The sequence below is a fragment of the Microtus oregoni genome, unplaced genomic scaffold (assembly GCF_018167655.1).
Source record: "Microtus oregoni isolate MIOR12 unplaced genomic scaffold, Mior012 000024F_ref0000369, whole genome shotgun sequence".
NCBI lineage: Eukaryota > Metazoa > Chordata > Mammalia > Rodentia > Cricetidae > Microtus > Microtus oregoni.
In genome coordinates, this window is record NW_024543083.1 from 24,406,426 (window position 1) to 24,550,604 (window position 144,179).

The following is a 144,179-nucleotide window of genomic DNA, read 5'->3' on the forward strand; positions in this document are numbered from 1 at the left end:
ACCCAACTTCAGGAATTCCCCTGTCTCAGCTTTCCAAGTAGCTGTATTCACAAGCCTGTGCCAACCGACCTGCAGTAAATCTTTTTATACTTAAGAAAACCCAATTCAGCCTTCACCGGGCAGGGGGGCATCCAGAACATCTGTGGAGGAGAGACTTACCAAAGCGAGTACTGTGGAGCTCGAGGGCATTAAAATAAACACATGTGGGTAGTCAGTCATATGTAGCCCTTCCTTGTCTCTACCTGCATGACTTGGGCCTGGGAACCTGACTGGGGTGACGCTGGAGGGAAGAAACGGCCGACACACACACACAGAGAGAAAGAGAAAAGTCGGGATCTGGTGGACTGTGCTCCCTCTAATAGAAAGACCTCGACTACAACCCAGCACAGGAAGAAAGGGGAAGGTAGACTGGTAGGGAAGCAGTCTGAGCTCGCAGTCATCCCAGAAGAAGCCGATGTTGCTGAATTTTGCACACTGTCAGACGCAGAGCAGGGGAAGGCTTTGTCATCTCCTTGAGCCCTACCTGGGGAAGGCTTTGCCGCTCCCATGGGTCCGAGGTATGGGGGTCTTCGACAAGGCCTCGCTCGTGTCAACTGCACAGTTCACTCCGGACGTCAGCCGTTCCCCATGCTTCTTTCTCTTATTATCTCACATTCGCCACCATTTGCTTTGCCCACAGTGTTCTGACTTTAAAATAAACATCCTTAGAGTAGAAAATCATAGCAGGCCAGCAACTGAAGCTAGGAGAGCTGTTGCCATGGAGGCGAGACTTCTGTGAGGAGTGGACCTTGGCGCCTGTCTTCCCGATGGCAGTCAGGACCCCTCGCCCCCAGGGACCTTGTCTTTGGAGACCTTGTCCCTTGACCTGAAAACCAACTTCAGAGTAGGATAGTAGCTATTGTGTCTGAAACCTGGGACCACTAAGATGGCTTCATTCTTGTGACCTGTCTAAATGTTCCCTCCCTAAGAGCTCAGGAAGACTGAAGGTATTTGGAGATTTCTGGTAGCATCCGAGCCAGAGCAAGCCCAAACAGAGGTGGTGGCTTGTCAGATAGGAAAATTAGTTGAGTTTCAGCTAAACTGAATATTGGAGAGGAAGCACAGTACTTTACAATAGTCGACTCCCCAGTTAATCTCTAAGTCTCTTTGTTATAGCTACAAAGTCATTCATATATATATATATATATATATATATATATATATATATATATATATATATATATATATATATATGGTTGGGGCAGTTATTGGAGGATATCAAGAAATCAAATTTGAAGGGTTTGTTTGAAAAGCGTACAATGTGCAGAAAGAAATGAGAACATTAAGGTGAAAAATTATCGGGAGGCCAAACTCCCTCCCACAGATGCTTAAAGAGAAAGAACAGAAGACTTTGGGGAGAGGGGAAGAAATGACAAGAAACAGAAGAAAGAGGAACGCGTGGCGAAGACGGGTGGGGGTTATATCAAGAGAGAGAATAAATTTTTGTTATACTTTTGTGGGAACTTTGCCTAAACAATAGTCAGATGCCTTTAGATGGAAGATACAGCTAAAAGGAAACACGCTGTGCCCGAGCTCATAAATACTGCGGCCACTGGGAAGCCCCTCCCCCTCATCTAAGACCCAGAGTGTGCAGGGCTTCAGAGCCCCCTACAAATGATCCAACGTTGCGTTTAACAACATTTCCCCCTCCACAAATCAACAGTTTCTCAGAATTAGCTGGTTCTGTGGGTTTTCCTAGAATTTTTTTTTATCTATTCTCCCTGCATCCACACTCATGAAGGTGTGTGGGGCTGGGGATTGAACACAGCGGTCCGCGCATGTCTGAAGCAAGCGCTCTATCCACGGAGCCACACCCGCAGCTCTTCTCCACCTACCTTAACACGCCCCCTGCCTATCCCGCGTTGCACCCACCCCCGCACACTGGACACTGCGTGTAGAAACTACGCCCACAGAGTCTAAAGCAAAGGGACCCCAGTTTGTCCTAAGAAGGGCCAGACATTTCCCCTTCATCTTCGAATCTTTTAACAACTTTATGACATTCCAAAGGCCAGCTCTTCCATCCTGGCTTTCCTTAGCCCTCCTCAGCGAACACATTTCCAAAGGCTACACAGCGGCAGCCTTCAGATTGTATTCCACAAGTTCGAGGTTCCCTTCCCGCCAGCGCGCTGAGTCCACTTTTTGCACAGCGAATCCTCCCGTAACTTTCCTCGCTCAATGGGGCACCGAGAACGCAGGATGAATGGAGTCCCCTTGTGAAGCGAGTCATAGTGTGAAAGCAATACGCGTTGTTCTGGAGAGGAAGAGGTCTCGAATGAGATTTGTCTCTAAGATTAGAAAAAAAAAAAAAAAACGATGAGAACACAGGGCTGGAAACTATGCAGGTTTTACCAGAGCATGAACGGAGAGAAGCAGGCTCAGGGGGCCCTTGTGGCGGCATAGCATTGGATCCGAACCTTGAGATATGCAGAAGCTAAGCTCTGCAGAGGTTGGAAGTGTGGAGGAGGAGGTAGGGGCATGTCAACTCCTGCTATAGTACCCAAAGGGCACCAGTGCTTTCTTCTCCAGCAGAAGGGGCTGTGTATACATACACTCAGGTGATGAAGGGAAACCAAGGGAAAGAACGAAATCTCAGAACAAGGATACATGCAAGCAAATTTAATATGGAATCCTAGACAGGCTCCTGGAACAGAAAAAAAAATATGGTATGTTCAAAGTGAGGAAATGTGGAGGAAGTATGTACTTCAGTGTATAACATTCAAAGACCAGCAAGCTGGCTCATTGGGTAAAGGTGCTTGCTGCTAAGCTTGACTAATTGAGTTCAATTCCCAGAGCCCACATAGTGGAAGCGATGGACCTATTCTTTCAAGTTGTTCTCTGTTCTATACACATGCGCACGCGCGCGCACACACACACATGCATGCACACATGCAACACACCACTCAAGAAGTATAATAAAATATTTTAAAGAACTAATTTAATAGTAATCATTAAAAATATTAGTGCTCATTCATTAATAGTGACCCATGTGCCATATTAGAATGAGATGCTACTAATTGGGAAAACTGGGCACAGGACAAGGAAAAACTTTGTATAATTTCTTTGCAATTCTATGAGTCCAAACTATAAAGGGTTTTTCATTTGTTCGTTTATTATGGAAATGCTCTGATCTAAAATCTCTGCTAAATGTCTTCTTGAGCTCAGGGAAGCCTTCCTACGTGTTTATAGTTTCATCAATTCACAAGAAAACGTGTCAAATGGAAACACGTTCTCTAGTATGCTCATTTGCCTGACTTCTTATGTGGCCCCTCGGGAGCCTCCCTGGTCTACTTCAGGTGGCTGTTATTAATGACAGAGGAGGCATGGAAGGGACACCTCTCTCCAAGACTGCTGCCTTATTCCAGAGACTCTTTGAACTTACCCATTCTGAATACTTTGCTATTCAGTTCATATGCCTCACGTGAGCTTCCTTCACAGAGCACAGGAAGGCCGCAGAGGGAAAGAAACGACTGTCTTCTCTGGTCTGCTGGAAGTCCATCTCACTTGTCCTGCCACAGTGATAAATGATGGGGCACTGTGCTGAGCTTGGCAGACGGGTGCCCCCATGCAACGACCCCTGAACTGTTATTCCACCACAGAGGAAGAAAAAAGGGTTCCACACTGAGGTTGGCCAAAGAATGGAAGATGCTGGCTTGAAGCACAGATATTTTAAAAGTTGAGAATAACTTCCCCAAGTGACCTATCTTTCAGAGAGTCAGTCATTACAAGCATCTTTTGTTTCACTGCCTTTGCAGAGGAAAAAAAGATGATAGACTGATCAATGGTAGATAGATAAAAAATAGATGACACAAGAATGATAGAAGGATATGTAGATAGATAGGTAAATAGACAGACATAGTCACATAGATGACAGATAGATGAGAGATTGGATGAATAAGGAAGGCGGGGTGATATGGGCAAAGGAAGCTGAGGAAGAAAGAGGAGGAAGGGAGGGAGGGAGAAAAGGAAGGAAGAAGAAAGGAAGATTTTTCTAAGGAAAAAAATCATTTTTTACTCTTGGAAACTTAAAAGGCAAATAATCATAAAATATATATTTAGCATTTTGCAATAGAGACCTTGTTTGCTTATTTGTTAAGGATGTGTCTGATGGATCTCCACAGGCCCAGGTTGTGTTGGCCCAGTGCAGGAGACCTCAGGTGTGCCTTTACGATACAATAGTCATGATACATGGTAAGTCAGCATCTTGTAGCCATCTCTGCCCTCCTCCTGCTCTTCTGATCTTTCGTCCCTCTCTTCTCCAGGGTTCTCTAAGCCTTGGAGAGAGTAGTCACCATCAGTAATCCACCCACATACCCATCTGTACATACCTGAACATGGCCAGTTATTTATCTGACCCCAAGTGAACACACATGAGCGACTCCCATAGGAGAACTGGCAGTCAAAATGCTCCCGACACAGAGGTGAGCGGAAATGAGATGCTGGAATACACTGGTCTGTGGACTTGGGCTAGGATTATTTATATCCATGAATATGAATAGGAAATTTAAGATATAACTAATCCATTGTGGTTATAAATAATTGAGAACATTTTTTAAAAAATTATTTTCTTTTCAAGCTGTTTTAGGGAGTTGAAGAGAATGTTTCCTGTTCTCCCAGGAGACCTGAGTTCAGTTCCTGTCACTATATCAGACAGCTAACAATCACCTACAACTGCAGGACCAGGGTATCTGATGTCTTCTTCTGGCTATCACAGGAACATGCATACTGGTGCATGCATGTGCATGCGTGCACACACATACACACAAATAAATCTTGAAAAACAGTCCTATTGTCTTTTGTTCATTTGAATGTTCATGTGTATGTGTGCGTGTGTGCACATGACATCATGTGTATTGAGATCAGAGGGCCATTTGCATGAGTCAGTTCTCCCCTCCTGTGTGGGCCTCAGGGATCAAACTCAGGTCATTAGACTCAATGACAAAGGACATAACCTGCTGAGCCATCTCTAGGCCCATGATCAAATGCTAGTAGCATGACAAAAATCACAAAAAAAATGTATTTAGGCAGGAGAGTAAAGTAAAAGAAATCCAAGGTAATAGAAGATAATGTGTGGAATTTTGCAATAAAGAGAAACAAGGAAATACGAAGGGATGTGACCAAGAAGGCCTTTGTTTGATGGAACCTGGAGGCTGGAGAATAAATAATTATGCATTAGGCTGAGACTCACCTTGGATTCATGTTGTCCATCCACTTTAGGGGGGCAGTAGATGCAGCCTTAAACTCCTAGACATCACCAAGAAGGAAGCAACCTATTCATTTTTGCCCTTTGGATCCAAACTAACTTTGTCTTACTTTTCTTACCTATCAGATTGCATTTCCAGTGACCCTTTCAAGATGCAGTGAAACCTCCACCCCGCCTCTCCTGAGTGCAGATGCCTTCTCTTTTCTTGCTATTACTGCATGGGGCCGTGTGCAGATATCCACGGCACACAGCCTCACAGGTTGCAAGATGAACTCTTTGTTTGACAGGAAAGGTCTGGAGTCCCGGGGCCTGAAAATGGGAGTATGAGTCAATCCGAGTATTCCCATAGTAGGGATAAGATTTTACAGTTAAGTACGTTATGGAAGTCAGGTGACTAACTCTTTTTTATTATTCACTGTTTCTCCATTTCGTAGCGGCAAACAGAGTAGGAGGCAATTATATTCCATTTGGGTTTTCTCTACGGAGGGGGCGGGAGTCTCCCCACTCTGAAACATGTAAAAGCATGTTAAAACCATACCATTTCCTTCGGAAAGAGAGGACTTTTACGAACTGTGACTGTTCTCTCAAAGGAGCCAGAAACCTGCTTTCAATCTTCTTATGAAGTTCCCAGATTTCTCCCAAGCATCCAGGTCCCTGGATTCTGCTGAAAAGCACACACGGTGCCCTCCCCTTGACCACGGCAGCTGGTGATGCTGAAGTCACCAGGGAACAATGCACTGGCTCATCCCCATTTCACGCCTGAAAATGGGAGTAGCTCTGCTGTGCAGTGTATATAGACAAGCTCAAGACAGGCTCAACAAAATGAGACTTGCCTTCAAAGTCACCACCTTGGGCTCTTCAAATTAATTCAAAAGATGAGATTATTGTCCAAGACATTTTTTGGAAGTCTGGGTTAGGATTTTGCCTTTACAAGAAAATTGGTCTCAATTGTAGCAGTCTAGTGTTCGGGAGTGACAGGCTGCTTCTTAGCTTAATCGTTCATTTGACAGGACATCATTTTTAGTTGAAGATAGACCTCATTCTCCAAAGATCTGTCTGCAGGGAGGGGACTCAACAGAATGTAAAGGCATCTTTTTGAGCCCCAGTGCATAGGCTCCAGGATCCCCTCCCCAGATATCCAAATCCTCAACTGCAGCAGAAAATGCTTCCATGTTTGCGTACAGCCTATGCACGTCTAAAGATGACATCCTTTAAGCCATATCTAGATGGCACACAATAACTACCGTGACATAAATACTATGAAAGTAGTTATAGGTGATTGTTAATGGGAACTGACAAAGAATGACCGTCTGTGCATGTTAAATACAGACACAATTCTATGTGTGATGTACGCATATGTATACATGCTTGTCTATGGAGACTTGAGGTTGACCTGAGATGTCTTCCTCAGTTCCTCCCTGCTGTATTTTTCAAGACTGTCTCTCACTTAACCCAGAGTTCAGCAATCAATCTGGCTTGACTGTTTGCCAGTGAACCCAGGGATCCTGCCTCTGACCCTCTACTATAGAGGAGAACCATCGTACCCAGAGTTTATGTGGGTGCTGGGAATCTAAACTCGGGTCCTCATGTTTGTGAAACAAGTACTCTCTTGGGTCATCTCCTCAACCCTAGTCATGAACTGAAAAGAAAAATTCTTTTCAATACATGGTGTTTGAATGCTGTTAGGATTAGAAACCCATGCCTAGATCTTGAAGACCTCGGAACACGCAGGCATCCCTAACTTCTAACTACATGCAAACATCCCAGTATTTACCTGCGAGACATTTAACTTGTTTTGAAATGAGTGATTTTTTTTTAAAAAGCCCCCAAATAACCATGTTGCTCTATAATTTCATAAAAATGGGGGACCACACACAACTCTAACCATTGCGCTGTGTTAAACCCACCCCAAAATGTGATCTTTTTAAAACCCATAGGAAAATAATTTCGATACAGGAACTCCATTTTTGGTTTTCAATTTAAAAACTGTAATAAAGAATGTGCAACAGAACTCTGTTACAAAAATCACATTAATCAAAGTGAAAACCCAACCTCATCTAAATGATTTTTTTCCTCAAGTAGCAAAAAAAAAAAAATTCCACTTACACATATAACCAAATGTTATTTAATATTTTAAAAAGTAACACAATCCAAAATGGATATTTCACACAACACTACATAAACAACATGAACACAATATTACCATATGGAGGGACTTTCAAATATAGACTTACAAAAATCCCTGTCCTTTTTTTTTTCCTTTTAAGTTATTATACTAAGCATGACAAGGAAGCATCATTTACAATATGGTACACGGACACGATAAAAACCATGTTACAAATGTGCTGTTAGAAATCAGGAACATTAGGGAAGACGTCTCATGAACTGCAGCTATTTCATATGAAATACTATACAATATAAACAGAATATCCATCCTGGATGACCTTTACAGCAACCAGAGACCGAGTCATTTAAAGTTTTTTTTTTTTTTCAGTGCAAAAACATTTTATTCAAGGCAGTCTTGGCTGCAAAACTCCTTCCTAACATACAATAATTCCCACTTGCACTTCTTAGTTCATTGGCCCTAATGGAATGGTCACATTCAAGTCGCTCAGAGAAAGACACCTGCAGAATCGGGATCCCTTGAAACTCGGATGCTCAAACTGAATTCTTCTCCAGATAGTGGGACGGATGTCACTGCTCTAAGGACTTTTAATCTGTAGCTGTTGATACGTACGTGGAGGTGACCCTAGGGCAGTTTGATTCCTAACTGGGCATGCGCGCACAATACTGCGCGCTATTCTGTTCTTCCAATGTGGAAACCGTGGTGGTGTAGGTAGCGAGGTGGGGGAGGGCAAGGAGGAAGAGAGGGTGTTCCTCGGAGGGAAGGAAGAGTTGGGGCTGCCGAGAGTTTTCTGTGTGATGGATTTCCTGGAGCTGTAGAGGACTGGCATTGGAGGAGAGCTCGGGTCTCAGGTTTGATACCTCTTTTGGGCGAGAGCAAGGGAATGGAGGTACCAAGGTCAGCCTTTGGACAGGGAGGTAGGCAGGTATACAAGGACCAGCCAAGCGCTAGGCTTCCATTTTGCCTTCTAGAGCCATGGATGCCTCGCTCGCCAACACTTCCTCGTTCACAGGGCGTGTGTTCGCAGGGTGTGTGTACGTGTTCGCAGGGGTGTGTGTTCACACGCGAAGCCAACAAGGAGCGTTTCGAGGCCTCTGACTGCCCGCATACAACGACAAGAAGGCTTAGTTCCCCTTGAGCTTTGCCGAATTCTAAATTCTGCAAGTCATCAACTGTTAAGTCTATGAACAGCAGTGAAGACACAGAAGTGTGTATGGGAGGAGCCACCACGGGGGAGCCCCTCTGCATTGCTGATGCAAGACCAGGGAACGGGACAGACACCAAGCAGGGAGACGCCAGTACCTTTTACAAACACATGAGATCTAATAATCAAATGTCTCATATGTATAATTTATGAAACGTCTCCTACAGAAAACTCCATGGGAAAGTGTCAGTTATATCATTAATACTATAACACCTTCAGAGAATAACGGCCAATTGTTTTCTATCTCTTGGCCAAAGTCAGAGGACAGCAATGCCTTTCCTGACATTTTTAACTAACCCAAAGAACAATGCCTCCCATGGCTTTTGCGCTCATTGTTCTTGTTTCTAGCTTCCCCAAGCCTTAAACATGGGCCAAGGAGTCCCTCACTCACAGGACATTACTGGATGGCTTTGACAATGGGTGGGGGGATGGGCGGACAAGGAAGCAACCACTTCTACTTGGGTCCACTGTGGTCTGACACTACACAGCTAGTTAGATCTGGGACTGGTCTGTGGGAATGGAGAAAGCAGGCATCAAAAACCTTCTGTCTCATCGTTTGAGAAAACACTTGGAATTGGACCAGCTTCCCAGATCTTGCGAAGCAGGGCTTTGTATACTGTGGTGAACCTTACTGAGCTGAGCACTGTGCAGAGTGCTTATAAAGACTTTAAAATAACAAAACAAAACTAAAAACTGTTTCAGCACCTTCCACTGCCTGGAATAGCCAATGTTCCTGATGCTGGAGTTTACAGCAATTACAAAAACCCAATAAGAAACTGTAAACAAGTGTGGATGTCTGGATTGGCCTTGAACGGCAAAGGCCATGGTGTGGATTTGGCCATCTCCCACTTCCTAACTCAATACCAGCAATTTGGGCAGAGGTGTTGAGATTCCAAACAGCCATAACTCTTCGAATGAAAATGGACAAGGTGTCAAGCTGAACTTGTTTTCTTTATTAGCACACATCAGAAAAATAGCATTGTAGTGATTTCTCATGATGGTCTCTCCAACAGATAGAAAATAGGTCCCTGGTAGCTGCCACTGTGTTTCTGGGTGACCGTGAGTCACTCCGTCTGTTTGCCCCTGTCAAGCACGGGGAATCACACACAGGACCTGCTCTGTGTAATTGCACATCTAACGCTTTGGAAGCACTTTGAGATCCCCAGATGAGCTGCGAAACGTTACTAGTGGTTGACTGTTAGCCTAAGCTCAGAATGCTACCCCTTCCAAATGGTAAGACATTTCCCAAAAATGATTGCTACGGTTTTGTGAGAATTATGCCTTTTCATTCAAGTTACGAACTTTATCTTCAAGTACACTTGGTGGACAAGTGGTAAACCCTGGGTAGAACTTTACAAAGCTATGTCAACCTAAAAGAATAACCCTTTCCTACGGGCCACCATTCTAGTCTCGGTGGTGGCTGCGAAAGATTTTAGATGTGCATTTTAACAATGGTGGCTGAGTTTTTGAAAAAGAGACGCATTTGGGAACAGCTGGTGTTCAAATCACTGCTCCTCCAGATTCCCTTTCGATTTATAGTCCCTGAACTTGGATTCTTCAACATCAAAGGCTCAGGCATTTATCATTTCTCCCCAGCTAGTCTCCTTCCAGCGCTCCTATTTCTGTTCTCTATTGGGTGCACAAACACACTCCCTTTCACACACTCATTAAGGTCTCCTGAGATGTGCAAAACACACCAAATAGTATACAAATTATTTAACAGACATCTCAGAATGCACGGCACAGCTCTTTTAATAAAAAGGAGGGTTGGGCTTCATAGGGTAGCATATCAAAACGGCAGAGAGGCCCAAAGTGCTTCAAGTTGGCAGTTCAAATTTTTCACGTCTTTTGTTACTGAAAAAAAAAAAGCCCTAGCAATCCAATCCAATTTTTAAAGGAATTAATAATTTCTCAAATGTTTACCAAGTAGCTCTTTGCCAAAGAGGACCTTCCTTCCTTCCTTCCTTCCTTCCTTCCTTCCTCTTTTTTTTTGTAGCAGGAATGGAAGAATGGGAAGACAATAATTTTAGAACATTTTAAAATGTCATTCACTTGTAACAAATCAAATGTGCTTTCACGGGGCAGAAAGGAGAGAGAAAGAAGACAACAGGTTTACAATTGGAAGCCACAGCGTGGTGTGAAAGAAAAACCACGGCAGTGCAAAAGTCATGAGTCCAATGGGCAAGTCACGGACACACAGGGAACACCATGGCCTACCGTGGAAGCGTGTTTTCAACATTGCTTTTCTGAAGAACACACTTGAACACACTGCTGCCATCTCATCAAATTCATGGAGGTAGTTATATGTAAAAATAAAAATTACCATAAAGTAATATGCTGTATCATAATAATACATATAAGTGTGCAAAATGCCGATAGATGTGTTGACCCTTTAAAGTTGAATGCCTCACAGAGATTCAACCAGATTCAGTTTTGTAAACCTTTCCATTGATAAATGCTAAGACTAGACATGCAGTCATGTAACACAAAGCTAGCTTCCAGTGGAGAGGAAAATTGGCAAAGCCTAGGGAGGGCTTCAGGGCTGTGGGCGTCAAGAGTCTCACCATCTTGATGAGGTCATCTTAGACACACAGACTTGTCATGTCTGTCATGTGCTTCCCACCACCAATGTCCCTCCATTCAAGAATCCAGATTAGAAACACACAGGAGTGTTTCTCCTTGGAATATCTGTTTATGTGGCATATCATCTTTGAAGTCCTTCGTTCTATGCTAATGGCTGCTGGTTAAGGGAGGGTCTTTTGTTTCTTTCTGAAATCATGTACCCCATAGTGATTAGGCAAAAAACATACACATTTTATTTGAATAACGTCTTCTGTAAACCTATTTCTCGCAAACCATCAAAATTCATGTCTTTAAAGCTTCTTCTCCTGAACAGAATTCTGTCCTTGCTGCTCACACAGTACTAGATTCCTTCAATGGCTATGTCCAGAGTGTCTATCAGAGTCTAATGTATTGTTTGATGCTCCTATTATTAATGGACTGAGTATGCCAAAAATTGGGAAAAAAATTAATTTAGACAGACCAGATCTAGGAATCCTATGGCATACAGCTCCTCAAGCAAAAAGACTGTATAGAACACCAGATCCATGACTGCACATTCTGGAACGTGGACACGTGGTTGCTCTCTCTGGACATACTTAAGTCATGAGAGAAACAATGTGTTTTTCAGTAAAGGTGGCATGCCTGGGGGGAAAGAAGGTATGGGATTCAAAACCCAATAGGCTTAAGCATTTCAATGACATAGCAGTATACTGCCCACTGTGCTTAAGCCTTACTACAAGAAGCACATAAAGCAATGTCTTATACCAAAACTGAGGAGCCCAGTTTGAGCCAATGCAGCTTCTGTATAGCAGGCAAAATGTGAGAGACTTTCCCACGACTTCACATGACTGTGTTTCCTCAAACACACTGCTAGTGATTAAGCCTAACCCAGAAAAAGAAACCTCTCACAGATTTATGCTCACTACTGAGATCTTGGCTGAAAATACTTTACATTGATTTTAAAATTGTTTATTTATGAATCAATTTATGATCCATGGCTCCAAAAAGCACCATCCAACACTAAGCTGAATAAAACTTCATGTCAGACCATCTACTGGGATCAGAGGTAACCCTGGAGTAGATGGCTTTCCAGTGCCTACAGACGTAGGAATCCTATGGTATACAGCATCTTCTGTATACTCTTCTGTCGAAGCGGGCCTTACTTGTAGGACTGAAGTGTATTGGCTAGTGGTCCCCCCGCTGTGGAGCCTTTTGATACTGAGCATGACATTGCAAACCAAAGTAGAGTGTGAAGAAATCATCTTAAAAGATGCGGAGTGAGTGAGCCCATGGTCCACCTAAAACAGGCCTCCTGAAATCATTACAAGGTATCTGTAAACATTACTCTGGCATAGTTCATGTATGCATAATCATCATTCTGATAAATTTTAGGGGAGTACAATTAAGGATATACCATACCAGCGGAATGAGGACATTCTGCTGGTTATTATATGGGTCCATGTACACTTCTAATCAAAAATTACTTTAAAGGATTTTTTTTTCTATAGATATCTTCCCAGGAATAAAAGGCCTGAAGTTCAACTCTCCCTAAATTTGCTCTTTCCTACGACCACTAAAAATGATCTCCCACAGCCTAATTTAGGCATTCTATTTAAAACTACATAAAATAGATTTATGTCCCTTCCATTAGAAAGAATAACACCCTCGGACCACATTCTTCATTTGTATCATAAAGAACATTTTTGCTTCCAAACAAACTAACCACTGCCTCTATGATAGGAAGAAAGCTCATCCCAGTGTCACAAGGAGGAAGGTATCCCTTCTTCAATATCTGATTCAGCCCTCCCAAAAGTCCACACCACCTTCTCCGCCATTCAGTGCCGTGGCCCAGCACGACTGGATTCCCCTTCCTCTGTCCACTTCAAAGGCCTATATTCCCGTCTGTGACCGTGGAAGGTAAAACAACTCAAGACAAGCATCGAGTGCACTGGAAAAACAGAATCCTGAAAACAAACACTCTAAGGACTTCCGGCGGGACCCTTTCTGACACGCTGCCATGGGCTCCTGCAAGAGTGTCGTGAAAACTCACAGTGAAAAATGGCTGGCGCCTAAAGGACTCACACACAAAGGGCTGGGGTCCCTTCTGCTCAGTTTGGCATCAATTTCTCTCACAATGGAGACCCTTACATTTACATTTTTATGGTGACTTGGCTTTTTTTTTAAGGGGGGGGCTGGTTGTCAAGGATTAGTTCCCTGGCCCCATTCCCCATCGGCTGGGAGCAACACACATCTGTGGCATTTCAAAATGGAATTGGCAACTGCATGACGTTGAAAAATGCATGTTCCACGTACAGTGTTTAGACTTGCCTATGTGTGTTCAGGTACAGTTAATGAAGCAGAAGTATACATATCTCCCCTACTGCTATTCGGTTGCTACAGAGCCATAAATGTGAAAAGCAATACTCTGAAATAAAGATTTTTTTTTTGCCCTAGCCTACTTAGCAGCACAGCTCAAGTGACCCCCCAAGCTGTGCTTGAGATGTTTGTCTTTGCAGAGATGTAAACGTCAGCCCCAATTGTCGTAAACGTTACTGTATCGGACAAGACAGAAGGTCTGAGGCAGAGGGACAATCATACACTAGTAACAGAAGCTTGCAAGCAGTTGGAAGGTTTCTGTAATTTCTCAGCTTCGTTGGTCGGGGGATCCGTACTTGCGCGGAAGTTGAAGGTTGGACCAGCTCCGCCGTGGGCCGGACTCAGAGCAGGATTCTGACGGCGGTTGCTTTCAACAATGCTTGATGTGTTGGAAGCCAGGCTCTCCCGAGTGCTAGAAGAGTAAAAAGGGGTTGGTTTTTCGTTTTGCTTTGAACATAAACAATTACATATTGAGCCCAGAAGGAAGAGCAAATGACGGAGCTAATGGATTTCCTGTTGGTTCGTGAAGCCTTATCAGTACGCGTCTCCACTTATGATCTGCATGTACCCTTCCAGCCCAGACCCTGGGAATCATGGGAGACACGAACGGCAGCTCACACAGTAAGGGGCTTCTGACTACCAAATGTGTGGCTTCCCCGCCTTTACGAAAATGACTTCAACATATAATGTGACAGACGACCATCACACTGGCTTTGACAAAGAATACACATACCTGTGTGATGGTTTTGCCAAAAGTTGAGAATTCAGACTTCATGGCTCTCGAATAAACTCCATAACTGGACGGAAAGATTCCACTGTTTTTGTTGCTTTTGGTTAGATGTTAACATGATGGGTGGACTTCAACTATGCCACTAGCTGACTTCCCCACTGGGATAGGAATGCAATTATTTGTAAATACTTTATACCCCTGTCTCTATTTTAATGCTTCAGTTAAAACACAATCATATGTTCAGATAAAGAGCATCTCCCCTTTCCTATTGATTTGTGAAGCTGCAATTCGTTCCTGTCTCCCTTTGGTAGGAATATTTTCATTTCTTAAGGATGGGGTGATCTTTAAAACAATAAAACTTCTGCTTAAGTTTTCCAAGTTGGAAGTATTTGAATCTTTCTTTTGCTGCAAAAGGAGATTTAAAACATTCATGTTTGAAAAGTCAGGACAACAGCAGAAATAAGATCACTCACAGACAGAGAGGGAGGGAAAGGGGATGGTATTTAAGATCCTCAAGGTGATTTGAAGAAATTTACCCACTTACACAGAGCGGAGAAATCAAAACCATTCTCAAAGCACCTACCCCACTGGCTGGATTCAAAGTTCACCTGGTCTCTGTACTTAGTCAAAGCCAGCTAAACCTAGCTATTGTGTGAGCAACCACAGTCAAGACACCGCCTCCTCCCTTAGCAGTTACTTCCAACGAGGTATTTACTCCTGATCCCTTAGCGACCCAACATCTTCATCATCAAGAACCCAGGAATTAATGTTCACTGACTATCAACCAATCAAACAAACAACAACAATAACAAAACCCCCAATACTCGTTCTGAATGTAGAGGATTAATGCACTTAAAAAGCTAAGCCAATTTTTTCCACCAAGATTCTGGTTAGATGAGCATAACTAAAGAATGCTACAAAATGCCTCTTAGGATAGAAAATACCTGACTTACCTGCTTACCTGCCTGGCCTCTTTCTCCAGAAAACCAATCAGTAGTTCTCCCAGAGCTGGGTCTGAGGTGTGGGGTCAGTGGAGGAAGGATGAGGGCAAAGCACATGTTGAATCCCAAAGGTTTTATGGCACATTCCATTCACTGCACTTTCAGTCACAGCAGTGACTTTTAAAAAGATCTATTTAGTGTGTGGGTGTGCACTATGGCATGTGTGCAAAGGTCAGAAGACAGTTTGTGGGAGTCATTTCTGGTCTTCCCTAAAATGGAACCTGGGCATCAACCTGAGCTCTCAGGCCTGGTGGCAAGTGTCTTTTACACACTGGGCTATCTGGTCCATGAGAATAACTTTTAAGGGCATCTCACTTCCTCAGGTCTATAGTGGAGGGAATTGTGCTGTGATTTACCTACTCACAGGGTGACTGTGGAAGAGAAATAAGCACTGATGTACTGGCACATTAGAAAGCTAGGGAAGCGCTATTTCTGTTACACATCTATTGCAGACTCATTTAAATAACAACTGTAGATCAGCTTGGGAATCTAATGATCACTCATGGCATTTTTTTCTATGGAAAAATGAATTGTAGGGTCCAAAGGACCTATTTTTTAAAATAGCTTTTGAAGAATCAGTCTATCATTTATGAAGCTCCTGCTGTATTCTGTATAGTGTACTTGGAACTAGAAACATAAATCATTCCAACATGACACGTTAGTTAAGAGATGTCTTTGCAAGACACCTTTGAGCTGCATCCAATGCACTCATAGGGATAAATGTGTACAGTAATCCAGTTTTTGCAAAGACTATATTTCATGACAGTTGGAATCATGAGCGCCGTCTGTGATATTCGTACGGAGGGATCTGGAGATACTGACGGACAGCTAACATTTATGGCAAATATGGCAGTAAAATACTTCTCAAATTTAATTTGGAAGAGAGAGCAAATAATAGAATGCAACCATTAAAATGAGCTATTTGAGCCAGGAGCCATGGTGTACACCTTTGATCCCAGCACTCAGGAGGCAGAGCCAGGTGGATCTCTGTGAGTCTGGTCTAGAGAGCGAGTTCCAGGGACAGTCAGAACTGTGGAGAGAGATCATGTCTCAGAGAGGGGGAGGAGGGAAAGAGGGTGAAGTAGGGGGAGAGATTCACTAAGTGTTCCTGCTATTCATCCTCTTTCCAGTACAGGCTTTCCAGAGCACACGCCCATGGGAGCGCATCGTGTCTCTGGTAGTTGTGTTGATGTTGCTCAGCCAATTTGGGGGTTTCACATTTGAAACTCTACATTTCAAGACTTTTCATTTCAATATAACTTCTCACACACAGTTCAAGTTTCTATCCTTTTTGGGTTCTCTTTGTTTGTTTGTTGTTTTAAATACTCTTTAGTTTCCAAAACACGGTACTGAAAACATGGCTAAAGATGATGCCCAGGTCAACACCAAATCCTTCAAGTGTAGAGAGAAACCATTTGTCTCAGGAGAATCATAATTGCTTAGTGGCCTGTTTTAAGGGAAGATCCCCACAAATAACTTAAACTTCACGCTCCTCGTGGTAATGGAGCAGCAACTGCACGGCAGTGTTATTTCACCGGGTGCCACTCACGGTGAAAGCACTGGAAGTCTGGTGTTGTTCTCTTTTGTTCTCTCTCATGCATAGAAAGGCAGCTTGGTGAACCTTAAAGTACACAGAAAGCAAGCCTGTCACCCCATTTTTAAATAAAGGGTTTTCACTATAAAACAGGAAAATTGGGAACTCTTGAATGGGCATCCTGCCTAAAATTTTTGGGAGATCTACAATTTCCCAGAAAGGAGATCCAATTCAAGTACTACTAGACAGACCTGTGGCTAGTGGGTTAGAGTTCTCTCTCTCTTTAGAATTAATGTTTCCTTCTACAATGACAAGGCATCTAAGTACCTATTTAAAAATGAAAATAAACTTCAATAAGCTACCCACTTATAAATTCTACGTTACACAGCCCAAGTTTCAAGATAATATATTCTTTGAAGATCCTGGTTCAACTATCTCATGGGTACTTTTTTTCATCCCTAAACAAACAAAACTTTTCAATATTATAAAGGGTTAAGAACCACTCACTCCCAACATCCCCTTGATAACAGTCTTGGGAGTGCCACTATTTTCTGCTGAAAGTCTGGGTGCTGAGGGGCAACGTGAAGGGCATGAAAGTATAACAAGAAAAGCATTAGGCAGAGGAGTCTCCATGATAAGAAATAATGAGTATAAAATACAAGCAAGTAAACCATCTTTTCTATAAGCAATGGCTTTGAACTTTTACCACAGACCTCCGATTATCTGGCTCCTACTGCTAGAGTTTCCAAGACAGGAAAAGATACAGAACAGGAAAATCAGTGGCCAAGGACAGAGACACTAATTGGAAAATAAAATCTGGTGTGGGAGGGGGAAAATTTAGCAAAACAGATTCTTTAAAAAGGCCAGGGCACTGCTCCCCAGGGTTTCCTGAGGATCCTTAATGCACGCAGAGGCCCGGGATCCTGGATTCCCCAGCACTTTTCCAGAGTGCCAACTCTGATAGATGTGCGTTAGACATTGGAACTTCCATTTATGGGTAAACTTGGGGTGAAAAGGTTACATAATCAAAATAGAAACAATAACAAGTCAAGAACTGGTCCTTCAAGAAATAGCAAATGCCTAATTATGGAATAAATACTATAATGATCCCCAAGTCTGACTTTGAGATGATGTGTCCCCAAGCAGCCCAGCAATAGGGTGCAATAATCACAAAGGAATGAATTGCAATTCTTAATAACATAAGTGAGCGTATATGAAGTACCTATGTGGGTACTTATTGTGATTATAAATGCTATCATATCGGAAATCAGAGATGATGGGGGATATGCATGTCTGAGTAGCATTTCTGCGCCTTAGAGTCACCAATCTGGAGAAGAGTTTAGAAGCAAGATTTAGGTTCCAAGTGGCTGTTTAAGGAGAAGAAAGAGTTACGGAGAAAAACAGGAGCTGGGACGTCCCTGGGTTTGTGTTTGTCAGCCCTAAACAACCTCAGTGTGTTGATGAGGACCATCGGGTCTTATACACTCCCAATTGTCAGTACTGCTGAACTAGCAAGACTACAAAACGACATTGTCCAGGCACCGTCAATTCTACAGGCAGGAAAGCGAAAGTGCCGGCAAGTGTTTGCTCTCACAGAGTATGGCCCCTAACTTTCGTGAGAGGAACAAGCTTTGATGTCTCCATCCACACACAGGTGAAAGAGGAAGACATCTGAGCAAGCAGAACAGACTACGCACGGCATAGGAATTAGAGTGATACCAAGCTTTTAGATCCTTTGGGAATATTGTAAAGCCCATTACTATAGTCTCACTAGAGGGGCCATTGTGCTAGCATCGATTTTATACCCAACCCTTTCTTCCCAATGACTATATTATTTGTACTCAGAAAGTTACTTTTTTTGAAGGATTAAAAAAAAAATCCCTTTTCCTGGGATTACAAATACAAATAGAAGAAACCGCTGGGAGTGTTGGTCTTAGTCTTGCTAGACTGAGGCAAGAATATTCGGGAAGGGTAACCAACCCACCAGTCCAGATTGGTGATCTCTACAGCTGCAGAAACATTTTTTTTTTCAATTCCTGAAAAAGAAGTTAGAAACAGGTTGTTAACAACACAAGTCACATAACCCACAGCCCTCATTCACTGCCTGAGACTGAAGTCAGTTATCTGCATAAAAGCCCCTGGGGCCCTGGCGGGTGTGTGCGGATATAGAGGGACACCTCTCCCTACCGTGGGGAGTTGAATCCACTGTCCACCGTGATGCTGCTACTGTCCATGCTGTCCAGGCGAGCTGAGTGGGTGGCTCTCTGGTTGCTGCTGCTATCAGTTTCTTTTGGGGTGAGGAGGGTGAGGTTCTTCTCAAACTTCCTCTGTAAATCCCGTTCCTTCTCCCTCTCGAGGAGCCACTGCATGGTGCCCACATCATCTCTGTTTTTCTCCTCCTCTGTGTTTTTGTTGGCCCCTTCCTCAGAGTCGTCATCATCGGAGACATTGTAATAGTCAAAAGAGGCCTCCTGGTTCCCTCCAGACTCCTGTTGACGCTGGGACGGGGGCATGGCTTGGGCCACGGATGTCCCCAGGGAAGGTTCCAGTTTTTCACATCGGCCTGGCAGTGTGTCAACAGGTGACTTCGGGTGAGATTTGAGGAGGGACAAGCTGGATTTGTGATAGCTGTTTACAGACAAGGTGCTGTGTAGGGGTTTGAACAGTGTGTCCTTGCTGAATATTTCTTTCCTTTTGTCCAGGCTGCTGGGTTCTGCGCTATGATGTTGGACCAGGCGCCCATTGGCCAACCCCTCTGCCACACCACCAGAGGCAGCAGGGCCCCCACCTGGCCCTTTCGGTGACTCCTCTTTGTGCCCAACAGGTTCCCTGGAAGAATGAGGGGTCTGCCTCTCAGACGGAGACAGCTTTTTTACCCCCTCCACCAGGGTCAACGTGTCATGGTCCTCTTTATTCTTCCCCAGAGGTGACGGCGCCGTGAGCACAGTCTCGCTAGAGGTGTTGCATTGGAAATAGTCATCCACAGCTGTTTTTGCTGGGCAAGGGCTGAGTTCCCCATAGGACGGCATACTCTCAGAGGGTTTGCCTGGCTCCAAAAGGCTACAAGCACTAGAAGGTTCCTTGCTGCCACTGACTATTTCTGGAATGCATACCTCTTTATAACTGGCAGAGGATATAAGAGCCCTTTGGTGACCAATAGTCTGCGCAGGCCGTAAGGTACTGTCGTCAATGTAGGACTGGCTGGGGGTCTGGTCATCTTGGCTGCAGCCTTCAACCAGGTCTTCTGGAGTCCCGAGAGAAGAAGCGCCCAGGGGGCCTTTGGAGTTGTCCATGGACCTGGATCTCTCCTTGGCCTTGTTGGATCTCTCATTCCTGGACCTCCGGTCCTGGGTATGGCTGTGGCTTCGGTGCACTTTGGAGTGGGAGCTTCCCCTGGAAGGTTCGGGAAAGGGCATCTCCGTTCTCCTTTTGGCCAGTTCGCCAGACACATCCCACTCGGGCGTCATGGGGAAATGGGACTCGATCACGTTTGTGTTACTGTGCATGATGAAGCTGTCTCCTTTGTGTTCAATGATGAAGCAGCCCTCCCTGGGGGCCCTGGTTAGGGGGTCGCAGAATTCATACTCCCTCTCGCCCGGGATATCCAGATGTGAGCCATCTGAAGGATCACCTTTCGACACGCGGGTCTTGCTGTGGGACCGAGACTTTCCGTGGGACTTTCGGTGAGTCCGGCTCTTTTTACTCCGCCCACTGTGGTGGGCAGAGGACCCGGCCTTGCTCCGGTGAGCCTTTTCCTCTTCAAGTTTCTTCATCAGTGCCGTGTGCCTCATGACATTTTCCACTGTCAAGTCCGGGTTGATACGCCGTATGATCTCCATCTCCACCTCCCGGGGGATGGTCGTCGGCGTGTCCTCGTCTCGCAGGGGCCACTCCTCGGGAGGAAACTGGGCAGAGAAATTGGCCAGCTGTTTGGTCTTGTCTTTCTTAAAACTCAGCCGGAATAACTTGAGGCCAAATTTTTTGGACTGTTTTTCACCATCTTTAGGTTTCGAGAGAGTTTCTGTCTTATAGGAGAAATTTATAGTACTTTTGCTTTTTTCAGTGGGCGGCACCTGGCACAGTGGAGGAGGGCAGTAGGGGTCTTTGCAGTCCTTGGCGGGTTTCCTCTGCAGAGTGGAGGCATGCATGCTGTGCACGTCTTCTCGGCAGCAGTGGCAAGAGTCGCAGTGCTTTCTGGGTAATGTCCTTTCCCTGACACAGCCTGAGGCAGAGGGCGTTATGGTTCCCGGTTGTGGAGAGGCACACTGAGACCTGTCAGGTACCCTCTCGTCCAAGTGGTACCACTTACTGTTAGTTCTTATGAGGGAAGGCGTGATAAAATAAGTTTGTGGGGTCACAATGAAATAGCCTTCTGGAGTCGGGTAGATTTTCCTCTCCCGTACCAGTGTGTTTAGGGTATGCCGTAGGATTTCTTGGCTTGGGGTTGGAACACCTACGGGCAAGAACAGAGATGTTTGTGAGAGAGAAGAAGGGACAGGAGAGGACCCCTGATTTTCAGAGTCCTGTGGACATTGCCAGATCTGAAGTACCGCCCCAGGGCATGGAAGCAGGCTTCAGAGGTGTTTGGTACGTTTAGTGTGAACCCCGGTTTTCTCTGATGACTCCTGTGCATGGTACCACCTGGGGAGTGAAAAGGTGTTAAAACAGGGAGCACTGGGGATGCAGATGCATGCTAGAACGCTTTGTCCAGCACGCGTGACACCTTGCTTGGATCCTGAGACTACACCAGGAAAACTGCTGCTGCAGGAGAGAGAAGGAAGTTAGACAGACTTCGATTGCACTGCTAAAAAGCCTTTCTTGAACATCTTGAAAGAGAGACTATTTCATAAAGGACAAGAAAATGAAAAGTTTCCCATGGAGTGACATAAATTTATGGCATTTTTTCCAATAATGTGATGTTCTTATATATATAAATATATATATACTTTATTATGTGCCAATTTTTAAAAGATTAAGTTAAATTAAAATTAACTTTTATAAATTTTATAAAAGGGTATTTGACTACTCCTCTTTAAAACTTCTTCTAATTTTGAGATTATAATATAATTCCATTTCTCCCTTTCCTTTCCTCCCTCCAAGTCCTTCTGTATACTGCGCCTTGCTCTTTTTCAAATTCACACCTTCTGCTTTTATGAATAATTATTATATGAATGTACATATATATGCACATGCATACACTTAATAAAAGCCACTTGGTTTATAAAATGTTACGCCCATGTATGCTTTCAGAGTTGACATTTGTATTGGGCAAATAATTGGGTGCTCTTCCCTGACAGACACAATTTCTCACATCCTTTAGTTACCCATAGCTATACCCCCCAAATCTCCCCACGACTGCCTACACATGAACTGAACAAGGACAACAACAGACATGCCGAAGGGGGCGGGAGCACCATGAGAACTCAATCCCGCACAGAGGACTGAACCACTCTTCAACATGCCTTGTGACTTTGAAATCCATCACTTTGCAGGTTGAAACTGTCTACTGCCATAGTTACAGTTAGATACGAGCACTGGTCTTGGCAAGAGTGAGCAGAGGGAGGTGGTTTTCCTAGTTTCTAACCATTGAGCTCTAACCCACACACTAATGAATATACATGGAGACAGTCTTGGTTCGATCACTAAGTCCCAAATGTCTGCATTTGCTAGAACATAAATACAGGGGTGGGCGGGGCACGTGTTTCATTGTGCCACGGTGCACTTAGCTTGTCAGGGTATTCGCGTGAATGCTTAGGTCCTCCCTACCTGAAAAGATAAAAATCAGGAAGAGACATCCCTAGGAAGGTGCACCTCCTTCAAGCTGTAGGTCACTTCCTTTATTTCTTGGATATTCTGCATTTGCCAGTGTCAGGTACATCAAAGGGGTGGGATCTAGAGAAATGATCTGAATGGTATAATTTAGAAACAGGCCAGACCAAACCATATAAATACTGCCAATACTTGACCCACAAAAATGGCAGTTTCACATGTCACGGTACAGTAGAGAAAGAAAGCAAGCTTGGATGCCAAGGCCAGACTGTTAGATTGGAAGTCTTGCTGTCTTTGAAAATGCCATTATTGGTCGAATTGTTCATTCTTTTTCCACCTCATTCCCTACTGTAGTTTAGATCTAGAATGTTCCCTAAAACTCCTGTGCTAAAAGCTTGACTCTTGGCTTGTTGCTATTAAGAGTTGGTGGTACTTCTAGGAGGTCAAGTTTAATGGGAGGGTCTTTAGGTCAATGGGGCCCGGGTCTCTTCCTCTCTCCTTTGCTCCTGGGCTATGATCCTACCACAGAAAGCAGACTCACCATAGACCTGAAAGGAACAAGAGCATCTAACCACAGGCTGAAACCTTTTCAACTGCGACCCTAAATAAATCTTTTCTTTTTACGAGCTTTAATTGTTATAAGAAGTCAATGCCTCCCCGCCAAATTCACACCTTACAATTCTCACTCCTCCAGTAGTCCCTCCAACTGTCCTTTGTTTGGAGCTAGGGTCTTTGCAGGAATAGTCAAGTTAAAATGGGGACATTAGAGTGGACCACAGTCCATTAGGAGTAACGCCCTTCTGAAAAAAGGAAAATGGCACAGCCAGAGGCATAGATGGAAGGGAGTGTGAAAAACACGGGTCAAAGATGGCCAAGCACAAGTCAAGGAGAGATGCTGGGGACATATGTTTCCTTCACAGCCTTCAGAAGGGAGCAGACAGCCCCGCTGACATAGCGATTTGGATTTCTGGTTTCCAGAACCGTACACACCTTCGTGTTGGTTGATCTCATCTGTTGTAGCAGCCCTCCCGGTGGTATCATTAAGGCAGCTGGTAACCTAGCCTCTGAGGCATCCGTTCTCACAGAGCTGCTGGGAACGTACACGGGTTCGGGGTGTGCACAACAGTGTGCGCCAGAGAGCAAGCACTCAATACACGCCAGCCACTGGTCTCAATTTTGGATCAGGAACCGTGGAAACCCAGGTTACCTTCACATGATGTGGTATAGCAACCAGAACCGCTAGGTGAGCTGAGAAATCTGTATGCCCTCGACCCTGCCAAACAATGAAAGTGGGATCTAACACTTTAGAACTGGTGCTCTCAGGGAGAGGAAGCCTGTGGGTGCAATGCAGCGCCCACCTTTGGGGGACATCCTTAGCAAGCGGGGAGAGGCTCACATACAGCACCCACCCTTTGAGAACATCCTTAGCAAGGGGGAGAGGCTCACATACATCATATGGCTAAATGCAGTTAATCTTTTAGTTGCATATCTTCCTTTAATTTAGTGATCTATTTTTGATAAATGTACACTGAGTTTTTTCACAACTAAGTAGCAGACTGGTGTGATACAGCTTGTTTTTAAATTCTTTGATACAGTGTACAAAATAGAAACTCTTTTTAACGGAATGCGTGATATTACTCCAAACCACCCAATTCTTGGGTGCCGCCGTAAAAGAAAAAACAGCTACACACAAGGTAAGCAACTTGAGAGCTTTTTTCATCCTCCTGCGAGCCAGAGCCTGCTGTTGAATGGCAGAAGACCCCATTCAGAACACGACTCATAAGATGAGCACACACGCTGTACTCTGCTCTCAGGTGATGAAGCTGTGAGCACAATGCCCACACAACAAACCTGGGCTTAAAAAATCACAATAATATGGTAAGTTTCAATTATAAAAACCCACAGGTTTTTTTTAATAACCAGCAGGGAATAATGGCTCATGCCTATAATCTCAGAACTCATCAGGAGGACTGAAGTGAGTTTGAGGCCAGCTTGGGCTACATAGTAGTTTCTGATCAGGCTGAACTATATAAAGAAACCCTTTCTAAAATGAAAAAAAAAACCCACATGATTAATTAATTCACCTTGACTGTTACTAAAGAAAGGTAAGTTATACTTCTTTTTATTTGCTCTTGTGTGTGTGTGTGTGTGTGTGTGTGTGTGTGTGTGTACACACCAAATATATGTGGGTACCTGCACTGGCCAGAAGAGGGCTTCAGATCTTCTGGAACTCGAGTATCGAGTATCAGCCTAACATGTGCTCTGAGGACCCAGCTTGGGTCTCTGAGAGGAGCAATGAGCATTCTTAGCTGCCTAGCCAGCTCTCTAGTCCATGAATCATATTAAGAGCAATCATTACTGCTGGTCTTGGAAAACCCATAGATTATACAAAATCATGGCCATAACATAATCACCATTATGCTAATCACCATTAAGAAAACTTTCTCTAGCTCTTCCTCAAAGAAGGGGCAAGAGAGAATCTGTGTTTTCCATGTCCGGGGATTCTCAGCGACACCAGTCAAACAGCGTTTACTCTGAAGACAGAAACCACAAGCACGTTCTCCCTTGCCAGCCGACCTATTTCACACTTCCAGCTTGGCTTTTCTGGTTCAACTGAAAGTTGTAAAAATTTATGCTTGTTACCATTAAGTCTTAGTATAGTAACTGATGTTTCTAGCCCTCGATCTCACCTGGAGTTCTACCAGACACTTGTGGGGTTAACCTGACAAAATGAGGCTCACCTGCATGCTCCACCCTTTCAGATTCTGCACCAGCACTTTATGGTGAATCAGGATTTGTGGAGAACAGAGACAAGCTCTGCATTCTAACCAAGCTAAAGCTGGACGGACCTCTCCCTTTTCCACACCTTTACATCTTTCAAAGCAAAGGTAGGTATTTAAATCTATCGCATGGCTATATGCTGTTTCGTGGAAGGTAGGTATTTAAAGCAATCGCATGACTATATGGTGTTTCCTGGAAGCACCTTTTGCTTTGCTCCTTCAAATCTGATTGGTTCTCAGAACAGAGTACACATATGTGTGTTCTTTGCTAGGCAGTTTGGATTAAAGGCACTTTCATTCTGGGGTAAGACCTGTGCACGTTATTCAGTCTAGCCTGGAACTGATAGGCTCAAGCAATCTTTATCTTCATTAGTTCCTGAGACTACAGGCTCGTGACTTCACGTCTGGTGTTAGATTGATTGAAATGCTTAATAATTCTATTATTATTTTTATTTGTGAAGAATGCTGGCTGAGTGAGAATTCCGAACGATGAGACAGAAAGAAAATATGGAATGGGCATGCTAACATTCTGCAGCTGATGCTAAAGCCAGCTCCAACTCTACATGCTGCCCCACAGTCCTCCATGGCCCTGAAGTGAGTCGGCCTAGCATATACAGGGATTAGCCCAATGTAACTGAGCACTCATCCTGGATGGGTGGGTGAGCAGTTCTTTAGGAGAATGGAAAACAAGTATTCTTTTAAGATCTTTAGAAATAGTCTTAGGCTGAGGGTGTGGTTCTGTGGTAGGAGACTTGCTTGGCATGCACAAGGCCCAGCAGGGCGATAGATCTCTCACCACACACACACACACACACACACACACACACACACACACACCATACAGCCCACCATGCATACACATATTCCACACCACACACACACACACATACATACATACTACACACAGCCCACCACACATATACACAGTCCACACCACATACACACCATACACAGCCCACCACACATACACATAGTCCATACCACACACACACGCGCGCGCGCACACACACACGCGGGTGTGCACGCACACGCACTATATACAGCCCACCACATACACAGCCTACACCACACACCATAAACACACACACACAGTCCACACCCCCACCCCTCCAAGCACACATGCACATGCAATTCTGTAATGGAAACTGGTGCACAGAAGTTGCTGAACAGACTTTCAAAGTTCAAATTATATTAAAAAGGCTCATCCTGCCATTTGTTTCTGGTACATTTTTACTCTTTGAAATACAGATATCCGAAACAGTGAGAGGTCATATTTGAAATTATCCTTTTCATTTATAAAACATGCATCAAATATAAGATTTCAAATACCTTAATAACACTGTTGTATTTCAACACCTCTTTTTCAAATAGTAAACTACAAAAGAAGTAAATACCCTTACCTTTAAAACAAAGAAGGTAAAAAAAAAGAGGTAAACAAAGAGTTAAAAACCCTCCAGACTTTTAGTACTGTCATTGAAAATGGACTTTAATTTAAAACAATTTTGAATTCTCAGTGATGTTTTGCTCTGACTTAGCTGAAGGAAAGCAACAAATAAAAGGAGGAGGAAAGGAAAAGAGGGCAGGTAAGCCAGGGAAATCTCCTCTTTTAGGAAATACTAGTTAAATGTTTGGATCTATTAAGTCAGGCATAATGGTGTACATCTGTAGAGGCAGGATGATAAAGTTCAAGGCCGGCGTGGTCTACACAGTGAGGCTGTGTCTCAAAAATCAAAATTTTAAAACAAAACAAAACTAAAGGGAAAAAGTAACGGTCACTAAAGAAGAATTTCAGTAATTATTACCATGTCCTGGACCAGGGGTTAAGGGGCCAGTTAGTAAATATTGTAGGCTTTGTGAATCATGTGACCTACGCGGCAGCTCCTCAACTCCCCTACATCCAAGGAGCAGAGGCTAATCCAGAGTTATCAGGAATGGCTGTGTTCTAATAAAACTTTATTCACAAAGACAGGTGCTACTAGGCTTTTGAAAAGCTCCACCTGTTGCAAAGTCTACATGGTGTTTCTGCAAATTTCTGTGTCTGGCCCGTAGTCCCCAGTGCTACACAGATGGGAAACTTTAGATAGTGCTTCTTACCATAAAACTTGGCAAAGCAGTTAGTACTTTGCCAGGGATTCGTTTTTGCTACAGTGTCTTGTAGCTTGGTGGCACTGTTTGTTGCTCAGTAGCGATGAGCATTTTACTACTGCATATGGGCTCTGCGTTCTTTCCTGGTTTACAGTCATGGGAGGCATGGAACCACTTCTGAGAAAGTCACGTGGCTTCTCATGAAGCTGTGGAACTAACAATCTGAAGACTTGGAAAGCAGCTGGATGGTTCGCTGAATGAAGCAGTGGCCTAGTATATATAGCAGAAGAGTTGACCTGTACCAGAGGGTGCTGTTTGCCAAGAGTATTGTCCTCTCTTACCTAGGGAGCTGCGAGTCTTACTACCAGTGGGAAAGCCATGCTGGGCAGCTAGAAAAGGGGGACAAATAGTGAAGAATGTTTGGAGATAATAAAATGTTATAACATTTAAGATAATTTATAGGTTGCAAGTGTAGGTTGATGCTACTGTTGGAATAACACATATAATATAAAAACACTGACATTGAAAATGGAGAGGGAGAGCATGGTGGTCCACGCCTTTAATCCCAGCACTAAGGAGGCAGAGGCAGGAAGATCTGAGTTTGAGGCCCGCCTGGTCTACAGAGTGAGTTCCAGGACAGCCAGAGCTACACAGAAAGACCCTGTCTCGAAAAACTAAAAACAAAACAAAAAAGAACCATAATCAAACAGACACAAGAAGAAGAAGAAGGAAGAGGAAGAGGAGGAGGGAGAAGAAGAAGAAGAAGAAGAAGAAGAAGAAGAAGAAGAAGAAGAAGAAGAAGAAGAAGGAAAGGAGGGGGAAATTACTGGGAAGGAAACACATAGTTTCTTTGAGGCCAAAGAAAATGTATGGAGACGGAGGGTGGTAGGTCATGTTCATGATCTTCACGGGGTTGGTTCTTCTAGCCATTCCTCGTGTGTGTGCACATGCGTGCATGCATGCGTATGCTCACGCACACTTTCTACACCTTGGCTTCCGGCCAAGCCAAGATCGCTTCATCAACGCATTAGAACATAAGATATGACCAAGGGTCAAGGATTTTTTTTCCCCCAAAGACAAGCAGTATAGGCAGCACAGGCCCACCTTTTCAGTCCCAGCCTACTCCCGGGCACCCTTAGACTCGAGACCTAAGCAAATGCTTACTGTTGTTTGTCTTTAACCATCTGGTTATTTATCACTCAGCTCTTCTGTAGCCAAAGCAGATTCAGCCAACAGCATATATTACTGAAGTCTCTTTGAAAGCTGAACATTAAGTAGATCATGCATTTATTTTTAATGTGATTTCTATTTCAGTCTAGAAAGGGATATAGTATTCACTAAGTGGGCAAACTGGCAGTCCTATAAGGTGCACACTGCCCATCTACTTTACCTTTCTTTCTTTTCATTTATTTATTTATTTATTTATTTGTTATTTATTGAGATGGGCTTTCTCTATGTAAAAAGCCCTGGCTGTCTTGGAACTCACTCTGCAGACCAGGCTGGCCTCCATCTATTTATAGATGTTAAAATATACATGCACAGAAAATGGCCTGTACCTAAGGAAATTTATAGATTTCACAGCAAACGGGATTTTGAAAGTCTCTTGTAACACTAGACTTGGCGACTCTGGCAGGGGCCCAGCACTGGAGGGGAGTAGTGGATCCCTCCATGGAGATGGGGCATGGGTGTTTAGTATAGACCACAGCAAACAGCCTGATCACTGGAATCACCAGCAACCATTGACACCGCGGCTGTACCCACTGTCTTCATTTTGTAACAGTTAAGGGGGAAAAAAAGCATTTTTTTTTCCTTTTAAAAAAGAAGTCTCAATTCATGAAGTAATGCTTTATTAAGGCTCATTAGATCATAACACAAACATGCGAGGCGTATTTATTTTAACATCATTTCTGTAGTTGGACTCCTGGGACTAAACATTGGCAGCTGTTTCTGATGAACCCCAAGTTTATATATTTAAGGAAGGCCGAACTGCAATGAATGAGTAGACTCTTGGTCATTCTCACCATTTCTTACAATGCTGGCTTATTTTTTTCCCCTTAGCATCAAGTTAAAAAGTATTATATCAAAATATAAAAGTAAATGAAAAAATAAATAAGAATAAAATAGAAAGTGCTGTACCTAAAGGAGTGACTTTGTGATTGTTATTATTTGAAGACACAGAAGAAAAGCATCTAGTCGGTTTGAGTTAAAGGTTTTTTTTTCCCCTGGTGTCCCTTTAAAGTCCTGGAGCCCACACCCCACACCCCACACCCATAGCCCACGTCCATTTAGAGAGAATGCCATTCTCTCCCGTTACCTGGGAAACACGTCGTCAGGTGTTCCATCAGTGCTTCTTGGGTGACAGGCTTCCTTGAAGAGTTCATTGCCGAGATGGCCAAGCAAAGGATTTCCCCGAGTGGAATAAACTGGGACTGGCTGATGGGGGACATACTGATTGGTGACACATCACCTGCAGAAAGATGAGTTTCAGGTGAGCGGGGTCATTAAAACACACCACGGTGTGCCACATCCCGGCCTCCACCATGCAACCCCCCCCCCCCCAGGACGACCCTGATCCTTGCACTATGAAGTCAATCAGTTTTGAATGCTGAAGCTTGTTGAGATCACAGCAAATTCTACTCGGGTGGAAAGACTTCCAAGCCCAGTGGCCGCTCTGATAATCTCAACAAGCAAAATCCTCCTTAAAAACCTGAGCTCTCATTTGAATAGTGAGAGTACTAACGTCTTGTAACAAATGAGGCTTTGAAAAAAAATAACTTCTGCTTTTAGTAGTATGGAGATGATTTAGGAAGCAACCACTGCTCACATTTCAAAAAAAACGTATTTGTGGTGAGTAATGGTGATTCGTCCTTCAAATGTTGAGGGTCTTTATGTGCTGGGCATCTGTCAGACGAGTTGGGAGCTCACATCGAAAGAGAAGCATCCCCTCCACAGTTGTCTCTGCCTTTGAACAGTTTTATTTAAGTGGAAGAGACAGACACAGAGATCAAGGTGACAGGGCTGAGTGATGGGCATAGAGCAGAGGACTGAGCAGTAAGCTCGGAGGATAATATGGGACAGCAGTATATTTACTCTCTGAGGGGCCAGTGGGACTCAGAAGCAGGGGACTAGAGGGCTCTTCTTAGGCTTTGAGATCTGAATCTGGCGTCAAGGGGCAGAGGATGGCTGGGGGGTGGGGGATGGGGATGAACTGAGGATGAGAGGAGCTACAAGCAAGTATTTTTCCATGGAGTTGTGAAGAAGGGGCGCAGCTCTGCAGGAGCAACCTCGCAGCCACAGCTAAGTGCTCAAGGTTCTCATCATATGAGGAAGAGTGAGCCTTGGAAGAAACAGAAAGCCAAAATAGAACAGATGTGGCTCTCATGAAGAAGGCCTGTGGTGGCCCTGAAGATGACCACCTGGAAGAAAGCAGGGCAGGGCAGGGCAGGGCAGGGCAGATCAGAGTGAAGTAGAGACCATGGCCCTTAGTATGCATCTCTGCCAGAAGGGATGGTGGAGACTGGAAGGCTGAAAACCTGGCATTGAAGGGTCAGCGATATATGTGTGTGTGTGTGTGTGTGTGTGTGTGTGTGTGCAGTGCTCAAGGAGGCCAGAAGAGGGCACTGAACCCCCTGCAACTGGAGTTACAGATCATTGTAAGCCACCCAGTGTGGGTGCTGAAAACGAAACTCAGGTTCTCTGGAAGATCAGTGCATGGTCTTAATGGCTGAACCGTCTCTGCAGCCCCAGCCCTCCGTTTTTTGTTTTCTTTTATTATCCCTTAAGCATGCTTTCTCATGTAATAAGCTAACACAGCTGGCCAAAGACAAGACTCGGGTCAGTTTGTAACATTAACCCTCACCAAAACATGTTTGGGTGCCCTGAGGTCAATGGGCCTCCCTGCTTTCAGGGGACTTAAAGCTGAGCTTTGACACATCTCCTAGGTTGTGGGAGAGTACAGAAGACCCTAAGGAAAGAACTTGAACCCAACTTTGAAATGATGTAATGAATGCAATTAGCCAACAGAGCTGGAGTTCCCTGAGTGTTGGAACCAGTTCAACAGGTGTATGAGACAGAGCAGTGGAAACCAGTGTCCAAGACACGAGGCTTGTACCCCTCGCCAGAGCCCAGCTGAGGTCAGGGCTCCCCTCCCTCACGGCATCACTTGGGGACCCCATCAGCTCTGTTATGATGTCCGGTGGATATGAGAGGAGTAGGTGATATTACTAATGGATCAAACTCAAATTCAGAAACGTCCAAGCAGATTTTACAAAGATCAGCAGAAACTAGGAACAGATTTAAGGGAGGACCTGCAAACTCTGGAGCGTTCCAAAAGCAGAGCCCTCTGAGCTTTGATAGCATCTGGGGGAGGAGCAGCAGTAGGAAATAAATATGAGAGACGTACAGCTGCTGCTGGGAGAGTCGGTCTTGTGCAATGTGGGTGGGAGGTGCTCAGTTTGCACTGCAGAACTGCATGCTGGGATTGTCTGAGTGGGCAGGTAGACCGCCATGTGCTGAAGTTACTTTGTTTTAAGGATATGGGCATTGTTTGAACAAAATTCTGGCATAGATGCTGCTCCGGTCATTTGCACCTCCAGTCAGTAGAAGGGAGGGTGGGATCTTCCACCAAAGGGGAAAACCAAAGCAGATTCGGGGATCTTTGGAGCTATAGATCACTTGGGAAGCAACACCGTCACCAAGCGTGCTATCGTAAGAATTTCTCAGAGGACCAAGACACAGAAGCACGGTATAGAATTGCTGTAAATGCAGGTTGGAATACTTCATGGTTCTGCAAAGATTACAATAGACGGCTCTACACAGATGCCTATTAGCGAAACAACTAGTTTCTGCTTGTCCTTGTGCGTTACGGGTCGTTTCTGTCATCTCCTCTGTGGATTTCTTTGTGTCCGCTACGTGCTCACTGGAAGAGGCAGAAACTGTGGCAGTGCCAGGGGTATTTTTGCCAGGACCTCGTTTCACCATAACAAGGACTACGGGCAGTAACTTTTAATGTAGGATACAGAGCAAAGTGGAAATGGGATGTTCGAGATATGTCTCCATGTCGACTCATTCTATACTGAATTAAGAGCAATTACCTCCCACTCCTCATCCATCCCCAAATCAGTCCACACTGTCTACGCCAGCACTTCCTTGGACCCGCTCCAGAACTCCAGCTGCAGCGACCCCTATCCATATCCCCACCTCTACCGCAAACGGCCATCGTCTCTCACCTGGCCTGTTATATTAGCTTCATGGCACTCAGTTTTTCTGCCTTAGTCTTTAACAGCCCTTTTCTTCATAACAACCAAGCTCCTCCAGAGAAATCATAAATCATGCCACATCCCGGCACAAAACCCCACAGCCCTGTCTCTTACACAGAAAGAGAAACCTGACTCCGTATGTGTTACTTCTACAAGGCTCTGCAGTTTGGACCCGCCTAACGGCCTCTGTGCCCCCCCCCCCCATCTACTCACCACCGCCTTTCTTATTACAGGCTCACAACCTCCTGTTCTTGGATCCTGCCAGGCTTTCCCTAAACTCAGGCAGGGTCTTTGTCGTTTGTATTTTGCTCCTGGCTGGGGGTGCCTCTGGGGTGGACTTTTCCAGGACTGGCCCCTCGTCATTACGTATAGATCAGAAAAGCCATACCCCCAGAGAACCCCACTCAGACCACCGAAGCCAGTGCTGGACTTCCCTCTCTGAATGTGTGTGTGCGCTCACGTTTACAGCTTACTATCTGTCTCATCCACTAAACATGAGCTCCACGAGGAAGGAGACCTGAGCAGCCTGTGCCCAGCGCCTACAATATAGTGCTTACACTAGACAGCCAGTACAGCCTGAGTATAGGAATACTTTCATTTAATAATCTAATAATACAAAGGGTTTCTAGGTGTATTTTTTAAACCATACTTTAATTCATATTTTGCTAAGCAATTATAAAACAAAGACCAAATATACTAAACTGTTTGATTTTTTTTAAAAAAAGACCCTCCCTAATTAATTTTGAGAAGGAAGCCCCCCAAACACAGTATTTATCATAGAAAAAGATATCAAACATTAGGAGAGGTGTGAGTGTGTGTTTAAGATCTGTTAAAGAAATCATAAGCTCTCTCAGTACAACAGAACACATTCAGAGTTATCAAGATTTCCTGGGGATCTCTATCAACATGATGAATGAGACAACTAGTCACTCTTAGAATATGTCACTGGAAATATCTTCCAAGTACTGGAGAGATTGCTGAGTGGTTAAGAGCACTTGCTGCTTTTGCAGATGACCCAGGTTCAATTCCTAGCATCCATATGGTAGTTCAGAACCATCTTTAACTTAGTGCCAGGTGATATGACACCCTCTTCTGGTTTCTGTGGGTACCAGACACATGTGCGGTGTACATTGATACATGCAGGCAAAACACTCATGCACATAAAATAAAAGCAAATTGTTCTTTAAAGAAATAAAGGAAAATTCTTCCAACTACTCCACATTTATTTTTTCAAAGAAGACAATAAACCGTAAATATTGCTAAAATATATAACTCAAAGATCCCAGGATTTTGCATGAACTATGAATCATAACTTACTTGTCTATATATTTATTTTTACCTTATTTATTGGAATGTATGTGTGTTTATCACATCTGTGGGCACCCCCAGAGGCTAGAAGAGGGTGTTAGATGCCCTGGAGCGGGCAGCTGTGAGCCGTGTGACTTGGATGATGGAGCAGAACCTGTGTCTTCTGGAAGAGCAGTAGGTGCACTCGCCCACTGAGCAGGAAGTGCCAGTTCCTCACTTGCCTGTAATCTATAGGATGGATTTTTCTATTGTCAGACTGTCTTTGAAGATAGTTAGGGAAAGTTGACCATGAGATACTTTGTGGGAAGAATTCTTTCTGAACAGCTACCACTCCACCCTACTATACTTTAAAGGGAGGTGGTAACTACACTTTATTTTCTTACAAAAATCCACTTAAATACAGCCCTTGGGGTACAAATGTCCAAAGTAGGATAATTCAGATACTGTCAAGTCCCAGTATAAGCATTCAAGGTGAACTTCAAATGTGAAAAACCTGAAAATATTCCAGTAGCAAGCGAAGGGCATGTTGACATTTTGGACACTGTTTTCAAGTAAAAGACTTTGTGAGCTGGTTAGCATGAGAAAGATAAGTTAGTGGGATGAACGATGAAGGGCACCAAAGATGGTCTCCGGACCACTAGAGGCGAGAGAGAAGGCGGCAGAGCATGAAGGGGCATGCTGAGCTGGAGAGCAGGCTGAGATGAGAGGAAGAGAACAGCTGAAACCGGATCCTGGTAGACCAGATGGCTTAGCACTCATTCTCACTATTCAAGGCACTGGTTATGTTTCCATGGGGTCATCATGTGACATGTTCGTGTGCGTCACTCTTCTGTGACTACAGGATACACTGGTGCAGGTGACTGCCACTCCCACATCAACCAGGAAGGCCTGACACAATAGGACACCCTAGATGCCAGCTGGCTGTATCTTCCGGTCTATCTGTCTACGCTCCTCACTTCCCCCTTGGAGCATGTCACTGTCTAGCACAAATATTTTCACTATTTGAATCTCTCTGTTTTCTCTTCCAACTTCCGGGCAGTTACTTTAGTTGGAATTATTTTTACCAACACACACACACACACACACACACACACACACACACACGCACAGCCTGAATTCAGAATCAGTTATTCTGCTTCTTCATGTCCTGTGTTTCACTGTAAATGTTCACTTAGTCTCTTCTGTGGGTGGAAGGGACTTCATGGAATTCATACCCCAGATTCTCAACTCACACACCATATTCCCATTCTCAACAATTAGTAGGGAAACTCCTACTCTGTGAAGGCACTGGGATGTGCACAGCTAAGAACTCACTCTCCTCTTTTCTTTCTAAAATATCATGTGATATTCTTCATGTTCACCTGCTCTATGTTGGAACAGCGTGTGTGCTACAGTGCACACATAGAGGGCGGGCATAAACTGCGGGAACTACTTAGCACCTTCTACTGCATGGCTCCCGGGATTGAAACTCAGGTCATCAGGGCAAGCACTTTTACCAACCAAGCCATTTGACTGGCCCAGAATCCAGTCTTTTAAGACAGATATGGTTCATTATCTGGTAGCCTGCTTCCTTATCTGTAGAATAAAGGTTTGGATGAACTTGTAGTATGCCTTCTTCCAGCTCCAAAGGTCTGTGGTTCTCTGCGAATTCAGCGGGATTTGGGCAGAGAATCAACTCACAATACATTTCTCATGCCTGACTCTATTTCCAGGTGTTGTAGAAATCACTTCCCTGCTGATGTGATCTGGAAGAGGCCTTCATTTATAAAGAAATGGCTAGCTATGTCAGCTATCATCTTTTCCCCTTGCATAATAAAACCATCACGGTTTGTTCTAACTCAAGTCTGCTTGAGCTTTGCTCCTCGGGACCAACATACCTTCCCTTCCTCACCTCCGCCAAATTAACACTAGCATTAAAATTATGGATGCCAGTAAAATTACCACATGCAGCAGCTATGGCGGCTCCTCATAAAAAGTCTGAAATGCTCAGAGCCCACGGGGAGGAGACAGCTCTATTCCATTCCACAGAATGTGCTGCCTTTGCCAAGTTTTATCTCAGATGCCCCTGGGCGTGGGGAAATCATCCACTCGCTAAGGTTACAGACAAGTGAACAACTTCTCCGGTGCGCAGCCTCAGACAAATCTTGTGTTTTACAATTTAATTCAATTTATTAACCCCAATTTTATGTGTAAATGCTGCTTGGTTCTTTTAACAGAAGATCTACTGCAGCATTGTCCAAACGTTCTTCTAGAAAAGCACGTATCCCTTTCCCATATTTACTCACAAAGACCACAGCAGCCTACTGAGGGGACAGAGCATATGGCTTCCATTAGCTTATGTGCCGCTAAGAAAGTTTCTTTGAAACCAGATTACTCGTCTTGACTTTCAACTGTTTGCACTGAAATCTGGAAGAAAACTGACATTGAAAACGGCACTTTTACTAGTCTATTGTAAGTTTGTTTTTAAATGCCACTGGCTTCAAAACTTCAAGGCGGGGCCCTTATTGCAATAGGCAATGAAGGAAACTTGGCAATTAAGAAGAGGAGAGTGTTTGGTCCTTTGAACTTCTAGGGCAGCCTTTCCTGCTTCATTTTAACCCCAACAGTTCTCTGACACAAAATCCAATTCTTAAGCTGTTATTTGAGGAAACTGTTTGCACTCAAAACAGGAGAGTAAGGAGGAGGGGCCTATTATTGAGGCTGAAGCTGATCATGACGTTGTTATGACTTCCGAAGAAATTTCTAACGAGAAGCTGAGCTAAGAGCAATTGTGGTGACTTAGTGCGCACACACCAAAATGAGTCAGTGACCTCGTGTTACCCAGAATGCTCGGCTCTTGGCTGTATGGCGCAGACAGGTGCAGCTGGGTGGGATTAATCAGCTCATTGGTTTCCAGGAGAAAGCATCGTCTTTCTAGCTTCTGATTTTCCATTTGTCATCTTAGCTACCGAGTCTCAGTACTCAGTACCTTAGTTACTTGGGTTTCTTGCTACTGAGACCTGGCTGCTGTTGGAAAGTTGTCATAGAATAAGGAGAGGTTAAAAGCCTAGAGAAGGACAACAGTGGACAGCAGTGGGTGAAAACCCCCTTGGCATAATAAGAATCATCTGTCCTAATCACAGCAGTTAGGAGCGCTTTGGACCACTTGCCCGTTGGCTATAGATTTATAGCCGAAGAATTAGAAGGGCGCTATGAGCTATCCGAAGAGTTACATTCTTCAGTACATCAAATCTTTGCTATAAAACTCCATGGTGGGGGGCTGGAGAGATGGCTCAGAGGTTAAGAGCATTGACTGCTCTTCCAAAGGTCCTGAGTTCAATTCCCAGCCACCACATGGTGGCTAACAACCATCTATAATGAGATCTGGTGCCCTCTTCTGGTATGCAGGCATGGAAGGAATGTTGTATACATAATAAATAAATAAATATTTAAAAAAAAAAAACTCCATGGTGTAAGCCACCCACTGCCCCTGGGTATGTGTGAGAAATCAGGGGTAGAAAGCGGCAGATTGCCATTTCCACGTCCGGCGGTCAAGTGTATGGACGAATGAGAAGGCTCTGCACATCAGGACAAGATCAGGCTTGGCTCTACTTCCTACCACGATGGTGGTGATACCAGCTACTTCCCTGCTCTCTGCTCCCTGACTTAGAACTCAGTTAAAATGAACTTAGTTATAAATTAGCTCTATCTCCCTGGCCTGAGATAGAAATCACGAGAAAATGCCAGTCTTGACCAACAACAACTAATACATCCCCTGAATATACGTAGTTCTGTACGGTACATATTTAACGAGTGATCCCATGGAAAGCACAGTCTTCCTTTAGAGGGAGTGCCTCAAATAGAACCGACTCTAAATTTCTCATGGAATTCCTAGTCATCTACTTCTCCTCCATTTCCACCATCCAGCAAAACCCTGCCTGTCCGTAAAGATGTACCAGGCGTTCCCATTTCTATTGATGAAAATTTTCAACTATAATTTAATAAAGCGGCCTGACATTTGCAGGACTGTCCTTGACGTCAGCTCCCCAGGGCTGTGTCTCGGCCTCTGCATTCCTGCTTCATCAGCTGAGGGATCCGGACTACGCTGTGACGGATTTCTGTGAAACACAACTGCTACTCAACAACCCAGCCTAATTAAATACAGGTCAGATGTGGTTAGGACGGCAGTTCCCAGAGTACGGCACCCTGGACGGAACAGTTGCCATGCCACACCAGCCTCCTTTCTCGACTGCCACCTTCCGTCCCCTTCTGACAGCCAGAGAGGTGGATGTTGAACTGAGTGAGAAGAGTTCTGAAGGACAGAGAAAGTTCTGCGGCTTTGAACAGACTCAGAGAACACGCCAACTCACGGTAGCATTAAATAACTCTCCTCCCTAAATGTCAGGACAGCGACAAAACCCAGTAACTCTGTTCTTATACCATAAGATTGAGATCCCAGCCCTGCAATTGATTAGTTACACCACAGGGGGAAAGTGGTTTAATTTTTCGTGTCTCGATTTCTTCGTTTTTTGCACAGTGTCTACGGCAATGGTTCTCAGCCTTGTTAATGCTGTGACTTTTTAATACAGCTCCTCGTGTTATGGTGACCCCATCCATAAGACTGTTTTTGTTACCGCTCCATAACTGTAATTTTGCTACTGTTATTAATTGTAATGTAAATATCTGATATACAGGCTATCTGATATCTGACCCCTCAGAACCACTACTCCATAGTGACACTGACCTCACAGTGATTGAGGGGATTAGATGAAACAATAGATGTTGAGCATACTGCCCTGGAGACCTAATATTTAATAAATAGTAGCTAGTATTAAAAATATATAATCTTCAAGCCTGTTTAAATTTAATCCATTTCTTTTTTCATCAGTACTTGAATTATTCCAACAGGAAATTAATTTAGCTAGAAAAAGAAGTTAATTTAGCCATAGAAATTAATTTAGTTATAAAAAACCCCTCTAAAAGATACCTTAGCCCATGCTAAGGAGGGTAGTGGTCCTCCTTACACTGACGACGAAGAGTGTTCTCCTGATACTTAGGTAAGAGAGCCTGCTCTTAGGAAATGGAATATTTCCACTGAGACACAGGGGTCTTGTAACTTCTGGGCCAGGAGACAATGGCCTTAGAGCAAACACGAGACATGGATGTCACTAGGGCATTCACAGAGAGTGTTGCGGGTGGTAAAGAAATCTGGCCCTTTTCAAAACAGTGGCTGAACCAGTTCTTCACCCACACTGCCTAAGAAATAGCTCCTGGTACTAAAGATGGGTGGCACTGGGAGTTAGAGAACTTTAGATGGTCACTGGGAGTCTTGTCACCAGCATGGCTGCCCCTTAGGGAAAATGTCCCACAGCAGTCCAAACATGTGACTTTCACACAAAACTCAGGATTTTGTTTGCTCCTTGCTTAGAGACGACTTGCCCAATAAAATCAAAGAAAACTGTTATTGAGGGCCACACTTAAGAGCTACACCCTCACGCTTGTTCCGATGACACCGGTCCTATGCCACAGGCATGGATGGCTTTCTCAGCTGTCACTGCACCTCAGTGTGACAACAGTCATAATTTCCAAAGCCTCGCATAACTTCTGAGGTTTTCCCTAGCATTAATCTTCCCTGTGGAAATTCGTTTTAAAATTTAATTTAGTCTTTAAGATGTATTTATTTGGGCATATTTGGGGGAGGTAGTTAGGATATGTAAATCTACATCATGTATGATTAAATGAGGGCACTGATAAGCAATGCTGCAACACTTGGATTCTTCCAGCTATTTTGGGTCTATCATGTTACTGACTGTGGCTCCCTGTCAGCGCTATAAACACCAGGAATGGTTCCCCCTAACAACTGTACTTTGGTACTGACTATCTGACCCCTGTCATACTTCTCTCCCTCTCCCATTCCCAGTCTCTCATGGGCTCTATTGTCTTCTCTTCTTTGAGAGACTGACTTTTTCAGCATCTACTAATTTATTAGAACATATTTCATTTGTCCTTTCATGAGTGGCTTGTTTCATTTAACACGATGCTTTCTGAGTCTACCAAAATTAATAGTGTATTATTTTAAGTACAAGGTAAGTTGATGTTTTTTTTCCATAACTTCCTACTGAGCTCTTTCTGCACGTGGAAAGTGAGAGGCGATGTGAATTGTAGATTGAGCATACATTTAAAGTCCTTGATTTCAATGAGTACAGGTCAGACATAAAAATGTGAAGAAAAAAAAAAACCAAAATGTTCAAATTAGTGTTTAAAGCATCCTTTGAAGGACTGTAGCAAAAATGAGAACAATAAACAAAAATGCATGACTAGCAGGTTGTTCAAAGGACCCTAGCCATGGGAGCTGACACACACGCTTGGGAGACAGGTAGGAGGACTGCAAGACAAGGGCAGTCTCGGTTACATAGCAAGTTCAAGACCAGCTTTGGCTACATGAGACCCTGTCTCCAACACAAAGACAAAATGAAAACAAGACCCTCTAAATTAGACTCCAGTGGCTGAAGCAATGACAACAGCTGACACATGGAGTCTCATAAAGTTAAAAAGTGTCACCCTGGCAGAGGAAAGCTAACTGAATAAAGAAACAGCATTTGCTAGCTTTGTGTGTGACCCAGGATGACAGTCTTCAGTACCCAAAACGGACAAAGTCTGAAACAACAAGAAATTAAAAGAACTAATCAATAAATGGGATGATGAAACAGATAGTTCTCAAAAGAGGAAACAAAACAGCCGATAAACGGAGTCATCGGAGAAATACAAATTAAAACTAGATTGATACTCCATCTCACCCCATTCAGAACGGCAATCATCAAATTTTAAAAATGCTGGCAAAGGTGTGGACAAAAGGCTACTCTCTGTTCTACTGGTGGGAATGTAAGCTAGTCCAACGTCTATAGATAAGAATATGTATTTTTAAGAGAGAGAGTTCCCCCCAAAAATTAAATATAAAACTGTTATATGATTCAGATATTACCCATTCTGGGTATTTATCCAAAGGACCAAAGGACTCAAGTAATCACAGAGACACTGACAACACTGTTCACAGTAGCTAAATTATGACACCAACTCAGGTATATAACAACAGAGGAATGGAAACAAAACGTGTATGTGTAAGCTCACACAAACACAAACACAAACACAAGCACACACGGACATTTTAGCCCTAAAGAATGAGGTTACATCGTTTGCAGGAAAATGGGTGTCACTGGAGACAATCGTATTCAGACAATGAAATCAATCTCAGAAAGACGAATAGCATATTTTCTCTTGTCTGTGGTAGTTAGATTTTACAGAGATACATAAAATCATGTACGTTACACGTGGCATGAAAATAGCAGGGAAACTGGACAGGGGACTAGCAGGAGGGAAAGGGGGGAGAAAAAAGAAGCTAAGGAGGTGGAGGGGTGCAGAGACACGAGGCACCATAACTTCTGCACAAAGATGTCCCTGTGTGATGACGCCTGTACAATGACCACACACAACGGAAACCCAAAGGAAGGGAGATCGGGTGGATGAACAAACTTCATGTTGCGGCAATTTCCTCCATTGGGAGACTTTATGTGGAAGAGGGGTCTTAAAGGCAGGCTCCAAGGATCAGCAGCACTAGCAGGCTGTGGGGTTCCTTGGCAAGCGCTCTCCTGACCAAGCATCCTTTGAGACCGACTTGGCATCCTCAATCATAACGAACCAAAGCATCCATAGTGATGAGAAAAGAAAGGCACCACGCTTTCTTTCCCTTGGTGGAAGGGGGAACTGTGCGCATGGCCGCAACCACAGAGAGAGAAGAGGGGACCTGCCAATGGAGACTTGGACTTCTTTTAAAACATTCCAATTATGCAAATTACATAAAGGACCTAATACTCTGAGACATTTCGTTACTAAAGAACAATATTGAAACTACATTTGGGGAGGTGGCAAAAAAATAATCATATTTTCAGATGCCGTTTTTGTGTTGGTGAATGCAATCCGGCAAGTATTTTCACCATTTTTTAAAAAAGATTTTGTGTGAAAAGCTCATGGATGTTATAAAAAAATAATAGCCCTGTAATAATCAAAATCCTAAATCAGATCCTAATGAAATACACCAACTTTGTGAGTTCATAGAAGCCTCAATGTGATGCTGTTCTTAGAAAGCCTCTGGCTCTGAGGGTGTAAATAGGACTCCCTTACCCTTGTCTGGGGGGCATGCGGTCTCTGAGTGTGTAAATCGGACTCCTTCAGCCTTAAGTGTGATATATATGGGGTCCCAGGACAAATAACACGCACACACATCTCATGAACTGTATATTAAACAGAAGAGCCAGGCAGTGGTGGTAGCCCATGCCTTTAATCTCAGCACTTGGGAGGCAGAAGTAGGTGGATCTCAGTGAGTTTGAGGCCAGCCTGGTCTACCAAGTGAGTTCCAGGACAGCCAGGTCTGTTACACAGAGAAACCCTGTCCAGAAAAAAAAAATGAAGAGGAAAAAAAGAATCCAAGGATCTTTTTCCCTCTGAGGAGTGAGAGAGACATGCAGAGAATGGAAATACCAAGCACTCTAGTTACTTCCTAGCCTCGGATCTACAGCTGCTGACTGTCTGGCCCCAGTGCAGCAATGGCCCATGATGGTGTGGTCACATGCAATGGGCAGCCTCCATGGGAGAGTTCGGACTGCCTGAGATGAAGGTGGAGGGCACACTAACAGTAAGACCACTTCTCAGAGGTCCACTCGCCCAGGTCACAGGTGGTATGGACATTTTTAACATATATAGATATATCATTTTTTTTCATACAACAATTTTTGAAATAAAAGCAGGGGAAACCTACCTGACCCTTTCTGGACTGGCTCCATTCCCCAGGTAGCTTTGATGCTAAAGCCTGGTGCATGCTAGGGGAACTCATCCAAGCACAAGAAGGAGCCAGTAACAGAAATGGACGTCCTAGAATCTGTAATAAGAAGAGAGAGTAAACGTTCGAGCAATCGTATCCTAAATGAGCATTTCAGATTGGGTTACTGCAGGCCTGTGGAACACAACAACAAACCGACGCTTTACCTTGGAAGGTATAAATATTTGAAATGGGCTAAAGAATCCTGGGTTCTTCTTACAAATCAGGGCTTGTGACGCAGAGACAAGTTCCGTCAAAAGCACCTACCAAAGGCTCTGTGGGTGTACTTTGCTGGTAATGGTTTTACAAACGGGGGGAGGGGCGAATCATCTTTACCACCCTTTCGTCCTATTTGCATGAAACGGCTGGATCCTGATGCACGCACGCCTAGCCCACAGATCCCAGCCATGAGGACTGAGCCAATTTCCCACTGCGGTGTCTCTGGATCTGCAGCGCCATTCCTCTTCCGATGCCTCTCTGCAAAGTGAAGTCGCAGGGACCAATCAGCCTGACTTCTCACTCCCCTGCCCAGAATCCTTTGTGAGCTGAAATGAGTCATCGCTCCCAGAAAAGCTACAGCATGTGTGTGTGTCAGTTAGCTCCTTTGTCTGTGCGGTGCAGTGTGGGGACTTGGAGGGCAGGACAGACCCCAGGTGCAGAGGGACTAAGGAGCACACGCTCCTCTCCAAGGGACCCAGACACCATCACATGCATTAGTTTCCCCGACACATTTTTTTTTTTAATCACCAAAAGTAAAAGGGCACATACCTCCAAAATGCTTGAAGAAAGAACACACACATAAAATTTGATCTGGCATCATATACTCAACAAACTGCAATCAAAGACCTGCTGCATTGTCCTATTTTTTTTTTGTTGTTGTTGTTTGTTTATTTTTAGGGCGGTTCTATAGCACACCGAATCAAAGTTCAGCCGCAGTGAGCTATTTGCCATGAATTCCAGTTACTGCGCAAGTCTCTGCAAAACCAGGGCTCGTCACCCTGTCAAGCTGCTGCCCGGGCAGCAGCAGTGCAGCTCCGCCACTGCCCATAAAGGCAGCATCGGGGAATGAGGTCACTATGTCAGGAGCTCAGGCGCAGCTTCAGGCTCTCTGGAGCTCACAGCACAACTGGTAGGAGTCAACAGGATTTGTGGTTTTGTGTCGCAGCTTTGTCTGCTTTTCAAAAATTTTAAAAAGAAATCCTATGTCTAAGATCAGGAAGGGAAGAAAAAAAAATCAATTCCGTGTCTATGCAAAAAAAAAAAATGTCTTGTTCGTTGCACCATCTGTAGCAAGCTCATTATTAGCCCACGCTGAATACCTCCTACATTTGTGTGTGTATGTGTTATATATAAACACGTACAAACATACAATGATACACACACACACACACACACACACACACACACACACACACACCAGACTCTATAGGGCAGATTTACTTAGACAACATTCGGCTTTGTACTGATAGATGAAACGCCATCACACTGTTCTCAGGCAGAGAAGGGGATGAAGGTGCATGGAAGACATCAACCATCACACAAAGCTCAGAGGGGGAAAAATGGAGTCTGGAGAAAAAGAATAATAACAAAGAAAGAAATGAAAAATACTGTATTCAAACAGCATCACCCAGTCCCCCAGACAGGCAGCCTTACTCTCTCACCTGAGAACCAAACAGACACACCCATCAGTGACCCCACTCTCACTACCAGACAGATCTGGGCTGCAGATGATGTCTGCACAGCAAGTTCACAGCTTCCTCATGAACACAGCAGCCAAACTACAGAGAAAAGGTACCGCGGAAGCTAGTCACTACAAACACGAAGTCCCCAACACGGTCCTTCCAATTTACTTCCATCCTTCCTTTCTCAAGATAGGATCTTATTCTGTAGCCCAGGCTAGCCTGAAACTGCCTGTGATCCTCCTGCCTCAGTCCCAAAAGGTCTGTGACGATGAGCATGATGAGCATTAACCCCCATACCTGACAGCTCTTCCAAACTGCTGAGCTGGGAGGCTCCCTAAGTGGATCAGCAGGCTGGGCCACCTGAACCTTGTTGTGCCATTCCTTTGCTTCAGCCTATTCGGAGACACACTACCATGAAACTCAGGTCCTATCTCAAGCCACTCTCTGGCAAGTGTCAATCAGTTTCTCCCCTATAGGGAGTGATTCCCAGTCTGGCCTTGGGAAGCTGTGACAACATTCAACCCTCTTTGGCCTGTCAATACATCCAATAGCTACAACTATCCATCAGCCTGGTTCCTATATGCCAGACCGTCTCTTCTCTAGTTGCTTGCCACCTTAGATGCCCAGTAAGTACGGGATGCGGACTGTGTATTCATTTGTTACTAGATTGATATGTTTGACTCCAATGTTAAGCCAACAAATCAGAAGCTTTGGTGTCTGTCATCTTCTGGCTCTTCACACCCTCAGTCCCCATGAGTTTCTTCCTTTGCTAACTCCTTCCATGCTGGGGACACCAGGGTTCCACCTGTGGCACTACTGAGGCTTTGTCATGAACTCCACTCATCAATGAGTGTAGTACACGTTATCTACCGTGTATCCCCAACAATCCCTCAATAACTATCACTAAAGTAGGCAATGCTTTGACTTACTGAATCCTTTGACATATCAAGGCTTCATGCACTTAAAAAAAACGTATGAATTATACCACTTATGCTTTTTTTTAGAAATGGTTTGGTCTTGAATTTCCCTTCTAAAGTATTCTTAACTCTCTCCTCCTGGTCAGTCACTGTAGTCTGAACCTGGGGCTCAGGACTGGAGCTTTTTATCAATGCAACCCTCAAATAATCAATTCTCTTTAAATATGGCTGAATCCTTTATTATAAATCCAGAAAAATCTACCCAATGCATCTATGAAGGTCAGTCTTCATTGTCAATATAACTGGATTAAGAATCACCTAGGACATGGGCAGGGGTAGCATATGACTTTAATCCCAGCACTTGGGAGGTGGAGGTAGGCAGATCATCTCTATGAGTTCAAAGCCAGCCTGGTCTACAAAGCAAGTTCCAAAACAGTCAGGGCTGTTCCACAGGAAAACCCTGTTTCAGGGGGAAAAGAAAAAAACCACCACAACAACAAAATAATCAGCTAGGCGACACACTTCCAGGTGTCTGTTAGCGGTTTCCAAAGAGACTCCGCTGAGAAAGAAAGATCACTGAATATAGGAAGCCAGCTGAACACCAGTATCTGTCTTTCCCCTTAGTTACTATGGATTTGATGTAGTCACCTTCCTTTCGGCCACCATGACAACGTCATTGGCCCTCACAGCCTAAGGCCCTCCAGGGAAGTATCAGACCATTGTGCCTAATATTAACAGCTAAAGATTACACTTCCCTCTTTGTCTATTAATGTCAAATCAGTGAATAAGCAAAAATAAAAGCCCAACTACCCAAGTGGATAGAAAACAACCACTAAAGATGTGTTCGAAGTTTCCAATATCTAAACATAAATGTCTCCACCCAGATATGGGTCTTTTCTGTTCACAGATAGAAGCACCTAACCCTTACAAGGAGTCTGAAAGATAAGTTCCGGTAAGATTTCTATTTTTAAAAGAGTCAACCTGCCTCCTTCCTGATGGTACAACCACTGAGTGCAACGCAGGATCTGAATCCCAGACAGTTGGCATACACGCGCGTGTGTGCGTGCACACACACGAGTGCATATTTACTATCTCTCAACATAATAAATAACCATCAGAAAAAAACATTTAAGAAACATATACCTCAAATTTTAAATTAAAACCAAAGCCAACTGCTGACTTAGCACGTGAGGCCAAGGTGGCTAATGTCACAGGTCAGATTCTATCAGTAACAGGTGGCTCTATCCAGGTCTAGAGAGTCTGGTCAGCTGCACTCTGGCCTCAGATGGATAATTTTCATTGGAAGACCATGCAGAAGAATTCAAAATACCTGTCAACGCTACACACAAGCTTTCTTTGCTGTTCTGTTAATAGCAGGATGAACTGTATGACAGATATCTATTAGCCTCAAATCAGAAACGTATGCAAGAAAGGCTGCGGTGATAGCTCACTTGATCAAGCGCTTGCCTTGCAAGTGTAAGTGTCCAAATTCAGTGCCCAGAACCTTTAAAAAAAAAAAAGCCTTATATAATGTCAGCCACGGAGAGGCAAAGACAGGCAGATATCTGGAGCTCACTGCTCCACTAGCCTAAACTTACTTTGTGAACTCCAGGTCAATGGCAGACCCCGTCTCGATTGGTTTGAATTGCATCATGCCTAAAGAATGACACCTAGGTGAGTTCCCGATAGAACAAATGAGACAATGGGGATGTTCTATCGGGAACTCACCAAGGCCAGCTGGCCTGGGTCTGAAAAAGCATGGGATAAAACTGGACTTGCTGAACATAGCGGACAATAAGGACTACTGAGAACTCAAGAACAATGGCAATGGGTTTTTGATCCTACTGCACGTACTGGCTTTGTGGGAGCCTAGGCAGTTTGGATGCTCACCTTACTAGACCTGGATGGAGGTGGGCGGTCCTTGGACTTCCCACAGGTCAGGGAACCCTGATTGCTCTTCGAGCTGATGAGGGAGGGGGACTTGGTCGGGGAGGGGGGGGAATGGGAGGCGGTGGCGGGGAGGAGGCAGAAATCCTTAATAAATAAATAAATTTAAAAAAAGATTAATTTGAAATAAACAATGTGTTGCTGATAAAAAAAATGACACTTAGGGTTGTCCTCCAGCTTTCGCAGGCGTGTGTGCACCTGTGTGTGTGCACATACATGCAGCCACGCGCACACGCGCAAAATAATAACAGGCAAGGAAAACATTTGAGACAAGTTTTAGACAACAGAAGAGCATGAAGGTCAAAACTGACCCACAGTCATAATGAGCAGCCCCCTCCCCCTCCGCCGCCTGCCTTCAGTCCCTGGAGTCATGGCTTCAGGGAGAGCGATGATTTACAACCATGATCCAGGGGATCCCACAGGTGACCTGCCCAGTTGACAAGGTGTGAAGAAGAGGCGGTGCTTGGCACTGGAATGCCTCCTTGGCAGAAGAGTAAACTCCAGCGGCAGCCCGGAGTGACAGAGTCATGAGGAGTTGTAATGACTAACCGTCTGGCAAAGGCTTTGGACTGCTCCCCGTGAAAAAGCTTCACTGTAACCTCGTATGGTTACTAAGGATAGTTTAAATACGTACAGGATTGGCATACATGATTCACGGAGTGTACACTTTTCTTCACAAACAAATGATTTCTACCTTCAGAAGCTCAAAATACGCCGGAGTAGAAAAGAAACTCACACCTAACTACAAAGAAATACAGGGCAGGACCTGTCAAAGGCGAGGCGGCTCGGGGAGCATCAGGAGAACTCAGGAGGAAACAACTAGGGCTGGAGCAAACGGGAATGATGTCAAAGGAGAGGTGAACCTCTTCCCGAACCTGCAAGGTCAAAGAAGAAAGAAAGGCACCCCCACTAGACCATAAGCTCTGGAAAAAGAGGAGTTTTTTGCAGACTTTGTGTTAAAACTGTGTTCCCAGAAAGTGCCTTGCCCGAACGACCTAAGTATTAAGCATACACTGAAGGAAGGAGTTACCAAGATGAGGCGTTTCCAGAGGGGTGTAGAGAATAAGCCTCGTGGGGCTGAGTACTCATTCCGAGAAGGAAAGGGAGAGCAGGCGGAATGGGCGGTGCAGGATCAGGGCAGGGGCATCCTACCGGGTAAGAGAAGGATCTGCCTTACAGTTGCAGCGAATTCTACCAGGTGTTTGTGAGCTAGTTAAATTGTATCCCTTAGAAGCCTTTCACCTATGTGAACCTACACTCTGAAAATAAAATTGCTGCTAAGCTTTTGGCAACTGGCTAAAGATGAAGACATGTTGACTACAGCTTTATCATTCACAGGAGAGGGAGAGGGACCCACAAGAATGAAGGAAGATGATGACTTCCCATCTGAAAGGAGACACCAAGGAAAGCATGGTGAGACCTGGCGAGAGCTTCAGGGAGACTGAGGAAGCAAAGGGACACAGCACAGGTGCATACAGAAAGATGGAAGAAGAGAAAAGACAAGGCCAGCTCACCAGGCAGCAAAGTAAAGATAAATAGAGATGATGTGGTTAGAAGGTTCATGGTGTTTTAGAGAACGGCTGGCTTCCTGTCTAGATTGGCTACGATGGAGATACACACAGACACACAGACACACACACACGTGCATGCACGCGCAAGCATATGAGAGAGACAGAGACAGAGAGAGCCAAGCTGTATAAGCTTGTGAAGGATATTAAACTGATGGATAAGTGCATTGCAGGTATATATATATATATATATATATATATATATATATATATATATTACACACACATACACACACACACACACACACACATATTGATAGCAAGGTTTCTTTGGAAGCAAGTATACAATGGACCCAATGAAAGAAAATACCCATTGAGAAGTGGCTTTTACGTTCACCTATTGTGAGAGACCAGACAATATGTAGACAGCTTCATCAGTGAAGAAACTGACCAATGGGTATAAGAAATGAGCTATTCTTTGAGAAAATACCAACCAGATTTTCTAGCATGAATAAATTAGGGATTATCCAACATGCAATTGAGCTGCTGTGTAGCTCAGTGGTATAGCACTTGCTAGGAGGCATGAGGGTCCAGGTTCAATTCCCAGCATAGGGAAGGAGGGACGTGCGTTCCCTGGAGCGTCACACACCTAACACGGACTGCCCAGACTCCATACAAAAGCCTGGGCCAGAGCAGAGGCCTGGCATTTGGAGTATTGTGCGGTGTGGAATATTAGTGCAAACTGCGAAAAGAAATCATAGAAGAGAATCCTCCACAGAATAATTCCTGAGCGCCAGCGCCAGCTCGGATTTCCCTGGCTGCACAAAAGCCGATAAAAAGACACAACTTAAAAATTCAACAAGAGAGACTTCAAGGAAAACAGAAAGTTCCGGAGTTTCCAGGGCCTTTCTAGTTCAGGATTTACTAAGCTAAGTGTATTTCTAGAATGAGAGAAGAAACAATTTCAATTAAAGTTGGATTAGATGCAACAGAGGATGGAAAAGGCAATTAAGTATCTGAAGAGCAAACATTCTTGGTCTCCCTCCAGGCAGGAGAGGCCACAGACACGAGGATCCGGCGAGGGTCTGACCACTCTGCTTCCCGGCTTTGCGGCAGGCTTTTTAACAGAATGGTTCTCACGGGTCAGACTAGAGTAAGAATGGGTGAGACCTTGGAGACAGCAGAAGCTATCTAGTACCTTGTCCTTTGACAGGGGACGATGTCGCAGCCTAAACGGGAGAGCAGGCTTGATCATACAGAGTTAGAATCTAAGCCGAAACTAGCACCCTGTCTTTTGGTTGTGGGTTACTCTATCAACTCTATTAAATATTAGTTTAGTTAATATTAGTTAATATTTAATAAAAGAAAGTTAATACCTATTACCTCATAAAATATATGAAATGAGGCTACACTCTAAAGCTTCTCCAGATATCTTTCAGATAAGAAAATACAAATTAAATATGCAGATTCCAAAGTATAGTGTGATATCCACTATTTTTTTTTTCTTGCTTTTAGCTCCTCTAACCAACATCTGAAGACAAGAAAGGAAAAGAAGGAGGCACGGGGCTGAGTGTGGTGATGCGTACTTGGGATCCTAACTCCTGGGAGGCCGAGTGGGAGGCCGAGACAGGAGAATCCGAGGCTCTGGGACAGATGGCTACAAAGCGATTCCAGACAAAGAAAGCAAAATGTGAGAAAAATAAGAGTCTGTAGGATTTTTTTTTATTTTAGTTTTGATGAAAAATTTAAATTTTCTAAAAATAAAATGGCAAGAAAACTATGGAAACCCCAAACCTGAGCTATCACTCTTCATTAGACTATTACTGCATTGTGTTTGGGTGTGTGGAGTCACATTGGTGACCTATCATTACATCGTTTTAGGTGTATGGAGTCTCATTGGTGACCTATTACTACATCGTGTTTGGGTGTGTGGGGTCACATTGGTGACCTATTACCACATCGTGTTTGGGTTAGTGTACGCATGTGCACACGCATATGTGCGGAAGCCAGAGGTCGACTGCGTCTTCTTTAGTTCCTCTCCACTGTAATGTTTTGAGACAGGGACTCTCGCTGAGTCTGAAGTTCACCGAGTCAGCAAACTGATTAGGGGTGCCGGCCCAGGAACACACCTGCAATCACAGACGCATCATGGCCAGCTTTTCAGGAGGGTTATGGTAACCATATTTGGGTCCTCCTGCCTACTCAGCAAACACTTGACCAGCTAGGCCATCTCTCAAGGCCCCAGACTTCATTTCGAAGACTCATTATACTTCATAACAGACTGCTGTCTGGATCGCAAAAACTTTCAACTCTATTTACATTCTGCACTGGTTTCCAGAATGTGCAGGTGAGCTCCCCTTGGGGGAGTGTCTGTGTTTATCCTGCGGTAACAACCAAAGCCAGTCAGTGCATGGTCCCAATCTCTGGAGACAATTATGCCCCATGTTTGAGAAGCAGCAAATCCACCTGAAACAGCCCTTAGAATGGTATTTCCCAATTAGTCTCTGTTGCTTTAGAGATACAGCGTTATTGAAACCTGGAGCTCTTTTCACTGGAATTTGTTATAAGGTCAAAGAACAGAGAAACTAAATTACTCTATCGCTGGCTTATTTAATCAGGGCTGAGTTGCCGCTCTGTGGGCGTCATTCCTTCTGTAAGGTTGAATCACGGGAAACATGAAGGGTGCAAAGGCTGCCACATTTTTTTTTTAAAAAAAGAAGACGCAGCTATGGAAGTAACCTCTGGCCTCAAGGTGCTTCCAATTAAACGAGGAATGGAACGTCAACACACATGAAAAGGAGGTGCGGAATACTTTCCCACACAGCACTGCATGACAGGGAACAAGTCCAAACTAAGTGTAAAGCAGTACTGGCCAGAAAGTTCCACCACGAAGCTGAACTTAGCCTGACTGGAGTTGAATATGTACAGTGTGTGTGTGTGTGTGTGTGTGTGTGTGTGTGTGTGTGTGCTTGCACATGTGCGTGTGCGCGTGCATGCATGAGTGACTGAGTGCATGGGTATGTGTCTCTGTATGTGAATGTGTTTGTACATGAGACTCAGTGCATGTGTCTCTGTGCGTGAGTATGTGCATGCATGAGTGTGTGTGTGCGCGTGTGTGTGGTTGCACATGAGTTTAGGTGTGTATAGAAACATACACGGAGGCCTAAGACTGGTTCCAGGAGTCTTCCTCAGTTGCTTCTTCTTCAAGGCAAGGTTTCTCATCGAGCCCAGAGCTAGTCCATAGACTACCTGAGCCACTGCCTCTGAGTTCCAGGCACTGGAGTTACCTCTGAACCCCATCCTGCCTGTACCACGTGGGTGCTGAGAATCCGGAGCCCAGTCCTTAGATTTGTACAGCAGGTCTTTACCCACTGAGCCATCCCCCTGGGCCAGCTGTGACTTCTGTTAGCCTCCACAGTGCTTGTCAGAGACAGCACTCCACTACCTACACATGCTTCCCCTCAGGAGGCCTGAGATCTGTGTGCTGATTTCCAGGCAACTCAAGGTGTCCTGTGACTTGCGCTTAAAGCCTGTTCTGCTGTGGTTCTTAATACCTAGAGTGACACAGGTTCAGACTGTGCCTGCCACCATGTTTTCAACACCTACCAACAGCCAAAACAGTAGTCACTACTTCTCCTCAGTTTCCCTTTTGGGGTTTCAGATACAGTTAATCATGAACTGAGAAGGGTAAATGGAAGATTCCAGAAATAAATAATTTGTAGGTTTCCCATCACATGCTGTTAGGAGTAACATGATGGTGTGTCATCCCAATCCACTCCACATCTCCGTCCAGTGTTTCCACGCTGTATATATTACCTGCACATCAATCACTTAGCAGGGTCTCTGGGAGCAAGCTCACCATTTTTAGACTGTAGTGTTGTGTTCAAGTCTTGTTCACTTAACTAATGCCCCCAAAGAACAAGATCAGTAGTGACTTCTGATCTTCCAGATGTGCTAAAGACAAGCTGTAAGGTGCTTGCTTCCCTTGGGTGAAAATACAGGAAGAATTTTGAGGAAATATATTAAGATAACTTTTATCACAGCATACCGTTTCTAATTGTTCTATTTTATTATGAATCGTTGTTGATAAAATATTAGTTGTGTCTAACTTTAAAATTTTATCACAGGTAATGCATAGGAAAAACACAAAGCTACCAATCAAATCAGTAGCTTCAGTCATCCACTGGGGAGTCTTTAAACAATTCTCCCAGAGATAAGGAGACTCCTTCGCATTTGTTGACTGAACATAGCGGACAATGAGGACTACTGAGAACTCAAGATCAATGGTAATGGGTTTCTGATCCTACTGCACGTACTGGCTTTGTGGGAGCCTAGGCAGTTTGGATGCTCACCTTACTAGACCTGGATGGAGGTGGGTGGTCCTTGGACTTCCCACAGGGCAGGGGACCCTGATTGCTCTTTAGGTTGACGAGGGAGGGGGACTTGACTGGGAGAGGGGGAGGGAAATGGGAGGTGGTGGCGGGAAAGAGACAGAAATCTTTAATAAATAAATAAATAAATAAACTACTTCCTGGGTTTCGACCTGCTCTACACCTTCCCTACAGACAACTCACCCACTACCACGTTTATGCTGAGCCAGTTCTTGGTATTTCCAGAAAACAGCACTTACACAAGTCAGATTACATATATCTATCAATAGGCGTTACAACTAGAAAAGAATCCCGATGTCAAAAATAAAAATCAACCCATAGTCTCTGGTCACTTCATAATGTATGGATGAAAATTAATAGAATTTCAGGCCAGCATGTAGCCCAGTGGCAAAACACTTGCTTGGTGCATGCAAGGTCCTTCCTGGCTTCGAGCCTCAGCAACACAGAAACAAATAAAGATAAATAATTTATTCAGTTAATTAGTTGATTCAAATAAAGTTAAAAGCTAGGTGTGGCATTACATTCAGGAGACAGGGACAGGGGGATCATGAGTTTAGGGCCAACAACCTAGGCTATATAGTAGAAACTTGTCTTTTAAAAACAATCCAACTAAATAAATAGAATTTCTTTGTTGTCTGACATAATGATGTTAAAATTTTCTAGATCGGTACTGTCCGGGAGAAGAACTAGCATTCATGTGTGGCCGATGCCAACTTAAATCAATCAGATTAAAGAGTTAATTTTTCTAGTCATGTGCTCAGTGGCCACAAGGGCTATGATTTGACATACTGGGACATGTTTGTCACTTTAAACATTTCTACTGAACAGCCTTGATCTGGTTAATCAACAGGCAGTTGTAAGGAAACCAGAAACCATTTACTTATGACCATGACAACTTGCACTGTCAACATAATATTTAAAAATTAACAGTTATAAAACTGAGGTCTTCTGATAGATAGAAAATCTACAGATTAAATGAATAATAAGTAAATAAATGAATAAACAAACATAACACCACATTCAAGATACAGTCAGCTTTCCAAAACTTCCTTTTACTGTTTCTAACAGACTTCTAATCCCGAGGAGCCACCAAGCCATTCTCTGTATCCCTCATTTTGCCTTTTCTAGATTGTCCTAAGGGTGGAGTCATACTCTTTTTCCAGAATGGCTGCTATCATTGAGCACAGTGCTGAGATTCATCCACGACAGTCAGAACGCAACCTCTGGTTCTTAGGGTATGGATACGGTTAACTCCACTGGAACTGCTAAACTATTTAGCAGACAGACAGCACAATTTTGTAGTTCAAGTAGCAGCTTTGTGGAAGATTTCCTGTGAGTTTTCTCCCTGGCCTGTCAAGCTCTCTGCAGTAAGAATAGCTTTATTTCTATCTGCAGGTCTTACCTTGTTCTAATGGCTAGGGATTCCAGCATGATGTGGACCAGGAACCAGGAAATCTCTGCCCCGTTCTCAATCTCGAAGGCAGGCTATTTCATCTTTCCCATTATTCTATCAGTCATAAACTTTTATTATCAAGAAACTTGTCTCTTATTCATAAATTATTAGAAGCTATTAAGTTAATTTTGTTGGCTGTCTGGTCAGTTATCTGAGCTTTCTTCTTTAGTATGTCAATGCGGTAGATTACATTCATTGATTCTCAAGCCCTGGATTAACCCTTCCACCCTAAGCCTTAAACCACAAGACTATTACCTATTACTGTTTTTATATATTGTGGAATTCACATTACTAATAATTCATAGAGTTTTTTTTCCTGCCTCTGTTCATAAAGAATATAGTCTCTATTTTACAGTACCATCTTTGGTTCTGGCATCAGGATAAGGATGAGTTTATGAAATGAGTTGGGAATTATTGTCTGCCCTTCTAGTTTTAAATCAGATCACATGTTAGTTCTTCTGTGAATGTTTTGGAGGGCTCTCCGGTGAAGCCATCTGGACCTGGAGTATCTTGACAATGTGACCCTTTTGTAAAGCTTCAGACTTACGTCCACTGAGAAGACAGGGCTAGCCAGGCAATGCATTTCTTCTCAGGAAAGTTCTGGTTGCTCATTCTTTCTAGGATTTGATTCTCTTATTTAAATTATTGAATTTACAGATATAGAGCTGTTTATTTGTTTATTATACTGTTACTGTCTGTGAGGACTGTAGTATGACACCCTCTTTCATGTCTTATATCGGTAATGTCTCTTGTCAATCCGCCTAAATATTTTTCAATTCCATCCATACTTTTAAAGAACCAGGTTTCCATTCCACCAGTTTGTGTCACTCTCTGCTTTAAATTCATCAACTCCTGCTCATTAATTCCTTCCTCTGCTCACTTTGGGTTTACTTTTGCTCTTTTTTTCCCTAGTTCTTTTAAGTGAGCAATGACTTAATCTTGGATTTTGTTTTCTTTCTTAAAATGAGCATTCCATTTACATATCTCCCTCTGAGTCTTACTCTGACTGGTCACATGAATAATGATAGAATATATTTTAATTTTTATTCATACCAAATATTGTCTACTGTTCCTGGGGGACCTCCTTTCTCATTCGTGGGCTACATAAAAGTGTGCTCTATTGATTTGTATTTGAAGACTTCTCAATTTTATCTTTCTGTGGTTGGCTTCCATTTAAACCCCCTTATGGGAAGAAAGCAACTTTGGATCATTTGATCCTCTCCACTGTTTTGCTTGCCTTAAACTTCAGTTTATTCTCGGCTCACCTTGTGAGCGATCCCCGAGAAGCACACTCGGAGGAGTGTGCTCTCTATGGTGTGGAGGAGGAATCCAAGGGAAGTCAGTTGGATCAAAGAGTCTGATGGTGTCCTTCGGTTTTCTCCACCCTTCCTGGTTTTCAGTCTACTCCTTCCTGCAATCATGCAGGGAGTCATCCTAAAGTCCAGATCATAACTATCCATGTTCTCCTTTGAGCTTATTCATATGCTTGTATACACTTGATAAACATCCAGTTTCTCTGTGTACTATTCCTCTATACCCTTCGTAACCCTGAAGTCTGCTTTTTCTGACACTAACATGGTCAAACCAGCTTTCTGTTGGTTAAGGTTTGCACTGTATTTTTTTAAAAGATCTTATGTTTTTAAGCCATTAATGTTATATTTAAAAAAAACATTGCTTATATATAGCATATTCAATCATTTAGGAACACTGACAATTTCTATGAACTGCTAAGTAGGTAATTCATATTTAATGTAATTAATTCTATGATAAGATTTAGATAAACCTTTTATTACTTTCTGTACCCCCTCCCCTGATTTTATTATGCCATATTTTCCCTTTCCTATTTTCATTTGGATATTTGAAATGCTTTTTTATTCTATTTTCTTTACTGAGTTTTTACTATGTTTTTGTTTTGTGCTTTTAGTTGTTGCTCTTGGCATTTTAATATGCACTTAATTTTAACAGTGATTCAGGTTGAATATGAATTGTCCCAGGGACTCATGTTTCAAATGCTTGGTGTTCAGTTGATGGCATTATTTCAGTGTGGAAACCTCAGAAGGAGAGACCAAGCAAGAGGAAGTAGGTCTCCAGGGGTGAGTCATTGAGGGTGTATTATCTCTGTCCACTTTCGGCCTTGCTCACTGCTCTATGGTCAGTCCTGAGGCGAAGAGCCCTCCTCCAATATAATCTTCCACTGCCATAATGATATCATGTCTCTCATGTCTGCCCACGTGACCGGGACCAAGTCACCATGAGGCAAATTCCTGAACCCAAGAGCCGAAATGAGTCTTTCCTTCCTCAAGTTTCATCTCTGCTGTGCATTATTTCAGGGGAACAAGGTCACTAGCGCCACCTCGTACACTTAAAACCACTATTTCACTTCTTCGAGTGGTGACCCTGACCACCACATTGATCCGTCTCCTCTTCACACTACAATTATCACACCGAAGGCTCCACCCATTGTTCAACACTTGCTTTCTATGGATTATTCACATCCAAATGGACTTGACAATAATTATATTTTCAAAATACCTCCCACTGTTGGGGTTGTCTGCTTCTTCATGATGTACGGAATTATCTTCTCGTCGCTATGTCTTTGAGACCAAGTCTTCCTCTTATCTAAGAGTGTCATCATCCCACCTTCACATGTGAAGGCCAAGCATAGCTCATCCCAGCCTTTGTGGCTTCTAGTGGAAAATCCACAAGCATGGCATCAGCTTGTTCTACTATACACACTGCCTCATTTTCCATCTAGCAGTAAGACTTTTGTTTTGAACCCAAGGCTTCTTAAAATTCCCCATTCACAGACCATATGACCATAGCTATATAAAATAAGTATCCAAATCAAATATTACCTGATAATAAGTCATTTAGAAGTTTATTTTAGGGGTTGGAACATTGGCTCAGTCGTTAAGAGCACTGACTGGTCTCCTTGAGGACCCAGATTGACCCTCAGCACCCACACTGCTGCTCACAACCCCAGCTGCCTGTAACTCCAGTTCCAGGGCATCTGGCACCTTCTTCTGGCCTTGGCAGGCACTGTGTACTGACATGCATGCAGGCAAGACATCCATATGTGCAAAATAAAAAATAATAATAATTAATAAAAAAATTTTAAAAGAAGTTTATTTTAAAGCAATTCTTTGGTATGCATATACATTTTTTCACCAGCAAAATGAAAACAAATTTGCATACTAATGAGATGAAATTGCTCATTTATTTAGAGAAAGAACTAAGTCCCAGCTTAAAAAGTTGGGTTTTAAGTGGTTTATTGCAGGTCTAGCCCAGATTTCCTTGAGTTTCTCTCATTTACATTTGTTCACCTTCCTAAATCTAAAAACTGGTATCTTTTATCAAAACTATCTTTTGCCCATTAATTCCTTCAGTCTACAGTGTTCTGTGCAAAATTGTGGACATTTGTTATGTTATCCCACACATCTATGATGTTCTCTTTCAATGTTTCTGTCTCTTTGGGTAAGACTGGGTAATTTCTCTCTATTTTCATATCTGCAAACTCTTCCTTTAACTACACTATCATTGAGGTCATCCACACATTTATAATGTCGGCGATTATATAAGGCCACATTGTTCAGAAACCCATTTCCCAATCCCACAGATCCCGACTGTGGTTGTAATAGTGATCTAAGGTCTTCGTCTGAGAATTCCAGTATCTATACCACGGCCATGATTGTGACTGTCCACTGTCATTGCCCATGGGCACCAAGGTCACCTTGACTTCCTCAGATGCTAAACAATGTTGAGCAATGATTATCAGACTCTGAGCACTTAAATCCAGAGGGTCATACTGAATTCATACCGTGTTTTTAGACGGTGGTCAACATGGTTAAGTCCAGGGTGAGAATTCCCAGCCTCCTCCCTGCTATGACTGGACCGACAGTTCAGGGCAAAGGTCTTTATAAAGCTGTTGGAGGTCTATCTTCCATTCATCACCCCATCACAGGGTCAATCCAAGACCCGTGGGATGGGTCTAACACGTTTCAGCCCTCAGAGTAGAGTCGCTGCTTAGAGTCTGATCCAAATGGGCACAGTGCAGAAGTGATGTCAACCATAAACTCCCAGAAACTGCATCTCAGTCAGAAAGAGAACATGAAGAGCACAGTTGCTTTTGTCAGCAAGAGGACTTCCTTTCTGTGCTGGTTAGGGTCAACTGTCAACTACGAATGACCTAAGAAGAGTCTCTTAATGAGGAATTCTCTAGATCAGGATGGCCTGCAGACATGTCAGTGGGAGGATCGTCTGGACTGTTCAGTGATAAAGGTTCAAGACCCAGCCCACTTCAAGAGGCAGCATTTTATGGGCTGGGTCTTGAACTGGCTAAGAGAGGATGAAGCTACTTGAGAACAAACAAGCAAGCATCTTGTCTTGCTTGTCTGACCGTGGCTGTGGCTGTGCCATACAATGGGAATCTCAAGCTACTGCCTCTGTGACTCCCTTCAATGATGGACTCTGGACTTGTTAAGCCAAATAAGCCCTTCCTTTGCTAATTTGTCTTTAGTCAGGATCTTTCATCATAGCCACAAAAAGGAAACTAAGACACCATTGTGGTAGTTTGAATGTAATTGGCCCCCATGATCTCATAGGAAGTTACATATTAGGAGGTGTGGTTTTGTTGGAGTGGGTGTGGCCTTGTTAGCGGAAGTATGTCATTGTGGAGGTGGGCTTTGAGATCTCCAATGCTCAGGATACCGCCCAGTGTCTCAGTTGACTTCCTGTTGCCTACAAGATGTAGGACTCTCAACTACTGTCTGCCTGCATGCCACCATGCTCCCGCCATGATAACAGACTGAATCTCTGAAACTGTAAGTGAACAGCCCCAATTAAATGTTTTCCTTCATAAGAGTTGTTGTGGTCATGGTGTCTCCTCACAGCAATACAAACCCTAAGACAGTCATCCTTCATAGCTTTAGGTGTCTGTCCAGCTCTCACCACTATTGTACTGTATCACAACTGACTACCGATGAGAGAGGAACACACACACACACAATGAGAGAGAGAGAGAGAGAGAGAGAGAGAGAAAGAGAGAGATAGAGAGAGAACACAGCTTGAGCCCCATCCCCACCCCCTACTCTGTTCAATGGAGCCCCTTTTCCCTCTGCTCCAGTGAGAACATCATTCTGCCCACACCAGCATGTCCTCTGGATTGTCTACCTCTGAGTCAGCTCTTCATGGAAGAACACTACACACAAAACATATGGTAGCTGGGTTGTGTTTCAAATTCTGATGCCTCTGCCCCCGCTGTGTGCTTGCTACCACCCACTTCTCAGAGACCTGGAGCAGTTGGCATCATACATTCTGTCCAGCCAGCTTTACAGCTGCACTCAGTCACAGGGACAGGGAACAGTGGGCTCACTCCAGCTCTCTTGGAGACAGAATCTGGAGGGACTTGTCATTGTTTCAAATGCTACTGTTACTGCAAAGGGTTGTGTGATCACCTTGGCCCTTGACTTTAGCACCTCTCTCTCTCTCTCTCTCTCTCTCTCTCTCTCTCTCTCTCTCTCTCCTTTTTGTCAGTTTTAAAAAATATTCCAAGCTAGGCATAGTAGTGCATGCCTTTAATCCCAACACTCAGGAGGTGAAGGCTGGTAGATTTCTGTATCCAAGGCCAGCTTGGTCTACAGAGTGAGTTCCAGGACAGCCAGGACTACCCACAAAGAAACTGTGTCTCAAAAAAACAACAAACAAACAAACACACAAACAGAAGGTTCCCCAGCAGTTCACCTGTTTCTCAGGTTTCCCACATACCCAGTGCTTCAGGCCCTACCCATCATGGTGATGGCAGACAGTCCCAGCTTACTAAACATTACCTGCTTTGCTGTGATCCTGGTTTCCTTGGCATAATATGCTCTTTGGAGTAAGTGATGAGCAGTTAAACTGACGGACACTATGCCAACAGCCCCTCCCTCAAGTCAATCCTGGCATAGTCCCAATGAGCTTTGCCATCAGGGTTCTAGACTAGGAGAAATTGCCCGCAAACCAGATCATTAGCATCAGCTATAATTATGGAGACTATCACCTCTCACTTTAACCCTCCCTCTTTCATCTACAGGGCAAAAAGAAGATTGATGGGTGTGTTCAAAAACTCCCATCTTCTCCTTGGCTGAAGCCACTACAGCTTGGGGGAGAAATAGGTCAAGAGTCTAGACTTTTCCCTGAGAATTTCCAGTTCTTCTTCTGCCTCAAGCTGTTACTACAGTAATCTGCAGAAGATCACTCGGAGATGCTCAACCTATGAGCTAGACTTCTTCGGTGCCAACAACTCAAAACATTCCACCACAAACTTAACCTTCAAACTTTACATCTCAACAGTAAGACTTTCCTGCATACATAACAAGCCCCAAATTCTGATGACCTTCCCATTGGTGCATATAACCCCAGCAGTGATCTAAAAAGACTTCCATGAAGGCCAGGTACATGTTACATATATTAAGCCTTTTGTATAGCAGGGCCATGAGATGCCTGTGGACCAAAAGCCTCGTGTAGACAGCAGGATGAGTGGGCAAGGACATGTTTGGAATTCTACAAACATATCTGTTAGCAAAGGAAATGTGAAAGTCATACAGATATCACAAGCAGATCTACAGAAAGGTTTGTGCGTAATAAATAAACTTTCCTACTTTAGCCAAATGGGAAATTGCCACTCTGATCTACAGGTACTTCAGAGGGGGCCAGAGCGAGGCAGAGGAGGCTGCCAGTGGCTGGATGCTGGCTGTTCTTAAGAATACCTCCTTAGCAGTCCCTCAAACACTTTCTGAAAAGATCCTTTCTTTATGTTTGGGTGTGGATGTGAGGCTACATGAGTTCATGTGTGCAACATACACGAAGATGCCCAGTGAGGAGAGAAGAGAATGAATGTCAGGTCCCCTGGACCTGCAGTTACAGGTGCTTGTAAGTTGCCTGGTGGGAAATCAGGTGTTGGGAATTGAACCTGGGTCCTTGGGAGAACAGTGAGCACTTTTAACCACTGGTCCATCTCTCCAGTCTGGCAAACACTTTTCATGTACAAATGTGATGGCCACTTTTCCATTGACATGCTTCCGCCATGAGTACTCAGCACTCTTGAAATTGGTGGGAGATCGTGGTGAAACCTGGGTCAGGAAATGGGACCTAGGGTTTTCTCAGTTAAATAAAATGACCTTGGTCAGGCCAGTATGATGGGGCTCCTAAAAGCACCCAACTCAACTGAGAAATCCTCACACTGCTGTTCACCTGTGGCTAAGAGAGCTTGCACAAAATCTGCATGGACATCGCTGGTAGACTAAGGCTATGTCTAAAGTATAGTTCTTAACACCATTTACTGAAGTTGTGGGCTTGCAATGTGAGCAGAAACTCATTTCTAACTCAAACTCAGGAGAAATTTGGGTGAAACGCATGTGGGCATGCATGCACATGCATGAGCGAACACACGTACACCACACACACACACACACACACACACACACACACACACACACAGTCATAGATGGAACTCAAGAACTGGGAAAAGAATAGAAGAAAGTACTTGCATTGGTCTATGAGCAATATGGCATTGTATTCCGAAAGGGAGTGGTCACTGATCTGTAACCTTGATCAGAACTACCGTCACCGGTTTCAATCAATAGTTCCCCAACACCAATCATCAATATTTAACACTTAAAAGCAGCAGATCCTACATGTTTCAAGACCAGGGCTAATACACATTAAGAATGAGAACAAAGCACACTAAATTTTCACAGTAAATGTTTGTGAATATTGAACTTTTAATGTTCTAAATTCATAAAGCTTGGCCACAGATATTGCGGGTAGGAGTCAGATTAGACCTTCTCTTTCCTCTTTCTAGTTTCACCTTTTGAGCCCTTCTTTGTTGAGTCTCAGCCACATCAAGCTTTTAATGTCATTGTAAGAGGCACATACACTGATGGAGAGACTACAATGACCCGTTCCCATTAGTAAGATTTTTTTGCTACCTTCCACCAGACCAGCATGTGTACCGCATTCACATCTTGTAGTGATGGTGTCGGTTCTCACAGGAATAGCACCACTGCCCCCTTTAAAGTCCCACACCTCATAAAAGGCCTGTTTTCAGCACAAATGCTAATGAAGAAAGACATTATCCCCAGTGGGATACTCTATCCTGTTTCTCTACACTAGAATCAAAAACACTCCTGCCTATATAGTTTAGTCATGTGTGCTTCATCATTATACATGCAAAAGTGTCCACGTCTTCATGTTTCACTATGTTCCCTTTATCCCTCCACAATCAGCCTCCCAACCAGCCTACTCTACTCTCCATCAAAGAAAGAAAGAAAGAAAGAAAGAAAGAAAGAGGAAAAAGAATCCCCCTAGTAACAAAGGTCCTTTTGATAAACTGACTTGAGGTCACAGAGCGGTCCAGGAGAAAGCACTGGTCTTTTCAACAGCAGGATTGTGGCACTAGAGGTGGCAGGATTTCTGCCTCCTGAGCTGTCCTGTGCTGGCCACCTGGGAGCCGAACCAGAACTCCCAAATTCTGGTGGATGGATTTGTGATGTGTGGACAATTATCTCACCCGTGCCCATGGAGAGAGTGAGCCATTAGGATATCATAAAAAGTTTTTATAAAGAGAAGCCCCTGAAACAAAAAAGTCTTTCATTATGCTCTGAGAAAGAGAAAGAGAGAGAGAGAGAGAGAGAGAGAGAGAGAGAGAGATCTTTTCTTTTAATGCTGTAATGGTGACAATAGATGGTAGGGCTTTGCCAGAACTGAAAGTTTGCAGTCTTGCATTGATCTACATAGACTTAACTCAAGGGTCCCAAGGACCCTTGGACTGGATTTCTGATGATAGGGGGTGGGGGCATGGTAGGTCTTTACTCTTTACAGCACTAATACATCCTGAACCCATCGGCCAGCTCTACTGTGACACCCAGACTTTGAGATCACCATCACAACCCCTGATATCTCTTCATTAATAAAAGGCATTAGCGTTTGCTTTCCAACTCCCTTGGGTTTGGGACAATTTTTTAGTGTATATTCATTTATTTTTCAAGTATGTTTCTTATTTTGTGTTTCTTCTTTTATCTTCTCCTACTTAAAAAGGGGGGGATGGTTTTCACCAGGTTTGGAGAACATGTCTTTAGTGGAACCAGAGGCAAGTGGATCTCTATGAGTTTGAGGCCTCTGGTCTACATAGAGTTCCAGGGTAGCTACATAGTGAGGCCCTGACTCCATAAATAAACAAACAAATTAATAAATAAGTATGAAAAGGACTTTCATCATCCAGCTTTCAAAGTTGGCATTAAAATATCATTGGTTAATGTTGATAAGTGTTAAGATTTCTTTATATGTTTTACATATATTTTCTTTCATGTGTATGTGTGGGTAGGTCCAGGTATATAAGCTCACATATGTGGAGTTAATGTGCACATATGTGGAGACCGGAAGTCAGCTCTGTCATGCTCAGAACCTCACTACCTTGCTTTTAAGACATGGTTTCTTATTGAATCCAGAGCTCACAGATCAACTAGACTGGCTGGACAGGAAGCCCAAGATGTTATCCTATCTTTATTTTCCCAGTGCTGGAACGCTGCACCCTGTTTTGTTTGTGGGTGCTGGGGAAGTGAACTCAGGTCTTCATGCTGGACAATGAGCACTTTTACTGACTGAGCTGTCTCTCCAGCTAATTTCCTAATCCCCAGATGATATTTTAAATCTAATATAGGATTCTAAGCATTTTTTCTCCTAGTATTACCACTTCTTACAATCTTGTCTAGGTATATCCTGAGTGTCACACAGCACTATGGGTTAGGTATGTGTTGTGTGTCACACAGGACTGTGGGTTAGATATGTGCTGTGTGTCACAAAGGTCTGTGAGTTAGGTATGTGTTGCATGTCACACAACACTGTGGGTTAGGTATATGTTGTGTGTCACACAACATTGTGAGTTAGGTATATGGCGCATGTCACACAGCACTGGGAGTTACATTTACCCTGAGTGTCATTAGGTTAGGTATACCTTCAGCAACAAATATACAACTGTCTGGTGTGAACTCCAGCCCCCAGGGTCAACAGTAAATGTTTTAAGGTCTCCTCTCCTTTCTTTATCCTTATGGATCCCAAATGCAGTCATGATCCCTCACTGTCTTAACCGCTTCTTCTCCCTTCTCATGCCTACCCAGAACCCATGATCTGACCCCTTTCCTCTGCCCTGTTAACAACTGTCCTTTATCGGGTGCCAGTGTAAAGCAAGCATCACCGCAGGGGCTTTTCACACGCCACTCACTGCTCAGAACAACCTCAGGAGGGTCATACCACGAATGACACATTATGGAGAAAAGTCTAGGCAGTTTGGATACCCTGTCTGACTATATTAACTGGCCACAGTTAACCAACAGTTTGATGGAAGGCAGTCAAATCACTGCGGTACTGACAGAGTTACAGCAAGGGGGACAGTTCTCAAATCGAATTTGACAAAGAATTATCAGCTTGCGTAAACAGCTCTCAAAAGTGTTGAGAGGCTGTCAGATTTTTCCATGTATCCTAGGTCACCTCCTCTAAGGACAAACTTATTTAAATAAGTTGTTGAAGATTAAAAAAAACAACTATTTTTCATGTTGATACAATGAACTTTGTGCACGCGCACGTGCACACGCGCATGCGTGTGTGTGTTGTGTGTACACCACAACATGTGAGTGCAGATCAGAGGTCAGCTTCTGAGAGTCAGGACCCTTCTTCTAACACGGGGTTCCTGGGGATCAAAGCCCTGTCATCACGCTTGGTAGTAGAAGTCCTTACCCACTGAGCAATCTCGCCATGCTAGTAACAAGTATTTTTTTTTTTTTTTTTTTTTAGTAACAAGTATTTTTAACTTCAGGTTTTTGTTTGGAAAGTTCAATGTCTCCCTTTTTCAATCTAGTCTTCTACATACATGTGAACGCATGACTAGTTAGAGGCAATGTGTGGTGCCTAACCTCCTTGAGGGCAGCCTCCCAAGGAACCACTGCTGGAAGAGGTCAGGGGATGATAACACAGAAGGCTTTCGGGGACTGGACAGAGGTACCTGCCTGAAAATGAAATGTAGAACTAAGCAAGGTTGACTCTTTAGGTTGGTTTCTGGGTTCTAAGTAATTGACTTGGGTACTTCTTTGTGGGCAACCCATTCTGTGTAGTTTATTGGATGGAAATTTAATTTCCCCACTTGGGTCTGAGCTTCCTCCTCCTGTAAGTGCTTCCTTGTTCTGCCTCTAGAAATGAATGTCCACAGGGGATCCAACATCAGCCCTGCTTGCTCCCCGAGCTGCACACCTCGCCCATTCTTAGCCATGAGCCCAGTCTTTCTCTGAAGGATTACAGAGCTGATGGGTGCCAAGGTTCCTGCTCTGGTACCAAACTCTCCTCTGATGCCAGCTCTTCCTCTGCTAGATCTCCATCAGCATCTCTACCAGCATCTCCATCAGCATCACCATCAGCATCTCCACCGGCATCTCTACCAGCATCTCCATCAGCATCTCCATCAGCATCTCCATCAGCATCTCTATCGGCATCTCCATCAGCACCTCCATCAGCATCTCCATCATCAGCATCTCCATCGACATCTCCATCAACATCTCCATTGGCATCTCCATCAGCATCTCCATCAACGTCTCCATCGGCATCTCCATCATCAGCATCTCCATCAACATCTCCATCGGCATCTCCATCAGCATCTCCTTTTGACATCTCATGGTCTCAGACTCAACATGGCCTAGATTAAATTTCTCTGTGCCATAAACCCTGCTCTCTCTCCTGTCTTCTAGTGTGAGCGTTGGGTCTGCATCAGGACCACCAAGGTACAACAGGTGTGGGATTCCTGCCGTGTCTTCACCTACTGCCCCACGGCCCAAGCTCTAAGGAGTCAGTAGAGCAGTCTCATCACTGTTCAAGTGTCGCTTTCCTTCTACTTCACTGTTGGCCAAGTCACTGCCCCTTAGTTTAGTGCCTGGCCTTCTGAAAAGCCATTTGTCAGTCTCGTTTAGTGGCCAGAACTAGTTCTCCTTCCGAGTATCCTTTCTGATATGTGTTGACTGTCTACCTCAAAGCTCTAAATATACAAATAGAAACTGCATCCTTTTATTTTAGCTTTTCTTAAAAGAATATCACTGGGAAGTCCAGGCTGGCTTCCCACTCCTGCTCTTCCTGCCTCAACCTCCTAGACACCATGATTACGGTGGTACATACCATATCTGTTTTATTTTTTACCTTATTTTTGACACTATAAAAACATGGCTGCTACATGAATATCTGGTAGCAGAATGTCCTAACTCTATCAGAAAGATGTTCTTACAGAGAAACCGCCAGAGTTGAAAGAACAAATAATATCACTCCTAACCCATCCCTAAAGATATCTCATGAAGGATAAAAGAACTCAGTCCCTTTAGCAATGTAATATAATCAGGTACATCACTGAGCAGCTGCCTCATGCCAGGCATTGTATTGAGGTCACCTAACTTAATATCACCCTGTGATGGGGGATATAACTCTGATTTCCAAAGTATATAGAGGTACTTGTTCTATACCTTCAAGCAACTAAATGGTGCATCTAGTAGTATTCAAATGGGGTTCTTTCTGCCTGATATCCCAAACCCATGCCCAGTTCCCATCACTAAGAACATGTTCAATGTGCAAGTACAGTGGATAATCAAGACAGACAAAGAAGAGACGAACTGCCTTGATTATTAATCAATCATAACATTTCTGATTGTGCTTTTTTCCACATGTCAAATTTCAAGACAACAAATGTTTAGGTTAACCAAGAGAAGGAATGGATAACAGGTAACACTATTTGGTCATAAAGAAAACCAACAGAGGGAGGCGAGGAGGAGGCAGAAATTTTTAATTAAAAAAAATTAATAAAAAATAAATAAATAAATAAAGAAAACCAACAGACAACACATCTAAGATATTCCAAAAGCCCTTCTATTTCCTGCTTCAGAGATCAGAAATGGCTTTTCCTAAGTTTTCCAAATAAAACACCTCCTCTTTTTAAACATCTAAGATACATATATCAGAGTCTGGTTGACAGAGATTGCTGGTCTCAGTGCGTTGACGAGATCAGAAAGACAAAGACATTGTGCTGTTGACTGTTAAAAAGCAAACTTCAACTCAGGCAAGTGCAGAAAAAGTAGCTATAATTGACACAGACAGGAACTGAGAGACCAGCATTACAGCATTATGAATTAAATACAACCTCATCATAGTGTTATGAAAAAAAGCAGCTCCAAATACAGAAGCACTTGATATATGAAAACCACATAAATGTGTAGAATAGACCATATTAAAGGCGACTCTAGGTCACAGAGTTCTGAAGGTGAATTATTTCCGAAAACAGCATCCAAATATCAATTAGCCCGTCTAAAGAAATGCAACCACTTGCAAAATCTATTCTCTACAGCAAGTTCTCTTCCCAAAGTATTTCTCAGGCCATTCATTCAGCAACAACAACAACAAAAATCCTCCCTTCGTAAACAAAACAGTCCTTTCAAACTAGTTCCTACTTGAGTGGTTAAGACCCTGGGTTGGCACAATGCAAGTTTCTTTACATCATATCATAAACAGCATAGCAATTCAGATATAGATCTTCTTATAATAATAATAGATATCACAAAAAAAAATCATTTTGTTCCAGGCATGGTGCTGTGGGACTGTAATCTGAGCACTGAAGAGGCTGAGGCAGGAGGACTGCACATTTGGACACATAATAAGAACTTGACACACCAACAATCAAAAATTCATCATGTGAATGAGGTTGAACGTTTCACAAAATGTGACCTTCTGATATCATGATAAAAGTTCACATAATAGCCACCGTGATTGTCTCGGTAGAGGAAACAGCCACTGTCCATTGCTTCCCCTTCACATGTAAAGAAACTCCCATACAGTAATGACCTGGGTGGGCATCCTGCCCCGTGTCCCTCACCTGGGGTGGTAACTGGCCTGTCCTGGGGAAACAACAATCTAAAAGCAACAACCACGACCGAGAGCTACACCCAAGAACTGCAGAACTGATATTTCTGTCTGACCCCAAAGCTTGAAGACTCTTGACACCCTGCCTTCCAGACTCCCCCACTTTAGTCTTTATAAACTTTGTAGCTTCATGCGTTTTCCACAAAGCATTGACTATTACAGCTAAATCCCTTTTGTAAACATGGGGCAAGGGTTGAGACTTGTTTGTAATGGGGCATCTTTCAAGAAAGGCATTTTTAATGTCTTGAATCACTCCAATTATCTGCAGCCACCATTTTTTCTCCCCCTCTAACAGCCCTGGACGATCCCATTTGGGGAGACTTTTACAGAGCGGGAGCATTAACAACTATGCATTGCTATTTCTGAGCAAAGGCCTCTGCTAAGCTCCTGGGTCGACTTGGTAATATCAGTGATGAAAGAGGAACACGACAAGGCCGCATCCACGATTCATCTCCAGGCACCGGGCTTCACATCAATCAGGAGTCGTGTATTGTGGAACCTGTCACCAGACAGAATGGCTCGCACTAGTTGGAACTTGCAATCGCTCCTCTCCAAAAGGGTTTCAAAGTCGTAAAAATCTTGCAAAACACAGTATAAGCAACACAATGTTTCCTTACCTTTTTTATTTTTACTCCATCTTTACCATATTAATTTTGCATATTTTAAATATTGTAGGTGGACTGTCTAATGCAGAGCTTGCCAAGACAGATGGGATCCATGAATCATACAAATCTCAAATATTTGAATTTTGTCACTCGATGAAGGAAAACAAGTTAGCGTGTAGCGCAGACAATAAGACACGCCTGCCTGTGATGATAAATACACAGAACTTCTCAAGTGGAGGAAGCTGTGCAGCCTGCAGAGTTGTGGAAGTTAAAAAACCAATCCTCCCTTTAACAACTGGAGTGTGTTACATAGGATCCAATCTCATGCAAACTTGGAATCATTAAATGAGCCTAAAAACTGTTTAAATTGGCAAAGCGTATCTGAGATTTGAAATCATGACTGCCCTCTCCCCGGGGAAAAGGAAGGTTACGAACGTTAAGGTGTTTACAATGAAGAAGTGTCGGTCTTGCCAACAGGTGGACTTTTCTTCACGAGATCTCTACGTTTTGCTTTGTTTTAGACAAAGGACTCCAGCCCGCCTATCTCAAAGGCCTCTCCACTCCTGGCCTAGGGAACCAGCTGTGTGGTGCCAGAGTCTCCACCACTGGAGAAAATCAACACAGTGAAAGAAGCCACAACGCACGATCGTACTCTTGCCATAGTGTTTTGAATTAATTATTTAAAAAAACTAGATGCAACACCCCCCTTCCTCCTCTTTGGTAAGGTCTTTCTCAGCAAAGACACAGAAACAGAGTGAAACCAACCAGGTTTAAATTAAGGAATAAAGGAAGTGAGAGGCAAGGGAAAGCCTTCCACTCACTCCTTACAGCTTCTAATTTCCTGGGGTGGATAATCAACTAACTCCAACCACAGGCCTGCGGCCTGACCTCAGATTTAAAGCTGGGCAGCTGCTCCCCATCCTCTGCAGCCACAGAGGAAGCCATCCCTTGCCACTGAGGTGGTTTTATTCTGTTTATACATTTAAAGACTCACATATTTTTATGAGCAGGCAAACACAACAAGGTGACCAAACTGTAAGAGCTCGCTCCAAAAGCTAGCTCACACACTGCCCACTTGTGAGAGGAGGGATGCTGATGGCCCAGTGCAGCTTCCCCGCCCCCACCAGCTAGGGGCACCACCAATGGAGATGCTGCCCTCAGCATCACAGGGCACCCATTTACTATTGATACATCTGATAAAAAACATTCTCAAGCCACCCGACCAAACCCTGGAGAGAATCTAAGTCACTATGTCACAGAGAACCAGGGTCAGAGCTTAGGGGTTTGGATCTTGTGTCTCTGTCATTAGCCTCCCCCATGTATTTGTGTCACCACGCAGCCATCCCACAGTCCCCCCTCTTTGCCCAGCTTCCCTTTTCAGATTCAAGGCATTCTTCAGTAGATCATTCTGAGGCAGTCAGATCTTCTGTTCAATTAATGAAAGACCCCATAAGATATGCATCAGGATATAAACTACCTGATCTCAAGGAATCAAAAAAAAAAAAAAGAGCTACACCTATGAGTGAAGCGAAGCTGACGCCTCCTGCAGCCCCCTCTCACAGCTATCATAAACACTAATCACATAAAAGACTTTAAAAAAGTAACCGACGCCAAAATAGTCTCCAGGTAGGAGCGAGTTTGCTTACCCAACACAAATGCACTTTAATCTATCATTTATCCACCAAGAGATACTGTCACTGCTGCCAGAAATCAAACGGAATGTTGACTCTGTGCAGAAGGAATAGCATGGAGGGTTATCTCTCTTTTTTTTTCCTTTTTTAGAATACGCCTGAGATTCTATATGCCACGTCCACACGTGTTATCTATAATACACACATGCACATATAAAAAGAATGAACAACGGCGGCTGTAAAACTTCCTCACGTGTTACAGTCAGTAATTAAGGCACAGAGAAAGGAAAGCACTCTGGACCGCAGTCTTTTGGAGGCAGGAGCTCATAATCCCCAAAGATTCAGAAGCATTACCTCATTGCAGCCTTGAGACAAGCTGAGCATTCACTCTCGGTCTTACCCAGCATCCACCGGTTCACACAAAGACAACAGAGGCGTGACCAATCACATTGTGGCTAGCAGGCACCATTTCAAAGCCCTCTCCCAATATTACCCATTGACATGCTCGCTGGCAGCCTGCTGAACTTGTCGCCATGGCAACACATCCCAGCTGCTCACCGAGGCTTGTTATATTACTTTTCCTTTTCAGCACTCACTTAGCTAATTAAAATTTTTAGAACTATGTTTTGCATGTTGGACGCAAATTGAAACAATGCAGGGTCCTTTCTCCTCTTTTCTTTTCGCCGGTCCCCCACCCCCCTTTTTTTTTTCTTCAATGGAGCTTTAAAAAATGCTGGGAAAAGCTTTCCGAAGGACACTCCCATGAAGTCCCAATATAACCAATCAATGAAGAGACTGCATGTAGCTGTAGCCAGATGGAATTTGTCGCTAAACCTAATCTGCAGCAAAGCAAAACCAAACCATGAACATCGCTAATGACATTCTTCCTGTTTTGAAATCTGTGAGCCAATTTGGCATAGATTATTTATGTTGCAATATTCGAATTGCACTTGGTCGAAACGTTCTTTTCAATGTTGTCATTTAACATGATTGTGATTTAAAGCAGCTTTACCCAGAATTCCATGATGCAAGCAAAGTAAATAAATAAATAAATAAGCACAGAGAAGATGGGGTGGGGGAGGAGAAGCCCGCCAATATGGCAAGTGTTTAGAGAGGTTCTGGCAAAATCACCATGCTGGCAAGCTGCCACATGGTTTCCATTATACCAGCAAACTCTACCACGGCTGCAGCCCTGCAGCTGAAAAGCCACGGACAGAAAATGCCAGCTTTTGTTTACTAAGGCAGAGAGAAATAAATCCAACATTCCAAACTGCTTCAGGGATGATGGCGTCTCCCATGGACTGCCTTTCTGAAAAATCCCCTCGGTGCCCTTAGACAAACCGCTGTCACCGGGGGTGATACCAAAGGCATCTACCTTTGAAGGCAAGCATCTTAAATTTGAAGGTACCTGAGTCCGTCACGAACACAATTAGTGGAGCAGAAAGCAGATCGTAATTTGAAACTATGAACAGGGTGAATGAGCAGCGATAACAGCCCTCGAAGTTTAGACGGTGCGAGTGTTACTGCTAAGGAGCAAGGTCTGTACTAATGTGAGTCAAATGAAGAAAACAGGGTAGCAAAACCAGACCGAGAACAGTGGCTTAGATTCTGTTGCCTCCCTCCATGGTCGGGCATTTGTCTCAGTGTGAAATAATACACAATAGACAGATTGGCAGCCCCGAGTAACAAGAAAACAAATATCCAAACAGACAGGGTGGCTGTCCACTCAGCAGCCCTGCCCACTTCCCTGAATGGTCAGGTCTACTTCAAAGTACCAATGAAAGAAGCCCTGCCCACTGGGACAGTCAAGACTGGTCAAGAAGGCCTTACAGGGATCTACTTCTGTCCCTGAAGGAGTAGGGGAGCAATGCAGGATGGGAGATGGAGGCAGAGACAGAGGACAGACAGGTGGAGCCATCTTGGATCTCGAAGGTGAAGGCTGTTTTCTTCCTTCCAGGCTTCACGTTCGCGTAGCTAACGGAAGGACCAGGTCGGATGAGCTCCCAGTCAGACATGGAGGAGAGGAGACCGCCTTGCAGCTCCCTAGGACGGCGGGACATGGGATTTTAAAAGAGAAGACTACAAACGGGAAGACGAAAGCACATGCAGCAGTCCGATAATTCGGGGGAGTTGGAAAGCAGACGGAGGAGACGTGAAGAGAACTTGAGATACAAACAAGTGGAGCCCCCGATCGCGGACGGGGGTGTGGGTGTAGCACTCCAGAAATAATGGTGTGGGTGTGGTGAAGCTGAGAGGGTTAGCGAACATCTTGTAGGAGAAAGAAGACACAAACACAGACTGGAAAGGGGAGCCCTATAGACTGACTCCAGGTTCATCTATGGACCCTAGGAACACATGTGCCCAAGCTCACAACTGTCACCAGCTCTGGCCACTGAGATAGCCCACAAGTGAAAAGGACGCCAGTCTCAATACACACACAGCACTCAGCATCGAGGGCTCTGAATAAGTCCTACTGTAAGAAACCAGGTGTTCTCTGAGAAATAGCTGGTTCTCACATCTAATAGGTCAGAGGTGTGAAAAGAGGGTAAATAAACCTGTATCAAACCCAAAGCAAGGCAAAAAAAAAAAAAAAGAAAGAAAAAGAAAAAAAGAAAAGGAAGAAAAGAAGGAAGGGAGAGAGGGAGAGAAAGAGAGCAAGAAAGCAAGCAAAAAAAGAAAGAAAGAATGAATGAATGAATGAATGAATGAATGAATGAATCTACCAGGAGTAGACTGAAAAGGGTTTCCATGGATGGCCAAAAAGATTGAACATGATCAGGATTCCCACAAAAGACTCGGCATAATGAAATAAAAAGAACCCATAACTCCTCTGTGCTGTAAAAACAAACAAGACACCATGGGCTGTGCTGAAATGGACAGCACATTAAAGAATGAACAATCACCAGTTCCCAACTGTAGCTGCAACTCCGCAGTTAAAACATGACAGACACTGTAACAGCTAGTATTGCGATGAGCGGCTCAAGCAGGAATCACTGATGGATGCACCGTCAAAGCACAAGGTGGAAGACTGTCAGGGAATGAGCCATTTTACAGTCTCAAAATATCCACAGATTCTGCTTTATATGAAAGGGAAAGGAAAATGGAGAACACAGGCCAACAGCGACCTCGTCAAACGATCAAACTTCAGAACCACTGGGGAAACAAAGAGCGTTCTAAGCCTTCCCCCAGCTACGTCCCAAATACAAGGTAGCACAGTGTTCACAGCACTCTTTCTTTTAAAATGTTTGTCCTAGGCTTCATCATGAAATAACCAAACAGCTTCAAACTGGGGGGCATTCTGTGAAACTACTGGGATATTATGTTCAAAAGGTCAGAACCACAAAAGACAAAAAGTAAATGGAGATTTGTTAAAGATTACCAGCAGGCAGTGGTGGCGCACGCCTTTAATCCTGGCACTCAGGGAGGCAGAGGCAGGTGGATCTCTGTGAATTTGAGCCCAGCCTGGTCTACAGAGTGAACTACATAGCTCTAGAACATACTTTTTGTGATGAATTCAGACTGAAAAACACTCCATGTTTTACCCCAACAGAGAGTCGCTCCTCCCACCAAGCAGATGTGAGCCCCTCTCCGGCAGTAAGGCAGACGGGGTCCATTTATGTGACCCAGTCTCTCCCGCTAGAAATCTGACCATGAGCTTCTCTTTATGTTCATGAAGCCCAATATCACAAAGCTACTGACAGAGGTTTCCACAACTATGGATACGGAGAGATGGATTTTGTTTCTACTTCGCAGTTTTTAAATTCCTTTTCAGTCGACTCTAGTCAGCCTGACAGTTTTAAAAGCCTCCACATTTTGTCAAGGAAAATATTATTTAATGGAAAATTCTCAACTGACTGTGGTGAACAGGACCCTAACATATATTAATGAGATGTATACACGCCTTCAAACATGATCACCCTTGATTCAAAGACGTTCATTTAAAAGCCCTAACGTTAGGGTTTTAGGGAGGAAGTAGCATCAAGAGATGAGGTTTCTGTTGTTTGTTTTTGCTTTGCTTTTCAGGGAAATGCTGTGAATCGCAGGAAACTGATAAGACACTTGGTCTTTGAAAGGCATGGGACGATTTCACTCGAAAGCCCGCCTTTGAACGCCATTCTTCTGCAGCAGCTGTCCTGTTTTGAAATATGCACGGTGCATTCTGTGACACTCACTTGCTTCTCCTGCCTCTTGAGAAAGCTCATAAATACATTCTTTCTGTACTGGAGCGTTCTGAGGGAAAAGTGTCTGAAACCAGCGTTGGATATCCCAGAGAAAACCAAACGGCTTTAATGTGGAGAGTTAAAAGGGTGCTCAGAAAGCACAGGGTGCTGAAGACAGCAATAGCCTTGCTTTGAAAGGACTGGAGAGAGGGCTGTCTTCCTCCAACCCGTGACTGAGGATCTCTCAGGGGCGGCAGTGGCCGGTTTCTTTTCTCTGGCCTTTCTTCTCTCTCTGTTCACCCCCCCCCCAAATACTTGCTCCTTCCTGTTTCCCAGTGTTTCTCTTTGACCCCGACACTCTCCTAGAGTAAAGAACTTCATTGTCCACGCCCCTTTCTTCTGCGGAAGCTGACGCCTTTTCAACATGGCTTTGAACTGCGACCCTAGCTCCCAGCTCCAACTGGGACTCTTCACAGTCATAGATAGCCCCCTTCTTCACCCAGACTGCCTTGAAGAACTCTGCGCTCCTGTGTTCAGTCTTGGACTTCCAAAGGCTCCTCTGCTGGGGCACTGATGCTGCCCTGTTGTCTGAGGGCCCCCCACCCCCGCAAACACAAACATCACACATTTCTGGGGTACAAGGTTTCAGGTACTATCTAGCTCCATAACATGCCACCTCCATACTCCAACTGAGCCTACTGGTGCCATTTCTCCTACTGAAGGCTTTCAGGGACTTCTCATAGCAACACATCTCTCAAGGAGCTCTAGCCAAGTGCCCCCCCCTCTGTACTCCCACCCCAATTACACTGTAGGCCTGTGAAGGCAGGCACCACTTCTACCTTGAATATGAGAGGATGCACTCAAATAACTTCCACTTTTACACACTGCCAGACATGGTAAGTCTCTATGAACATGGGCTGGATGGATGAATGGATGGATGGATGGATGTCTGAATGAATGGGTGGGTGGGTGGGTGGGTGCGTGGATGGGTGGGTGGGTGGATGGATGGATGATGGATGGATGGATGGATGGGTGGATGGATGGATGGGTGGATGTATAGATGAATGGATGGATGTATAGGATGGATGGATAGATGGATGGATGGATGGATGGATGGATGGATGGATGGATGGGTGGATGCATGGATGGGTAGATGGATGGATGGGTGGATGGATGGGTGGGTGGGTGGGTGGGTGGATGGATGGATGGATGGATGGATGGAATGACAAAGCATAGATCTGAATCTATCTGAAGAAATACAAACTGAATGGCAGCTTCCCTGGGATATGACATATTATAATAAGAATGTTATACAGCCATCATATTAACCAAATACAATAAAAACATTGTGTGATGGTGATGGTGAGGGCGTGTTTAAAATGAAACCCTCATGACTGCTCAGAGGAGGCCTTAAACTTCAGAGGGACAAGGTGAGAAGGCAGACAGAGGTGACATGCTGAGATGTGGGACATACATGCTGAAGAGCACGAAGTCATATGTGGAAGCACCCCAAGCAACATGTGGGACAGCCAGCCTGAGACAAGTGCTCCATAAGACAATATCACTAACAGAATCCTCTAAAAATTGTAAGATAATATCATTACCAGAATCCTCTAAAAACTGAAAATGTACTAGTACTAAAATTAAGAAAGTACAGAAATCACCAAATCCAAAATATTCAGATTATTATAGTTTTTAACAAAAGACAACACAAAAGAATAGGTGGGAAATGCTTCTGATTTTGTGTCTAAAGAATCAGTGGTGCAAATCTGCTTGTGCGTCTTTAGTGACTTGTGCAGAGCACTGCCCTCCCCCCTAACCCCCCCCCCCCCGTCTGTGCTCTATGCGCCAGAACCCAGTTTGCGAGCTTCAGGCAAGGGGCTGGAGGTTGAGGAAACACACGCATAGATAGACTGACACACAGACCTTCCAACACTGGTACCAAAAAGCTCCCTCTAATAGCACCATGGAGGCTTAAATACACTGCAGTCAATGGCCAACAGGTGAAAATCCCATCCTCTGATCCTCTAAGCTAGGCACAGCTTCTAGTAACTTCAATTAGAAGGCTCTAGACAGGGAAGAACAGCTGAAAGCCAGGACTCAATTAGTCCCAACAGACTTGGATCCTAGGTTTTGTGACTTGAGTTCCATTTTATTTTTGGTAGTGCTGGGACCAAACCCAGGGCCTCGCGCCTGTTAGGCGAGTACTACCACAAAGTCAGATTCCCAGCTCTCGAGTTCGTTTCTGGTTCCTCCTCCTCTCCGTCCACTTTGCATTTCTTGCTTTTGCTATTTCACCTGGTCGTCAGGTCTTAAGGGTGGCTGTGAATACTGTCTAACTCTGATACCCGCAACTTTAGTGTCTCCATAAAAACATCTAACTTATTTATTTATTTATTTTTACAAAATCATAGTAACAGCATTGTGTAAAACTTTAGTTTGCATCCAGCACTTAATACTGTTCCTATGATCTCTGAGAATATTATTTCAGCAATGGTTTCATCCATCAGGGACAAAGAGAAGAAAAGATGCAACAACGCGGTTACTGAGCACAGTCTAAGTACCAGGGATACCAGTTCACCTCTCCTCTCGCTAGTACTAGACCGACCCCAACCCTGTGAACCAGCTCTCATCACACCTATCTTGAGCATAAAGCATTAAGAAGTTAATAACTCGTCCAGAAGCTAAAGAGTCACTACCAACAGTCCCGAGAGCTCTGGATTCGCTGCCTAGGGATTATCTCCCAAAATGAGCTGAACTAACAACATGAAGCTAAACTGGAAAATATTCCACCAGCCAATTTTGGAAGACTCTGTATCAGCTGGGCATGGTGGCACATGCCTAAAGCCCAAGAGCCCAGGGAAAAGGGGTAGGATGTGACTGGGAAGCCACCTCAGGCTCTACAGTGAGACCCTGTTTCAAGTAACAAAGCAGAAGGGAAGGGAGAATGGGGAAGGAGGAAAGAAAAGCTATTCGTTAACTTACGAGCAAATAATAAATGTGTAACATCCAAATAATGTATTGGCTACTCCTTTTTAAAAATAAATAAGTTTCCATATGCTTGCCAAAGATCTCTCCCTATAGTAGCTCTTGAATATAAGTGTGTCAAAACCTTGCTGTAATATCCTAAGACAGTACAGAAACAAGCCCAAGTCGGCTCATTCTGCTACCATAGGTCAACTGTGATGATATTAGCATGTGCAAAACTGCACTGGGACACAGGCTGGGACCATTGTGCTCTGTTTGGGAGACTATGAAAACAGAAGAGAAGTTGATAAGGAAGGTCCTGGGAGGAGGAAGTGGGAAAGACCTTCCAAGCTAGGAAAACAGAAAGCCAAATAAGAAAGAGAGTGGAGGAAGACGGAGGGTAGTGGGGGAGGGGAGGAAAACATTTACTGAAAACTGAACAATAAGGCAGCTATTACAATTTATCCTCACAAGACACCTTACTTGCTTTTTACAGACAGCAACAGAAGGATACAGAAATCAAGGCCAACAGCCCAAGGAAGAGCAGAGCTCGGCCTATAACCAAGGATCCCATAGAGGGCAGATCTGAGAGCGAGTGTTTTATGAGCTGCAATGATAAGCCCACTCCTAACTACTCAACTAATAAGACAGGAAATGCTGGAGCCAACGCTAAGTCTTACTTATTACTAGAATCTTCCTAAGAGCCTGCCCCTTTTGCACACAAAATCGCACTTAGTCTTCGCTGGCGTGGTTATGACAATGGCCAACGAAACGTGAGAAAGGTGAAGGAAGCTAAGAAGAGCCCTGCCATTTGTCTAAGGTCACACAGCAAATAAAGGCTGGATGGAGAACCTGATATCAAGTCAGTCTGGTGAGAAATCCCAGGATTTTAACCACTGTTTTAGCATGCTTTTAGGACTTTTGAAGGTGAACCCATCCCTCCCCCACAGGCTCAAGTGTTTCAACACTTGGTCCCCAGTGGGGTGGAGCTGTTTTGTAAGGTTATGGTGCCCGTGAGATGAGATCCTGGCTGATGGACCTACGCTACTAAACACCAACATTCCCTGTTGGTCCTGATCTACCAAGATGTGAAAAGCAGCCACAGTAAGCTCCTGCCGCCCTGGACCAATCCCATCATCCTTTCCCACCACAATGGATTGTGAACTCTTAACCTCCAAACCAGAGCAAGCCTCACATTCCTTAAGATGACTCTGTCAGGCTCCATGTCAGAGCAACAAGGAAAGTAATAATACAAGGGCTATTTTATGAATGACTGAGGGTCATGTGAAACAATTAAACGTGTGTTGTCTTGATTCCCGCCAATGGCACGCATTCAGCTGTTTTAAAAACAAAACTGGCTATTCCGGTTCTCTCCAATATCGCCAACCCTGAGCACCCATTTACGCCGGCAGCATTTTAAATCAACCACTTAAAATACTGTAGTCCACAGGGAGCTGTGCAGCTACGTTCCGAGTTGCTCTATTTGGATTTAGAACATTAAGCATTTCATGACTGGGGTTGTTTTGTTTCTGTTTTCTTTTTTTAAGAGTTTAGGGAATTTATTCTGCAGGAGGATAAGATGACTATAATATTTACCAGGGAAGGAGAAAATGGTGTGTCCTATCAAAACATGCTGAGGATAAAAGCACGCTCTGAATGGGGACAAGTGACGTCTTAGTCAGAACCTAAATGACAAGTGTCCTTTGTCTCCACTAGAATGGCGTGCTTTGGTCTGAAGAACAGAAAACAACTTTGCCATCTAGCACGCTAAATGGACTTGCTCGGCACTTGGCGACGCATATAATCCCCCCAAGAAAATGGAATCATTTTGTTTTCATAAAACTTGTTCCCCTGGAGAAAGGCTAAGCGTCTTGTATACAAACGTCACTTCTAGGCATTTGTAGCACCACAAGCAACATAGCCAAGTTTTGCTCCTATATGGAGGCAACTTGAAAATGACGCAAAAGAGCTAAGGAATTATAAGGAATTATAAAGAATTATAAGGAATTATAAGGAATATAATTATATTATATTAATATAATATAATACATATTATATAACATACATATAATATAAATAATATATAATACAATTGATAATTTATCATTATAAAGCCAACTGAATGAATCAAAGACAATCAATAACCATTCAGCCCGTTCCTGCACTTGCTTTCTCGGCGATGAATGGCTGTAGCATGGGTTCTTGACTCAGGATGCTGCTGGCTAGAATGATGTCTGTCCACACCTCCTCTATCTCCATCACCCATCCTGCAACAGGGATTCTCATGTGCTCCGTGTTTTGAAGAAAATTTACAACCATAAAAGCATTCAGAAGTGTCCCTAGAAGATAGCTCCCTAACCACCCCCTGAAACAATTGCTGAGATATTTTAATAATTTTTCGTATTAGGAAATGAAAGCTTTGGGGTAAAGGCAACTGCATTCATAGCTCCACGGCCAGAGTCAATCATGTTCATGAATTGATGTTGATCTTTCTCGTACTTTTTTAAATGCTCTGACATTTGCAAAATGTGATGTACAAACAACATGTGGTGTTTTTATGTGCACAATCCGAATGCTAACTAATGGTATCATATCACACATCATTCTGTAACTGTAGCAATCTTTTTCTGTGGAGATAGGACCGAGCTCAAGGCCTAGACCTGGTAGATAGTAGATAAATATTTGTTGAATGAATAAAAGATAGATTTGTAATAGGGAAGTTCCATAATTTGCTGAATAAATATATCCCTCCACATACTCTTTATTACTTGGCATCTTGAGGTGCCCAGATGCAAATAGAGAATTTAAACCCAAAGGGCATCTTCACCCATATGTTTAAATGTGTACTCAATAAACACCTGACGAGTAATGATATATTCTTAACGTAGTATTGGAATACGTTATTCACTAGAGCTGGGAGGATGCAGCCATCAGCAACGCTGGCAACCACTCTTCCAGTTATCAAGTCGTCTTCAAAGAAAGGCATGTGGTCCAGGACACGTGTGCATTTTGTCTTCACTACACACGCCTAGCCAACACGCTAAGCTCTCCAACAAGGATGAGCTGATCAATAATTAGACTTATACCTGGATTTGGCAACCAGTTCTGTCACAGACTCCTAGGAAGAGCTTCCTAGGAAGATCTGAATCTCTCTTCTTTATGTGTCTGCTTGGAACATTTGTAAAACTGTATTTTTTTTCTACACTGACATGTCTGCATCGTAGGTAGTAGCATGTGTGCTTCTCGAGGATTTGAGACAACCTGGATCTGTAACAGTGAGGGTAACGCTCACCCATGCACGCACACATGGAAGCCAATGGCTGGCTTGGGGATGTCTTCCTTAACTGCGTCTCCACTTTCTTTATTTTAGAAAGTATCTCTCACTGTCTCTATACTCTCAAATTTGTAAACAGAGTCATTATTATATGATCTTCTTTAGTAATAAGGAGTGAACAATTCAATATATTTACTAGTATAAGATCAGTGTTCTCTTCCTGTCTCTGTTTTCATCTGGATTAATGAATTTTAGCAAATTTGGATCTCATGGTTTCCGCCATCCTAAAAACTGCCTATACCCTAAACCAGTGGCCTCAGTCTTCCTAATGCTGAGACCCTTTAACACAGTTCCTCATGCTGTGGTGAGCCCCCCAACCATAAAATTATTTTGTTGCTACTTCATAACTGCAATTTTGCTACTGTTGTGAATTGGAATATAAATATCTGTGTTTTCTGATTGTATTAGGTGATCCCTGTGAAAGGGTCGTTTGATGCCCACAGGTTGAGAGACAATGTTGAACACTACTGTTTCCCTAGCTGTAATTCAAGCCCCAGCAAACAGGTGCGCTGGTAAGTGATGCTTTCCTAGCAATACGGAGCACAGGATCTTTTTTTTTTTTCAAGAGAGAAAAAGAGAGGGGGAGGAGGAAGAGGAGAAGGAAGACTCCTTATTTCAAACCATATGAAAAAAAATATTTATTTTTAAAAAAAATCACATAACAGGCAAAATCTTTGTAAGTGTGGTGTATCTCTGTTCTCTATGAACTGGCCCTGACCTTGTCCTTCTACAAAGGTCATCAGTGTGGGGTCAAGTTGACACTGTAATTGTTCCAAATTTTGCAAACAAGTGTATCTAATCCCCTTTGAGAACGTCTGAAAAGTCCATTTACAAGCATAAGTGATGCAACATGGAATGCCTTGTTGTTAAGAGAAGGAAGAACACAGCTGAAGTGGAAGCCTGGGGGCCAGTGGCCTTTTAGATCCGAGGAATGAAAGCTCAGGGGAGTCGTTATAGGAAGCTCACAGATCTGAGCTCCCGAAGGGTCAGAGCCAGGACTGGTCCTGCAATTCCAGAAGGGACATAGATCTGGGATCAGAGATCTGGTTAACAGTGAATGGCAAGGTGTTCTTCAACGACCCAAGTAACTTTCTTTCTTTTTCTCCTCCATTTTAGTCCTCCCTCATCCCTTAGGAATGTAAAAGCAAGAAGCTCCATGCATGCACCTACAGGTCGTGTAGAAAATAACTGTTTTGCAAATGTCTCAAGTGAAAGGAAATTAACCGGCTGATCAATCAATAGTAAATTGGATTGTGCCTTTGCTGACATGTCTGTACCCAGTGTCAAAGTTTATTTAACTGCTGACTGCTGATCTCAGAGCTGTTAACATTAAAATTACATTGATTGAACCCAAATCAAAGATCCCTTTGCTGTTTACACATTAGACACGAAGGCTAATTACTTATCAATCTCCGAGGGTTTTAAACACTTGTGATACACTAAATACCCCTGAGGACCAGTCATATGCTTGTAATGGGTTGGGTACATACCCTTCAACACATACAATCTAATAGTTTTGATATATAAGAATTAGAATAGATTAATAGATGTTGAGATATACCCTCTGTCGACAGGGCTGTTCTCTCTTGTGGCAGAAATCCCAAACTCTTCCCCTAACCAAAGAGGACAAAAGAAAATTCACAATCCATTGATTCATATGCCATCCCTATGTTCTTTCTCATTGAGCTTTTAGACATAGAATATATAAACTTAATGATTTTACCATTAAGTGCCTTTCTATACAACAGGTACTATGTGAAGACTTTAACCATGTGACATAAGCAAGCTTAGCATCTCCCTTATCACAACATGCCCAGTCTCCCTAGTGTACCCAGGGGCATAGATACATCAAGAAATATCTTATGGTTCGGTGTGGTGGCACATGATTTTAATCCCATTAGGGATTAAATCCCATGATGAGGCAGAGGCAGGGAGATCTCTGTAAATTAGGGGCCAGCCTGGTCCACCATTGTGATTCTAGATTCAGCCAGAGTCACTTGGCAATACCTTAAATCAATAAAGGAAAAGAAAACAAAAAGAAAAGAAAGAAATGTATCTTGTGAATGAATGGAAGAACTAAAGAACAGACAGAGAATCTACAGAATGAGTAAGAATTACTGTCATGAATGAATGAATGAACGAATGAACATGTGTTACTCAAGACTCCACCAGCACACGGAATCCCTAATTCAATCATGCTGTCAGTAAAATGACTTCGCAAATGAAAAGATAAACTGAAGCATTTTTTGGCTAACTTATTATCCTCATCCTTCACCCCTGTAAGTTAGATCTAACTTTGTTTTATAAGTGGCCAGTTAGCCATACCGGATACAACAAACACACACACACACACACACACACACACACACACGAGCAATCCTTGTGTCGTCTTTATCTTTGTATCAGCTGCCCAAATGACATGTGCTTTCTTTGACATGATATACCTCAGCAAGCCTTTATTAGACAATTGGATGGAAATTTTCCAAGTTTTAAACACTAACGTGAACAGATTTGACAATTCAGAAAGAGCAGTGGGATTGGAGTAAGATAGAAATGAAAATATTCAGTCCAATGAAAACGAGGTTTGTTTCGTTTATTTTTAAGAAAAATGGTATTAATTACTTCTCTTGGTGTTGCATCAAAAATACCCTACAAAAGCAGCTTGACGGGGGAGGTGCTTGTTTGGCCACAGTTTGAAGGCTTAGTGCATCATGGCATGGAAGTCATGGCAGCAGGAACTGGAAGCATGCGGTCACATCGTATCCACAGACAGCAAGCAAAGAGCCGTTAATGTTGGCGCTCAATGCACTTTATCCTCATTCAGTCAGTCGAGAGCCTTAGCCATGGACGGTGCCACCCACATGTAGCTAGGCCTTCCCAGCTTGGTTAACATAATCCAGATAACCCATAATAGACAAACCTTTGCTTGTCTCCTGGGAGATTCTAGATCCCATCAAGGTGACAAAGCTGACTGACCGCCACCACATAGAAGTCAGGTTTCCAAATGTCACTGATGAGGAGGTCAATTTAGCACTACTAAACTAGAAACTGATACTTGGCCACTGCCTGGCATCCAGGGGACAGCCAGCCTGGGTGACTTAAAGTTTTAAACACTAAGATAGGTTTATGGATAGCTTTAGTAGTTCAGAAAGAGCGGTGGGTTGAGAGTCCCTTTTGATGGCAGCGTTTTTGTGATGCTGGCTGTTAGTGGTTGCCATGATAAACTCAGTGGGACAGAAGTAACCCGCCAATCCCAGGTCTGAGGGGTACTGTATAAGGTGCACACATCCCCACAGGAATTGGGTTTATGGGATGGTAAAGCGAAATATTTTCCAAACTGTCAGTAGACGGGTAGGAAGGGAGTACTTTTCTTCGCCATTGGACACTCGCTAATGAATAAATAGAACAATGAGATATTTCTTCTGCTTGAGCAGCAGCACCGTGGGACAATGACTAAAGCAGGAAAGGTCCTCCGACGGACAAAGTCAAAAAGGGAGAGACAGGCTGTGGAAACATGATTTCAGAAACGATTGTAGGTGCCTAAATCAGAGTTCACTGGGGCTAGATAGGTGGCTCAGAGGTTAAGAGCACAGACTACTCTCCCAGAGGTCCTGAGTTCAATTCCCAGCAACCACGTGGTTGCTCACAACCATCTGTAATGAGATCTGATAGCCTCTTCTAGCCTGCAGGTATACATACAGGCAGAGCACTGTATAAAAGAAAATACTGTTAAAAAAATTTAGGTTTCATTCCTGATGTAGCCAGCACAATATTTTGAACATAATACCCCTTCGCCCCTTGTCTGTTTACAAATGAGGAAACTGAGTAGCACAGAGGTTAAGAAACAAACATGTCCCGGGCCACAGGACTACAGAAACAGTAGGGCATGAATTCAAGCCCAGGACCATCCACCCTGAACGCTGAGCTTTCCCACAGTCTGTTCCTTACCAGCAATGACAACCGCACACCACCGATAACACTTCAAAGACACCCAGTAACTCTACAATACGTGTTCATCTGCAGGGTCTCCTAGTGGTGCCCAAATGATGTCATCTAAGTCTTAACCCCTGAACACGTGGATGTAGCCTGAATTCAAAAACAGGGCCTTTGCAGATAAGACATCTTAAGATGGGAGGATTACCCCATGGTACCCGATTGGGATCCATGTCCAGTAACAAGCGCTCTATGGTCAGAAGAGAAGATACAGGAGAGGGAAATGTCACATGATCTCTATGACGTAGCCAGGCTTGACCTAGAATGACACACACCATAAGCCAAAGAATACCCAGAGCCACAGGAGCTGAGGGGGACACGGAAGGGTTCTCTCCTCAGATTTGTCTTCCAGAACATCAAGAGAATGAAGCTCTGTGGCTGCAAATCACCTGGCGTGTTCACGGGGCTTCGTTACGTCTGTGCTAAGAAACAATACCCCGTCCTCCTGTCCCAGCCAGGAAATGACTTCGTCACAGGGTACTTCAAAAGCCAAATTATCTGATTAGCCACTGACAGCTTTTATAAATCCAACATTGGAAACCACTCTCTACGCAGTACATCCCAAAGAGCTGCATCTTCTGATCAGTCTTATCACACGGCTCTCATTTTAAAAACAAGTTATTCAAAGGAAAAAGAAATACCTGTAATGACCAAGGACTCGGGACGATTGTTTTAATAAGAGTGATGTCCTGTAACTTACAGACAGGGTAAAGGAACTACAGGCAAGAGAAACATAAACATGAACCAAATTTAAAACAATAAAACCAGCACTGTCCCCAGTCTTGAGAGTAAAGAAGGACTCTGGGATTCTAAAAGACTTTATTCCATGACCGGGACGGAAGGGGTTGCAGTAGACACTAGGCTAGAATTCAACGTTCGGTTTAAGTTCCTCGCAGTACTAAAACCATTCATCCCCTAATCACACCACTGTTTTCCCCCTCACCCCAGTTTCCCTCCCACCATTTCTGGAACAGAGAGGTAGACTTAGCCTTACAATTGTCTTTGCAATTGGCTCCCAGGTACTACAGGGCGGGTCTAAGGGAAAGGCAGTCCTGAACAATGAGCTTGTAGTCAGTTGTATCATCTTTGGAGTCAAAAGGATGGCAGACTTTCACTGAGTGAGCCTTGCTCAAACCTGGCCCTAGAACGGTGCAGCTAAGGTTCTAGGTTGCTTCAAGTTCTGTTTTGATTCTGACAGACCCCTGTCACCCCGCCACGTGATTTCCTTTTTGTTGTTTGTTTGCTTGAGGGCCCACTAATGCAACCTGGCTGACCTCGGACTCACAGAGATTCCCCTGCCTCTGCCTCCTGAGCAGTGGAGTTAAAAGCCACGCCTAGCCCAAGCCGTGGTTCCTAAGCGGGCTTGCCAAGGTCTTGCTGAGCTGCCATGTTGAAAATCTGTGATGATCGGCACTTAAAATTCCACCTTGTATATAAGCACAAAACCAGCTTGGTTTCATCAAAGCGGAGCTGTGCTGGGCTGTGATTGGCCTTGGAAACGTTTTCTCAAGAGAGAGCTCATTTCATAAATTTAGCTCACCAGAGGCAACGGAGACGATAGGGTACACGCAAAAACCCTGCTAGCTCAATGCGCATGTGCAATCATGATGTCATAGGAAGGGTTACAATGAAGCAACCTCGTTACTGTCCAAAGTGGTGTCCTAGCGCACAACGTGCTGGGTGTTTGTAAGCATGCGCATAGGTCAGTTACATTTCAGAACAGGTTGGAAGGGGTTGCCAAAGTGCTTCTGAAAAATAAAAGCTGTTTTCCAAAGGTTTGTTGAGGCCGAAGAGGTGAGGAAGACCCATCACACTCCTTAAATGAACAAGTGAGCAGAGATTGGGGAATTTTTGTTTTAATCGATTCTGGCACTAACTGCTGTATTACTGGATAAGTCAGTGCAAAAAACAAACACAGATGACGAAGAGTGTAAACTATAGAAGATAATGTCTATAAAATTTTAATGACTAGATCAAGGTTACTGAATAAGATTTTTTGTTTGTTTGTTTTTGCTTTGTTTTGGTTTTTGAGACAGGGTTTCTCTGTGTAGCCTTGGCAGTCCTGGAACTCACTCTGTAGACCAGGCTGGCCTCGAACTCACAGAGATCTTCCTGCCTCAGCCTCCTGAGTGCTGGGATTCCAGGAGTGTGTCACCACCGCCCCCTAACAGGTCCTTTTGTCCTGATTTAGAAGAGTGAAGCCAGACAGAGAAAACTGACTGATATTTGAATAAATCAAATATTTCTATTTTAATCTTTCAGTTGAAATTGGGGTTGCTTTCTGATACCGCCCAGCACATGTTTTAAACTTTCTGTTTGTTACTGTTCTAGGATTGAGAATCTAGCCTACATCCTTATGCGTGACAGATAATGCAGCCCGAGGTGGCCTTAAATCTACTGTGTCTGCTTCCCCAGGCTACAGTTACAGATACTGCCCACTATGTCCAGCTCTTAATTAAAATCACCCATCTTTAGCTCTTTCCAACTCTTCTTTGAAGAAATAAATTAACTTTTTATGAGTACTGATCAAGACATTATCTCCTTTTTAAAAATTTTATTAATTTATTGTCTACACAGCGTTCCTCCCGCATGTACATCTGCATGCCAGAAGAGGGCACCAGATCTCATTCTAGATGGTTGTTAACCACCATGTGATTCCTGGGAACTGAACTCAGGTCCTCTAAAAGAGCAGCCAGTGCTCTTAACCTCTGAGCCATCTCTCCAGCCTACTTCCAATTCTTATTTTCTCCTTTCCATTTTCACTTCTTTAATTTTTTTGAATCATATATTTATGCATCTCTCCCTAAGACATCCTGAATCTTTTTGGCTCAGAGGGGACGTTAAGGTAAAGTATAAGTAAATCACAAGTGTTCTTCCAACCATAAAAACACTAATTTTAGTTACCACATTCAAAACATAAATCATCAGAACCGTCTGAGCTAAAGGCAGCTACTATACAGATCGCTTCCCTGGGGTATTTGTTTGTTTGTTATGGATTTTTATACAAACATTTCCTTCAGTTTCTACAAGACTTAGACGTGATGAAGGAAAGCCACTCCCTGTGATGCCCTTTGCTTGACTGCGGTACCAAATTCAGTCAGCAGCATTGGGGATCATCACTTTGGGGATAGGTGTTAACATACCGTTTGTATCTGTCCACAAACGCAGATAAATGCTGGGTGTGAACCTGATCGTCTGCTTTGGAAATCATCCAAGAGCTTAACGAGAATTACTTTCAATTGAATGCACATTAAAAATGTAAACAGTAGGCTAATAGAAATGCTAACTAATAAATCATTCAGAAAGCCACGTTCTATTGCTATACCTCCCATTGCCATTCAGAATAAAAATCTGCCTCTTAGCTCCGTCCTATGTATAATCTAAGGGTTGGTGAGAAAGCATGGGCTTTAGAATAAGTGCTTTATAAATACAAGAGATTTTGAAGTACTACTTGGCGAGAAGCTATAAATATTGTCGAGATGAGGAGCCCTTGTGGGGGACATTTCTTGAGGCCTGAAGCTGCGGATCCACCCACACCTTCCATGTTCTGACAAGGAGCTGGGAGACAGTGCCGTTGTAGGAGGCCAGCTTCCCCAGAGTCAGAGCCAAATTTAAGCTGCCTCGGGAGGGGCGGCCATACTACTGTTCACGAGGCTCAAAGCAGTAACTAATTATTCAAGATTGACATGATCCCTTGGGTGAATCGTAACAAATCTTTATCGGGATCGTAAGTCATAAACGGTAGCAAGGGTGTGTGCAAGCCGATTTTCAGATTAACACATCAAGGGAAACAAAACGTCTCGTAGACACCTCCACCTGTGTACCTACATGTCCCCAAATGGAACTCACCAAAGTCTGCCCCTCACCAAAGTCTGCCCCTCACCACCGCTATTCTCTCTACTCAGAAACATCACCTCTCTTAGCCAGAAACCTGGGTGTTGCCACTGACTCCTCCCTCCTGCACCTCTGCAGTACTTGTCAATCTCCAACCATTATTAGTGGAATTTCCAGAGGACATGTTGGTCCTGGAGTCCACTGTGCCTTCCACTGACATCATTCGCACCAGGCCCTCACTGGCATCCTTTCTGCCCATCCGTCACTGTCTCCTGCCCCGATTCCTGGACCAGCCCTTACTTCTCCATGCAGCCCCCTCCTGCCCTCTCCAATTCGGCATGACTTCTGTAATGAGTTATGACATCACTCTCCAGATTTAAAACCTTCCGTGCGTTCTTGTCTCCCCTTTGATTAACGTGCTCATCTTGGCCCCCATAAGTAGAGCAGCTGTATGTCTACCTGAAGTCATCTCCTGACACGTCCCCTGCCCACACAATCCCAGCTTTTCTTTCCTCCACACATCATGACCTTCCAAGTACAGTAAATCCATTTCTAGATCTTTCCTCACTGTCTGCACACTGCCCAGGAACAGAAGACCTTTGTCTTTCACTATCCCTTCCACACAGGCACTAGACCAATCGATAGGAGCAAGCCCTGGATAGTGGGTATCTCCATAATACATTGTGGTGGGATACAAACGCCAAGATGCTTTGAGAGATTAAGAGGACGGGTGACTTTTTAAGTGGGAGGGTTATGAGGATTGCAACAACTCTACGTTGTAGCTTTTAGATAAACACCTAGGTCAAGGGCTATTCAGATCCTAATAAAAAAAATCTGTATTCACCCACAAAAGAAATTCCTGATTCAATCCTTAAGGTTTATGCTCAGTCTCTTTGACTTGAAGACATCTACAGCAGTCACATAAGAGGCTGGAATATCAGGCAAGAAGGGAGGAAAGCACTGTAGATCTAGATTAGTATTTTAAAACATCAAAAGAAAAAAAAACAAACATTTAAGCAATGGTTTTCCCATGAGACGTGAAACAGAATTGCATATTATTAAGCAGTGTGTGTGTTTGTGTGTGTGTGTGTATGTGTATACACCTATATTTAGGCAATAGATCAAATTAAATACCACTACTTTAGTGCTATATCCATCTTTTTCTTAAAGGCAGGGTCGCTTACCAGCCCAGAACTTGATGTCCAGTGAACTCCAGGGAATGGCTCTGTCTGCGTCTCCCCAGAGCTGGGGTGACAAACACTGTCGTGTTTGCCTTTTCTTATATCGGTTCTGGGACACAAACTCAGGTCCTTGTGCTGTGCTGGGGTTACAAACACACCCACCATGTCTGCCTTTTTGACTTGGGGTCTAGGACTCAAACTCGGGTCCTTGTTGGTACAGCGGGTACTTTACCAGCTGAGACCCTACAGTAAGCTTTTCAACTTGGCGTTAGCAATCATTTCCTCTTTAAAACAAGACTTCTATAACTAGGTCAATCACTTGTAATTTTTTTTTCACTGTGCAAAAACAATCACAGAGCCCTGAGCCTGAATGCTGGCTACACAGAAACACAGGGAACAGAGTACCCCTCGATTCTGTCACCTTCCTCACTCAATGCTGCCTTGGCCTTTTTATTCTTTTTAATATAGTTACATCATTTCCCTCCATTTCCTTCCTTTCTTCCTTCCTTCCTCCTATTCCTCCTATGCTCCCCCTAACTCCCTCGCAAGTTTCTAGCCTCCTCTTCTTTGTTTTTATTAGGATGGAATTATTGCTGTTTAGGAGGGCATCGAGTTTTTTTTGTTTGTTTGTTTACTTATTTATTTATTTTTGATTTTTCAAGACAGTGCTTCACTGTGTACCTTTGGCTGTCCTGGCACTCACTCTATGACCAGGCTGGCCTTGAACTCACAGAGATCCACCTGCCTCTGCTTCCAGAGGGATTAATGGTGTGTGCCTGGCCTTCTCTTCTTGTTATTGCTACTTACACCAATACAACCGGCTGAGCTGTTTCAGCATTGCTTGCATACACATGGTTGCAGGACTGACCACTTGGTGCTGAGGAACCAATTAGGAGGCTCATTCCTTGGGGGAAGACTACTGCTCCAGTTCTAAGAACCCCGCAGTTGCCTACAGTTCTTTGTCTGGGGTGGGGCCCTGTGAGGCTTGTGCCTCCCATGTTCATATGTCTATTGTGTTGTCCTTATTTGGCCATATTGTTGTGGCATCATGAATGACGCATCTCTGTCATCTCAAGGAGATACAGGTTCACAGCAACCCTGGTCCTCTGTCTGTTAGAACCTTCCAACCCCACTCCCATCATGTTGTCTGAGCCTTGGGTGAAGGAGTTGTGCTGGTATAGGTACAAGGATCCAGTTGATCATAGATCATACTTAACTTTTCTCCATATTTTGGCTTTGACCGTTTTCAGTGTTATATGAGGTTGGCAAGAGAAGGGAGGACTAAGAATTCTTAGCAGGGACCTTCTTCGCTCGTTTGATGTCAATATTTAGAGAGGCCTCAGAAGAACCTGGCAGGATCTATCCCAAAGCTTCAATGACTCCCTCCAGTTCCCTTAAAATAGTTGAATTATGACCAACAATTAATTGATTACTGATATAAATTATGTCCCTAAAATACTCAGCTATGGCAATGACTCAACACGCTACTCTTTATGTAGGAAAAAGAGAGAATGTGTATCCCTTCCAAATCCAAAAGATACCAGACTTCCCCTTGAATTCCCAAAACATTTATCTAAATTCTATATCCAGTTATTCAAGGGAAGGCAAATATCACTGCAGAATCAACAAAGAGCATACTATATCTAACTTAATGACACAGTCAGCTCTGGACAGTATGGCCTCCCCGGTATAGATCACAAAAGTAATGAGCCAAAGGCAATGCAGAGGCCCCAAGACCCCGAACAACTCCCGTGCTATTGATCGTGGCAATATCCCGTGGAACTGCCCCATAACTAACAATTTAAACTATTGTTTTAGATCTTTAAGGACTGTGGATATGAAGTCTATGACAGCAAGCTGACGTATCCACGTGAGGGCATTTGGGAAGGGAACAGCTGTCTGGTGAGCCATCCCTATTACACCATACAAGGTGCTGTGTTTCATTCAAAGCATTTTCCACTCTGGATGAGAACTACGATTCTGCCTGATTTCTTCATTGTCTGTTGGTGCCTAGGACCAGCAGTAGTAGTTAGTGTCTTTTTAGGATCATCTTCCAGAAGAGGGGCCACTTTGAAAAGACAATTTCTCCTTTCTCAACAACTCTCGAACAGGCCCAGGCAACCACTGTGAATGGCAGGCTCACCACCAACTCAGTCACTGGTCTATGTCCACACTGCCAGGACACAGGATCAAACTTTGCCTAAGATGACGTTCATATCTATGCCAGAGCTCCTTCCTGATCACATATAAATAAATGAAGTCTCCGATCCATTCTTCAACACTGAGACCTGCAGCTGCCACTTCCTCCACTGTCCTTTTGGAATTGAAATAGACATGTCTCAAGCATCTGAAAGAGATAAACTCCTGGAGACACTAAAGTGGGCTTTCATGCACGTGCTGGTTTTGTTTGGTTTTAATCCCAATAGTTTATAATCTTCTGTCTATAAAGGCAGCTATTGATGGTCTAAGAATTTGGAGGTTAATTGGAAAAGATGCAAGAGATGAACAGGAGGACAATACCAGACACAGTGACGCCCTAGCAGTAGATCTGCCCTGCTCCTACTAGGCTCACTAACCCAAACACATGCACTCCAGACTCCAGACCACCTGGACTGAAAATGAATCCGTGAGAAGAAAGCTACCACAAAGCCAACCGAGAAAACACAAGATGAAGTGACTGGCATAACTCCCTATGGGCTCCTAAGGACCTGGACGTGGCTTTCCGTTTGTGTCCTCTCTACAGAACATCCTGGCTGCTGTGCTGGTCCCATTATAGTGTCAGAGGACCACTGACCCTTAACAAGGAGGGGGCAGAGCTCTATGCATCTTTGGAAAGCTTTCTGGGAACCCCAGACTCTGCTGAGCACTGCTCACTTGTCTGCAAATAGGAAGGAGGGTCTCTCCTAAAGAGAAGCAGGCCAACTGATGGCAATTCCTCACAGATCTCATGACACCGTCTGTCCCAGAAAGGGCAAAACAAGACGATAATTAGGGTGGCTCACCAACACACACGCACACACTCCTACATCCTAGCCAAAAACATTGGTTGGGAACCTCATGACTAGTAGCCTTAATTGCTACTTCCAGATCAGCCACACGTGCAGTGAAAAATACCATGTCTACCCTGCAAAGCCCATCTCTTTGAAACTGTCTTTCAGATCCCTCCTATAGGTCAGGGGCCATTGTAATTATAGCCAGTTAAGTCCTTCTCACTCTGGGGGGAAAAGAGAGAGAGAGAGAGAGAGAGAGAGAAATAGAGAAAAGCTCTTAGAAACAAATGATCCCTTTTTTAGAAACCCAAAAACGGCCAATGCCAATCTTAGATTCTCAACTTCTTTTTTTTTTATAAAGTTTAAGCTACTGCTTTATTTTTTTTTAATATTTATTTATTTATTATGTATACAATATTCTGTCTGTATGCCTGAAGGCCAGAAGAGGGCGCCAGACCTCTTTACAGATGGTTGTGAGCCACCATGTGGTTGCTGGGAATTGAACTCAGGACCTTTGGAAGAGCAGGCAATGCTCTTAACCACTGAGCCATCTCTCCAGCCCGATTCTCAACTTCTTAATAACAGTAACTTGACTGACTTAGCATAAATGGCACACCAGTTAATGGTCTCATGCTCTCCATGTAGGAAGGGCATTTAATCATCAGGACAGTCTAAGGAAGAAGGTGCTACCATGGTCCCATTTTTACACATGAGACACAGAAGAGCTATAGAGCTGGCTAGACGCAGAGCTTATGTGTACCCCAACTCAGGAAGCCCCCTCTCACATTGCCAGCCCTGCCCCACTAAGCGTGGACTCTGCTAGAGAAAACCCACAGGAAAGGTCTTTACGTGCACAGAGAATCCCACACTAGGGGGTTGAAAGAGCAACTCCGGCTATGAAGAATGTGCCTCAGAACGCAGTGTTTGGATTCTCGTGGTTTACTGGCTGCCTCCAGGACTCCAGCGCTTTCCTTCTTGGAGTCAACAGTCAGCTGATCTTTCACTCCTCGCCCCATTTCCAATGTCTGCTTCTCTTATGGATCTAGTTAAAGACTCTGCCTACTTTATCCTGATCCTAAGACAGAGGATGAAGTGCCAAGAGTTCATGGTAAGAAAACCGAATCGATCTCAATTCAAACCCTAGCCTTGCCACGCACCAGCTACGTAAAACATTCAACCAGAAATTCTTTATCCATAAATGGACACGAAGATGCCACCAACTCCATACTTGTGGTTGTTGGATCAAATAAGAAGATAGAAATGTCACCTAACTGGCCCTCCATACATGATAGGTATCCCAAATTCTATAATATCTCCTATGTCTCAGAAACATATTATCAATTAGGGTGGCTTTGCTTGACTGTTTTCTTTAATTATTTAATTATTACTTCATCTTGATTTTATTTCTTCAATTTATTCATTTATTTATTTGGGGGGTACGGTCTCATATAGCCAGAGTGACTTCCAATTTAGCACTCTGCTGAGAATGACTTTGGCCTCCCCAGTGCTAGCAATAAGAGTATGCTCCAACACGACCTTGAACTCTTGATCCTCCTGCTTCCCTCCCCTAAGTACTCAGAACACAAGTGTGTGGGTTTTATATGATGCTGGGGGGTCAAACCCAGACCACTGTGTAGCCTAGACAGGCATTCTACCAACATAGCCGCATCCCCAGCCCTGCCTTGAAAATTGTCTCTTAAATTTCAATTTTTACTTTGTAATTTACCTTGACTATTTCGTCTGTTCGTCTTGAATATTTACATAGGTATCATTTCCTCTTCAATCTCAGAAGCGCATCTGTTCTCACACAGATGGTAGGGCACAAAAATATCCTACTGACTCCTCAATATAACAAAGCCTCGTTTTAGTATGCAATCTACCAATTTTGAGTGTGGGGATTACGGGAGAGGGCCAAGTTAACAGTCACTTTCCCTTTGGTTAGTGCAATTAAATGGTGTAAATAAGATTTCACAGGATTGTATCTATTATTGAGGATGGAAAGAACCCTGTTTTCAAATGCTAAGGAACTTCTGCCATGGCAACAATTGATATGCTAATTATAAATAATTTATCCTTCCGTTACATGGCCTAAGGACATAAAAGGAATAGCTTTCTTTCATTTAATATTCCATAACATTTAAATCTTTCACTTCCTTAGACAGGTCTTCCTCCCAATTATCTCAAATTAGTGTGGTTCGGTCCAAGTTAGATGTATTACATTGTCAGTAGAACATCTTATATACAGCAAGTCACGCCTGATAAAGGTTTAATTCAATGATCAATTTTTCTTGCCTACGTCTAGCAAGGATTCCTGACTGTCCTAAGGAAATAACCCTTAACAAAGGCAGTGTCTGCTTCCAATTATGCTTCAGGCAACTTTAGAAGTGAATTTGGTGATTAGGTTTGAGAATTTTCGCCTTCTGTAGCTCGAAGACTCCTCTTTCTGGATATTCAGAATAACATGCTCAGAACTATAAAGAAGATGAGGCAGAGCCAATGGGTCAGCTCCTCCCACACTGTACCTTGGCCAATGTTTCTCTACCAAAAACAAACCTCCGAAGGTAATGTCCCAATGGCTTCCACACTGGTCTAGATTCGGCTACATACCACAGGTCTGCTGTTTGTACTTCTGCTCTCAGATCATAGAAGACTATTTATTAAAATCCCTAACTCATACAAGTTGGAGGCCACCACAAATTCAGGCCATGCCCTCAGCCGACCTCTGTCTTCCTGGTGGTTTTGACCCCTCCCCTTCTCCTGGTCCACCTTGCCCAGAGGATAGACCGTAGCTGCTTCAGACACTCTGGGCGTGTTCCTCTCATACAGTACCCGTTCTCTGCCTACCATTTCCTCCTCTTGGCTATTTAACCGAGATCCACCTGAGTCAGGGTTACCTTTCTGTAACGCAAATCCCCGCACGCCACACCCCTACTTAAATTTCTTGGGTTACGTATTATTATACTCAGAACAAAACTACAGCTCTCGGCTTAAAATATAAGGTCTTTTTCGATGCTGGCTCCTCCTTTCTTGTGTCTTTGTCTCTCACCACACCTAGCTAGCTTCCAAAGGGACAGAAGTGCTCATTGTGACCCCTCCTGTCTCTAGCCTTCCCCACCCCCAATCTCCACAGCGCTTCCCTTGCAGGGAAGACTTCAATGAACTTTTCCTGCTGGCTCGGGGCTTTCTGCACCCTTCCTGGGGTCCTTCCTTGTCCCTTCTAGCTCCGCTGAGTGCCCCTATTCCATGACATCCCCCCGCCCCCCAACTCTCCAGGGAGATCTGGGCTTCTGGAACCTAAGTACAGTTCTAAATGCTCTAAAGGAACGCACTCGTCAAGGCCTCCCCTACAGGCATTGATACCGGCTTACTGGACACGGAGACAAGTAAATAAAAGAAGACAGGGTAGCCCACAGTCTGAGACAATGGCAAATCAGCGGCTCCCCGACCCAAAATTACCTAGAGAGTGTTTAAAAACATAAAGTTCTGGGCCCCGTCCCAAGCCTACAAATACTTTGAGAATGAGGCCAAGATGTGTAACCGCTTAAAGAGCTCCCTGGATGAGGCTGCAGGAGGAACGACTCCAACGCCAGTCCCCAGATGGCGTCTAGGAACTGCAGTCTACACAGAATGTCCCTGCCACAGTTATTTCCTGCAGCGTGCCGCTAGAAGGCGGGGACAGTGACAATGCGGTGCTGCCAAGTGGAGCCTGAGGATGTCACACCAAACATCCTGAGTCGTGTCCATCCCCGTCCCTGTCCCTGATGTGGGAGTGAAGAAAAAAACTGTGCCCATGTTCCCAAATATGGTTTATAAATGTTCTTTTACATTTAAAGGGGGATATGATATAGATATGAATAATTTGCATTGGTGTGGATTTTAAGGTCAATTTTGTTATATGTATATGTATTTCTGATATTAAGGTATTGTGATTGTGTAGTTCATTTAAAATGTAATGTATAATAGGAAATATAGGTTGCTAATGGATAATCATCAATAATAGTAAAGCTTGTAGTCATGTTAGTTAGATTTTCTAGATATATAGAGATACATTTCAGTTAGATAGACATTCTTCATATCTTTCAAAGACTACAGAATATGGCATTTTAAATATTTTAATAACTTAGGACTTTTCTTGACAATGAGACACGTCTGCTCCTGGCAGCACCAATCTACTTCAAGAGGAGGATGGGCATCGAAGAGGCTCCTTATGAAGTTTGATAGCCATTTGGGCAAGAAACTGCTCTTGCCTGGACTGATGCATAAACTGGACAAAAAGAACCCTCAGAAAGAGGACTGCTGAACTTGCCTAAAGGTGAGATGGTCTTTCGGGGATCCTGATTCATGAAAGAGTCTGCGAGACATTCTGAAGTATACAGAAGAAAGTGACTGAACTGTCTTTGGAATTTCCTGCTTCGTGGAGGTGTCTGCTGGATACTATGGGCCTGTAGGCCAAAGATGGATGCCCCGACGGTACAGAGGAACTTTGGTTGACTATCTAGGCAGCGAGATGTCTCTGTCATTTCTAGAGTTTTGGATTTCTTGTTTGCTTAGGTAATATTATATCCTTTTGGAGTCTTTGATGGAGTTAAAGAATGGATAGATAGTTATAGTTTTCCTTAGTTATGATAAAAGATAAAATAGATATAAATATTGTAACTGTAATTCTTACTTAATAACTGTTTTGTTATATGTAATTTTACTATGTTAACGTTAAAGCCCTTCTTTTTTGTTTAAACAGAAAAAGGGGAAATGATGTGGGAGTGATTGCTTATTAATAAAGAAATTGCCTAGGCCCATTTGATAGGCCAACCCTTAGGTAGGCGGAGAAAACAGAACAGAATGCTGGGAGAAAGAAGCTGAATCAGAGAGTCGCCATGATTCTCCCACCCAACACAGACGCAGGTTAAGATCTTCCCTGGTAAGCCACCTCGTGGACTACACAGATTATTAAAAATGGGTTAGATCAATATGTAAGAGCTAACCAATAAGAGGCTGGAACTAATGGGCCAAGCAGTGTTTAAAAGAATACAATTTCGTGTAATTATTTCGGGTATAAAGCTAGCCATGTGGCGGGAAGCAGCCCACTGCTCCTACTACAACATGTCCCTGTCCCACCCCCCTACTTCCCCCACCCCCGTGGATCTTGGGAACTGTACAGAGAGCAGCATTTTGGTTTCTGCTGGTCACCTCCAGTATATTCTATGCTCATAACTTGAAGCAACTTGAAGGCAAGGACTGAAGGGCTTCATGCCCTTACATGTTACAGCACACGCTGCAGACGGGGATCAAAGTTGAATAATTAGAAGCTATGTCCATATTTAAACACACCTTCCATTTAAACGCAATTTAGAGAAAAATAATCAAACAAGAAAACAAGGAGGTCCTGTCTCTTAGTTCTGCCTTCCCTTGTGGTCGTTACTGGGCAACTAGATCCTTCATATAAAGAAACAGCACTGTGAAACACACTGGTTAAAGGTGTGTGTGTGTGTGTGTGTGTGTGTGTGTGTGTAGGGGTGGGTGCCTGAATGTCACAGCATGTGTGAGGAGCTCAGAGGACAACCTTGGATGTCAGTCCTCACCTTCCAACTTGTTTGAAAGGGTGTGTCTTGTTGTTCGCCATGAAGCACACCAGACAAGCTTCTGGGGACCGCAGTGAGTTATTCAGATGTTTGTTTTACCTTGTCCTTCCTTATGTGGGTTCTGGGGATCTAAACTCAGGTTCTCTTACTTGCAGGACAAGAGCTTACCCTTACCCTGAGCCCCAGTTCAAATACATAGTCTTAAGATAGGTGACTAAAACTACTTCGCGCTCACCGGCAGCCTTACCTAAAACATCTAGAAAAGCTGAAGTGGTGTTGAACTCTAGAATGGTGGATTGTACATTGTTGGCTGGGACGTAAAACGGGGCTATGGCTGTGAAGAGTTTGGTGACACCTCACCAAAAGAAATAAAATTAATTGATTAATAAAATAAAAATGAGAGACAGAAGCTTTGTAAGAGCCAACAATTCCAAAAGTTATTCAAAGGAATTAGAAGTGTGATCTCAACATAAAACTTCCTTAATAAAGCGTCTGAATCAAACGTTCGTGGGAAGATGAATGTGATGTATACACATTTATCCTGAAAAAGAAAAGGCATCTGAGGAGGTGCAGCATGGTTGAACTTAACAGGACCCGGTGTGAAGTGAAATTAAGCCAGTCACAAACAAATCCTCCATGATTCCGCATAGAAGGGCTTCCATGTGGTATCCAGTTACTCAGATTAACAAAGACAGAATGGCGGTTGCTAGGGACAGGGAGGAAGAAAATAGGAACTGATTCTTAAAAGCGTACTTAGAAACGGGTTTACAGAATTAAATGCATTTTCACTTTAGGGACAAACTATTTTCTCAAAGGGGCACGGCATGGGGACCTGGTAAAAATCTTCCTGCTGGCGGTGGGGGGAGGCAGTAAGTGGACATGACCAAATTACATGGTAAAATGCATGAAAATTTCAGATTATACATAAAAACATTTTTATTTAAAAACAGAAAGTCTTATTTTTTTATTAGTCCTTGTGTAGGCCTGTGGGTGTGAGATAAGATTAAATCCAGCGTAATCAAGAAGTTAATAAAATAGGAATCTGGGTGAATCTGATGGTAAAGATATAGATGGTTAAAACTGGGGTAAATGAATGATGTCTTTGCCAGTCAGTTAATTGGCTTAGAATATATATTAAATATGTATTATAAAATCTTCCCTTGGGGTGGGGGGCTACATAACACCTGGCATACATTGGGGGTCCTGCGTATTATTTACAGCCCCCCTCTTGACCCCACCCCGGCTGAGGCTGGAGCCTTGTAGAGCCCCAACCCCCACTTGTCCTTAAGTTGCAATTTAACACTCAGAGTTGCCCCAGCAAATCATTAGACATAAAATGATAACACAAAGTTCAAAGAAAAACCATGAAAATCATTTTAAAATTCTAATCCTGAGAAATGGAACACAGGAGAACCTGACCTTTTACACACTGGTGCCTCAATCCTAAAGTTTAAAAATTCAGGAAAAAAAAAATATATATATATTATATATATATAATATATATTATATATATTATATAATATATATATATATCACATTGTTTTTTTAGTTAAGAGCTGTCAGTTTTGGATTTTATTTCTCCAACGCTTTTGTTTATAAAGGATTGAAGTGTTAGAGCAGAAATAATTTCAACTACTTTTACTTTACATTTGGGAAATTTTGAGAAAACGTGTGATTAAAACCTTGACTTTTCTTAGGTACGTTGAGAACTGGGAGCTTCCCAGATTTTTGCTGACTTTCAGTGTTGTGTATTTGGAGGATCTTATGGGCTCTAGATTTTGCAGAACATTTTTACCAGTAGAAGAACGAACTAAATAAAGACGATATCTCCATCCTGCTCCCATACCATATGCTACCCTGAGTAGTGGAACTCATTCTCCCGACACTGAGAAACCACAGGGGACTGGGAACTGTGAAGGGTTTCTCAGATGGAGTCACTGCCCTACAAGGAGTCACAGGGACAGCCCACCCCCACCCCAAGGGAAGATTTTATAATACACATTTAATATATATTCTAAACCAGTTAACTGATTGGCAAAGACATCATTCGTTTACCCCAGTTTTAACCACCTATATCTTTATCATCAGATTCACCCAGATTCCTATTTTATTAACTTCTTGATTATGTTGGATTTAATCTTATCTTACACCTACAGGCCTACACAAGGCCTTCTTTGCCTGATAACGTCATCTTGAATTACAGCATCGGGTCCTGTCAACTCCCTAGTGATTTGGCCTGTGGTTATCTTCAGAGTGTGTTTAGTCCAAAATGCTTCCAAAAACACATGGCAGAAGTTAAGGCTACGCTTAACCCTTTTCCTCGATCATTTTCACAACCAAAAGACTCCAGAAGAGTACAAGAGAAATTAAGAGAATAGAAGAAAATTCTCTGCTGGGCCAAGAACACAGTTAAGGGCTAAGAGCATGTACACTTAAGGATCTACCTGAGTTTGGAACCCCAGCACCCGCAGAGAAATCAGGGTATGCCATGCTTTTGTGTTTCATCCCAGCTCTAAGAGGGGCGGAGAGAAGACAGGAGGATTGTGGGGGTCTGGTGGCCACCAGTTCAGCTCCAAGTTCAAGAGAGACCCTGTCTGGAGGGAATGAGGTGAGGAGTATTAGGACAGCACACCCAACCTCAGTGGTCCTCAACCTTCCTGTGCTGTGACCTTTAACACAGTTCCTCACGCTGTGGTGACCCCCCAACCATAAAATTATTTACATTGCTATCTCATCACTGTAATTTTGCTATGAATCCTAATGTAAACGTCTGATCTGCAAGGTGGTCTTAGGTGACCCCTATGAAGGGATCCCTTGACACCAAAGGGGTGGCAACCCACAGGTTGAGAACCACTGACCTACTTCTTCCTGTAGCCTCTGCATGCACACAGGCACAAGCACACAGAAGCACACATGACACACCAACACACCGTACTCACACATATATGCATGCACACCACACATACACACACACACTACATATATGTATACATCTGTCTGGCATCATATACATGATGTATCTAATAAAGAAAATGCTGTGTGAGTGAACGAAATGATGATCTTACACCAGACTATGAAGTTACATGCGACTCCTCTCGCTCAGAGTTGCACAGGTGGTTGCCAGGCACCTTTTACGAGTTACGACCTAGGACTTGAGCGAAGTCAAGGCTGATCTCCCCTAAGGATCAGGGACATCCCCTGTGAGTGACAGCTTGATAACATCGAGCTAATTAAGGCACCAGAAGAGCTCACCAGGGTGTGAAGAAACCCACTCCCGGTGATAAGGAAAGGAAGGGCAAAAAACAGCTCCCCATCCTACCCCCGACAGCTCCCAGGGGCTCGATTACTCCCAAGAGTAGACAAGATGATCCACAGAACTTTAGCGGGCTAAAGAGTGGTCAATCTCAAATGACATCCATGAATATTTAAGTAAAACCTCATTAAGACGGACAGAGAATAATCTCTGCAACTGCTCCCCTCGGTTCAACATAGGCCTCTCCAGGAGAAGCCACCTCCTCTTTCCCCTACTTTAGAGGAAGTATAAGGTAAAACACTCAGAGAATGAAAGGGAAAATAGCGACCACTTAATCTAAAGCAGAAACTTGATTCTCGGCTGGGGAGATGGTACTGAGGGTAGTGTATGCAGAGCAAGATGTAGGTTCAAGTTCCCAGGGCCATCTAAGATAGCCCACACCTATAACTCCATTTCCGGGACAGCGTGGAGACAGAGGTATCCTGGGGATTTACCCAAAAGGTCAGCTCCAGATTCAATAAAAGACCTTGTCTCAAAAAATACAGAGCCAGGCAGTGGTGGCTGGCTCAGCTCTTTAATTCCAGCACTCTCTGAGTTCAAAGACAGCCTGGTACACAGAGTAAACTCCAGGACAGCCAGGGCTTACACAGAGAGACCCTGTGTAACAAAAGCAAACACATGAAAAAGAATGGTGGTGGGGCTGGGGAGCTAACTGAGCAGTGAGGAGCACTCGAGACTGAAATTCAGTTCCCAACACCCATGTCTAGCTCACAACCTCCTGTAACTCCAGGCCTGAGGCATCTGACTCCCTCTTCTGGCCTCCAGAAGAGCAACTGAATGTATGTGTGCACATGTGCAACACACACATTTATGGATGCATACACACACATACACAAATATACACAGGGACTGGAGAGATGGCTCAGCGGTTTACAGCACTGACTGCTCTTCCAGAGGTCCTGAGTTCAATTCCCAGCAAACATATGGTGGCTCACAGCCACCTTCTGGTTTGTGGGCACACATGGAAGGAATGCTGTACACATAATAAATAAATATTTAAAACAAAAAACAAATATACACATAGATGTAAATAAATCTTTTATAAAATTATGATGGCGAATGATATACACATATGCTGAACACACACACACACACACACATAATTTAAAGTTAATTTTACCATGGTTTAGATGAAAAGCCTTAGTTGGGCATTCGTAATTAAAGATGTGTTGTGACCATGCATGAGAGTCGGTCAGAACACTGTGTGTGTGTGTGCAAAAATCTGTCACTGGTGCTATGTAACATATTCTTTGGTGGTGGCCATGCAGTGAGGTGATGGCAATGCAGTGTCTGGTACTCTATAGATGGGGCACCAAAAAGAAAAAAAAAAAAAAAGATGCCTCTCTTGGGAGCAATGTGAGTAAAATGTAAGGTGTCTGTCTGGACACTTAAACATCAGGGGCTTTGCATTCTATAAGGATGTAGTCAGACAGCCAGAAGACAGAGGTGACCTTCTGACCCCTGGAACTGCCAAGTTTAGCTACACCTTCCAAGAACCTGTCTCCCAATGACCTGCCTGCAAGACACTGCACAGCCATTAGCCACATCTCTGATAAGCCTACAGCATCAATTGTAGCCAAAGGACCAAGGCTTCCCAGGAGGCTCTGTCTATGTGGCTATGTTTGATCACAGCAGCCCAATGCTTTGCCCATAAGACAGAATGTTCTATACCACTTAGTCCCATCAGTCACGGTTAGGATAGAACTGTCCCCCACAGGTTCAATATTTGCTCCCCAGCTGAGGCCTTGCTTGGTGAGTTCTCGCTGGAGGGGATAGGTCACCGCAAACAGCCTTGGAGTTACACAGCTGGCCTCTCACTTCCTGTCTTTCTCTGCCTTCTAGTTACTGAGGCAAATGTGACCAGCTGCTTCACGCTCCTGCCAAGCCTTGCCCACCACCACCACCATGAAGGACCGCACCCCTCCAACTGTGAGCCAACATAATACTTCTTGCCTTGAGTTGCTTCTTGTTGAGTATTTGATCACACAATGGAAAAAAAAATAACAAAGCATCCAAAGTGCAGGTTCTGTGTCATTCTCCCCATGACTAAGTAACCACATATACACACACAAAAAGAAAAAGAAAAAAAAAAGGTGTTGACGCATGGAATTCCATATTCTCCAGAAACTAAGCATTAGTGGTGAAACCCAGGCCTTGTCTGCTTACACACAAAGGCAGCTTTTCAAGTTTAACTCATTGGCCATGACCACAGAAAGCAAATTATTCCCACCTGTAGGCTTTCATTATCTCTTTCCCCCTGGGTTTGAAGGAAGGGAACACTGAGGACCTGTGATAATTTAAATGAAAATGGCCCCCATAGGGAGTGGCTCTATTAGGAGGTGTGGCTTTCTTGGCATAGGTGTGGTCTTATTGGAGGAAATGTTTCACTGTGAAGTGGGCTTTGAGGTCTCCTAAGCTCAAGCTACACCCAGTGACCCAGTTCACTTCCTGTTCTCTGCAGATCAAGATGTAGAACTCTCAGCTCCTTCTCCAGCACCATGTCTGCCTGTGTGCTGCCATGTTCTGTCGTGAAGATAATGGACTGAACCTCTGAAACTGTAAGCCACCCCAATTCAATGTTTTCCTTTATAAGAGTTGCTGTGCTTCTTCACAGCTATAGAAAGCCTAAACAAGACAGGACCCAATGGGGTGACATACTGAAAATGACCAGGAATGACACAGGTAGTAACCAAGGAGGTCTCCAAGCTCCAAGGTTCCTGACCCTAGCTGGGTGGGGTTCCCATGAGGTTTCAGCTTTGATAGCTAAGCCGGGTAGCAGGTGCTTTCTCCTCTCCAGCTTAACTGTGATCTCAGAGCACCAAGTCAGGCTACAAACTATGTTCCTGGGAAAGCAGCAGAGATTCACCTGTGAAAAGTGGGGCCAAACTGTGCCAGACACGACCCATTTTGTTTCTTACACAACTATCCCCAGAACTATCCCTACTCTTAAAGACCCATCCAAGGTGAGACAATGCATTTGGTTAAAAGGGGACATTGCCCTCGGCTTTCCCTCCAAGTTGGCCTTGGGAAATGTTACCATTGTTTCCTGTTTCAAAGTGAGATTTTGGGAGACCCATTTTTGTTGCACATGGAAACACATACACGTAGCCCAGATGGCGCCTCCAAGAAGGCTCTTTTCCCCCCTTTATCTGAAAAGTCAAATAAGCATCTTCAGTCAATCCGCATCTGATGAGATGATTTTGAGTGAAGTCAAGGTCTCTTAGATTTATATGTCACAGGAATGTCGACGTCATAATGGTTCTTGATCATTTTTCCTAAGTCGGAAATCTGAGAATAAGACTACTTAGATAAATGAGGAACTCCATGGGCTAACCTCAGATCATGTATCAAGATCGGTAAGAAATGGAATATTTGATCTCTGATTAAATGACTCCAGAGTAAGAGGCTAAGATTCGGGCTTAAGTAGATTCTGAACTTGGTCTGACCTTGTGGACAAACTGGCTGCTGGCATCTTCCTTCTGTACTCTTGGTTGTAAAACACCAGGGAATGCCCAGGTCTGTGTAGCTATGCTCCAAAAGTCAACAAAAGTTTCCTTGTAGACAGTTGGTAGAGTCAAGGAAGTGAGCTTCTTTTACAACATTGCCAGAAGATCTACTTTGGGTATTTTTTTTTTTTAAATCCTGAAGCAGAGGCTCCACCTGTTCACCCCAGTGGCCATCAAAATTGCACCATTTTCCCTGTTTGTCCTTTGGGCTCAGCGACTGCAGCAAGGTGACAAATACCCACAATTACTCAGCAGGGCCTTCACATCCCTCCGGGCGCTAACTATGCCTTGGCTCAAAGAGAATTGGAACCCCAAGTCCACACTGCTGCTGCCGGGAATCTGAACAAGCCTGTGTGCTCTTGAAGTTACACACGTACACTATCAGGCATGACGTTTCTGAACCTTGATGGAGGGGTCACACAAGAGAGCGATGACCAGCATTCAGTGCTTGCAGGGATGTACGAGGGTACGGTAAAAACACAAGCCAGCATTTCAAAGACAATCTAGGATGGTTGTCTCCATCTTCCTAATGCTGCAACCCTTTAACACAGTTTCTCATGTTGTGGTGACCCTCCCCCACCCCATCATAAGATTATTTTTGTTGCTATAATTTTGCTACTGTAATGAATCATAGTGTAAATATCTAACATGCAACCCCCGTGAAAGGGGTTGTGACCCACGGGTTGAGACCACTGCTCTAAGAAATTCAAAACACCAAGAAGGAACTAATGTGAAGCTATCATTGAGACAAGAGGGGGCTATCATCGGACAAGTAAGAAAAGACTGGAAGCTTTTCAAAATGAAAGCAACATTGCTTACTGCAAAGTGAAAATCAAAACTATATTTGTTATATGGTTTCTATATCACTTTTTAGATCAATACTTGACATTTAAAGTGACAACCATTGCAGCTCTAATTGGCTGGGATTCTCAGCTACACGTAATACAAGTCAGCACTGGCTCTTTAAAAACCACGAACAGTAAACAATTCCAGTCTCACGCCCGTAAGGCATCAGACTCAGTTCTAAGTGCTTATGCAGATGAATTCCCATAATTCATCCAGTGCCTGCTGAGGAGATACCATTATGATCCCCATTTCTCAAGACAGGAAACTGAGATCCTAGGAAAACAGCTAGCATTTCCACTGCCTTGCTCAGGGAATGGCAGAAAGGCTGGAATTGTGAAGCCAGGCTCCCAGGGCCTGCCTCTCAGCCATCACTCACAATGCTCACAGCCTCTCAGAAAAGCAACCTCCTCTCTCTATTGTACATTAGGTGCCTCACAGGTGACCAGACAGGGTGGGAATGGCAGGCTTGGAACCCTGGAGACAGAGACAGTCTATGAAGGGAAGGGTCTTTGTCAGAAGTCACAGCCAGTCACAAAAGAGCAGCTAGCACCCAGAAGAACATCATCACAGCCACACAGACACAACTTACGACTGCGTTGGGATTGCTACCCTACTGCAAGCCCACCACCATCATAGTGATTACACCTCACGGTCCCCGCCAGTTCGTCCCTGCAGAGCAGGAATGAGTCAGGAAGGGCAAGGGCATGTACAACTGAAAAAAAGGAAAAAAAAATAATAGGTCTCTAGCCCCATCTCCACCTGGAGTTGACAAGAGAACAATCAGGCAGCAAGTGAGCATCTCCATAGAGAAGCCAGCCTCTGCCTTCCACCGACGATCCAGCGGTGGGAAGATTCCTGTCCTAGAGCACCTGAAACAAGCAATACAAACCAGCACAGGACAAGAGAAAAAGATTCTAACTCCTAAGGTTGGATTACAGTCATCTGTAAAGCTAGTCTTTTCCAGGGCACTGGGGGAGAAGACACCCCGAGTCTCTTTCCAGCTTCCCATGGCCAGCAATCACTGGCCTTCCTTGGCTTGTGGATACTCCCCTGTGAGCCCCTTCAGTCACATGATACCCCCCCCCACTTCAACTGGAATTCTTTCTATTTACCTATGGAGGCAAAGTCCATCCTACTCCGTTAATCAGCACCTCAGCAAGATTATGCAGGCCATATTCCCAAATATGTTTATAGTCGCGGCACCAGAGGCTAGAACTTGAATGCATATTTGGGGAGAACCTGTCAAATGTATAATGACAGGCTCCAGAGCTAAGAGAGACACTCAGATGTTGGGAAACAAAAACGACAGAGGCACCTCAATGATCACGACGGGCATCATTTCACCCTACTGATGGAATCATTTCAAAGCAAACAGTGGGCACACAAAAAGCAGTAGAGACTGTACTGGGTGTCCTGGAGGAAGAGGCCAGACAGAAGTGTGCAGGAGGGCTGAGGTAAGGTGCTAACTGCTAGACAGTCCCTCCCCGAGAAACTACGGCCATCAGAAGGCTAGGGCCAGGCGCCTGTCCTCTACCGGAATGCCTGCAGGCATCTGCCAAATCTCTCTCTTTTATCTTCAAAAAGAGAAAACTTGGCCGGGAGGAGTCATCATGGATTAAAGTAGAAAGATAAATGGAGATTTTTTTTATAACAATGTTAGTTACCTAAGCCATAATTTTTCCACTGAATAGGTATATGGCAGATGTTTGAAACGTACATTATTTACATAGCTGCTCTCATCTTTTGTGCAGTGACTTGCGTCGCTTTCATGCTTTCTAAACCCGAGTAAAGTTACCCAAAGCATGCTCCCACTGCCAACCAAACAAAATAGCTACAGACTCAGTGTAAATACCAATAATGCTAACCTAAGAATTACACTACGCTTCGTTCTTAAGACCAGGGGAGTAACCTGCAAGCAATCTCAATGACAATTCTTCGGGTTTCTCAAAACCTAAGGAGAACTCGGTCAGCGAAATCCAGTTGACTCTCCATCTGCTGGGAATAAAAATAACGTAGGCCATCTGAGAGGCGGACCGTAAAGTTCAAAAGAGCTGGGCTATCCTGGTGTCAGCTGCTTCTCTGTATGGATGACCTCCAGCCTTCCTCATTCACAAGCATGCCTAAAGGACCACCCTGCTCCTGGAACTCACTGTCCATTCAAAGTGGAGCTCATCATCCACTCCACTTTCCGTAGCTTCCTGGTCGCTCATTATAGTCTTCAGAGGCAACATCTTGATGCATGTGTGTTTTTTTTAATCAGTGTATATTTATTATACAAAGCAATCTTTTTTGACGTTTTTAACCAAGTATATCATGTACTTCACTCATATTTGCTCATCACCCTCTCTTGTGACACGTTTTGCTGGTCTCTCTTCCCAAATAAGACAGCGTGTGTATCTCTTTGTTTGTGTGGGTGTATCTGTGCATGTATATGTGTGTGCATGTAAAAATCTAGACTCCACATACGAACAAAAACATATGTGCCTTTCTGCTCCTGGCTTCTTTCACTTTTCGAGGTGACCTCCAATTCCACTCATCTTCCTAAAAATGTCACAATCCCCTCCTCTTTTGCAGCTAAACAAAGCTGCACTGTGAACATCTATAGCATGTCCTCTTTACCGTTCATGCTGACGGACAGCTAGGCTGGCTCCATAACTTAGCTATTGCGAACAGTGCCATGGGGAGAATGGATGAGCAGGCCTCTCTGGGTGTGTCCCCAGGAGCGGTTCTACACTTTGACTTTTGAGGACTCTCCACCCTTCTTTCCACAGTGCCTACACTAGCTAACATCTCCACCAGCAAGGTACAAGGGTGACTTTTATTTTCTCTTACTTCTTAAAGCCTACTAGTTCCAAAGAGTAATCCATCCTTCTGTCTGCCGCGTACTCCCTAGAGCTGTTCTCCCGACCCTTCCTCCTTGGCCTGTACAAGTTCCAGTTCAAGTACAGGTACACAGTTCCCATCAAGCCAACGAGTTCTTTTCAGCTGGTTAGCTGGTTAAATGTTTTAATAAAGAAGAGCTATAGGCTCATTTTAATGAGGATTCGAAAAATATAATTATCAAGCGAAACCTGCAATTTCACAGAAAAGGGGTTTTCTTTCTAACTCACTTAACTAAAAGGTGAATCAAGTTGGAAGAAAATCTGGAAAGTACAGGTGAAGCTAATTGACGATGCTGGAAGCCTGGTCCCCGTTGTGTCCCTGTTGTGTCCCTACTGTAGCAGCAGTGACTGTGGGGGACCTTTAAAGAGGTGGCTAGACACGACGGTGCCGTCCTGGGGAAAGGTCTGACGCCTCCCTGGAGGGAAGAAGCTATGTCTGATATGACCCGACCAGATCTCTTACAGGTGAGGTGCTGTACAGTGCGTCTAGCCCAGGTGCTCACCCCCTTCTGTGCATGATCAATTCTACTGGGGCATTGAAAAATGAGGGGAAGCGAGACCCCACAAGGACATCTGCATTTTGTTACAGTCACTAGAGCTGTGTGCCGAATAAACTTCTTAGCCCCAGAGAAAACAGTCTAAGACAAGTCGTGTAGAGTAAAGACAAAAAGGACAAAGTGTGATGTCTGATGTAGTGAGATGTAGCTCTAGGGTGGCCCTTTATCATCTACTGGGGATCACCACGTGAGTCCCCTCCTGCAGATCTTCGAAGTAGAAGCACTCATGGCCATCCTTCTACCCAACAAGCCACGCACGGCACCCCTTCCTCAAATGTTTCTTTTGCCAGTTCCCTCCTAAAGTCACAAATCTATTATTTGCCTCATAAACTCAAGATTCACTCAAATTTCAGATTCCTTTCTTGCCTGGTTATACAGCTGCCTACATCCCAAGGTTACAGCGTGATAAACTCCCCACAGCTCTGTGTCTGGCTCATACTGTTTCCCCAGCCTCCCCCAGTCCTTCTCTTTCTCCATTTAAGTCATAGCTACTCCTAATGACCTCCAGGAAGTACCCCCTCCAGGTGCTAAGTGGTATCCTGCCCATCCCTGAGCCCTGTTCACCCTACACCAATCCAGACTTAACTGCTCTCCTTGGCTCCTGATTGTATACTCCAGCTTCCCGATTCCCAAAGGCTCGTTCACAAACAGCTGGGTTGTTCCCCCCACCAGTCATAGTAGGGGATGGCTTGATGGTAGGATCTTAGGATTGCATAACATAAATAAATAGATATTTGATACAATAATATATGGTCTGTAGAATCCTAAGTTATAGTAACTCCCCTAGTGATAAAGAGACGACTCACATCCCCACTTCCAGACATCCTCCCTTTCATCCTCTTCTTAAAACAGTCATGTCTTCGTCATTCATCGAAAAGACAACCCAGTCCTGACACGTGCCAAGCTCGAGGAAGTAGGCATGACGAAGACGTAAGCGAAACAGGTGTTATCGGCAAACAGCTGGCTGTCCAGAAAAGGAAGAGACTAGGGGAGCGGCAAGCACAATGCGAAGCTGCTATGACCCAGGTGTAAAGTAACTGGCACAGAAAGGATCTGGGGGAAGAGAGAAAGAAGGGGCACACTGGGGTGCACCTGCAGTCTCAGCGATGCCAGAGACAGAGGCAGGAGGTTGAAAGTTCAAGCCAGTCTGAGCTATAAACCTAATCTCAAATACAGGGGGTGGGCAAGAAGTGCTGGCTCTGGAAGGGGAGACGGACTTCGTTCGATCAGACCTGAAGAGGTGGGAGGCCCAAACGGTGTCATAGAAAGTCTGAAGCAGACACAGCGGCTTGAGGAGCAAACGAGCGTACAGAGCTCCCAGACACGGGATCCGGAGCATAGGGTAATAAGAAGGTTAGTAAGATGTGGAAACAGTGGGGTAAGCCCCACCGTGGAGACTTCCTAGAGCCCACAGTCCACACAGGACTCGATCCACAGGCACGAGATGCATTAGAAAGAGAAGCAACTTCTCCAGTTTTGCTTTGGGTCAGGGGAAAAAAAATACCAAAACCAAAAGCCTTCTGGGGTCCCAAGAAGAATGGATTGGCCAGGAAAACTGGTCCCTTTGGGAGATAATAAAGACGAGCAGAAGATCTAAGTAGCTGGGATAAAGAACAAAGATGCAAATTTAAAAATATTTAAGTGGTAGAAAGAAATAGGATTTTGTGGCCAGCTGGTTACACATTCCAACACCACATAAAAATAGTCCGGGGATTTACTACTTTGGGAACAGTTTATTAGCTCCTTTAAAAACCACTCGTGTCATTTCATTCTTGTGTGACTGTGGCCAGATTAAATTTAGACTTGACTAGTCTCTGCTCGCGCTACCCCGAGAAACCTTTATAGTCAAGACATCACACAGGTTCATGACTCAGTAATGAAGGCTGCACTAAACTCCAAAGTCTGTGTACTATCCCAGAAACCAGGACCTAACCAGAGTTTACACTCAAGCCATGCTTTCAGCATAAACGATCCTGTACCAAAGAACACACCCTTGTCCAATCTACTCCAAATCTCCGGGAATTTACAGGGAATGTAAGGCCTCAAATGTCCAGAAGTTATCAACATTCTAAGGTTTTTACACAGCATACTCTTTTCCTTTTTCAAATGAAAATTTTCCCAAGAGTGTAAACGACAACACTTCTAACTCGCCTGATGACAGCAGTCAGTGCAGGGAGCTACAAGTAAGACAGTTGGGAGAACAGAAGAAGAAAAGGTAAGAAACAGGACACCGTTTATTAAAACTTGTCACCTATAAAATGCCAGGAAGCACACACTTAACATAGGCCTAAGGATGGCAGGAAGCAAGATTCTAACATGGGCACCCCTCCCTCCTAGAGAAGCGTGGGACTCTGGGATGTAGAGGAGGACCAAGGGCTCTCCTAACGATCATGTGCGAAGTTCGGAAGTCCCAAGCTTGCTCCTTCTGAAACCTCTATAATGAAGGCATGGAGCCAGAGGACTCTTTATGGATGGAGGGAGGTCCTCTGACTGTAGGAGGACACAGCTGACGTGAACAGGTCTTGATTAGAACCTGAGCGTTCAGTTTCCACTTTCAAGACTCTTAAAATAGGAGCACATGAGGAACTGGATCATAGTAAAACCTGGGAACCAGTTTCGGTAAAATGAAAACCAATAACCTGATCAAGTGGTGTGCCAGCCATGTCTCCCCGCTAATCAAATCATCATCAGACAAAACTAGTTGACTTTTTTGTGGGGTTTTTTTTGTTGTTGTTGTTGTTGTTTTGTTTTTTGTTTTTAGGATGTCAGTTTAGGGTTTTCATTTTATCTCTCTTTCCAAATCACATAGGGCCATAGTTTTAAAAACAACCAGCTTTCTCCCTGAAAGGTTTGACTCCAAGACATGAGAACTGACCTAAACCTAACTACCACTTGGCATTCTCTTTAACAGGCAGTCTTTATAGGCATGCTCAGTAGAACCGGAAAACTAGAAAAATGAACTTGTAATCTTGATCAGTGGTAGACAACCCACCAGAATTCTGGCGGCATTATAAGTGGGACAAGAAGCAACAGCTACGCTCAGTACAGCCCAAGGGGAGAGCAAAGGAAATGAGAGGCTTTGGCATCATCTGAATGAATGGCTCAGAGGACACTCACACAGGAACAGAGGGGGCTCTAAAGGCCTCGTGCACTCAAAACCGAAGGCTCTCCAGTCAATCCTTCCACACTGGTCTGTGGTCATGGCTGCAACCGCGGCTGTCCTGAGAATCACACAGATTTCCTTCTTCACTGGGGAGCTTGACCCCCCTACTAGCTAACATCACCGTTTCTACCTAGCGGAAGAAAACTGAGGCCGAATAGCCCCACATCCACTGCATCCAACCTCCTTTCTTCTCACAAGGCTGAGCACGCTCTGCAGCCATCTTGGTTTGAACAGAAGGCAAGATCCCCCACTCCACACTTCTGCCTAGAAGCCACTGTTGGGAAATGAATATACAGGAGGAGCAATGGACTCTTCTCCTGGCCTGTGAACTCTCTGGTTGCTGGGAGGCTGGGCACTCTTGGGATTATCAAACTTTAGGTTTGACAGCTGAAAAGAGGCATAGGAAGAAACCATGGTCTACACAACCAAAAGGTTCACAGGTTTCTGTCCAACCATCCCCCTGTAAGACCTGATCAGCCTCAGGTGTGTCTGGCCTGACCTCATAAGACTAAATTTTTTTCCTGAAGGGAACAGGGGGAAAAAAAAATCAAGGCCAAAGGTCAAGCCCACTGCTGTCAATCACATTCCACATTGGTAATTCACTTATTACCAATTAGAAACGGTGCTGTCTCATAAAACTTATCATAAAAGCCTACAACTTCTCTCAAAGCGCCTACCACGTGCTAGAGAGCCGCGCTAAATCCAGGACAGCTGTCAGTGCGTACCTGTAAAACCGTCCCAGGATTTCTCATTTCTCAAAGATTTTTTTAAGTTATTTTCCTTAATTTTCATATTTTCAGGGGCGTTTCTAAAAGGTCTCAAAACGAAGCTGCTCTAGACTATGTAGCACAGTTTTGAAGAGGCTGATCTCTGAAGCCAAGTAACTTACCTACATGGCAAACTCTCCTTGACTAAAATGGAGCATGGTAACAGGAACGAGTGGAGCCGGCAGCTGGGCGGACAGAACCAGTTGTCAAACCTTCATTTCCCGTCATGCTACGAGACATGAAACGATGCTCCAGCTCGCACCCAGAACAACCAACTTGTTATTGCAGATTCCATGAGGAAGAGCTTCCTCCAATGATCTCCACGGGTTTCACACAGTATCAGCTACCACCACCTCCCGTGGTGCTGAAAGGAGCCAAATTTGGGGAGGGATATAAAAAAGAGGGTTGCCCTCTAGAGTCACCCCAACCAAAAGGAGGAAGGGTCCACCGCCCTCTCAATGTTTTCATTGTAAGCATTTGCCTTGGGATTCACTCTTTCTTTCAATGAACCCTAGACCCGCTTTTCATTCCAGGTACTGGCAGACATCCTGGACAAAGCCCATGCTCTGTCCAACCCTGGATCCTCACAAGAATCTAGCAAGACACTGGTCTTCAGGAGTGCTCCACCAAATGACACCGCCCTCTCCTTGGGAATGCTCTGATCTCAACAGTAACCTGACATTGAGTCTGGCCAGAACACCGCCAGTTTGGATCAGGTTATTCCAGGAAGGCCATCTGACCATCTGCAGGTCGCACACGGAACAAAATGAGAGAATCACGTAAAATTGGAAGACCCTTCCTCATGCCCTCAAAAATGTCTCACGGCACTGGCCATCGCAAAGTTCTTTTGCAAAGTCTGAAAACGTGATCACAAGGAAGCAATGATGAGGCAGATAAAAATAGACTCCCCGGGAATGTGCCTGACATTATTACACAAAGTCTTGCAGGCTTGTTGGAGAACTCATAGCACCTGCCCTCCAACCACTCTTTCAATTCTGATTTCTCGGGAGGGAGGGGCAAGAAAGAGGGTGTGCAGAGGATGCAATGGAAGCATCCAAACCTTAGTGGGAGAAGCCTAGGATTAGCCTAACACTCAGTGTGGACACAAGGTCTATGTACAGGTTGGAGTGGGAGAAGCCTAGGATTAGCCTAACACCCAGTGTGGACACAAGGTCTATGTACAGGGTGGAGTGGGAGAAGCCTAGGATTAGCCTTACACCCAGTGTGGACACAAGGTCTATGTACAGGGTGGAGTGGGAGAAGCTTAGGATTAGCTTTACACTCAGTGTAGACACAGGTCTATGTACAGGGTGGAGTGGGAGAAGCCTAGGATTAGCCTAACACCCAATGTAGACACAAGGTCTATGTACGGGGTAGAGTGGGAGAAGCCTAGGATTAGCCTAACTCCCAGTGTAGACACAGGCTTATGTACAGGGTATAGAGCTGCTTCTAGGTGTACAGTACGTTCACTGTCCTGATAGTAAAGAATGGAGCAACCACAGCCACAACTTAGATTACTTAAGCGTAAACTGTGGTTGTCACTTCCTTTCCAAAAATGGTTTTTCATGAAAGAGAAAATCCAGGGAGTGAGATCGCCAAAATAGCACGCAACATCCCTTATGTTTGCCCGATTTTGCAATAAAAAGGATAGTTACATGGATTGAGGCTTTTCCGCGAATGGAGACATGGTCATGGGACATTTTTGAAGTGCGAGATACTGACCCCAATTTAAAAGGATTTGCTACTTAAGGAGGAAGTAATGCTAGACTGTAAGTACCAACCACAGGCTTAGAACAATCTCCCCAGTTAAGACAGGGCTTAGGGCATCTTGGTACAGGGACTTAGCAATAGAATTCGGTCTCCATGCTTCCTTTACATTGCATTTAAAAGCAAATTAATTTTTTTTCCAGAATGAAAACATTGGTATCTTCCCACCTCTTTGCATACAAGTAAGGAACACAAACCACAAGGTTCCCAGGCTTTTCTCCCTTCAGCATCTCAAGTACAGTATCCCTGGGTTCCCAAGTCACAAAGCAAAGCCAACGAATGGAATTCATAGAGAACCTGCTCATTCAAGGAGGCTCAGAACACTCGCTGCATTTTCACAGGAAACCTGTTTTGAAGCCTTCACTTCTGTGAACCATTGTGTTTATCCTTCCCATCCGGCATGCAAAACACGATACAGCCTCCATTGCATCCACAGCACTGATGCAACCTACGCTAAGTCCACCCACAATCCTTGAGTATTCCGTATGCAAACACACCACAACCCCCGCCCCAAGCATTCAAGGAGCCTCAGCAGAGCCCCTGTGTGCAAATCGAACCAGCCTCAGATGGGCATGGGCAGAACCTCGAATCATCTAGAACGGTGCATGGAACCTGTTTCTTTTTAAGGGGTGGGAGGGGGGGTGTTGTCTGTTTAAATACCCTCTAAGGTAACTGGCCATAATGCAGGCACAGGCAAACCTGGCACTGCGGTCAACCCTAGACGCAGGCTCTCCTTTCACAAAGCTCAGGGAGGCTGCAGTCCTCATATCTCCCTGCAGACCAGATGCTCGGCTCGATCCCCCTCCCCGATTTTACCTAACTAATAGCTCTCCAACCCCATATTGAGAGGGCCTGCTGTGGATCTTGCAGAGGTACAAAATGGTGGATGGGAGCTAATTTTTCCCTGCTCTCCCCATAACTCGGCACATCCATCACAGCAGGTCCTCTACCCACCAAACCCCCAAACTAGCCGCGGCGCACCGAACACGGCCAGCGGCTGAACAGTGGTTACCAACCTGATGTCATGTAGCCCCGAGAAGCCTGGGGCACGAAGGCCGCGGGGAAGCGCTTGTGCAGGCGGTAGTCCTTCTCGCTGCGGGACCTCATGCGGTCCGAGGCCCGGTCCGAGAAATCCGAGCTAGGCCAGGCTCGCCGCAAGGTTGTGCTCCGGGTCTTCTTCATGGTGGGCAAGAGCGACCCTGGTGCCCCGATAGTGGGGCCTCAGCGCCGGGGCGCAGCGCGCTGCTTCATCCGTCTACCGCGGCCACGACCCGGGAGGATTCTGCGCGCATTTTTTTCCCCAGCCCCTCTTCTCGTCGGTGTCTACACCGCCAGAGGCAGGTCCGGCCCTCCCCACGCCCCCCCACACCCCCACGGCGAAGGCTCCGATTTTACACTCGTCCCACAATGCATTCCACTTCATTTGCAATCCTCCCGGCTTCCAGCTTCCAGATTCCTGGGGAGGAAGGCACGTTGGGAGGCTCGGCTGCAGGGAGGGGGCGGCCGGGGTGGGGGCGCCGAGACTTGCAGCGTGGAAGCAATGGGAGCGCAGACAATGGCCCGATTCAGCGCAGGAGTGCTTAGCCAACTGTGCGCCACAGCACAAAAGACCCAAACAAATGAGGAAGCCGAGGCCTCCGGGGGCCGACCCGGGATCGCTCGCCCAGGAAGCTTGACCCGGCGGCTGCAGCCTCAACCGTACAGGGAGGCTTCAGCGCGAGGCGGCGTGGGGATGACAGCGTCCGAGTCGCGTCCCCCCGGACCTCCCAGCCGCGAGGCCCGCAGTCCCCGGCGCTGCCTGCCTCTGCTTCTCCCACAGTCCTCGGGAGGCAGTCTTCATTCCAGAGGCTCGAACGGGGGGCGCGCGGGAGCACCGGGACCGCCGCTGCGACAACGCAGGAAGAGCCCAATGGGTGCTGACGACCGCGGCGCCGCGTCAGGCTTCCTCCTTCCAAGGCTGGCGGGGGCGCGGGAGGGTGGGGGCGCGTGCCGACACGCGTGGGTCCCCCGCCGCAGGCATACTCCTACTCACGGGCCGCGGTGGCTGCGGAGCCCGGCGATCGGCCCGCGCGCGGGGCCATCGCCGCCCGGTGACTAGCGCGCTGCGCGTTGGCACGGCAGGAAGCGGGACGGCCACCCAGTGTCATGCTAATCTCGGGGTTGAGCAGAGGCTCAGCGGGGATCCCGGCAGCAAAGCCCCAGCGGCGGCGGCGGCGGCGGCGACGGCGGCGGCGACGGCGACGACGACGACGACGCGGGGCCTGGGCCCTGCCGATGACACCGCGCGGATCGTTCCACGTCTTTCCGATGGTCCCTCCCCCTCGCTCCGAGGGCTAGCCTTCGTGGGAACGCGCCGATCCGCGGCACCCGGCCCGGCCCACCTGCGCCCAGCCGGAGCCACGGGGCGCCGCGAACGCGCGGGGACGCCAGGCCCACGCTGCCTGCCACGCGCCAACGGCCTGTTCCCTCCGCGATCCTGAGTGGCAGTCACTCCCCGGTGGCTTGGTTGCGCTGGCGGACCCGGGGCCTCCGCACCGCCCGGCCCTGCACAGCTGTTTATGGTCCAAGCACCAATCGCTGCAGGACAGCGGTGTGCGCGGAGGAGGGGGCGCGGGCCAGACGCGAGGTCACGCCGAGTTAAAGGCGCCCGGCCTGGCCGCCAGCCTCGCCACGCGCCGCCACTCCCATTCTCATCCGCCACGCTCACCTCCCCACTTGGGTTGCCAAAAATGCGTATTGAGCTATAAACAACGATAATAAAGCTGATTGCCTCTCGAAGAGATCTGTCATTTGGCGTTTGAGCATTTTTTTTTTAGTGCATCATCTGTGACAAGGAGACGTTTCCAATCATTTTAAAGGTGATATTCCACGCTGATGGGTGACAAGATGAGATGCAGAGCCAGCAATAGGAAGCCTTCATGGGAACTCAGCAGTCGGAGGGCTCTAAAGGGTTAAGATTCAGAAAGCCCTGGCAAGACTTCCAGGAGGCAGAAAGGCAATGAGATCTAGTCTATCTATCGTCAGTATCTCTTGTCAGAAAAAAATAAATAAATAAATAAATAAATAAAAATCTCTCTGCGGATACTAAGGGGCGGGGATAAAAAGCCACAAGTCACTTATAAAACGCATAACTACATCAAGCAATATTAATTACTAAGTAGAAACCTATTAGCCAATGTTCAGTAGCCACTTTATAAATCAAGACAATCCCTCAAAAGGTGCCTTTTGCTAAAATGCAAAAATCAGAAAAACTACTGGCCTAGAAGGTCTAAAGGGCCATAGAGGTGGGTTTTTTTAATGTTTTCATAAATGCGAGTTATGACATTTAGATATCTCAAATCAACAATTACTAGTACCTCTCATGATGCCAAGGTGGTTACACTAATTATCGTAACAATTAGGAGTTAAGAGTAATGGCAATCTTGTGACAACTGTGGAAGTCACTAACTGAGCAGATCGCGTGTGCGAAATACCACATATGGCTCCCTGCGATGAATGGTCTAGTGGGACAGAAATGCAGAACGCTCCATAAAAGCCAAAACTCTGTGCCACATTTTGTGAAGATGCAGAACCTCCATGGGACATGGCAGGAGCTGAGGTCTATAGCATGAAGAATTCCTCAAGCAGGGAAGAAGATGGTGTTTGGGGCCATGGGAACAGCCGTGCAAAGGCCCTGGGGTAGAAAAGAATCTTGGTTTCTGTTGGAAGAAATGCAAGAAGGCCAGTATGCCTGGGATCAGAGCTGAGCAAGAAAGTCGTGGGCGATGAGGTCATGGAGGAAAGGAGAGTAGCTCATGCAGGGACTTGTCAGCCATGTTCAAGGTTTTACATTCTACTCCTGGTGGACTGGGAGCCACAGACGGGCTCAAAGCAAAATTCAGTCATAATTTTACAATTTTTGTGTAGAAGGAGCTAGAGGGTGGAATAGGAAGCGGGGACTGGTTGGAAATTTGTGGGAAGTTAAGTTTGAATTACAGGTCGTTTGTGGGGAAAACAGGGTGTTCATGTTCGCATCCTGAAACAATGAGTGGGCCTGCGCATGTTTGAAGAGAGAAGCTATAACAGGTCTTGGTCACCTGTGACAACAAACCTTGCAGAGAAGTGAGAGCCTGCAGTAGCCAAGCAGCCAGACTCATAAGAACCAGGCAGTCAATACGTCAGGGCTCTCGGAGCCCAGATGATGCCTGAAGCAGGGATGATGGGCCCCACTCAGTAACTGACTCACCCACGTTGGCTAACAAAGTGCAATGGTCATCCGAAGAGAAGAGATGGGTACGCCCACTGTGAAAGTCAAGTTCAGCTTGTCCATTTGTGCTTGTACGTGACCCCTGGATCCCTAGCCACAGTTCCTAGTCCCCTAGCTCTCCTGAGACAACAGCGTCTCTTAGGCATGAACTATCCACCAAGGCAGCCCATCTTTGGGAACCCCCAATATTCAACCTGGGAGTTCACAAATATAATCTAATTGCCAGAAAGATAGTTGAGCTACAAGCCCGAGGATATGAGTTACACAACCACAACCCATGTAAAAAGAAGCCAGGCGTGGTGGCAACACACCTGTAAATCCAGTACCGGAGGGGTGGAGACAAAAGGATCCCCGTGGCTCACTGGCCAGCCAGTCTATCACAATCAGAGATGTCCTGGCCAATGACGGACAGTGTCTCAAGAAAACACCAGTGGATGGAACCTGACGAACACCTGAAGTGAACCTCTGGCCTCCACCCACAGATGTAAAATTCTACCGTGTGGATAAGCTGCATTTTGTTTATGCATTGATGGAAATGAGTTGCTTTCACGTTTTAACTTTGATGACTAACACTGTTACGCTCGCCAATCTCTCTCTCATACCTTCTATTCTGTTCCTTTGGGAGCATATTCAGACATGGAATTACTGGATCATATTTTAATCCTGGTTTTTAATTTTTTGAGGTATTGCCATACTCTTTTCCACAGTGATTATACAGTTATTCATTTCTGCCAACCATACACAGGGTCTCCAATATCTATTCGCTATTGGAGCACTTCCCTCTTTCCTCTTGCCCACCTCTCTTTTCCCCTCCCTCCCTCTTCCTTCCTTTGGCTAATAGCCTACCTAGGGGTTTTAAGGGGTACCTTATAATAATTTTGACTTGTTTATCTCTGATGATTAGTGTTGTTGAGGATTTTATGTGCTTTTCTTCTATTTTTGTTTGTGAGCCTGGTCTTTAATGGCCAAGTCATCTCTCCAGTCCAGCTCTTCTTTCAAGCTTTAGGATTAGGTTATTTGGTGTGTGTGTGTGTGTGTGTGTGTGTGTGTGTGTGTGTGTCTGTGTCTGTGTCGGTGTGTCTGTGTGTGCGCGCGCGCATGCTCACGCACGCACACGCATGCATGCCTAAAAAAATTACCCCACTAGAGGAGATAATGGTCTCTTCAAGATCTATAGCCTAGCTCGCAAAAACCCCAGTATCAAGCATGAGAAATCTCCCTTTGAGATCTTGGTCAGGGGAATTCAAAGAACTCCCAAAACGATACAGGCTATTGCTATTGCCCTTGGTTCCCTCCCAGAATCTGAAGGTAAGACACTGTACTGAAGATACAACATGCTTCAGACATAGGACTTGGAAGAGTTGAACTGAATATGACCTAGAAGCCTCTTCTCTGAGCACTTTAGCAAGGTGTTAAAGGAGATAAGTAATCAGTTGTCCTGCCCAGCTGTGACTTCTGCAAAGAACAATTACCAAAAGAGCAAGATATGCCCAAAGATGCTAAAACGGCAGTTCTCATTGGGAGCTAACCAACAGCTGTCTAACTGGACTTAAGGCTCACTCACTGGGACAGAAACCATGCCTCGTACTGTAAATCTAGACAACTACCCATGACTCACGGGGTGAGGCCATAGAACCTAAAGGAGAATATACTGTTGCCTCTTCCTTAAGCCACTATAACCCCTAACTGCCTTCCAGTTATCCTTATGAAATAAGTGATTATGGGGTGCCCAGCCCCATTGGAGAACATCACAGAAGAGAAGCCGGAAAGACTGTAAGAACAAAGAAACAGGACATTGCCTGAGAGACTTATGTCTTCTATATATGAAAGGGAAGTTATACTCATGAAATCTCAACTATAGCAATGCCTAAACAAGACCTGAATAATCACAGTGCCCCTGACATCATCCCGACATGGAAGACCCGCCCCTAAAGAAAGCCATAGACAATTAGTGGCTGATGAGGGAGGAAGATGATCAGTCCTCCCCAGGAAGGAGCTCCATAATTAGCTATTCAATACCAGGTGGTCAGCCCTAAACACATACACATATGAGCAACACTGAATAGACTCAGTAGGTTATATTTATATGTATCGTATTATTTTTATTACATGTTTTATATATTATATACTATACATATATGTATTTTATGATTTATGTTAACTGATAAGTACTTGTAATGGTAATAATTAACAAAAAAAGCCATAAATTTGAGAGGGGGAAGACACAGAAAGTACTGAAGGGAGGGAAGATTATATGAAATTGAGTAAATATAATAAAAATAATAATATATCCTAATTAAATATACCAACTTTAAAAGTACAAATCAAGTTAAGAAAGGGTATTTACCTATGTCCTTACATGAGCCTAACTATTCAATAAAGGAAATTTAGACTCCAGTTTAACCTGATTGCTTACATCCATAATATCACTTTCAACATTATTGCCAAAATATTAACCAAATGCTACAATGAAAAACCAAAAAGGAGCCACTGTCTTAGGGCAGCAGGCAGCGTATCAGACTCATGAACACTAAAAGCGCCTTTTATTTTAAATTTTAATACACTGTTACTTTATACACCAATATTTTTAAAATCTGAATTAAGTCCAAATTTTCATTATTAGATTTTTTTAAGACCCAAATCAAGCTTTTCTCCACATCCATGATCAAATTCCACCTGCAAATTTGCACGCGGGGCCACATGTGACCTCTGTGGATTCAATCAGGTCCTTACACACTGAAGGAAGAGTGCACTGCCCTATGATGTGTGACCTCTGACCTGAAGAGGAAGCAGCTCTCTACCTGTGCCCCAAACTTCATTCCTCGTCCAGCTCTTGCCTTCTTTAGGAACTGTAGATGCACAACTGTTTGGGGTACAAGATGGAACCTCCACATCGCCCCACCACAAGCTTCAGAGAAGACATCAATATCCGTGTACCGGGAGCCTAGCACGAAAACTATCAAAACAGAGAGAGCTGACAAAGGACGTGGCATCTATGACACCACGTAGCAGCTCCGGGCTGACACCCTGCAAGGTGTGTCTAGCATTTGAACAAATTCACAACAAGGTGAGACCCAACACGGGCACAGGAGCCTGGCCAGGTGTCGGCCAGCCACTGCATCCTCTCAAAGGCCATTCAAGCTATGGAAACACCAGATGCAACCCACATTGTGGGTCCCGAGACAACCTCGCCCCAGATTCTCACTACCAGAACATCTCCAGGATTCCTAAAGTCTATTCTTGAGCACTGGGTTCACTGAGCTGGTCCCCAGTCCCCAACTCTTTGAATCTGTCATCTCCCTCCTCAGAGAGTGGCCAAGTGTTCCAGAGGATGAATAGAGACTTCAGGAAGAAGCCGACTATTCTTTCCCCCTCTCTCTCTCTCTCTCTCTCTCTCTCTCTCTCTCTCTCTCTGTGTGTGTGTGGGGGGGGGGCGGGGGGAAGGCCTGGGAACTCCTGAAAGAGTAAATGCTGCTTTTCCGTATTAAAAAAACAGCAAATGAAACAAAAGGTGAGAAATGAAAGACAAAAGTAGAGAAAGGGAACTGTGGCCACCTGGTAACACTGAAATGGCCCTACCCAGGTCTTCTACCTGCCCTGTGAGGTCACCTCACTGCTCAGGACAGCCTGGGGAGAGCCCACACCCACCTGTTCTTTACCCTAGTGCTCACTACTAGGAAGAAGAAAGGAGTGTTTTGTGCTGGCTAGCCTGCCATCTCTTCCAGGAAGACACTGGTGTAAGATAGGATGGCTTCTCCCAGGAAAGCCTTCAAATAGTGGAAGGCAGACTGAAGACCCCATAAAGGAGAGAGGCAAATGGATATGTGTTCAAAACCCAACCCCAGCCAGCTGGCTGACGACAAGAGTGGGGGAAGGCTGGGACTGTGGGAATGCTGGGAAAAAAAAAAACAACAACAAAGAACTATAGTAACACACCCAGTGTATAAACTTCCTCAGAAATGTTGAACTTCACAGCTAAAATGAATGCTTTATGAAGTAGACCACAAAAGCCATACCTCCAAACTGCTTTGGAGGCAACACTGCTGAACTGTGCTAGGAAGGGTAGTCTAGAGAACACTGCTGAGCTGTTATAAGGAGGGTAGCCTAGAGAACAAGATGGCGGGACTGACAGGATATAAGTTTGAACTGGAATTCTAGCACAAAGCAGGTGAGGGGAAACGGGAAGCATTATCAAGACAGAGCCTGCAAGTGTTGACTCGTGAGGGTTGGGCAACAGGCAGAGGGCACAGGGTGAGTGGGGGGCACCAATCTTTAAGAGCTTATGAGTCGACACACAGAGACTAGGAGTCAGTTGAACTTTGGATACATTATTTTCTAATGGTGCAGGGAGCACTCATTACTTACACCAGTCCTTCTGAGTCCTTTTCAGTCCCTTTGGCTGTTAGGTAAACCCTAATGACGTATACACACATTTACCCTCTCTTCACTGACAAATCCACTCACAACTTCAGTCCTTACGTGATTTCCTGTTGGACACTGTTGTCCACTTCTTCCTCTTAGCTTGTCCCCACTGCTCTATTACCATTCTCCCCTCGCTCTCTAACTCCTTGGTGTCAGCTCTGATAGAGTAGCATGGGCTGTTTTCTAAATCTCATTCAAGTGTCCCATCTTTCTCATCACAAGCTCACTAGCAGAGCCCAACATCCTCTGCATTCTTTTAACCTCCTAAGTGTCTTCTAAAATGCCCCTACCATCCCGGTTCTCCCTCCCATGTCTGCAAACATTCATATCCTGCTATCGCTATATCTCTGTGGATAGTTCATGGAAAATCAGTTCATACTACTCACTGGACAAAACCCATCACCACCTCCTTACACACCCAACTTGTGGGGTCGTTTTTGTTCTCTTTAAGTGTGTTGTGCTCATCTGTGTGTGGTGTGCTTATGTATGTGTGTGCTAGTGAACACTCAGAGACTAGAGGAGGGGTAACGTGGCCTGCTCCCCCTCTCTTTACCTTCTGCCCTTGAAACAGAGTCTTTCGCTAAGCCAGGAGCTAGTCCTGGCAGCCAGCATGCCCCAGTAATCCTGTCTCCACTCCCCATATTGCTGGAGTAACAGGTGGTTGTATGTACCGCCAGCCCCAGCTTTCCACAAGGGTGGGGTGATTCAAACTTAGGTATTTACACCTGTGCAGCAAGTGTTGTTCCTCCCTGAGCCACCTCTCCAGCCCCACCTTAAAGTCTTAGTATACACTTCCAAGGTCTGCTGACCGTGTTCTTATCATCCAGTCGCCCTGGGCATCATTCTGGAAGCCGTCTTCATTGCTTCTCTCTCTGGTACTGACTGTACTTTCTCCCATCTAGACCCCTGCCCCTAACTCCATTGGGTCACCACTGTGTTATACCCTGGAAGCCCAAGGCAAGGCTCTCTCTAGGAAAGAGAAGGCAGGCTCTAAAATGATACACAACTTTCTCACAAACAATATAAGCATTCATTAAAACAAGACTATGTTGCAAAATCTAAAAATTAAAACAAAATATATGAGAGTTAGACATGGTAGCAGACACCTAAAATCCCAGAACTCAGAAGAAGTAGGAAAGACAAGCAAGGATATCACAGCCAGCCTGGACTAGAGGGAGAGTGACAGGGACAAGGAGAGGGACAGAGAGAGGTAAAGCCCAAACTACATGTAATCATATGCCTAAGTTATTTGTTAGAAGATCTTCCAAAATAAGGTTTGTAATTTGAAAATCAAACTTTAGAATCAGTAATCTAGTTCAATATTAACAATTTTAAAGTCAGCATTGTATGGTATACCAAAACGATTAAATATTTCAGTTGGTGTACTAACTAGCACGGAGAAGCCCCAATTCACAAATGAAGGCAGTCTGAGATAATGAAAATACTGAACCACCTTCTGTGGCAGGGTCGGACAGCGACAGTGCAAGCACTTGGTTTTGTTCCCTGAACTTTGTTAGCAAGCGTTATTCTGCAGGGGGCTGGAGAGATGGCTCAGAGATTAAGAGCACTGACTGCTCTTCTGGAGGTCCTGAGTTCAATTCCCAGCAACCACATGGTGGCTCACAACCATCTGTAATGAGATCTGGTGCCCTCTTCTGTCCTGCAGGCATGGAGGCTGAACACTATGTAGATAATAAATAAATAAATCTTAAAAAAGAGTTATTTTGCATAGGGTGTTATTTAAAAACACATGGCATTCTTCTTTGGGAAAATACCCCCAGGGCTCTTGTATCAAGCTTCCAAGATGCTCTTCAACGTTATTATGATAATTTTTATAGTCAGCAAAAGGACTCAGCGAATAAAGGAATTCGCCACCAAGCAAGTCTGATGCTGTGAGTTCAATCCACAGCAAAGCAAAATCTGTGTCCTGAAAGTTTTCTTCTCTATTGCATATGCACCCAGTACGGTGGTAAATGCCCTTTGCGACCTGCCCACATACACAAAATCAACGTTGATTTTCTTTTTCCAATTAAACCTGAAGAGTCCCTAACTCACTTTACCCAAAGATAACAGCTCATCAAGATTTAGTGTATGCCCTGTGAACCCAAGTATGCTTGATTCACTTTAATTTCTTTCAATGTGTGTGTATGTGCAGATGCACATGTATGTGTGGGTGGGTGTGCATATGTATGAACATAACTGTGGAAGTCTAGCTCAATTCAGGCATAATTCCTCAGGAGCCGTCCACCTCATTTTTGTTACAGAGTGTCTCACTGGGCCCTGAGATGCAATGATAAGGCCAGAGAGGCTTGTCAGAGAGGACCAGGAATCCCTCTCCAGTACCACAATGTCTGGCTTTTTTTTCTCTAAACTAAGAACTGAGGAGCAAACTTTCACAGGAAGCATACCACCGAATGAGACATCTTCCCTGCCCCATGAATCAGCTTTAAAAATCTGTCTCGTTTTCAAACAGGTTTTGCACACTAGCTCACAGTGCAGCAACATCTGAGCGTTTGAGGAACCGGAGTTGACTCAAGGAGGCAGAAATAGCACCAAAACCTAATCTTTACAAAGCCTGGACAGACTGAGGACCCTCCCACAAAGAACGGGTTTGAGAAGTGGGGATTGAACAACCCTTCCACAGGGGTCACCTAAGACCATCAGAAAACACAGATATTTGCATCACTATTCATAACTGTAGGAAAATCAAGGTTAGAAAATAGCAAAGAAAATAACTTTATCATTGGGGGTCACCATCACATGAGGAACTGTATTAAAGGACTGCAGCATTAGGAAGGTTGAGAACCACAGCTCCAGAGAGATCCTAAGTTTGTCTGAAATTCAAATAGCCAACACCAGGTTCTCCTTCATAAAATCCAAGCTTGTGAATGAGATAAGCTGAAGTAAAAGTCACAGGTTGTTGGGGGTGGTGGAAGAAGAAATTCAGTTACCTGATTTAGATGGCCGACCATTTTAAGAACACCCCTCCCCCATCTCCCACATAGGTCTCTGGCTTCTGCTGTGGAGATAACAGTGATCAGCATCCGCTTCTCCTGCCAAGCTCCAAGAGGCAGAACAAGACTGTCTCCATGGTCTCTGTGTGCTTCCTAATGCTGCTCATTCATGGGACCTGCGATCTGAGATCCCAGGATCCGTGAGTTCCTTGGATTATCATAACTCATACTGACCTGGATGTATTTAGAAAAAGAGTAATGAGCATGCGTGCAATCCTCACTGTTTCATAATGAAAATAAAAATGCATACTTTATATATTTGTGTTAAGCAAAGCAAACCCTTGACATATTTTGCTATAACATAACCAACCAGTGGGTTTTTTGTGTAGAAGGAAATATATTCGTGGATATATTTTCTCTCTCTCCCTCATTAAAAAAATCATGAAGTGGCTGGTGAGAAGGCCCGGCAGGTGAAAACCCCTGTCACCCAGCCTGACAACTTGAGTTTGATCTAGGACTTATCTGGAAGAAGGAGAGACTGACTTCTGAGAGCTGTCCTCTGACCCCCGCCCTTGCCACAGCAACCGTCCCAGTTTCCAGTTCTGAGCCTTGGTGCTTATTACTTAAAAGATCACATGTTTCCACATGTTTGTTCTCCTGATGCCCAGGGGTAGCATCACCCTGGGCTTCTGTCTCTATGGATACAAAACACAGAATATAGGCAACCCCACAACACTTCCGGTCTCTGGCATTCTTGGAAATCATCCTGTTGAGGGGCACATGCCTCATGCATGGCTGAGAGGCCAGAACAAAGCACTGGGCATTCTGTTCTTTGGCCACCTTATTCCCTTGAGACAGGGTCTCCTCACTGAACCTGAAGTTTGCGTCTTTTGAGTAAATTGGCTTGTCAGCAAGATCCAGACTTTCTCCTGTACATACACACACAAATAAATAAATGTACTTATTTAGCCTGGTCGAGTAATAAGCGATAATACACCACCGGACAAAACCTCCTTCAGACCGTTATTAGGGAGTAATCTGCGTATTAGCAAATAGGACTGGCACCACGCCTTTCTCCTATCATGTGATTCCACAACTTAATTCCTTAAGCTGCTAAATATGGGAGGGAAGTTGAAAACAAGCCGTTCAAGTGGACTTGGCAGAGATGGTCGGTGATGGCGTGTGTAGTGCTCACTCTGTGTTAGCGCTGGAGATCTTAGCCAGCCTTCAAAGACATCTGAACATCAGTGGAATTAATGAAGAAAGTCTGCTATATCCCTTTCATTTTGTATGTGTTATATGTGTATATGGGTGTGCTCATGCTAGTTAGATTCCCTTGAGTTAGGGCCTGTCACAAAACCTTGGAGCTAGCAGATTTTTTAACTAAGTTGGCAGCAAGTCCTAGTGAGTCTCCTGCCTCTGTCCTCCACAGTGCTGAGGTTACAGGCTTTACATGGGAGTTGGGGATCCAATCTCAGGCCTTCACATTTGAGTTTGAAGCCCACCGAGACCCCAAGAACTCTTAGATAGAGTTTTAAAAGTGTAAAAACAAACAAGCAAACAAAACCACAAAAGCCTTGAGTGAAATTGGATATGACAGGAAGTATTTGAGTTTCTCCTCTTTTAAATAGCTCGTGTAGAATGCTTTCAAAATCACCGTGAGCCACATGTCAGATAGATGACCCATCCTTCAGAATAGAGTTGTGTAGTAGCATGGGCTTCCAAAGAACTTGTGCTGACCCACAGACAGAATGAGAAAAGAAAATGCTCAAGATTGACTAGTCTGAAGGAACGTGTGTGCTGAACTCCAACCCCATACCTCATCTGTAGAAATGAGCAGGGGAGCTGGGGTTGGGGGGCGGTCATTGGAGGCGTCTGTGGAAATCTGGCTCCTGGCATTCCCATGTGTGTACCCATAAGTACTTATTCATAAGGTGGCTTAAACACTGGAAGGGTAGTCAAGCGAGACAAATATCTGTGTGAGCTTCACTCATGCAACACAAGCAACGGGGAATAAGAAAAATCCTACGTCTCGTAACAGTTCATACTGATACTGCATGTGCCACAGCCTGTCTGTGGAAGCCACAGAAGTCAGTTCTCTCCTTGCCATGTGGATCTCTTGGATAAACTCAGGTTGCCATGCCTGCAGCAAGCATTTTCACTCACTGAGTGATCTCCTCAAGCATAGATTGCTTTGCAAAATAAAGGGTGTTATTGGTTGCATCAGAACAGATGTTGCATTAGAACAGAAGTTGCATTAGAACAGAAGTTGCATTAGAATGTAAGATGCATTAGCAAACTTACACCAGGCATAGGAGGATATATGGCCACCTATTGCAAGAAGCAAGAAAGCAGCCCAGAGACTGGGGGATTGCCCCCAGCAACCGTATGATTGCCACAAATAACCATGAATAAGAGTAAGTTTTATCTTACGATTCCATATTGAAAATACCAGGCATAACGGCGAATACTTGTAATCCTACCAGTAGGAGTGTAGGGGGAGTTAGAGGCAGGCAGATCTGGCCTGATAGGAGAGCTCCAAGAGATCCTGTATCCACAAAACAAGAAGGTGAGCATTTGGATAGCAGCACCCAGGGTTGAGCTCCAAAGCCTACAAGCATGTATACATATACAGAGAAAGACAGACAAAGACACATACATGCACACACACAAAAGAGACAGACAGACAGACAGAGACAGAAAGGGAGACAGAGACAAGGAGAATTAAGTTCAAAATTACACCTTCTGTAAGACAGATAAGTACATTTACATTGTGGACATAAGAAATTACCAATAAGATCAGATTTTTTTTATATGTGTGTATGTAGTATTACTATTTTTATATGTGTAGGATTTGCAGTTAACTCTGTCTGCTTTCTTTCATCCCTGGGAAGAAGGGTAAATATTACATAAGATGCATGCTGAATAGGTCTCACTACAACTTTAATTCAAATGGGAAGGGAGGATGAGGCAGGCACACGTGCTGACAGACGCTTCCAGTCCCTCTTACCTTTCCCAGGGCCCCCGGGAAACTAGACAGTTCAGATGCAAAGAGCCATCACCTCCAAGCAGGCAGGCTCCCTGGCACTGCCGAGGGGCAAGTCAGAACACTCCACACGTGAGGTGCCTCAGCACACAAACCCGACTAAACCTACCGGCCATACCCCACCTCAGCCTACAAGAAAGTATCCACGTCATCACACCCTGTGCCAGCAAAGAGAATGACACCTACCTGCGTCTGCCTCCCAGATGGGAAGGTAGGAGGCCATGCAGAAATGAGATGGGCCAATTACAAATAAGAAGCCACCAGAGTGGTTCTCAACCTATGGGTCACAACCCCCCTCGGGGGTTGTATATCAGATATTTGCATTATGATTCATAAAAGTAGCAAAATTACAGTTAGGGGGTAGCCACAAAATACTTTTATGGTTGGCAGTCACCAGAACAGGAGGAATGGCGTTAAAGGGTTCAACATTAGGAAGGTTAGGAACCACTGCACTAGAAAGAGACAAACGGAAATGACGGAAACAGAAAGTTGACGCCAGACATTTGACAGGGAAGTTTTGTTCTAAAAGGATCTCAGAGACTGGCTTCCGAAGGATATCTGATCTGGCTTCCTGGCCCTGTAGAGTCTGCTTACACATCTCTAGCTTCCCAAAGATTTTTCCAGAGTCGTGATGCATTTTTAAACTTAAATTCTTTGAGTTTAGACTCCCAGCAACAGCGGAGAGGGTGCCTGAACTGGCCTTCTCCTGTAATCAGACTGGTGACTACCCTAATTGGCGTCAGAGAGCCTTCATCCAGTAACCGACGGAAGCAGATGCAGAGACCTACAGCCAAGCACTGGGTTGAGCTCCTGGAGATCAGTGGAAGAAAGGGAGGAGAAATCATGTGAACAAAGGGGTCAAGAGCGTAATGGAGAAATCCACAGAGACAGCTAACCCTAGCTGGTGGGAGCTCATGGACTCTGGACTGACAGCTGCAGGAGACCAAACTAGGCCCTCTGAATGTGGGTGGCAGTTGTGTGACTTGGTCTTTTTATGGAACCCCTGGCAGTAGGACCAGGATTTATCCCTGGTGCATGAACTTGCTTTTCTGAGCCCATTCCCTATGGTGAGATACCTTGCTCAGCCTTGATACAGGGGGGAAGGGGTTTGGTCTTGCCTCAACTTGATATGGCAAGTTTTGTTGATTCCCCATGGGAGGACTTACCCTCTCTGAGGAATGGATGGGAGGTATGGGGAAGGAGGAGGAGGGGGAACTATGGATGGTATGTAAAATGAATATTTAAAAAAAAGCTGAATTTACCTTCAGAGAAAGAAAATGAACAGAAAAGAGGAAAGTAAAAAAAAAAAAAGTTATTTGAGTTTTAGGGATAAGGGGATCCCTCATGGTGCATTCTAAAAAATCAGTATATTTCTGCCACACTTGGGAAGTAGAGGGAGGAAATCAAAAGTTCAAGGCCAGCCTTGGACTACTGGAGGAGTCTGTCTCAAAAGTAAATAAATAAACAAATAAATAACTACTTAGATCCTGAAACAATCCAAACACAACTGCCTGGTATGAGCTTGTGCTGGTTAGTTCCTTGTAGTATTACTACATCCTGTTACCTGACACCAACCTCAGTCACTAGGTGAGAGTTTAACCGAAAGGGATTTGATGTATTTGTCCAATTCCATATGATCAAGGTTGAAGAAATGCCTGCACAAAGTCAGGACTATGGACTCCACACTGCTGCAAGCAGTTGCAGGCTTCCTGGAAGTGGCTCAAAGACCTTGGCATTTGGGTCAACAAGGGTTGGTTTCCCTACAAAAAAATTTGCTAAAGCAGTGTTGCTTAGTAGATATAGAGAATGTTCTAGGGTTGGAATACACCTACCAGCATATGACCAATAGATGATCCCTGGGAGCTGCATGATAGACGGCGAGAAACAACATCTACAAGTTGTCCCCTAACCTCAATTCAAGCGCCTTGGCACATATGTACACAGAATAAATAAAATATAAAAGAAGAACATTAAGGAAATTTAAAATTAATTATTATCTCTACAATTTCTCAAGCAGACCAGAGTACTTTAACACTGGGCATGCACACACATTGAGTCACAGGTTTCAACTGCTCAGGATTATATTCTCTCTGTGTCTCTCTCTGTCTCTCTCTCTGTCTCTCTCTCTCTCTCTCTCTCTCTCTCTCTCTCTCTCCAGTAGCTGCTTTAAGTAGTCAAACTGTATGATTTATCCAAGTCCCCCAGTTACCTTGTTCTGCCTAGACAAGCCAGTTCTGATGTATAATAGTTCACTTGAAAATTCATCTCTTTTTTAAAATCAAGATATATATGATCCACTATGCTGCTGAATACAGACGCAGACTGCGTGCAAGAGGAAAAGGCAAGGCTCCATTCACATAGAGTTTCATTCACAAAGTGTTCCAGTCCAGTGAGCTTGGCTAAGTTCATGGTTTTGTTTTTACTGTTTGGCTTGCTCCAAGTATTTGTACAAGTTTTCTAGGCATGATGCAGCAAACACCCGCACACTAGATCACTTAATCGACGGAAGTTGTATTCAAGATCAAGGGCTGATTCCTTCTGTAGGCTGTGAGGAAGAATATGTCCATGATTTGCCACTGACATTCTCTGGGGTCCACGTGGCTTTCTGTTTTATCGTTTGCCTTCATATGGTGGTGTGTGTGTGTGTGTGTGTGTGTGTGTGTGTGTGTGTATCCAAGTTTCCCCTTTTATAAAGATGCTATTATAATAGCAGTGCTCATTCTACTCTCCAGTGACTACATTATAATACTGAAGCAGAACACATCAGGTTGTATCAGATGGGGGAAACACGAATCAAATAATCCTACATTAGCTCCAAATAGGGTATTCTAAGGTTTTTCTTTATTAAAAGAGAAAACTCATAGAATAGGAACAGGGGTCCAACATCCAAGTGTGGAGCACAGGAAGAGAGGGGCGAGCAGGTGGGATCATGGTACCCCCAGCCCCTCAAAGGCCATTGGCTGAAGAAGGCTCTCCATCACCTCCCCCTTTTGTCTAAATAGGAGAATTCCAAACCGAATACAAAACAATAAGAACAGATATCAAGTATAAAAATTAGAATTACAACCAGCATAAACATTATTAAGCAAGTAACATATGCTAGATGTTTCAATAATCATTCTATCCCAAGGAGTCTAAGTATCTATTGTATTAGAAATGGCTTGGCTAAATCATAAAAGGAAAGTAACTCTGATTATCTAGTCTTCAACCCCATCGAAGGTCTGAGAAGAAAGACAATATTACTTGAGTAGGCAGGAAGTGCAATCAAGCAGCTTCCAAAATGTACAGTAGATGACAGAGACAACTGGATACCTGAGCAATCACCCAAAGTCTCATTTGTAATGTTGAAGCAACCAACTTTGGCTAAGGCCTAGAGTAACTGACAGACCATTTTCAGAGATAGGAAATTTTCCAAAACTGTCTTACCCTGTCTTGGCAAGGTTTGGCAGTCTTTTTTCTTGTATCCTGCTTGTCCATGCATTTTGTCAGTGGTCGAGGCATGGGCAGTTCCTTGCCCAAAGACCAGTTTTGCCAAGAAGAAAACAAGCTCCAAATGGAGTGTCTTCGGTGCTCAATACTCTCTTGGGAATAAATCAGTGCTGCCAGAAGCAATCATGTCTCACGTCAACAGAACCCTAAGCTATTTAAATTTTATGTTCTACAGTCTGAAGTAGTTGAAGATTACCTATCTATGCAGAATACAATCTCTATGTATCTAAAGAACTTGATTAGTCTAACTATAAGTATGACAAGCATGGATGACTATTGACCTACGATACTTAATGCCTATGTAAGTTAAAGACTAAGACTTCATATTAGAATATTAAATAATCTTTAAACAACTGTGCAGGTAATGAGGACAGTGACCTCAAAATGTAAACAATGTATAAGTATCTTGATCAGAGGTAGAAATATATAATGCAATATGACAAATATATCCTAAAATTGTATAGATACACAAAATGTCTTAAACAGAGGTAGAAACATGCTTGCATATAATCTAACAAATAACTTTGCATGGGTGTACAAATATTGTAAACAGAAATAGGAGCATGTTTAATATAACAAATATAATTTGAATTTGTATCAATATACAAGAATCTATAAATCTATACTAATGTAAATTATCTATAAATAATAGATCACAAGTGTTCACTCTATTAATTACTACTATTATTATTATTAGTGTAAGTAAGCTCACACTAATCTATTATCCCATTCAATTTTTCTTTTTTTTTTTCAAAGAGATCTCTGGGCCTACATAATTTTCACCCTCACCCCCAACCAGTAATAATCAACCACTATATGATGTCCCTAAACCTAAGGACAGACTTTGTTTGGGAGAGAGGATGTTGTCTTCTAAAATTACTTCCAGTTGTCATGGGTGATGTTCTTTCTATGGGATCCTGTGAAAGTAAAATGATGGTTAAGTTCCAAGATTACTGTCTGGTATAATTGCAATTGGTCCCTGAGTAGCTGATAGGGTTACTCTGAAGTTCTTATTTGGAGCCTGGCAAGAACATTGTAAGAAGGTACACCATTTCAGCTAACTATGTTGGAACCATCTTTAGCAGCTGGTAGCCAAAACTGGTCTAATAGTAGCGCTATCAGCATCATGACGCCATATCAACCAGGGGAGTCATTGTTGTGCGGCCCCATCATCTTCCTGGAAACTTCAAAGATTACTGCAGGAAAACCTACTGTTCATTGTGGGAAACTTAAACAATAGTCACATAGACATATATTCAACAAAAGATACAATACAGACAAAATAGGTATGAAGAACAGTAAAGTTTTTCCTAAAATCCTTCTTCTTTCTGTCCCATACCAGATAGCTCCTGACATAAGACAGAAACTTGGAATTTTTATTTTAACATGTTTGGATTTAGAGAAGGACAGAGCCATTGTCCAATTCCAAAGCCAGCTTTGATTTTTAAGTGAGTTTATAACAATACTGTATAGTTTTATATATTTATATATTCCCCATCACTATGCATTGTATGTGCAGTGACTCTGTCTAAATAGCATCCTATTCGGAAATACTGAGGTCTCAGACAGCCACAAACAAATTTGTGGGGGACCCAATTCAAATTGTAACACTGTTATTGAGGGTTATGTATCAACTCTTTCAGATTCCTAAACTAAAGCTAGATTCATTAGGGAAAAAAAAGAAAGAAAAAATAAATCAAAGCCATATATAGTGGTATTCATCTGGGGCGACTGAGGCAGGAAGAGATTAAGGAGTTTGAGGCCAGCCTGGGCTATAGTAAGATACTGTCTCGAACAAAAACAAGAAAAAATTGAACTAAATAGCTCAATGAAGTAGATGCATGCCTATCCATAACTTCTTAACAACATCTTTAAAGGTGAACCATACAGGAAGCAGCCAGCTTGGTGTCTGCGCCCTGGAGAATAGATGTCTCTGCACAAAGTCGAGGAGCAAGTGGTACAACAACTGTGCCTCATGGCATGGCCACCATGGTCTGAGTGTTATCCAAAAGGATAGCATGGGGGGAAGGGTACACGAAAGTAGCGCTTGAGATGTTTAACTCTCAGTAACAGAAGGAGGAAGTCCGTCTCCTCTCTGTGTGGCAGAGTGAACCAACACTCTTGCTTGCCAAGCCCCAGGGTCCAGAAATCAGCAAGTCAGAATGAAAAGTAAACCCGGAGCCTGGTAGGGAGCAGGCAAGAGGGTGTACTCCCACCCCAATTACATTGTGAAGTCTAGGTGGGGGGGGGGGGGTCAGCCCTCACAACATCCCCTCCTCCAGGCTGCTTCCAGGCCAGGAGGAAGGAGGGCCAAGGACTCTCTCAGTTAGCCAGCACCTCAGTGGTGAGGCAGAAAGACAATGTGTGGAGGGAGAATCTGCTGTCAGCCAAGTGAGAAGCATGCACCAGTACCTGGGAGCTCAGTTTCCTAGGCTGTCAAGTGAGAGGGAGAAGAGGCCTCTGGAGGCATCTACAGGCTCAGTCAGGTTAGGTCTCATGGACTGATGTAAACAAAGCTTGGGAAAGAAGCCTGGCCAATGGGAGCTAGTGGAGGTTGAGGGTACCTAATCCAAAAAGCCTGAAATTCAAGCTGTTACAAACTCCAGACCTTTGTGCCTTCCACCGTTACCTCCAGAGGTGCTGCATATTATGAACATTTAATGCCCAAAACTATTCAAGAGATAATGTATAAAATACCCCAGACTAAGGAAACAATGGCAGAGAGCTGTCCAGCGTGACCCTGGGATGCAGGGGCCTCAACTGTCTCTCTGCATAGAAAGAGAATCATTGCAACCTCAGTGCAGAGTTCATGCAGGATCAACAACCACAGACCACAGGTCCTCACTTGCAGGACCCCACTTTTAGGGTGCACGCGCGCGCACACTCATCTTTTTCCTTTTCCTGCCCTCACCTGTCTGTGTCCCTCCCTCCTTAAATATTTTCTCTACTTAAGCCAGCCAAAAGCAATGGCAGAGAAGAAAGGTCAAACACCCCACAACAGTGAGTACCCTAAACAGTGAGGTAAAGGGGACTCCCCCCAAATTTTAAAAGGTGAATAGGTTTGTGGACAAGCCTACAAAGATGGGAGAGTAGGAGAAGAACTTACAAGCTGTGCCTAGACTCTCCTGCTTCCCAGGAGCCCCTAGGACTCAACAGAATAAAACTTGAACCATGTCACTTCACCTCCACACATGAGCCATGGCGGGGGTGCACACACACACACACCACATCACACACACACACCACATCACACACACACCACATCACAGACACACCACATCACACACACACACACACCACATCACACAACACACCCCACCATATCACATACATACACCACACCATACACACCACACCACATCACACTAACACACACACACATTACTAATAATAACACACTAATAATAATCATTCTTATATGCAAAAACCTATAAACTATTTTTTTTTATTTTCGAGACAGGGTTTCTCCGTAGCTTTTTTGGTTCCTGTCCTGGAACTAGCTCTTGTAGACCAGGCTGGCCTCGAACTCACAGAGATCCGCCTGCCTCTGCCTCCCGAGTGCTGGGATTAAAGGCATGTGCCACCACCGCCCGGCCCTATAAACTATTTTTAAAAGACTTACCAGGTTATGTAGAAAGAATTAAAATGTCCCAAAACCAAGGATGATCCAATAAACTTCTTGGCAATTATAAAGCTGTGGTTTACATTTTAAACTTTTTTTAAAAAAATTTTTCTTTTAGATTTATTGATTTTTATTTTATGTGTATGGGTGTTTTGCCTGTATGCATGTCTGCTCACCGTATGACTGGCCGATGTCAGCAGAAGTTAGAGGAGGACATCAGGTTCCCTAGAGCTGAAGTTACAGATAGCTGTGAGCCACCACGTGGGTGCTGCGACCCAAACCCGCCCCTCTTAGAGAGCAGCAAGTGAGCCATCTCTCCAGCCCCACACTTTTTTCTTAAGTTTTTAGAAATTGTGTGTGTGTGTGTATGGAGTGTGGGTGTGTGTATGGAGTGTGGGTGTGTGCATCTTTGTGCACAGCATAGCAGGATAGCAGGTGTGTGTGGAGGGCAGAAGACAGCCTTGAGAAGTTGGTTCTTTTCCTCTCACTCTCTGTAGGCTTCCGGGATCGAACTTAGGCCGCCAGGCTTTCGCGGCCAGTGCTTTCCTCACTGAGCCACCTCACCAGCTTGGTCACACTGATTTTATCAGTGATATTGAAGAGTTTTTGCGGACCTTCCCTCTCTCCAGAGACCTAATCCCTCTCCATTCTTAACAGAGTTTGCTTTTTCTTCGAAAGAGAAAACACACCTGCACATACAGGGACTACAAAATATTTTTACTAATAAAAAGAGGAACTATGGATATTTAACATTACGGCTAATTTATTTGGGTTACTATGTTAACAGGGTTATGGCTATTTTTAAGTATAAAGATGCCTTTGGAGATATATAGTAAAATACTTGTGGATCAAACAATATGATATTTGGAATCACTTCCACATTATTGTAGAGATGGGAAGGACGTGGGAATACGGAGGAAACAAGAGGAGCCGTGAACTGATGGAAAACTACTGCCTTTGAGTTTGTTTTGTTCCTCAGTCTCCATTTATGTACGTTAGAAAAGGAACCTAATAAAGAGGAGAAAGCAACAGCTAGGGAGAAAAATCTAAATTTTAAGTACTCAACAATAACATCGAGTTCACTAAAATTGTTCTCCTAGGAATATAGTCAGCCATGAAGACCGTAAAGAGTTCCCACACAGCAAGATTTAGGTAACTGGGGTTCTAGCCCTGGCTGTGCCCTGTCTTAGCATTGTGACCTTAAGCCTGTCTTCGAACCTCCGTGGGATTCATTGTTTTATTAATATGAGTGTGTCAGACCAGACGTTCTCCAAGGTCCCGTCCAGCTAGGAGAGTCAATGAAATACGAAGCCCGCTTAACAATCAGTGGCAAAATAGGTCAGACAAGCAGTTAGAGTACAGCCCAGGCACAGTAAATCCCAACAGCTGCTGGGATCCAGCCTCTGCTCAACTACAAAAGCTAGGTGCTGGGGGTGGGGGCGGAGTGTACGCATCCGACCTCGGCCGACCCCTTGTCTTTGTTCCTCTTTATGAAGCAAGAGGTATACCCCAGGATCGGGAGAGAATGAGGTGATAGAATTTAATTAAATTAAGCTTCCCTGAACTCCTTGCGATAGCCCAAGATGAACAGAGCCTCAGGAAATGAGAACCAGTTGGAAATCTGGGATGTGACCTGTTTTTTTTTTTCCTTTGATAATGGCTTTATAAAAGTGGGAACCCAATACTTAGGAACCCATAAAGATCAGAACATATCTTGAGTCAAGGGTCAGTTCACAGAACATTCCGTATACACAAAAGCAGGCAAGAGTCTCACTTGGATCAAGGAAATGCCATTCATCTTACAGATCAAATTTCCCAAATTCCATCTGGGACACCTTTATAAAACCAAGAGGCAGGGAAAGACTGAACAATGTATCGGAACAAACATCAAACATTCTCATTATGAAGGTTTTTTTTTTTTTTTTTACAAAACAGGGAAGCATGTATTCACCTACACTAGAGTCAAAGTGCTACTGGTTGGCCCACATACTTCACACAACCCTTTGGTCATGACGAATACTACAGAGGGACGCTGTAGAAGAGACCCTAATTACATGTAATTGATTCAGTTCTCGGTCGGTCCACGTTCAAACCAATCAATATAAGTTATTTTTCAAGTTGCTGCTTCAAATTAATTCCCCTAGGGATGATCCATGGATACCTTGGTCAGTAATAATTTCTTCACTGACTCTGCGTTACGAAGCTACATAGATGATGGCTCATACACCTCGAAATCAGAAGGAAAAGCTTAAATCATGATGTGAAAGGAGTGAGGTGTTCATAGGTTTGTGGGTTAAAATCCGGGTCTTCTATATGATTCCATTGGTCGACTTCTCTGTTTTTATGCCAGTACCACACTGTTTTCATTACTGTAGCTCTGTAATAGAGTTTGAAGTCAGGGATGGTAATGCCTCCAGAAGATCCTTTATTGTATAGGATTGTTTTGGCTATCCTGGGTTTTTTGTTTTTCCATATAAAGTTGATTATTGTCCTCTCAAGATCTGTGAAGAATTTTGATGGGACCTTGATGGGGATTGCATTGAATCTATAAATTGCCTTTGGTAGAATTGCCATTTTTACTATGTTGATCCTCCCAATCCAAGAGCAGGGGAGGTCCTTCCATTTTCTGGTATCCTCTTCAATTTCTTTCTTCAATGCCTTAAAGTTCTTGTCAAATAGATCTTTCACTTCCTTGGTTAGAGTTACCCCAAGATATTTTATGCTGAGTCTACAATTGGTGAACCTAAAGAAGCTAAATAAGAAGGTGAACCCAAGGAAAAACATATAGTTATCCTCTTGCCTATGGGAAGTAGACAAAATTGCCAGGGAGAAAAGTGGGATCTTGGGGGTGGGGTAGGTTGGGGGTAAGGGGAGATGGGGAGAGAAAGGTGAGAAGGGGAGGATGGTGGGGAACTTGGGGAAACAGGATGATTGGGATAAAGGAAGGTTGGATGGGGGAGCACGGAAGCACAATTCTTAGTTAAGGGAGCCACCTTAGGGCTGGCAAGAGACTTGAACCTAGAGTGGCTCCCAGGAGCCCAAGGCGATGTCCTCAGTTAGTTCCTTGGGCAGATGAGGATAGGGAACCTGAAACGACCCTATGCTATAGCAATACTGACGAATATCTTGCATATCACCATAGAACCTTCATCTGGTGATGGATGGAGATAGAGACAGAGACCCACACTGGAGCACTGGACTGAGCTCCCAAGGTCCCAATGAGGAGCAGAAGGAGGGAGAACATGACCAAGGAAGTCAGGACCACGAGGGGTGCACCCACCCACTGAGACAGTGGGGCTGATCTATCGGGAGCTCACCAAGGCCAGCTGGACTGTGACTGAAAAAGCAGGGGATAAAACCAGACTCTCTGAACATGGCGAACAATGAGGGCTGATGAGACGCAAAGGACAATGGCACGGGGTTTTGATCCTACTTAATGTGCTGGCTTTGTGGGAGCCTAGCCAGTTTGGATGTTCACCTTCCTAGACATGGACGGAGGGGGGAGGACCTTGGACTTTCCACAGGGCAGGGAACCCTGACTGCTCTCTGGACTGGAGAGGGAGGGGGAGAGGAGTGGGGGAAAGGGGAGAAGGGTGGGAGGAGGGGGAGGGAAATGGGAGGCTGGGAGGAGGGGGAGACTTTTTTTTTCCTTTTCTCAATAAAAAAACATAAATAAAAAATAAAAAAGAAAGGAGTGAGTGTGGGTGGGTGGGGCGAGACAGAGTGATGAGATGAACGCTGGTAACTCCTCTTCCTGGACACCTCTGCCGGAACAGGATTCTACACAAAGTTGTCTGTCTTTCTACCATGCTTTTCTGTGTACTTCAGTTAACACTAATGAACCATCCATCTTAGGCTTAAAAGCCATCCTATAGCGAAGACAACCTAGGTCCATTCCTGTTTATGATTTAGCCTCTGTTCCTCAAGGACTGGACTATATCACACCTGTAACTTTAACGGCAAATGGTTCTGTACTGTCCAGAAAACAGCAACCAATTCTTTGTTTCAAAAACTTAATAACTTAATAACCATCTTGTAACCCTACCTTGTTATGACCACCTGTAAACATGGTTTTTGTGTCTTAATGACTAGCTTGCTATGTTTGAGTCCTGTAACCCCTCTGCCTTTTTTTGCCCACCAAATACGCCATTTTTGAAACCTCCTACCCCTGAGCCATATAAACCTTGTTCTTCTCACATCCAGTGCTGATCTCTTAAATCCCACGTTTACTGAGAGACAGCCAGTGTAAAGCAATAAGAAGGCTTGCTTTAATTAATTTACTCAGGATGATTTGGGTCAGTGGTATGTCTCCTCACGTCTTTGGAATTACCAACACATGTTGACTTAAGAGTTAAACACAAAAACCATGTAACTGCCATGTAGGAATCTAAAGCATGTCACATGTTCTCAAGGAATGCCCCAAATCTCTTCTTGTTCTTTATAGCTGAATCTACTGTTTTCTCACCCATATAATATTGAGATGGTACCTTCTTTTCTAGACAGCCTCTGAGCTTATGGGTAACTTCATCAATCTCTGAACTCACACAAAAAAATATTCTACTTGGTTGCTTTGAAACAGAATCTGAAGACCCGAGCCATTCTTTAGTCTTATATGTTGTTCCTAGATGCGATCACTCATTCACTTAGTATCTGCACGAGGAACAATGCAGCCACTGAGACAAGAGCTAACAGCTATACAGAGTGAGTGCTGGCCCAGCAGATATATGAAAGCTAGGTGAAATTCTCTGCACTGCGTTTACATGGCATGGTGGTTGGTACACCCAGGAAACAAAAGCAAAGGGGCCTGGAGTTCAAGGTCATCCTCAGCTATGAAGTGATTCCAAGGCTAGCCTGATCTATGTTTCTGGAAAAATAAAATGAACTCTCTTTAGAGTTCTGTACACAGATATGGAAGAGAACTCCCTAAATCATTATCATATATAATTGTTATTAATCAAAACTACCGCCTCACAATTTTCCTTATATGTCCAAGGTGAGATACTAAAATTTCACACAGTGGTTGTTCAAATTTTGAAAGGAAGAAAATAACAGAAATGTCACGGACTCTTTCTGCCATCTTTTTCACAATATATTCTGAATCCTTCCACCCAGTCTTTCAGTTTATCAGACAGAAGCCCCACATTAAATCTAGCCTATAAACTACACTTCCACTCCCTCCACTCTTCTTGCATCTGCACGGACTTTTCCCAAACTGGTTCAATGTATATAAAAGAGTTATTGCTGCCCTTGCTCTATGACATACACCCTCTTTCAAGATTCCTAGTATTTGTTCAGTGGCTCTGAAATGCTAGCATAATGCCTTTAACTCCGCGCACTGAGACCTCAGACTGCTTACCTGATCTATTGCTAGGTCTGTGCTGAGCCAGCACCACAGTAGAAACAAACAACTTCACTGTACTGTTCCATCGCTTTGCCGTGGTCCTCATCCCCATGCTCGTCCAGCATCCTCAAGTGTGCCTCATTCCGGTTCGCCTGAGCAACCACCTGACTCCATCTCACAAACCTTCCTTTAATTAGTTAGTGGCCAATCAACGATGCCGCCATAGACAACTGCCAAGCCTGCATACCAGACTTCTTCTAGAAAGTGGTATAGCAGACGTATGCTGAGAAACGGAGGGAGTTGCCACACCAATGCAGGAGACCCTACATCAACAAAGTGGCAGCTGATGACATAGCTGACCTTAGCTGGCCTGGCTGACCTTAATGGACTTCAGGAAACTAAAGTCGGCCCTGCCCTTTTCGTTTGTTTGTTTGTTTTCCGAGACGTGATTTCTCCCTGTAGCTCTGAGTGTCCTCTAACTTGCTATGTAGACCAGGCTAGCCTCGAGCTCAGAGATTTGCCAGCCTCTGCCTCGCGAATCCTGGGATTAACGGAGTGCACCACCAATGCCTGGCAGCTCTTTCTACCCCGCATAGGCTTCATATCAACCAGTTACAGATTAAAACATTCACAAAAAAAACTTCACATCCATACTGAATACAGAGAGACCTTTTCTTGCTATAACTCCAAAAACACAGTATAACTACGGTGTGGATCTGAAATGTGACCCCAAAGACTCAGTAGATCCAGGCACTGTCGGTGGCCATGAGGTCTCTAACCTTTCAGTGCAGTGGTGCCCGGGGGGCTCACAACTTGATGCTATTCTTGGCAGGCCATAGAAGCTTTCAGAGACTGGGTCTGCTTGGAAGAAGTTGGTCACTTGGGGTGTGTGCTCAGAGGCTGCAGCTCACTCTGGTTCCTTCTCTGTCTTTCTCTCTGCGTCCTAGGAACCAGCGGGTGAGTGACCCTGCTCCACCATCATGTTCGGCCTCACCAGACACAGCCATCACTGACCAAAACCTTCCAGATCCATCTTTCGCCCTGTTAAGAGGTGCTGCCCCGATATTTGTGTGACAGTAGGGACTGATATACCACAGTGTGTACATTACACCGGGAAACACGTGGAATACAGGCAGATGACTTAAAGTACAACCGGAGAATTGCTTGGGTTACCGTGAAGAGAGGCCTTTGATGAAACACTTGGCTGAGCATCCTCAAATCGTGGTACCTTGATGGCCTCCTGAAGCTCTCCCCAGCAGACACTGGAAAATGGCTCTAATATTTAGATAG

General features: G+C 44.2%; 1 protein-coding gene across 2 annotated transcripts; it reads right to left on the minus strand.

The window, feature by feature from the left end:
- Positions 1-7,350: 7,350 nt before the first annotated feature.
- On the minus strand, positions 7,351-117,518 carry Stox2 (storkhead box 2). Of its 2 annotated transcripts, XM_041673550.1 has the most exons (5): positions 116,786-116,887; positions 42,763-42,882; positions 29,720-29,872; positions 18,959-21,224; positions 7,351-13,918 (listed from the first exon to the last, which is right to left on the minus strand). In XM_041673550.1, the coding sequence occupies exons 2-5, from the start codon at positions 42,785-42,787 to the stop codon at positions 13,723-13,725; spliced, it is 2,640 nt and encodes an 879-aa protein (XP_041529484.1). In that variant the 5' UTR covers positions 42,788-42,882; positions 116,786-116,887; the 3' UTR covers positions 7,351-13,722. The 2 variants fall into 2 exon arrangements, with proteins under 2 accessions (XP_041529484.1, XP_041529483.1); XM_041673549.1 differs by lacking the exon at positions 42,763-42,882 and having other exon boundaries at positions 116,786-117,518.
- Positions 117,519-144,179: the final 26,661 nt, after the last annotated feature.

Coding starts and splice junctions, on each gene's coding strand:
- Stox2 (XM_041673549.1), bottom strand. CDS start 116,951: ATGAAGAAGACCCGGAGCACAACCTTGCGGCGAGCCTGGCCTAGCTCG. Junction 29,873..116,785: donor TCGGGGCTACATGACATCAG/GTTGGTAACCAC, acceptor ATCTTTCTGCAG/GTGATGTGTCACCAATCAGT. Junction 21,225..29,719: donor CCTGACGACGTGTTTCCCAG/GTAACGGGAGAG, acceptor TCTTGCCCGTAG/GTGTTCCAACCCCAAGCCAA.